Source organism: Oncorhynchus mykiss, chromosome 18 (assembly GCF_057628025.1).
Source record: "Oncorhynchus mykiss isolate SJ-2025 chromosome 18, ASM5762802v1, whole genome shotgun sequence".
NCBI classification, from domain to species: domain Eukaryota; kingdom Metazoa; phylum Chordata; class Actinopteri; order Salmoniformes; family Salmonidae; genus Oncorhynchus; species Oncorhynchus mykiss.
The window spans coordinates 81,601,874-81,746,052 of NC_143039.1; the positions used below are offsets into that span (position 1 = coordinate 81,601,874).

Sequence of the window (144,179 nt, forward strand, 5' to 3'; positions counted from 1 at the left end):
ACCGACATACACCGCCCAGTGGGGGTACTGCCCCGTGGTTACAAACTCCACCAGGTCACCTGCCTTGCATTTGTGTAGTTGATTCTCGGGGGAGTATATTTCCATGCCCGCGGTCATGACGCTCCTCTCATAAATACATTCCTCCCGGTGGTAAACAGCGCAATCCACCTCGTTGCGCCTGTCGTAGTGTTTCTGTTCCGTACCAGTGTGGTGCTCCTTATCCGCTCCGTCTACGTTACTGTTTTCACCCTCCTGTTCCTCGTCATCTGTTGAGAAAATATATGACACTCCGATCCGAGGACCCTCCTCAGTGTCCAGCCCGTTGGGGTCCACTGTGGGAACTTCTGCGTAACTTAGATGTGACAGTTTCATTTTATCCACCTGGTTGCCCATGCCCCCTCCCTCGGTAGCTGATAGTGAGGATGTTGACGTTCCTGAAGGACGCTGCCGGGCTGTCCACCTCTTAAAAGCCGAGGATCATCGCCATCTGTAGCCGCCTCTGTAACACACAACCTGGGTAAACTAATGACAACCTCCCAATGGACTCAGATCCATCTGTAGCCGCAGGTCACCCCCCCAAAAAACTAAGTAGTACTCCCAAGCAGCGGACGGCTGTGAGGAAGCCTATTCAAATCAACAAGTGCCTTGATGTGGATTGATGTTGCCTGGTCTATTCTACGTGCGTAAAGTTAGAACATTTATCTATCATGCACAATACGATTAGATCGATTAATAGGCTACAGACTCTTCGTGCCCGATGACTAAATGTATGTTATGTCCGTGCTCGCTGACAAAGTAGGCTGCATGAATACTTTCCGTCAACACCACAGAGGCGATAGCGAAGCCTGCGGAGTAACTGGATTCGATGGCAGGCAGATCTCGACTTGGCACAGCTACAGCAACAAACAATCTCATTTAAAGCTGTAGTGCGCATTTTCTTGTCATGATATTTTCCCAACTCCCATAAAGCATGGGCTAAAAAGTTAGTGATGGCATGAAATATACAACCCATTCTGCTCATAGGCCTACATTACATTCTACTCCTTGGGAATGAATAAGATTGAATCAATGTGTAAGACTTGACATAACTTATTCAGCAACATTTATTTACTCTATAACATTGTACATAGCACACTGATATTACAAAGATATTACTAGCAAAGTTGAGCCTGTTTGTGGAAGAGGGATTGGTTTTGTTATAGCTTACACATATGACATTTTCCCCCTGCTGTTTTCTTCCTTCTAACCGTAACAGCATGGCCCTCACATCTTCTAGCCTACCAAACTGTTCCTTACTGTCTCACATAGACTAGCCTACTAAACTGTTCCTTACTGTCTCACATCGTCTAGCCTACTAAACTGTTCCTTACTGTCTCACATCGTCCAGCCTACTAAACTGTTCCTTACTGTCTCACATCGTCTAGCCTACTAAACTGTTCCTTACTGTCTCACATCGTCTAGCCTACTAAACTGTTCCTTACTGTCTCACATCGTCTAGCCTACTAAACTGTTCCCTACTGTCTCACATAGTCTAGCCTACTAAACTGTTCCTTAGTGTCTCACATCGTCCAGCCTACTAAACTGTTCCTTACTGTCTCACATCGTCCAGCCTACTAAACTGTTCCTTACTGTCTCACATAGTCTAGCCTACTAAACTGTTCCTTAGTGTCTCACATCGTCCAGCCTACTAAACTGTTCCTTACTGTCTCACATAGTCTAGCCTACTAAACTGTTCCTTAGTGTCTCACATCTTCTAGTCTACTAAACTGTTCCTTACTGTCTCACTTCGTCTAGCCTACTGAACTGTTCCTTAGTGTCTCACATCATCTAGCCTACTAAACTGTTCCTTACTGTCTCACATAGTCTAGCCTACTAAACTGTTCCTTACTGTCTCACATAGTCTAGCCTACTAAACTGTTCCTTACTGTCTCACATCGTCCAGCCTACTAAACTGTTCCTTACTGTCTCACTTCGTCTAGCCTACTAAACTGTTCCTTAGTGTCTCACATCGTCTAGTCTACTAAACTGTTCCTTACTGTCTCACATCGTCTAGCCTACTAAACTGTTCCTTAGTGTCTCACATCGTCTAGCCTACTAAACTGTTCCTTACAGTCTCACATCGTCCAGCCTACTAAACTGTTCCTTAGTGTCTCACATCGTCTAGTCTACTAAACTGTTCCTTACAGTCTCACATCATCTAGCCTACTAAATTGTTCCTTGCTGTCTCACATCATCTAGCCTACTAAACTGTTCCTTGCTGTCACATCATCTAGCCTACTAATCTGTTCCTTGCTGTCTCACATCGTCTAGCCTACTAAACTGTTCCTTAGTGTCTCACATCATCTAGCCTACTAAACTGTTCCTTACTGTCTCACATAGTCTAGCCTACTAAACTGTTCCTTACTGTCTCACATAGTCTAGCCTACTAAACTGTTCCTTACTGTCTCACATCGTCCAGCCTACTAAACTGTTCCTTACTGTCTCACTTTGTCTAGCCTACTAAACTGTTCCTTAGTGTCTCACATCGTCTAGTCTACTAAACTGTTCCTTACTGTCTCACATCGTCTAGCCTACTAAACTGTTCCTTAGTGTCTCACATCATCTAGCCTACTAAACTGTATGTATAAGTGCATATATATATATATATATATATATATATGTGTGTGTGTGTGTGTGTAGGCTAGACGATGTGAGACAGTAAGGAACAGTTTAGTAGGCTAGACGATATGAGACAGTAAGGAACAGTTTAGTAGGCTAGACAATGTGAGACACTAAGGAACAGTTTAGTAGGCTGGACGATGTGAGACAGTAAGGAACAGTTTAGTAGGCTAGTCTATGTAAGACAGTAAGGAACAGTTTAGTAGGCTAGACAATGTGAGACAGTAAGGAACAGTTTAGTAGGCTGGACGATGTGAGACAGTAAGGAACAGTTTAGTAGGCTAGACGATGTGAGACAGTAAGTAACAGTTTAGTAGACTAGATGATGTGAGACAGTAAGGAACAGTTTAGTAGGCTAGACGATGCGAGACTGTAAGGAACAGTTTAGTAGACTAGACGATGTGAGACACTAAGGAACAGTTTAGTAGGCTAGACGAAGTGAGACACTAAGGAACAGTTTAGTAGGCTAGATGATGTGAGACAGCAAGGAACAGTTTAGTAGGCTAGATGATGTGAGACAGCAAGGAACAGTTTAGTAGGCTAGATGATGTGAGACAGCAAGGAACAGTTTAGTAGGCTAGATGATGTGAGACAGCAAGGAACAGTTTAGTAGGCTAGATGATGTGAGACTGTAAGGAACAGTTTAGTAGACTAGACAATGTGAGACACTAAGGAACAGTTTAGTAGGCTAGACGAAGTGAGACACTAAGGAACAGTTTAGTAGGCTGGACGATGTGAGACTGTAAGGAACAGTTTAGTAGGCTAGACGATGTGAGACACTGTATGTTCCTTACAGTCTCACATCATCTAGCCTACTAAATTGTTCCTTGCTGTCCCACATCATCTAGCCTACTAAACTGTTCCTTGCTGTCACATCATCTAGCCTACTAAACTGTTCCTTGCTGTCTCACATCGTCTAGCCTACTAAACTGTTCCTTAGTGTCTCACATCATCTAGCCTACTAAACTGTTCCTTACTGTCTCACATAGTCTAGCCTACTAAACTGTTCCTTACTGTCTCACATAGTCTAGCCTACTAAACTGTTCCTTACTGTCTCACATCGTCCAGCCTACTAAACTGTTCCTTACTGTCTCACTTTGTCTAGCCTACTAAACTGTTCCTTAGTGTCTCACATCGTCTAGTCTACTAAACTGTTCCTTACTGTCTCACATCGTCTAGCCTACTAAACTGTTCCTTAGTGTCTCACATCGTCTAGCCTACTAAACTGTTCCTTACAGTCTCACATCGTCCAGCCTACTAAACTGTTCCTTAGTGTCTCACTTCGTCTAGCCTACTAAACTGTTCCTTAGTGTCTCACATTGTCTAGTCTACTAAACTGTTCCTTACAGTCTCACATCATCTAGCCTACTAAACTGTTCCTTGCTGTCTCACATCATCTAGCCTACTAAACTGTTCCTTGCTGTCTCACATCATCTAGCCTACTAAACTGTTCCTTGCTGTCTCACATCATCTAGCCTACTAAACTGTTCCTTAGTGTCTCACTTCGTCTAGCCTACTAAACTGTTCCTTAGTGTCTCACATCGTCTAGTCTACTAAACTATTCCTTACAGTCTCGCATCGTCTAGCCTACTAAACTGTTCCTTACTGTCTCACATCATCTAGTCTACTAAACTGTTACTTACTGTCTCACATCGTCTAGCCTACTAAACTGTTCCTTACTGTCTCACATCGTCCAGCCTACTAAACTGTTCCTTACTGTCTCACATTGTCTAGCCTACTAAACTGTTCCTTACTGTCTTACATAGACTAGCCTACTAAACTGTTCCTTACTGTCTCACATCGTCCAGCCTACTAAACTGTTCCTTAGTGTCTCACATTGTCTAGCCTACTAAACTGTTCCTTACTGTCTCACATCGTCTAGCCTACTAAACTGTTCCTTACTGTCTCACATCGTCTAGCCTACTAAACTGTTCCTTACTGTCTCACATCGTCTAGCCTACTAAACTGTTCCTTACTGTCTCACATCGTCTAGCCTACACACACACACACATACATATATATATATATATATATATATGCACTTATACATACAGTACTTATGTGATATTGGATCATGGCACTGGTGAGGAGGAGAGAGTCCTTGTTAAACTGACACAAAGTAGTCTGTGATAAATAGCACAACATGTTTCATCTGAGTATTTGTTATAGTCAAAATAATCCATACATTATGCTTTTTTTTTAACTCAAAAACGAGTTGTATGAGCTCTGGTCAATGAGACCTACAGGCCATGAATAGAAATTAAAGTTCAAAACTTGTAATGTTCACAAGAACTTAAATTGCTAAGAGTATCTAACACAACATTAGGTGATAATATATATATATTATAATGGATTTATAATCAGCTATAATGGGGCGGTCATTTTGGACGAGGACACAGAATTAATTAACATGAAACGAACACAACAGGAGGGTTAAGAGGGTGTGAACGAAAACATTCAAGGGCCATTTTCTCAAAAGTGAGTTTACAAGTTGATCAACTTTCAAAGCAGAATTACTTTCCCATTGTTCCTCAAATGCAGTGTATGAAATACCATTTTGTAGCTCTGAATCTCTACTTTTATCCAATGTGAAAAAAACCACCATTTTGAATTTTGCCGATTTGAGCTGGTCAGTCCCAAATTGACGGAAAGTGGTGGAAAAACATACAACATTCTACAATCCATGAACACAAACAACAAGTGTGTGGTTAAAATTGGCCCCCCCAAGTCTACTGTTTTTCTGTATTTGCTGATAATCTGGTACTTCTGTCCCCAACCAAGGAGGGCCTACAACAGCACCTAGATCTTTTGCACAGACTCTGTCAGACCTGGGCTCTGACAGTAAATCTCAGTATGACCAAAATAATGGTGTTCCAAAAAAGGTCCAGTCGCCAGGACCACAAATACAAATTCCATCTAGACACCGTTGCCCTAAAGCACACAAAAAACGATACATACCTCGGCCTAAACATCAGCGCCACAGGTAACTTCCACAAAGCTGTGAACGAGCTGAGATACAAGGCAAGAAGGGCCTTCTATGCCATCAAAGGGAACATCAAATTCGACATACCAATTGGGATCTGGCTAAAAATACTTTAATCAGTTATAGGACCCATTGCCCTTTATGGCTGTGAGGTCTGGGGTCCGCTCACCAACCAAGAATTCACAAAATGGGACAAACATCAAATTGAGACTCTGCATGCATAATTCTGCAAAAATATCCTCAGTGTACAACGTGGAACACCAAATAATGCATGCAGAGCAGAATTAGACAAAAAACCGCTAATGATCAAAATCCAGAAAAGAGCTGTTAAATTGTACAAACACCTAAAAGGAAGTGATTCCCAAACCTTCCATAACAAACCCATCAACTACAGAGAGATGAACCAGGAGAAGAGTCCCCAAACACAAACACACCCCACAGAGCCCCAGGACAGCAACACAATTAGACCCAACCAAATCATGAGAAAACAAAAACATAATTACTTGACACATTGGAAAGAATTAACAAAAAAACAGAGCAACCTAGAATGCTATTTGGCCCTAAACAGAGAGTACACATTGGCAGAATACCTGACCACTGTGACTGACCCAAACTTATGGAAAGCTTTGACTACGTACAGACTCAGTGAGCTATTGAGTAAGGCCTCCGTAGACAGACCTGGCTCTCAAGAGAAGACAGGCTATGTCCCTCAGATTACATAGACCCCAAAATAATTAAAAAACAAATCCAATCTTGATAAACTCCCATATCTACTGGGTGAAATACCAGTGTGCCATCACAGCAGCAAGATTTGTGACCTGTTGCCACAAGAAAAGGGCAACCAGTGAAGAACAAACACCATTGTAAATTCAACCCATATTTATGTTTATTTATTTTCCCTTTTGTACTTTAACTATTTGTACATTGTTACAACACTGTATATATACATAATATGACATTTGAAATGTTTACTGTTAATTTGTATCGTTTATTTCACTTTTGTTTTTTACCTATTTCACTTTGGCAATGTCAACATATGTTTCCCATGCCAATAAATCCCTTTGAATTGAAACGTGTACCACCATCAGGGCTACAGTACCATCAGGGCTACCAGCAAGGCTACAGTACCAGCAGGGCTACAGTACCAGCAGTGTGATGGAGGATACGCTGGCATGCCCCGGGGTGACAAGCTATTTCAGGATGATTGGTAGATGTGCCTGTCTCTCCTCCGCTGACGACACAGCCTGCCTGTCTAACGTCCTCATCCACAGCATGTCTCCCCTCCTCTGATTACCCAGCCTGCCTGTTTATCGTTCTTAGGTGACATGACCCACTTCCTGCCCTCTCTGCCCCCTGGTGTATTGTGTTTCCTGGTAATTACTGTGGCTGGGAGAGCTAGTGGCCAATCAGACGGCCTAATGGAGGGAGGATAGGGCACAGGCTGGTGGAGGACTGAATGCATTCAACCAGACAGCACAGGTTACAATAAATTACACCAGAAACCATTTGTGGTAGCTGGGACAGGGGTGGTGAATCAGGCAGCCTGGTGGAGGGAGACAGCCTGGTGGAGGGAGACAGCCTGGTGGAGGGAGACAGCCTGGTGGAGGGAGACAGCCTGGTGGAGGGAGACAGCCTGGTGGAGGGAGACAGTCTGGTGGAGGGAGACAGCCTGGTGGAGGGAGACAGCCTGGGGTGAAAACCTATTTACCATAGACACCACACAAGCACTGGAACAGGGCACCAAGCAGTGCAGGATACAATGACACAACACCACAGCAACTAGCACAGCTACAACTAAAGCGATTACCCATCTTACACATGGCAGATGAAGAATATATGAAGGCATACCAGAAAAAAGACAAAGGAGATGGACTGTATATGACAGAGTTTAGTTACAGTTGAAGTCAGAAGTTTACATACACTTAGGTTGGAGTCATTAAAACTTGTTTTTCAACCACTCAACACATTTCTTGTGAACTAACTATAGTTTTGGCAAGTCGGTTAGGACATCTACTTTGTGAATGACAAGTAATTTTTCCAACAATTGTTTACAGACAGATTATTTCATTGTATCACAATTCCAGTGGGTTTTACATAGACTAAGTCGACTGTGCCTTTAAACAGCTTGGAAAATACCAGAAAATGTCATGGCTTTAGGAGCTTCTGATAGCCTAATTGACATCATTTGAGTCAATTGGAGGTGTACCTGTGGATGTATTTCAAGGCCTACCTTAAAACTCTGTGCCTTTCTCATGTCAAGCCATCATGAGAAAATCAAAAGAAATCAGCCAAGACCTCAGAAAAAAAATGGTAGACCTCCACAAGTCTGGTTCATCATTTGGAGCAATTTCCAAATGCCATGTTCATCTGTACAAACAATATTACGCAAGTATAAACACCATGGGACCACGCAGCCGTCATACCGCTCAGGAAGGAGACACGTTCTGTCTCCTAGAGATGAACGCACTGTTGTGCGAAAATTGCAAATCAATGCCAGAACAACAGCAAAGGACCTTGTGAAGATGCTGGAGGAAACAGGTACAAAAGTATCTATATCCACAGTAAAACGAGTCCTATATCGACATAATCTGAAAGGCCGCTCAGCAAGGAAGAAGCCACTGCTCCAAAACCGCCATAAAAAAGCCAGACTACGGTTTGCAACTGCACATTGGGACAAAGATCGTACTTTTTGGAGAAATGTCCTCTGGTCTGATGAAACAAAAATATAATTGTTTGGCCATAATGACCATCGTTATGTTTGGAGGAAAAAGGGGGAGGCTTGCAAGCCGAAAAACACCATCCCAACCGTGAACCACGGGGGTTGCAGAATCATGTTGTGGGGGTGCTTTGCTGCAGGAGGGACAGGTGCACTTCACAAAATAGATGGCATCATGAGGGAGGAAAAGTATGTGGATATATTGAAGTAACATCTCAAGACATCAGTCAGGAAGTTGAAGCTTGGTCGCAAATGGGTCTTCCAAATGGTCAATAACCCCAAGCATACTTCCAAATTTGTGACAAAATGGGTTAAGCACAACAATGTCAAGGTATTGGAGTGGCCATCACAAAGCCCTGACCTCAATCCCCTCGGAAATGTGTTGGCAGAACTGAAAAAGCATGTGCGAGCAAGAAAGCCTACAAACCTGACTCAGTTACACCAGCTCTGCCAGGAGGAATGGGCCAAAATTCACTGAACTTATTGTGGAAAGCTTGTGGAAGGCAACCTGAAACATTTGACCCAAGTTAAACAATTTAAAGGCAATGCTACCAAATACTAATTGAGTGTATGTAAACTTGACCCCCTGGGAATATGATGAAAGAAATAAAAGCTGAAATAAATAATTCTTTCTACTATTATTCTGACATTTCACATTCTTAAAATAAAGTGGGGATCCTTCCTGACCTAAAACAGGGAATGTTTACTAGGATTAAATGTCAGGAATTGTGAGAAACTGAGTTTAAATGTATTTGGCTAAGGTGTATGTAAACTTCTGACTTCAAGTGTTTATAGACAGATACACATAGATACCACAAACACATTAGTTGGGGGGGGTATTATTTTATTGTAACATACAGTATTGATATTTACATTGAATAATAACATCTCAGGCGGTGAACAAGATGTCAGGAGGAATGCCACATTTTGTTCCCACTTCATTACACACATTCTTTGTATATCGTTTAATTTTACATTTTTGTGACTGTCCCATCGAACAAGCTACAACAAAGATTCCTAAAATGCAAGGTTGGCATTATATAAAACAATTGGTAAATAATGGTAACTATTGGTAACTCTAACACTGTGGTGGAGGTTAGGAGGGTGGATGTTCTGGTAAGGGTCTACCCAGGGATGGCTCTAGCATTTTGAAGACCCTAAACAAGATTTGGTTGCAGGCAAAATATTTTGGTGCCTCCCCCCTCCTCCGCTCCCGACGGCGGAGAGAATTTTGTGTGTAGAATTTTCTTCAATTCTACACATTTTGCCATGACTTACAATTCCGGGTATTTCAAGGGTTTTTCTTTATTCTTACTATTTTCTACATTGTAGAATAATAATGAAAACATCAAAACCATGAAATAACACATTTGGAATCATTAGTAACCAAAAAAGTGTCAAACAAATCAAATAGTCACCCTTTGCCTTCATGACAGCTTTGCACATGCTTGGCATTCTTTGGCATTTGTTTCCTTCTTAATGCATTTGAGCCAATCAGTGTGTTGTGACAAGGTAGGGGGAGTATACAGAAGATAGCCTTATTTGGTAAAAGACCAAGTCCATATTATGGCAAGAACAGCTCAAATAAGCAAAGAGAAATGACAGTCCATCATTACTTTAAGACATGAAGGTCAGTCAATCAGGAACATTTCAAGAACTTTGAATGTTTCTTCAAGTGCAGTCGCAAAAACCATCAAGCGCAATGATTACACTGGCGCTCATGAGAACCGCCACAGGAAAGGAAGACCCATAGTTACCTCTGCTGCAGAGGATAAGTTCATTAGAGTTACCAGCCTCAGAAACTGATTGAATCAGGCCTTCATGATCGAATTGCTGCAAAGAAACCACTACTAAAGGACACCAATAATAAGAAGAGACTTGTTGGGCCAAGAAACATGAGAAATGGACATTAGACCATTGGAAATCTGTCCTTTGGTCTGATGAGTCCAAATTGGAGATTTTTGGTTCCAACCGCCGTGTCTTTGTGAGACGAGGTGTGGCTGAACGGATGATCTCCGCATGTGTATTTCCCACCGTGAAGCATGGAGGAGGTGGTGTTATGGTGTGGGGGTGCTTTGCTGGTGACACTGTCAGTGATTTATTTAGAATTCAAGGCACATAACCAGCATGGCTACCACAGCATTCTGCAGCAACACGCCATCCCATCTGGTTTGGGCTTAGTGAGACTATCATTTGTTTTTCAACAGGACAATGACCCAACACACCTCCAGGCTGTGTAATAGCTATTTGACCAAGGAGCGTGATCAAGTGCTGCATCAGATGACCTGACCTCCACAATCCCACGACCTCAACCAAATTGAGATGGTTTGGGATGAATCAGACTGCAGAGTGAAGGAAAAGCAGCCAACAAGTGCTCAACATATGTGGGAACTCCTATGTGGAAAAGCATTCCAGGTGAAGCTGGTTGTGAGAATGCCAAGAGTGTGCAAAGCTGTCATCAAGGCAAAGGGTGGATATTTGAAGAATCTCAAATATATAATATATTTTGATTTGTTTAACACTTTTTTGGTTACTACATGATTCCATATGTGTTATTTCACAGTTTTGATGTCTTCACTATTATTCTACAATGTTGAAAATAGTACAAATAAAGACACTCTTGAATGAGTAGGTGTTCTAAAACTTTGGACCGGTAGTGTATGCCATGTTAATGATATCTGAGTGAGAGTGACCAGTGAATCAATGGGGGGGGGGGGGGGGGCTCTGGACACGTGCCCTGCGTGCCTGGTCGATATTTGACCATGATTACTACAAGCTGGCTAGACTAACTTACCAATCTAACAGTTGTTAGCGGACAAAGCTAATTGAGTGACTGTCAGTGACTGACATTAGAGAAAAACTGCTGATGCACAACCACATGTCCAACTTGCACCTGGTGTTACTATTCTAACTCTCCGTGAGTTGAGACCCCGACTGAACTTATATCACTTATGCCTGGAGCCGGCCCTGGGTCTACCAGACAGATAGGGGTCTGATAGATCAATCCATCGATAGGAGACTAGTTATGAAGGGTAGGGGTCAATAATAGATCAATCTATCGATAGGAGACTAGTTATGAAGGGTAGGGGTCAATAATAGATCAATCTATCGATAGGAGACTAGTTATGAAGGGTAGGGGTCAATAATAGATCAATCTATCGATAGGAGACTAGTTATGAAGGGTAGGGGTCAATAATAGATCAATCTATCGATAGGAGACTAGTTATGAAGGGTAGGGGTCAATAATAGATCAATCTATCGATAGGAGACTAGTTATGAAGGGTAGGGGTCAATAATAGATCAATCTATCGATAGGAGACTAGTTATGAAGGGTAGGGGTCAATAATAGATCAATCTATCGATAGGAGACTAGTTATGAAGGGTAGGGGTCTGATAGATCAATCCATCGATAGGAGATTAGTTATGAAGGGTAGGGGTCAATAACAGATCAATCCATCGATAGGAGACTAGTTATGAAGGGTAGGGGTCTGATAGATCAATCCATCGATAGGAGACTAGTTATGAAGGGTATAGGTTAGGTTAGGTTAGGTATTGGGTAGGTTGATGAGGTGATGGTGTAACCCACACAATGGTCTCTACACACTCATCATCGTCATCAACAACGATAAACAACCACTATGGGGTGGAAATGGGAGACTGAACTCTTCCATGCAAATAAAACAACCACTATGGGGTGGAAATGGGAGACTGAACTCTTCCATGCAAATAAAACAAGCACTATGGGGTGGAAATGGGAGACTGAACTCTTCCATGCAAATAAAACAACCACTATGGGGTGGAAATGGGAGACTGAACTCTTCCATGCAAATAAAAAGGAAAAGAGAGCACGGATGGATCACTGAGTGTACTGCTGAGTGTACTACTGAGTGTACTACTGAGTGTACTGCTGAGTGTACTACTGAGTGTACTACTGAGTGTACTGCTGAGTGTACTACTGAGTGTACTGCTGAGTGTACTACTGAGTGTACTACTACTGAGTGTACTGCTGAGTGTACTACTGAGTGTACTACTGAGTGTACTGCTGAGTGTACTGCTGAGTGTACTGCTGAGTGTACTACTGAGTGTACTACTACTGAGTGTACTGCTGAGTGTACTACTGAGTGTACTACTGAGTGTACAACTACTGAGTGTACTGCTGAGTGTACTGCTGAGTGTACTACTGAGTGTACTACTGAGTGTACAACTACTGAGTGTACAACTGCTGAGTGAACTACTACTGAGTGTACTGCTGAGTGTACTACTGAGTGTACTACTGAGTGTACTACTGAGTGTACAACTACTGAGTGTACTGCTGAGTGAACTACTACTGAGTGTACAACTACTGAGTGTACTGTTGAGTGAACTACTACTGAGTGTACTACTACTGAGTGTACTACTACTGAGTGTACTGCTGAGTGTACTGCTGAGTGTACTACTGAGTGTACTGCTGAGTGTACCGCTGAGTGTACTGCTGAGTGTACTACTGAGTGTACTACTACTGAGTGTACTGCTGAGTGTACTACTGAGTGTACTACTGAGTGTACAACTACTGAGTGTACTGCTGAGTGTACTGCTGAGTGTACTACTGAGTGTACTACTGAGTGTACTGCTGAGTGTACTACTGAGTGTACTACTGAGTGTACTACTGAGTGTACTGCTGAGTGTACTACTGAGTGTACTGCTGAGTGTACTACTGAGTGTACTACTACTGAGTGTACTGCTGAGTGTACTACTGAGTGTACTACTGAGTGTACTACTACTGAGTGTACTGCTGAGTGTACTGCTGAGTGTACTACTGAGTGTACTACTGAGTGTACTGCTGAGTGTACTACTGAGTGTACTGCTGAGTGTACTACTGAGTGTACTACTACTGAGTGTACTGCTGAGTGTACTACTGAGTGTACTACTGAGTGTACTGCTGAGTGTACTGCTGAGTGTACTACTGAGTGTACTACTACTGAGTGTACTGCTGAGTGTACTACTGAGTGTACTACTGAGTGTACAACTACTGAGTGTACTGCTGAGTGTACTGCTGAGTGTACTACTGAGTGTACTACTGAGTGTACAACTACTGAGTGTACAACTGAGTGTACTACTGAGTGTACTACTGAGTGTACAACTACTGAGTGTACTGCTGAGTGAACTACTACTGAGTGTACAACTACTGAGTGTACTGTTGAGTGAACTACTACTGAGTGTACTACTACTGAGTGTACTACTACTGAGTGTACTGCTGAGTGTACTGCTGAGTGTACTACTGAGTGTACTGCTGAGTGTACTGCTGAGTGTACTGCTGAGTGTACTACTGAGTGTACTACTACTGAGTGTACTGCTGAGTGTACTACTGAGTGTACTACTGAGTGTACAACTACTGAGTGTACTGCTGAGTGTACTGCTGAGTGTACTACTGAGTGTACTACTGAGTGTACTGCTGAGTGTACTACTGAGTGTACTACTGAGTGTACTACTGAGTGTACTGCTGAGTGTACTACTGAGTGTACTGCTGAGTGTACTACTGAGTGTACTACTACTGAGTGTACTGCTGAGTGTACTACTGAGTGTACTACTGAGTGTACTACTGAGTGTACTACTGAGTGTACTGCTGAGTGTACTGCTGAGTGTACTGCTGAGTGTACTACTGAGTGTACTACTACTGAGTGTACTGCTGAGTGTACTACTGAGTGTACTACTGAGTGTACAACTACTGAGTGTACTGCTGAGTGTACTGCTGAGTGTACTACTGAGTGTACTACTGAGTGTACAACTACTGAGTGTACAACTGCTGAGTGAACTACTACTGAGTGTACTGCTGAGTGTACTACTGAGTGTACTACTGAGTGTACTACTGAGTGTACAACTACTGAGTGTACTGCTGAGTGAACTACTACTGAGTGTACAACTACTGAGTGTACTGCTGAGTGAACTACTACTGAGTGTACTACTACTGAGTGTACTACTACTGAGTGTACTACTACTGAGTGTACTGCTGAGTGTACTGCTGAGTGTACTACTGAGTGTACTGCTGAGTGTACTGCTGAGTGTACTGCTGAGTGTACTACTGAGTGTACTACTACCGAGTGTACTGCTGAGTGTACTACTGAGTGTACTACTGAGTGTACAACTACTGAGTGTACTGCTGAGTGTACTGCTGAGTGTACTACTGAGTGTACTACTGAGTGTACAACTACTGAGTGTACAACTGCTGAGTGAACTACTACTGAGTGTACTGCTGAGTGTACTACTGAGTGTACTACTGAGTGTACTACTGAGTGTACAACTACTGAGTGTACTGCTGAGTGAACTACTACTGAGTGTACAACTACTGAGTGTACTGCTGAGTGAACTACTACTGAGTGTACTACTACTGAGTGTACTACTACTGAGTGTACTGCTGAGTGTACTGCTGAGTGTACAACTACTGAGTGTACAACTGCTGAGTGAACTACTACTGAGTGTACTGCTGAGTGTACTACTGAGTGTACAACTACTGAGTGTACTGCTGAGTGAACTACTACTGAGTGTACAACTACTGAGTGTACTGCTGAGTGAACTACTACTGAGTGTACTACTACTGAGTGTACTACTACTGAGTGTACTGCTGAGTGTACTGCTGAGTGTACTGCTGAGTGTAATACTGAGTGTAATACTGTACTCCTATTCCCGAAGTGGCATTACAGATTCTGACAGGGAAAAACTCCCACTATGAATAAACAGAATCATAGATAGATTAGATTGTAATATGGTTCTTCTCTGTGAGGGATTAGGTCCAGGCTTTGGTGCTGTCTGGATAACCCAAGCAGACCTGGGTTCAAATAGTATTTGTTTTCTTTAAAAAAAAAGACAAGCTCAGGTCAAGCTTTCTTCTGATCCAAGGATGACCTAAAGCCAACTGCTCCTCCGGGAGTCATCACGAGCAACAACAATACCAGCATGGGTGAAAGTAAACTAGGATGAAAAGGGAACAGGGTTTTGAGTCAACATGCTGTATGATGGATCTATCTATAGGCTATAGAAGAGAAGAGCACCACACTAGTCTCACGGTGACATTTAAAGTCCCCACATTTTATCATGAAAGCAACAACACGTTAATGACAAAGAATTTTCTGAAATATTTAGTGCAGTGGTATCATGCAGGGTTTGGTTGGTTCTGATCATAGGACAATACGAGGAGGAGGAGGAGGAGGAGGAGGAGGGGTTGGGTTGGTTCTGATCATAGGACAATATGAGGAGGAGGAGGAGGAGTTGGGTTGGTTCTGATCATAGGACAATACAAGGAGGAGGAAGAGAGGATGGTTTGGTTCTGATCATAGGACAATACAAGGAGGAGGAAGAGAGGATGGTTTGGTTCTGATCATAGGACAATACAAGGAGGAGGAAGAGGGGATGGTTTGGTTCTGATCATAGGACAATACAAGGAGGAGGAAGAGAGGATGGTTTGGTTCTGATCATAGGACAATATGAGGAGGAGGAAGAGAGGATGGTTTGGTTCTGATCATAGGACAATACAAGAAGGAGGAAGAGAGGATGGTTTGGTTCTGATCATAGGACAATACAAGGAGGAGGAAGAGGGGATGGTATGGTTCTGATCATAGGACAATATGAGGAGGAGGAAGAAAGGATGGTTTGGTTCTGATCATAGGACAATACAAGGAGGAGGAAGAGGGGATGGTTTGGTTCTGATCATAGGACAATATGAGGAGGAGGAAGAGAGGATGGTTTGGTTCTGATCATAGGACAATACAAGGAGGAGGAAGAGGGGATGGTTTGGTTCTGATCATAGCACAATATGAGGAAGAGGGGTTGGTTCTGATCATAGGACAATGAGGAAGAGGAGGGGTTGGTTCTGATCCTAGGACAATATGAGGAAGAGGGGTTGGTTGGTTCTGAACAGAGGACAATATGAGGAAGAGGGGTTGGTTCTGATCATAGGACAATATGAGGAAGAGGAGGAGTGGTTGGTTCTGATCATAGAACAATATGAGGAAGAGGAGGAGGGGTTGGTTCTGATCATAGGACAATATGAGGAAGAGGAGGATGATTTGGGTTGGTTCTGATCATAGGACAATACGACGAGGAGGGGTTTCGGTTGGTTCTGATCATAGGACAATACGACGAGGAGGGGTTTCGGTTGGTTCTGATCATAGGACAATACGAGGAAGAGGAGGGGTTGGTTCTGATCATTGGACAAAACGAGGAAGAGGAGGGGGGGTTGGGTTGGTTCTGATCATAGGACAATACGACGAGGAGGGTGAGGGGTTTCAGTTGGTTCTGATCATAGGACAAAACGAGGAAGAGGAGGGAGGTTGGGTTGGTTCTGATCATAGGACAATATGAGGAGGAGGGAAAGTCCATCAGAAACACGTACTTAAGGTGGCAAAACACTTTGGTCTTTCTGCAGGGCTGAGGTGTGGAGGGGTCTATAAGGTCTGGTCTTTCTGCAGGGCTGAGATGTGGAGGGGTCTATAAGGTCTGGTCTTTCTGCAGGGCTGAGATGTGGAGGGGTCTATAAGGTCTGGTCTTTCTGCAGGGCTGAGATGTGGAGGGGTCTATAAGGTCTGGTCTTTCTGCAGGGCTGAGATGTGGAGGGGTCTATAAGGTCTGGTCTTTCTGCAGGGCTGAGGTGTGGAGGGGTCTATAAGGTCTGGTCTTTCTGCAGGGCTGAGATGTGGAGGGGTCTATAAGGTCTGGTCTTTCTGCAGGGCTGAGATGTGGAGGGGTCTATAAGGTCTGGTCTTTCTGCAGGGCTGAGATGTGGAGGGGTCTATAAGGTCTGGTCTTTCTGCAGGGCTGAGATGTGGAGGGGTCTATAAGGTCTGGTCTTTCTGCAGGGCTGAGATGTGGAGGGGTCTATAAGGTCTGGTCTTTCTGCAGGGCTGAGATGTGGAGGGGTCTATAAGGTCAGGTCTTTCTGCAGGGCTGAGATGTGGAGGGGTCTATAAGGTCTGGTCTTTCTGCAGGGCTGAGATGTGGAGGGGTGGAGGTGCTCGTCCACTCCACTCCCTCAGCTGTCCATCCTTGAAGATGAGGTTGAGAGCGGGCAGCGGAACACCAGACTCGGCCGGGGGCTGGCTGAGAGGACCGGACACTCCACTGTCAGGGTCGGGCTGACCCTGGCTGCCATCCTATAGGACACACAGGCCAGGGGTCAAAGGTCAGTTGTGTATAATACAGTACAGGGTCGTGTTCATTAGGCACCAAGCGGAAGAAAATGGATTGAAAGGGCAGGAATTGTCCAATAACAAATACCTGGAATTGTGCAATATGAAATTCAAATGTAAATGTACAGTTGGAAAACATTTAAAAACATTTCCTGTTGTGTACCCAGGTCCTTTCATGTTTATTTTTGTATTGTTTTATTTAACTAGGCAAGTCAGTCAAGAACAAATTCTTCTTTACAATGACGGCCTACCAAACGGCAAAAGGCCTCAAAGCGGGGAAGGGGGCTGGGATTAAAAATATTAGGACAACACACACGTCACGACAAGAGAGACACCACAACACTACATAAAGAGAGACCTAAGACAACATAGCACTGCAGAAACACATGACAAGACAGCATGGTAGCAACACAACATGACAACAACATGGTAGCAACACAACATGACAACAACATGGTAGCAACAATACATGACAACAACATGGTAGCAACACAGCATAACAACAACATGGTAGCAACACAACATGACAACAACATGGTAGCAACACAACATGACAACAACATGGTAGCAACACAACATGACAACAACATGGTAGCAACACAACATGACAACAACATGGTAGCAACACAACATGACAACAACATGGTAGCAACAACATGACAACAACATGGTAGCAACACAACATAACAACAACATGGTAGCAACACGACATGACAACATGGTAGCAACACAACATGACAACAACATGGTAGCAACACAACATGACAACAACATGGTAGCAACACAACATGACAACAACATGGTAGCAACACAACATAACAACAACATGGTAGCAACACAACATGACAACAACATGGTAGCAACACAACATGACAACAACATGGTAGCAACACAACATGACAACAACATGGTAGCAACACAACATGACAACAACATGGTAGCAACACAACATGACAACAACATGGTAGCAACACAACATGACAACAACATGGTAGCAACACAACATGACAACAACATGGTAGCAACACAACATAACAACAACATGGTAGCAACACAACATGACAACAACATGGTAGCAACACAACATGACAACAACATGGTAGCAACACAACATGACAACAACATGGTAGCAACACAACATGACAACAACATGGTAGCAACACAACATGACAACAACATGGTAGCAACACAACATGACAACAACATGGTAGCAACACAACATGACAACAACATGGTAGCAACAACATGACAACAACATGGTAGCAACACAACATAACAACAACATGGTAGCAACACGACATGACAACATGGTAGCAACACAACATGACAACAACATGGTAGCAACACAACATGACAACAACATGGTAGCAACACAACATGACAACAACATGGTAGCAACACAACATAACAACAACATGGTAGCAACACAACATGACAACAACATGGTAGCAACACAACATGACAACAACATGGTAGCAACACAACATGACAACAACATGGTAGCAACACAACATAACAACAACATGGTAGCAACACAACATGACAACAACATGGTAGCAACACAACATGACAACAACATGTTAGCAACACAACATGACAACAACATGGAAGCAACACAACATGGTAGCAGCACAACATGACAACAACATGGTAGCAACACAACATGACAACAACATGGTAGCAACACAACATGACAACAACATGGTAGCAACACAACATGACAACAACGTGGAAGCAACACAACATGACAACAACGTGGTAGCAACACAACATGACAACAACATGGTAGCAACACAACATGGTAGCAGCACAAAACATGGTACACAGACAACAGCACAAAGGGCAAGAAGGCGAGACAACAATAAATCACCCAAAGCAGCCACAACTGTCAGTAAGAGTGTCCATGATCGAGTCTTTGAATGAATAGGTTGAAATAAAACTGTCCAGTTTGAGTGTTTTTTTCAGCTTGTTCCAGTCGCTAGTTGCAGCGAACTGAAAAGAGGAACAACCCAGGGATGTGTGTGCTTTGGGGACCTTTAACAGAATGTGACTGGCAGAACGGGTGTTGTATGTGGAGGATGAGGGCTGCAGTAGGTATCTCAGATAGGGGGAGGGAGGCCTAAGAGGGTTTTATAAATAAGCATCAACCAGTGGCTCTTGCGACTGGTATACAGAGATGACCAGTTTACAGAGGAGTAGAGAGTACGATGATGAAGAAAAATTACAGGCCTCTCTCATCTTTTTATTTGCGAGAACTTGAACAATTGGTGGCTGACTAAATACTTGTTTGCCCCACTGTACATTTTGCCATTAAATGTAATATCATGGGGTGCCATTAGGACAGCAGCCTATCAGAGCCCATAGAGTGCCATTAGGACAGCAGCCTATCAGAGCCCATAGGGTGCCATTAAGACAGCAGCCTATCAGAGCCCATAGGGTGCCATTAGGACAGCAGCCTATCAGAGCCCATAGAGTGCCATTAGGACAGCAGCCTATCAGGGCCCATAGGGTGCCATTAAGACAGCAGCCTATCAGAGCCCATAGAGTGCCATTAGGACAGCAGCCTATCAGAGCCCATAGGGTGCCATTAAGACAGCAGCCTATCAGAGCCCATAGGGTGCCATTAGGACAGCAGCCTATCAGGGCCCATAGGGTGCCATTAGGACAGCAGCCTATCAGGGCCCATAGGGTGCCATTAGGACAGCAACCTACCAGGGCCCATAGGGTGCCATTAGGACAGCAGCCTATCAGAGCCCATAGGGTGCCATTAGGACAGCAGCCTATCAGGGCCCATAGGGTGCCATTAGGACAGCAGCCTATCAGGGCCCATAGGGTGCCATTAGGACAGCAGCCTATCAGGGCCCATAGAGTGCCATTAGGACAGCAGCCTATCAGAGCCCATAGAGTGCCATTAGGACAGCAGCCTATCAGAGCCCATAGGGTGCCATTAGGACAGCAGCCTATCAGAGCCCATAGGGTGCCATTAGGACAGCAGCCTATCAGAGCCCATAGGGTGCCATTAGGACAGCAGCCTATCAGGGCCCATAGGGTGCCATTAGGACAGCAACCTATCAGGGCCAATAGGGTGCCATTAGGGCAGCAGCCTATCAGAGCCCATATGGTGCCAATCCAGACCAGCCATATCATTACAGATCACTCTGATGACCAGGACCTAATACAGACCAGTCATATCATTACAGATCACTCTGATGGCCAGGACCTAATACAGACCAGTCATATCATTACAGATCACTCTGATGGCCAGGACCTAATACAGACCAGTCATATCATTACAGATCACTCTGATGGCCAGGACCTAATACAGACCAGTCATATCATTACAGATCACTCTGATGGCCAGGACCTAATACAGACCAGTCATATCATTACAGATCACTCTGATGGCCAGGACCTAATACAGACCAGTCATATCATTACAGATCACTCTGATGGCCAGGACCTAATACAGACCAGTCATATCATTACAGATCACTCTGATGGCCAGGACCTAATACAGACCAGTCATATCATTACAGATCACTCTGATGGCCAGGACCTAATACAGACCAGTCATATCAGGGTTATTGGCTGGGTGAGGTACAGAACATGGAAGTAATGAAACTAGCAATACTTATTTTTATGTGGGGGATGTCTGTCTAGACTTGAGTGTTATTTCAAAGGGAAACAAAGTGTTCTGATTGTCATTATGCGACTGGCTGGTTTGATAGGAGCGCTCTTCAAGTGGCAATGAGGCAGAATAGAACAGAACACACAGAGAGACCTTTTACCTGGAACGACTGAACAAAACTCAGGACCTTCAATGATAGTGTTCGGCTGGAATGAAGTAAGTCTTGAAGGCTGAAACAACAAAGAATTACACCGTCAACTTACGCACTTAAAAAATAACAATAGTAGTAAATAATAATAAAATATATGCCATTTAGCAGACGGTTTAATCCTGAGCGACTTACAGTCATGCATTTCTTTTACATATGAGTGGTCCAGGGAAACAAACCCACTAGCCTGGAGTTAACATCGCCATACTATACCAACTGAGCTACAAAGGACCGCTTAGAAATTAACTCTTCTCCCATTTCCCACCCAAGACAACAACGAAACCTCATTCTTTTCCTCCAGTACCTGTCTTTGCTACAGAGGCCGTGCGAGGCGATCTTTCGGCATATTTTGCGGTTGAGCTCGGAGCTGAAGAGAGGCATCCCAAAGCACAGCTCTAGAGGGACCCAGTCATCTTCTGTCAATGGCACTGCAGGGGGGTACAAAACATTACATCCTCAAACGGGCAAGGGGGAGCATGATGACGTCATCAAACGGAGACACAGAGGAGAGAGAAGTCATATAGAATGGAAAGCGAGAGTATAATAATACATTCAAATATAACTTTATGATCTATGCCAAGGATGGACATTCCCATTTAACCTCACAGTAACACAGACAAGTGTGCAGTCGTACTCGCCCCTATTTAAAAGACATGGAATGGTGTCAGGAATAGGTTAGAAAGTCCCTCCAGCCATACTTGCATTAATCCAATGCTTTTGGAAAGCACGAGTGTACAATTCTGGAGAAGGGCAGAGAATCAGAACACTTCCAAAGAGACTAATATCCACACTATCATACTACTCAGAATGGGGTATCCACACTATCGAACTACTCAGAATGGGGTATCCACACTATCATACTACTCAGAATGGGGTATCCACACTATCATACTACTCAGAATGGGGTATCCACACTATCATACTACTCAGAATGGGGTATCCACACTATCATACTACTCAGAATGGGGTATCCACACTATCATACTACTCAGAATGGGGTATCCACACTATCGAACTACTCAGAATGGGGTATCCACACTATCATACTACTCAGAATGGGGTATCCACACTACCGAACTACTCAGAATGGGGTATCCACACTATCGAACTACTCAGAATGGGGTATCCACACTATCGAACTACTCAGAATGGGGTATCCACACTATCATACTACTCAGAATGGGGTATCCACACTATCATACTACTCAGAATGGGGTATCCACACTATCATACTACTCAGAATGGGGTATCCACACTATCATACTACTCAGAATGGGGTATCCACACTATCATACTACTCAGAATGGGGTATCCACACTATCGAACTACTCAGAATGGGGTATCCACACTATCGAACTACTCAGAATGGGGTATCCACACTATCATACTACTCAGAATGGAGTATCCACACTATCGAACTACTCAGAATGGGGTATCCACACTATCATACTACTCAGAATGGGGTATCCACACTATCATACTACTCAGAATGGGGTATCCACACTACCGAACTACTCAGAATGGGGTATCCACACTACCGAACTACTCAGAATGGGGTATCCACACTATCGAACTACTCAGAATGGGGTATCCACACTATCACACTACTCAGAATGGGGTATCCACACTACCGAACTACTCAGAATGGGGTACCCACACTATCATACTACTCAGAATGGGGTATCCACACTATCACTATCATACTACTCAGAATGGGGTATCCACACTATCATACTACTCAGAATGGGGTATCCACACTATCATACTACTCAGAATGGGGTATCCACACTATCATACTACTCAGAATGGGGTATCCACACTACCGAACTACTCAGAATGGGGTATCCACACTATCGAACTACTCAGAATGGGGTATCCACACTATCACACTACTCAGAATGGGGTATCCACACTACCGAACTACTCAGAATGGGGTACCCACACTATCATACTACTCAGAATGGGGTATCCACACTATCACTATCATACTACTCAGAATGGGGTATCCACACTATCACACTACTCAGAATGGGGTATCCACACTATCGAACTACTCAGAATGGGGTATCCACACTATCGAACTACTCAGAATGGGGTATCCACACTATCGAACTACTCAGAATGGGGTATCCACACTATCGAACTACTCAGAATGGGGTATCCACACTATCTTACTACTCAGAATGGGGTATCCACACTATCGAACTACTCAGAATGGGGTATCCACACTATCGAACTACTCAGAATGGGGTATCCACACTATCATACTACTCAGAATGGGGTATCCACACTATCATACTACTCAGAATGGGGTATCCACACTATCATACTACTCAGAATGGGGTATCCACACTATCACTATCATACTACTCAGAATGGGGTATCCACACTATCATACTACTCAGAATGGGGTACCCACACTATCATACTACTCAGAATGGGGTATCCACACTATCACTATCATACTACTCAGAATGGGGTATCCACACTATCATACTACTCAGAATGGGGTATCCACACTATCATACTACTCAGAATGGGGTATCCACACTATCGAACTACTCAGAATGGGGTATCCACACTATCGAACTACTCAGAAAGGGGTATCCACACTATCACTATCATACTACTCAGAAAGGGGTATCCACACTATCACTATCATACTACTCAGAATGGGGTATCCACACTATCACACTACTCAGAATGGGGTATCCACACTATCGAACTACTCAGAATGGGGTATCCACACTATTGAACTACTCAGAATGGGGTATCCACACTATCGAACTACTCAGAATGGGGTATCCACACTATCGAACTACTCAGAATGGGGTATCCACACTATCGAACTACTCAGAATGGGGTATCCACACTATCTTACTACTCAGAATGGGGTATCCACACTATCGAACTACTCAGAATGGGGTATCCACACTATCGAACTACTCAGAATGGGGTATCCACACTATCATACTACTCAGAATGGGGTATCCACACTATCATACTACTCAGAATGGGGTATCCACACTATCATACTACTCAGAATGGGGTATCCACACTATCACTATCATACTACTCAGAATGGGGTATCCACACTATCATACTACTCAGAATGGGGTATCCACACTATCATACTACTCAGAATGGGGTATCCACACTAACGAACTACTCAGAATGGGGTATCCACACTATCGAACTACTCAGAATGGGGTATCCACACTATCACACTACTCAGAATGGGGTATCCACACTATCATACTACTCAGAATGGGGTACCCACACTATCATACTACTCAGAATGGGGTATCCACACTATCACTATCATACTACTCAGAATGGGGTATCCACACTATCATACTACTCAGAATGGGGTATCCACACTATCATACTACTCAGAATGGGGTATCCACACTATCATACTACTCAGAATGGGGTATCCACACTATCGAACTACTCAGAATGGGGTATCCACACTATCGAACTACTCAGAAAGGTGTATCCACACTATCACTATCATACTACTCAGAATGGGGTATCCACACTATCACACTACTCAGAATGGGGTATCCACACTATCGAACTACTCAGAATGGGGTATCCACACTATCGAACTACTCAGAATGGGGTATCCACACTATCGAACTACTCAGAATGGGGTATCCACACTATCGAACTACTCAGAATGGGGTATCCACACTATCGAACTACTCAGAATGGGGTATCCACACTATCGAACTACTCAGAATGGGGTATCCACACTATCTTACTACTCAGAATGGGGTATCCACACTATCGAATTACTCAGAATGGGGTATCCACACTATCGAACTACTCAGAATGGGGTATCCACACTATCATACTACTCAGAATGGGTATCCACACTATCATACTACTCAGAATGGGGTATCCACACTATCGAACTACTCAGAATGGGGTATCCACACTATCGAACTACTCAGATTGGGGTATCAACACTATCGAACTACTCAGAATGGGGTATCCACACTATCATACTACTCAGAATGGGGTATCCACACTATCATGCTACTCAGAATGGGGTATCCACACTATCATACTACTCAGAATGGGGTATCTACCTATCATACTACTCAGAATGGGGTATTCACACTATCATACTACTCAGAATGGGGTATCCACACTATCATACTACTCAGAATGGGTATCCACACTATCATACTACTCAGAATGAGGTATCCACACTATCGAACTACTCAGAATGGGGTATCCACACTATCATACTACTCAGAATGGGGTATCCACACTATCATACTACTCAGAATGGGGTATCCACACTATCATACTACTCAGAATGGGGTATCCACACTATCATACTACTCAGAATGGGGTATCCACACTATCATACTACTCAGAATGGGGTATCCACACTATCATACTACTCAGAATAGGGTATCCACAGTATCATACTACTCAGAATGGGGTATCTACCTATCACACTACTCAGAATAGGGTATCCACACTATCATACTACTCAGAATGGGGTATCCACACTATCATACTACTCAGAATGGGGTATCCACCTACCATACTACTCAGAATGGGGTATCCACCTACCATACTACTCAGAATGGGGTATCCAAACTATCATACTACTCAGAATGGGGTATCCCCCTACCATACTACTCAGAATGGGGAATCCACACTATCAGACTACTCAGAATAGGGTATCCACACTATCGAACTACTCAGCATGGGGTACCCACACTATCATACTACTCAGAATGGGGTATCCACACTATCACTATCATACTACTCAGAATGGGGTATCCACACTATCATACTACTCAGAATGGGGTATCCACACTATCATACTACTCAGAATGGGGTATCCACACTATCGAACTACTCAGAATGGGGTATCCACACTATCGAACTACTCAGAAAGGGGTATCCACACTATCACTATCATACTACTCAGAATGGGGTATCCACACTATCACACTACTCAGAATGGGGTATCCACACTATCGAACTACTCAGAATGGGGTATCCACACTATCGAACTACTCAGAATGGGGTATCCACACTATCGAACTACTCAGAATGGGGTATCCACACTATCGAACTACTCAGAATGGGGTATCCACACTATCGAACTACTCAGAATGGGGTATCCACACTATCATACTACTCAGAATGGGTATCCACACTATCATACTACTCAGAATGGGGTATCCAAACTATCGAACTACTCAGAATGGGGTATCCACACTATCGAACTACTCAGATTGGGGTATCAACACTATCGAACTACTCAGAATGGGGTATCCACACTATCATACTACTCAGAATGGGGTATCCACACTATCATGCTACTCAGAATGGGGTATCCACACTATCATACTACTCAGAATGGGGTATCTACCTATCATACTACTCAGAATGGGGTATTCACACTATCATACTACTCAGAATGGGGTATCCACACTATCATACTACTCAGAATGGGTATCCACACTATCATACTACTCAGAATGAGGTATCCACACTATCGAACTACTCAGAATGGGGTATCCACACTATCATACTACTCAGAATGGGGTATCCACACTATCATACTACTCAGAATGGGGTATCCACACTATCATACTACTCAGAATGGGGTATCCACACTATCATACTACTCAGAATGGGGTATCCACACTATCATACTACTCAGAATGGGGTATCCACACTATCATACTACTCAGAATGGGGTATCCACACTATCATACTACTCAGAATAGGGTATCCACAGTATCATACTACTCAGAATGGGGTATCTACCTATCACACTACTCAGAATAGGGTATCCACACTATCATACTACTCAGAATGGGGTATCCACACTATCATACTACTCAGAATGGGGTATCCACCTACCATACTACTCAGAATGGGGTATCCACCTACCATACTACTCAGAATGGGGTATCCAAACTATCATACTACTCAGAATGGGGTATCCCCCTACCATACTACTCAGAATGGGGAATCCACACTATCAGACTACTCAGAATAGGGTATCCACACTATCATACTACTCAGAATGGGGTATCCACACTATCATAATACTCAGAATAGGGTATCCACAATATCATACTACTCAGAATGGGGTATCCACACTATCACACTACTCAGAATAGGGTATCCACACTATCACACTACTCAGAATAGGGTATCCACACTATCACTATCATACTACTCAGAATGAGGAATCTACTCTATCACACTACTCAGAATAGGGTATCCACACTATCATACTACTCAGAATAGGGTATCCACACTATCATACTACTCAGAATAGGGTATCCACACTATCATACTACTCAGAATGGGGTATCCACACTATCACACTACTCAGAATAAGGTATCCACACTATCACTATCATACTACTCAGAATGGGGTATCCACACTATCATACTACTCAGAATAGGGTCTCCACACTATCACTATCATACTACTCAGAATCTGGTATCCACACTATCACACTACCCAGAATGGGGTATCCACACTATCACACTACTCAGAATAGGGTATCCACACTATCACACTACTAAGAATAGGGTATCCACACTATCACTATCATACTACTCAGAATGGGGTATCCACACTATCATACTACTCAGAATGGGGTATCCACACTATCATACTACTCAGAATGGGGTATCCACACTATCACACTACTCAGAATGGGGTATCCACCTATGAAACTACTCAGAATGGGGTATCCACCTACCATACTACACAGAATGGGGTATCCAAACTATCATACTACTCAGAATAGGGTATCCACAATATAATACTACTCAGAATAGGGTATCCACACTATCACTATCATACTACTCAGAATAGGGTATCCACACTATCACTATCATACTACTCAGAATGGGTTATCCACACTATCATAGTACTCAGAATGGGGTATACACACTATCATACTACTCAGAATGGGGTATCCACACTATTACACTACTCAGAATGGGGTATCCACACTATCACACTACTCAGAATGGGGTATCCACACTATCACTATCATACTACTCAGAATAGGGTATCCACACTATCATACTACTCAGAATAGGGTATCCACACTATCATACTACTCAGAATGGGGTATCCACACTATCATACTACTCAGAATGGGGTATCCACACTATCACACTACTCAGAATAGGGTATCCACACTATCACTATCATACTACTCAGAATAGGGTATCCACACTATCACTATCATACTACTCAGAATGGGGTATCCACACTATCATACTACTCAGAATAGGGTATCCACACTATCACTATCATACTACTCAGAATGGGGTATCCACACTATCATACTACTCAGAATGGGGTATCCACACTATCACACTACTCAGAATGGGGTATCCACACTATCAGTATCATACTACTCAGAATGGGGTATCCACACTATCACACTACTCAGAATAGAGTATCCACACTATCACACTACTCAGAATAGGGTATCCACACTATCACGATCATACTACTCAGAATGGGGTATCCAGACTATCACACTACTCAGAATGGGGTATCCACCTATCAAACTACTCAGAATGGGGTATCCACACTATCATACTACTCAGAATGGGGTATCCACCTATCATACTACTCAGAATGGGGTATCCACCTACCATACTACTCAGAATGGGGTATCCAAACTATCATACTACTCAGAATAGGGTATCCACAATATCATACTACTCAGAATAGGGTATCCACAATATCATACTACTCAGAATAGGGTATCCACAATATCATACTACTCAGAATAGGGTATCCACACTATCACTATCATACTACTCAGAATAGGGTATCCACACTATCACTATCATACTACTCAGAATGGGGTATCCACACTATCATATTACTCAGAATGGGGTATCCACACTATCATACTACTCAGAATGGGGTATCCAAACTATCATACTACTCAGAATAGGGTATCCACAATATCATACTACTCAGAATAGGGTATCCACAATATCATACTACTCAGAATAGGGTATCCACACTATCACTATCATACTACTCAGAATGGGGTATCCACACTACCACACTACTCAGAATGGGGTATCCACACTATCATACTACTCAGAATGGGGTATCCACAATATCACTATCATACTACTCAGAATGGGGTATACACACTATCATACTACTCAGAATGGGGTATCCACACTATTACACTACTCAGAATAGGGTATCCACACTATCATACTACTCAGAATGGGGTATCCACACTATCACACTACTCAGAATGGGGTATCCACACTATCACTATCATACTACTCAGAATAGGGTATCCACACTATCATACTACTCAGAATAGGGTATCCACACTATCATACTACTCAGAATGGGGTATCCACACTATCATACTACTCAGAATGGGGTATCCACACTATCACACTACTCAGAATAGGGTATCCACACTATCACTATCATACTACTCAGAATAGGGTATCCACACTATCACTATCATACTACTCAGAATGGGGTATCCACACTATCATACTACTCAGAATAGGGTATCCACACTATCACTATCATACTACTCAGAATAGGGTATCCACACTATCACGATCATACTACTCAGAATGGGGTATCCACACTATCACACTACTCAGAATGGGGTATCCACCTATCAAACTACTCAGAATGGGGTATCCACACTATCATACTACTCAGAATGGGGTATCCACCTATCATACTACTCAGAATGGGGTATCCACCTACCATACTACTCAGAATGGGGTATCCAAACTATCATACTACTCAGAATAGGGTATCCACAATATCATACTACTCAGAATAGGGTATCCACAATATCATACTACTCAGAATAGGGTATCCACACTATCACTATCATACTACTCAGAATAGGGTATCCACACTATCACTATCATACTACTCAGAATGGGGTATCCACAATATCATATTACTCAGAATGGGGTATCCACACTATCATACTACTCAGAATGGGGTATCCAAACTATCATACTACTCAGAATAGGGTATCCACAATATCATACTACTCAGAATAGGGTATCCACAATATCATACTACTCAGAATAGGGTATCCACACTATCACTATCATACTACTCAGAATAGGGTATCCACACTATCACTATCATACTACTCAGAATGGGGTATCCACACTATCATATTACTCAGAATGGGGTATCCACACTATCATACTACTCAGAATGGGGTATCCACACTATCACTATCATACTACTCAGAATGGGGTATCCACACTATCATATTACTCAGAATGGGGTATCCACACTATCATACTACTCAGAATGGGGTATCCACACTATCACTATCATACTACTCAGAATGGGGTATCCACACTACCACACTACTCAGAATGGGGTATCCACACTATCATACTACTCAGAATGGGGTATCCACACTCGCCCCTATTTAAAAGACATGGAATGGTGTCAGGAATAGGTTAGAAAGTCCCTCCAGCCATACTTGCATTAATCCAATGCTTTTGGAAAGCACGAGTGTACAATTCTGGAGAAGGGCAGAGAATCAGAACACTTCCAAAGAGACTAATATCCACACTATCATACTACTCAGAATGGGGTATCCACACTATCGAACTACTCAGAATGGGGTATCCACACTATCGAACTACTCAGAATGGGGTATCCACACTATCACACTACTCAGAATAGGGTATCCACACTATCACTATCATACTACTCAGAATAGGGTATCCACACTATCACTATCATACTACTCAGAATAGGGTATCCACACTATCACTATCATACTACTCAGAATGGGGTATCCACACTATCATACTACTCAGAATGGGGTATCCACACTATCATACTACTCAGAATGGGGTATCCACACTATCACTATCATACTACTCAGAATGGGGTATCCACACTACCACACTACTCAGAATGGGGTATCCACACTATCACACTACTCAGAATAGGGTATCCACACTATCAGTATCATACTACTCAGAATAGGTTATCCACACTATCATACTACTCAGAATGGGGCAATGCCTGAGTCCCAGATGGAACCCTATACTGGTGTGAATAGGCCCCTAGGGGCCCTGGTCGAAGGTAGTGCCTTATGTAAGGGAATAGAGTGCCATTTGGTATACTGCCATGTATTAGACCTACATTTTAAGTGGTAAGCTAGTTGTATGAACGTTGGAACATAGTAAAGGGTTAGGACTCCCCCTACAGTATTACCTCACGCTGCACCTCCCCCTACTGTATTACCTCACGCTCAGCAGCACTCCCCCTACTGTATTACCTCACATTGCACCTCCCCCTACTGTATTCCCTCACGCTGCACCTCCCCCTACTGTATTACCTCACGCTGAGCAGCACTCCCCCTACTGTATTACCTCACGCTGAGCAGCACTCCCCCTACTGTATTACCTCACGCTGAGCAGCACTCCCCCTACTGTATTACCTCACGCTGAGCAGCACTACCCCTACTGTATTACCTCACGCTGAGCAGCACTACCCCTACTGTATTACCTCACGCTGAGCAGCACTACCCCTACTGTATTACCTCACATTCTACCTCCCCCTACTGTATTACCTCACGCTGCACCTCCCCCTACTGTATTACCTCACGCTGAGCAGCACTCGCCCTACTGTATTACCTCACACTGAGCAGCACTACCCCTACTGTATTACCTCACGCTGAGCAGCACTCCCCCTACTGTATTACCTCACGCTGAGCAGCACTCCCCCTACTGTATTACCTCACGCCGAGCAGCACTCCCCCTACTGTATTACCTCCCGCTGAGAACTGCTCCACCTACTGTATTACCTCACGCTGAGCAGCATTCCCCCTACTGTATTACCTCAGGCTGAGCAGCATTCCCCCTACTGTATTACCTCACGCTGAGCAGCACTCCCCCTACTGTATTACCTCACGCTGAGCAGCATTCCCCCTACTGTATTACCTCACACTGAGTAGCACTCCCCCTACTGTATTACCTCACGCTGAGCAGCACTCCCTCTACTGTATTAACTCACGCTGAGCAGCACTCCCCCTACTGTATTACCTCACATTCTACCTCCCCCTACTGTATTACCTCACGCTGCACCTCCCCCTACTGTATTATCTCACGCTGAGCAGCACTCCCCCTACTGTAATACCTCACATTGCACCTCCCCCTACTGTATTACCTCATGCTGAGCAGCACTCCCCCTACTGTATTACCTCACGCTGAGCAGCACTCCCCCTACTGTATTACCTCACGCTGAGCAGCACTCCCCCTACTGTATTACCTCACGCTGAGCAGCACTCCCTCTACTGTATTACCTCACGCTGAGCAGCACTCCCCCTACTGTATTACCTCACGCTGAGCAGCACTCCCCCTACTGTATTACCTCACGCTGAGCAGCACTCCCTCTACTGTATTACCTCACGCTGAGCAGCACTCCCCCTACTGTATTACCTCACGCTGAGCAGCACTCCCTCTACTGTATTACCTCACGCTGAGCAGCACTCCCCCTACTGTATTACCTCACACTGAGCAGCACTTCCCCTACTGTATTACCTCACGCTGAGCAGCACTCCCCCTACTGTATTACCTCACGCCGAGCAGCACTCCCCCTACTGTATTACCTCACGCTGAGCAGCACTCCCCCTACTGTATTACCTCACGCTGAGCAGCTCTCCCCCTACTGTATTACCTCACACTGAGCAGCTCTCCCCCTACTGTATTACCTCCCACTCCCCCTACTGTATTACCTCACGCCGAGCAGCACTCCCCCTACTGTATTACCTCACGCTGAGCAGCACTCCCCCTACTGTATTACCTCACGCTGAGCAGCAGTCCCCCTACTGTATTACCTCCCGCTGAGCAGCACTCCCCCTACTGTATTACCTCACGCTGAGCAGCACTCCCCCTACTGTATTACCTCACGCTGAGCAGCACTCCCCCTACTGTATTACCTCACGCTGAGCAGCACTCCCCCTACTGTATTACCTCACGCTGAGCAGCAGTCCCCCTACTGTATTACCTCACGCTGAGCAGCACTCCCCCTACTGTATTACCTCACACTGAGCAGCACTCCCCCTACTGTATTACTTCACGCTGAGCAGCACTCCCCCTACTGTATTACCTCACGCTGAGCAGCACTCCGTCTACTGTATAACCTCACACTGGACCTCTCCATTCACTAAACCTACACAGCCTGTATTTATTAACGTATCATGTTACAATATTGAAGTCAGACAACATACGTGATGTGAAAGGGAAAAATCTCTGAAGTTGGAGTTGCTTCAGCCCAAATAATGGCGGACATTTTGATTTCAATACATTTTGCATCGTTTTTTTTACATGGTTGTGCCATATTTCTGTGCATACTTTCCGTTGAAGCTTTTCAATGATGCTTAAAAATATGTACAAACGGAGTACGCATCTGTGTAACACACTCCAACCCTCCGGTGCTCCACTTCGCGTGCTCGGAGAACAGTAGCGCGCATTTTGAGAAACAGCCCTACTGTCATGTCCCTTCTGCTGCTTGCTTTCCTTCTCCTTCTCCAAAAAATAGTGCACTACATAGGGAATAGGGTGCTATTTCAGCTCGCCCTCTAGTTTGAGTAGACTGTACTATACCTTCTGCCGCTTGCTTTCCTTCTCAAAAAAGTAGTGCACTACATAGGGTGCTATTTCAGATCGCCCCCTAGTTTGAGTAGACTGTACTATACCTTCTGCCGCTTGCTTTCCTCCATTGTTGTCCTCTGTGACCAGCTCAAAGGACTCCGTGCTGCTGTTGGCCTCCAACCCACCTCCCAGATGACTGTCTCCTGTATAGACAATATCAAATCATTATACACTGAGTGTACAAAACATTAGGAACACCTGCTCTTTCCATGACAGACTGACCAGGTGAAAGCTATGATCCCTTATTGATGTCACCTGTTAAATCCACTTCAATCAGTGTAGATGAAGGGGAGGAGTCAGGTTAAAGGTTACTGAACCTTGACACATGGATTGTATCTGTGTCATTCAGAGGGCGAATGGGAAAGACACAATATTTAAGTGTCTTTGAATGATGGTAGTAGTGCTGCTGGGTTTTTCATGCTCAACAGTTTCCCGTGTGTATTAACAATGGTCCAACGCCCTGGTCAGTCCCTAGACATTGTCACTTCCTGGTTTGAGTGGCTATAGGAAGTGGGTGTGTCCAAGTCTAAGGAGGGGCATTTTGACAGGAGAGAGGTGGGAAAATAAAACATATGTTAGTTGGAAAGCCTAGTTTTCTTTGATGCTGGACAGGTGAGACTTGAGTTGGAGCATTACTAAAAAGAGGTTTACCTTCCTGTGTCTGACACCAGGAGAGAACAACGTTTTGGAAGGCTATTTCAACGGCCTGTTTCCCTTCCTGTGTCTGACACCAGGAGAGAACAACGTTTTGGAAGGCTATTTCAACGGCCTGTTTCCCTTCCTGTGTCTGACACCAGGAGAGAACAACGTTTTGGAAGGCTATTTCAACGGCCTGTTTTCCTTCCTGTGTCTGACACCAGGAGAGAACAACGTTTTGGAAGGCTATTTCAACGGCCTGTTTTCCTTTCTGTGTCTGACACCAGGAGAGAACAACGTTTTGGAAGGCTATTTCAACGGCCTGTTTCCCTTCCTGTGTCTGACACCAGGAGAGAACAACATTTTGGAAGGCTATTTCAACGGCCTGTTTCCCTTCCTGTGTCTGACACCAGGAGAGAACAACGTTTTGGAAGGCTATTTCAACGGCCTGTTTCCCTTCCTGTGTCTGACACCAGGAGAGAACAACGTTTTGGAAGGCTATTTCAACGGCCTGTTTTCCTTCCTGTGTCTGACACCAGGAGAGAACAACGTTTTGGAAGGCTATTTCAACGGCCTGTTTCCCTTCCTGTGTCTGACACCAGGAGAGAACAACGTTTTGGAAGGCTATTTCAACGGCCTGTTTCCCTTCCTGTGTCTGACACCAGGAGAGAACAACGTTTTGGAAGGCTATTTCCACGGCCTGTTGATTCTTTTTGCGGTCTTTGGCTTCATGGATTTCCTTTGGATAAGAACTATCCATATTTCCTTTGGATAAGAACTATCCATATTTCCTTCGGATAAGACCTACCCATATTTCCTTTGGATAAGAACTATCCATATTTCCTTTGGATAAGACCTACCCATATTTCCTTTGGATAAGACCTTCCATATTTCCTTTGGATAAGACATACCCATATTTCCTTTGGATAAGACCTACCCATATTTCCTTTGGATAAGACATACCCATATTTCCTTTGGATAAGACCTATCCATATTTCCTTTGGATAAGACCTATCCATATTTCCTTTGGATAAGACCTACCCATATTTCCTTTGGATAAGACATACCCATATTTCCTTTGGATAAGACATATCCAAAGGAAATATGGGTATGTCTTATCCAAAGGAAATATGGGTATGTCTTATCCAAAGGAAATATGGGTAAGACATACCCATATTTCCTTTGGATAAGACATACCCATATTTCCTTTGGATAAGACATACCCATATTTCCTTTGGATAAGACCTATCCATATTTCCTTTGGATAAGACATACCCATATTTCCTTTGGATAAGACATACCCATATTTCCTTTGGATAAGACCTATCCATATTTCCTTTGGATAAGACCTTCCATATTTCCTTTGGATAAGACCTATCCACATTTCATTTGGATAAGACCTATCCATATTTCCTTTGGATAAGACCTACCCATATTTGCTTTGTTTAAGACCTATCAATGTTTATATCCCATGACAAATTAGCTAGCAACAGCAAGCTAGCTAAATAGGACAAATTAACGTTAGCTAGCAGGTGCAAGCTAATATTAGGAGCTAATACATGTTTAAGGATTTTCAACCTGTCACCAAATTAATGTAATTGGTTCAGAGTTTGTTTTGATATTTTAACCTGTACCTTTTGCAGAATATCAGTCTGTCCTTGATGTTTTCCTGGAGAGAAGTGGCTTCTTTGCTGCCCTTCTTGACATCAGGCCATCCTCCAAAAGTCTTTGCCTCACTGTGCGCGCAGATGCACTCACACCTGCCTGCTGCCATTCCTGAGCAAGCTCTGTACTGGTGGTGCCCCGATCCCGCAGCTGAATCAACTTTAGGGGACGGTCCTGGCGCTTGCTGGACTTTCTTGGGCGCCCTGAAGCCTTCATCACAACAATTGAACCACTCTCCTTGAAGTTCTTGATGATCCGATAAATGGTTGATTTAGGTGCAATCTTACTGGCGGCAATATCCTTGCCTGTGAAGGCCTTTTTTTGCAAAGCAATGATGATGGCACGTGTTTCCTTGCAGGTAACCATTGTTGACAGAGGAAGAACAATGATTCCAAGTACCACCCTCCTTTTGAAGCTTCCAGTCTGTTGTTCGAACTCAATCAGCATGACAGAGTGATCTCCAGCCTCGTCAACACTCACACCTGTGTTAACGAGAGAATCATTGACATGATGTCAGCTGGTCCTATTGTGGCAGGGCTGAAATGCAGTGGAAATGTTTTTTGGGATTCAGTTCATTTGCATGGCAAAGAGGGACTTTCTGGAGTAACATTCTGGAGTATATGCAAATTGCCATCATACAAACTGAGGCAGCAGACTGTGTGAAAATTCATATTTGTGTCATTTTCAAAACTTTTGGCCATAACTGTAGTGCGCACATAATGTTTTTCAAATTCATCCTCTTCTCAAAGCAGGGGACTCTCTTCCTTCAAACTGGAAAGGTTTCCTACTTTGTCTTCTTCTCAGAGCAGGGGTCTCTCCTCCTTCAAACTGGAAAGGTTTCCTACCTCGTCTTCTTCTCAGAGCAGGGGACTCTCCTCCTTCAAACTGGAAAGGTTTCCTACCTCGTCTTCTTCTCAGAGCAGGGGACTCTCCTCCTTCAAACTGGAAAGGTTTCCTACCTCGTCTTCTTCTCAGAGCAGGGGACTCTCCTCCTTCAAACTGGAAAGGTTTCCTACCTCGTCTTCTTCTCAGAGCAGGGGACTCTCCTCCTTCAAACTGGAAAGGTTTCCTACCTCGTCTTCTTCTCAGAGCAGGGGACTCTCCTCCTTCAAACTGGAAAGGTTTCCTACCTCGTCTTCTTCTCAGAGCAGGGGACTCTCCTCCTTCAAACTGGAAAGGTTTCCTACCTCGTCTTCTTCTCAGAGCAGGGGACTCTCCTCCTTCAAACTGGAAAGGTTTCCTACCTCGTCTTCTTCTCAGAGCAGGGGACTCTCCTCCTTCAAACTGGAAAGGTTTCTTGTAGCTTGATTAGAGCTTCATCGACACTTCTGAATTCCATCCTGCGCATTACCTTCCATACCCACAGCACTGCCGGGAAGCGGAGTTGAGACTTAATTCCTTTTTCCTCCATTGAATGTTTGATTGGAATGTATTATTTGTGTCCCTCTCTCAGCTTAGCAGACAGGTCCTGGACAAATCGAATGGACCGGTCGTGGATTTTGATTTCCTTTCTCCCCTGTGCACTCATGTTTATTTTGGTCTGATAGTTCCACAGTTTGAAGATTACCACGCGTGGGAATTTAGCGTTCCTCTGTTTCACCCCGATCTGATGGCATCGTTTCAGATCTTCTGGTGATATACCCACGTCAAGTTCCTCTGACATTAGTTTGACAATGTAGCTGGAAAGGTCTCCTTCTTGCTCGTCTTCCGGTAAGGACAATATTCTCATGTTTCATCTCATTCTGTTTGCTTGCTGGTCCAATTCATCTTCTAAAATTTGCAGCTTTGTTTCCAAAAGGTACACTTTGTTGTCTTGTTCATTCATGCACATGCCTTGTCTTGTTCATTCATGCACACAATAGTTTCTACTTTCTTTTTAGTGAATCTACTTTTATAATAACAGAGTCTAACAGTTTGTTTGTTTTGGTGTGCATTGAGAGCATTTTAGCTATGTTTTCCTTGATAGTATTTAACTGTTCATTACTCTCGCTTGCATCTCCAAGTTGTTCCTCGTCTTTTCCTCTGAGGGAAGTCATGCCTTGTTAGATTTGTGTCACCGCACCACTTTACTAACTGATTGGTTCACTGTTGTACATAACTGATCGCTCACACTCTCCCAGCTGCATGGGGATATGTTGGTCTGGTTTCTACATAGAACCACAGTTTGTCGGTACAAAACGGAGGTACTGACACCCCATGTATCCTATCGGTACGCACATGCGCCTCTTAATTAACTCTTAACTTTTATAATACATATTTAACGCAATATTTTGTAGGTAAGAGGAAGCAGGAGGCTGGGGTGACATCATGATGATAAGAGAAACAATTAGCAACAGGAACGCGGCAATTAAACCAGACTGATGGCTATTGTTACCTCACTGGTACCTTAACACCATTAAACCAGACTGATGGCTATCGTTACCTCACTGGTACCATTAAACCAGACTGATGGCTATCGTTACCTCACTGGTACCTTAACACCATTAAACCAGACTGATGGCTATCGTTACCTCACTGGTACCTTAACACCATTAAACCAGACTGATGGCTATCGTTACCTCACTGGCACCATTAAACCAGACTGATGGCTATCGTTACCTCACTGGTACCTTAACACCATTAAACCAGACTGATGGCTATCGTTACCTCACTGGCACCATTAAACCAGACTGATGGCTATCGTTACCTCACTGGTACCTTAACACCATTAAACCAGACTGATGGCTATCGTTACCTCACTGGTACCATTAAACCAGACTGATGGCTATCGTTACCTCACTGGTACCTTATGTTAGGAATTTTATGAACAAATGACTAAACAATCTCCCCATTTCAAATAGAACTGTAACTAAGTAAACTTATACTCTGTTTTATTATATCTGATAAACAATATGAATGCATAAGTGAGGGATTGTGGAGCCTGAAACAGGGGGTAATTACATTAAATGAATACCATTCCAGCCAGGTTGGATAAGATTGGAAGTGTTTTTTTTAAAGTAAGCAGAAAGGGTAATTAACCTATGGTTGAACAGACGCAACTTAGCTCTGGGATGTTTAGATAAGGCAGTGAGTGCTTTCCCAGGTTTTCCATTAACTGGAACTGTCCGCTAAGTGGTGATGGATAATGGTGAGGGGTCAAGAGTTAATTCAGTTATATTGTGTGTCGTGTGTGTGCGCTAGCAGGTCGGAATGAACTTTTGAACCTGCTTGTCTTGGTCGAGAGGAGGAGATTCATTCTAGAACCAATGACGTCATATTATGTATATAAACTGTTGTTCGTGATTACATGGCAGCGCGCTCCGAGAATAAATACTACTATCTAATTTTGACTGGTCTCTGTCTATTTTATGCAAATAGGAATCTTATAAGAGTGATTTAATTAATATATAATTGATAGTAATTCCAGTGACACCTTAACACCATTAAACCAGACTGATGGCTATCGTTACCTCACTGGTACCACTAAACCAGACTGATGACTATCGTTACCTCGCGGGTACCACTAAACCAGACTGATGGCTATCGTTACCTCGCGGGTACCAATAAACCAGACTGATAGCTATCGTTACCTCGCGGGTGCCACTAAATCAGACTGATGGCTATCGGTACCTCGCTGGTGCCACTAAACCAGACTGATGGCTATCGGTACCTTGCTGGTGCCACTAAACCACGCGGATGGCTATCGGTACATCGCTGGTGCCACTAAACCAGACGGATGGCTATCGTTACCTCGCGGGTGCCACTAAACCAGACGGATGGCTATCGTTACCTCGCGGGTGCCACTAAACCAGACGGATGGCTATCGTTACCTCGCGGGTACCACTAAACCAGCCTGATGGCTATCGTTACCTCGCCGGTGCCACTAAACCAGACGGATGGCTATCGGTGCCTTGCCGGTGCCATTAAACCAGACGGATGGCTATCGGTGCCTTGCCGGTGCCATTAAACCAGACTGATGGCTATCGTTACCTCGCTGGTACCATTAAACCAGACGGATGGCTATCGGTGCCTTGCCGGTGCCACTAAACCAGACGGATGGCTATCGGTGCCTTGCCGGTGCCATTAAACCAGACTGATGGCTATCGTTACCTCGCTGGTACCATTAAACCAGACGGATGGCTATCGGTGCCTTGCCGGTGCCACTAAACCAGACGGATGGCTATCGGTGCCTTGCCGGTGCCATTAAACCAGACTGATGGCTATCGTTACCTCGCTGGTACCATTAAACCAGACTGATGGCTATCGTTACCTCGCTGGTACCATTAAACCAGACTGATGGCTATCGTTACCTCACTGGTACCATTAAACCAGACTGATGGCTATCGTTACCTCACTGGTACCATTAAACCAGACTGATGGCTATCGTTACCTCACTGGTACCATTAAACCAGACTGATGGCTATCGTTACCTCACTGGTACCATTAAACCAGACTGATGGCTATCGTTACCTCACTGGTACCATTAAACCAGACTGATGGCTATCGTTACCTCACTGGTACCATTAAACCAGACTGATGGCTATCGTTACCTCACTGGTACCATTAAACCAGACTGATGGCTATCGTTACCTCACTGGTACCATTAAACCAGACTGATGGCTATCATTACCTCACTGGTACCATTAAACCAGACTGATGGCTACTGGTACCATTAAACCAGACTGATGGCTACTGGTACCATTAAACCAGACTGATGGCTACTGGTACCATTAAACCAGACTGATGGCTATCATTATCTGATGGCTGTTCTTTTGCATTGGATGCGCCGCATACGCCAATGTCGCACTTCTGGAGCGGTGTTTGTCAGACCACGAGACATCCCAAAAATCGGTCTTCTCACGAAAATGTCTGTAGCGAACGAACGGTTTGGCCCCTCTATGGAAAGGTGAGACTCTCGCGAACACGACGGTGTTCTCTGTTTTGCTCTATGACCCCCACAAGTGTCCTGGGACTCGTCGGAAGTCGGCACAGCCGACCTGCCAACTTCTGTCTGCAGCGTCCCAACAGTGTGGGCAACACACTAAAATGGAAAGGTGAGACTCGAACGAACATGTTGAACGTTTTGCTGTAGGACGCCCACAAGAAACACAAGACTCATCTGAAGGTCCCCCGGTACCAGTTTAAAAAATGAAGTGAATTATATATTAAGAGAGTTTAGTGCCAATAATATCTGTTGTTCTATGTAGTGAATCTGTTATTCAATGCATTTGTATGGGCAAATAGATACAATTCAATTTTTCATCAAATATATATATTTTTTAATACTTCAAGGGCTCTTAAAATTCATAATCAAATGGCTAAATGGGTTTGACATTCTTAAAATAATTCCATATACAGTGCCTTGCGAAAGTATTCGGCCCCCTTAAACTTTGCGACCTTTTGCCACATTTCAGGCTTCAAACATAAAGATATAAACTGTATTTTTTTGTGAAGAATCAACAACAAGTGGGACACAATCATGAAGTGGAACGACATTTATTGGATATTTCAAACTTTTTTAACAAATCAAAAACTGAAAAATTGGGCGTGCAAAATTATTCAGCCCCCTTAAGTTAATACTTTGTAGCGCCACCTTTTGCTGCGATTACAGCTGTAAGTCGCTTGGGGTATGTCTCTATCAGTTTTGCACATCGAGAGACTGAAATTTTTTCCCATTCCTCCTTGCAAAACAGCTCGAGCTCAGTGAGGTTGGATGGAGAGCATTTGTGAACAGCAGTTTTCAGTTCTTTCCACAGATTCTCGATTGGATTCAGGTCTGGACTTTGACTTGGCCATTCTAACACCTGGATATGTTTATTTTTGAACCATTCCATTGTAGATTTTGCTTTATGTTTTGGATCATTGTCTTGTTGGAAGACAAATCTCCGTCCCAGTCTCAGGTCTTTTGCAGACTCCATCAGGTTTTCTTCCAGAATGGTCCTGTATTTGGCTCCATCCATCTTCCCATCAATTTTAACCATCTTCCCTGTCCCTGCTGAAGAAAAGCAGGCCCAAATCATGATGCTGCCACCACCATGTTTGACAGTGGGGATGGTGTGTTCAGCTGTGTTGCTTTTACGCCAAACATAACGTTTTGCATTGTTGCCAAAAAGTTAAATTTTGGTTTCATCTGACCAGAGCACCTTCTTCCACATGTTTGGTGTGTCTCCCAGGTGGCTTGTGGCAAACTTTAAACGACACATTTTATGGATATCTGTAAGAAATGGCTTTCTTCTTGCCACTCTTCCATAAAGGCCAGATTTGTGCAATATACAACTGATTGTTGTCCTATGGACAGAGTCTCCCAGCTCAGCTGTAGATCTCTGCAGTTCATCCAGAGTGAACATGGGCCTCTTGGCTGCATCTCTGATCAGTCTTCTCCTTGTATGAGCTGAAAGTTTAGAGGGACGGCCAGGTCTTTGGTAGATTTGCAGTGGTCTGATACTCCTTCCATTTCAATATTATCGCTTGCACAGTGCTCCTTGGGATGTTTAAAGCTTGGGAAATCTTTTTGTATCCAAATCCGGCTTTAAACTTCTTCACAACAGTATCTCGGACCTGCCTGGTGTGTTCCTTGTTCTTCATGATGCTCTCTGCGCTTTTAACGGACCTCTGAGACTATCACAGTGCAGGTGCATTTATACAGAGACTTGATTACACACAGGTGGATTGTATTTATCATCATTAGTCATTTAGGTCAACATTGGATCATTCAGAGATCCTCACTGAACTTCTGGAGAGAGTTTGCTGCACTGAAAGTAAAGGGGCTGAATAATTTTGCACGCCCAATTTTTCAGTTTTTGATTTGTTAAAAAAGTTTGAAATATCCAATAAATGTCGTTCCACTTCATGATTGTGTCCCACTTGTTGTTGATTCTTCACAAAAAAATACAGTTTTATATCTTTATGTTTGAAGCCTGAAATGTGGCAAAAGGTCGCAAAGTTCAAGGGGGCCGAATACTTTCGCAAGGCACTGTAGCTTAGTAGAACTCCTGGTCTAAAGTAGTACACTATATATGGAACAGGGAAGTGCACTATATAGGGAATAGAGTGCCATTTGAAACCTGCCAGTGAGCCAGAGGAAGGTTGTCCACTTGTAGCCTTGTTGTCATTCTGTCTCTGCTTTGGTCAAGAAGCTCCATGTTGGCTGGAGACAGAGTTGGCTGGAGCAGAACCCAGGATACCAACCAGACTGCCCTCCTCATTAGTTATGGGTCTCCTGCTTAGGGAGCAGAACCCAGGATGCCAACCAGACTGCCCTCCTCATTAGTTATGGGTCTCCTGCTTAGGGAGCAGAACCCAGGATGCCAACCAGACTTCCCTCCTCATTAGTTCTGGGTCTCCAGCTTAGGGAGCAGAACCCAGGATACCAACCAGACTGCCCTCCTCATTAGTTCTGGGTCTCCAGCTTAGGGAGCAGAACCCAAGATACCAACCAGACTGCTCTCCTCATTAGTTATGGGTCTCCGGTTTAGGGAGCAGAACCCAGGATGCCAACCAGACTGCCCTCCTCATTAGTTCTGGGTCTCCAGCTTAGGGAGCAGAACCCAGGATGCCAACCAGACTGCCCTCCTCATTAGTTCTGGGTCTCCTGCTTAGGGAGCAGAACCCAGGATGCCAACCAGACTACCCTCCTCATTAGTTCTGGGTCTCCAGCTTTGGGAGCAGAACCCAGGATGCCAACCAGACTGCCCTCCTCATTAGTTCTGTGTCTCCAGCTTAGGGAGCAGAACCCAGGATGCCAACCAGACTGCCCTCCTCATTAGTTCTGGGTCTCCTGCTTCTTCAGGGCCAGGAGTCTTTCCCATCCACCTGAGTTTCTCCTGGCCAGGTGCTGCTTAGCAGATAGTTAGTGCATCAATGCCTTGGTAAATGTCACTGAAAAGACACAGTAACCTTCCTCCTGTCCACCCTACCCTGTTACTGTTACCCACCTGCCATCAGACCTACTCCCACCCTGCCCCGCTACCCACCCCTGCCGTCTGATCCTACCCCCAATCCCACCCCGGTCCTCCACTCCACTCACCCCTGCCGTCTGATCCTACCCCCAATCCCACCCCGGTCCTCCACTCCACTCACCCCTGCCGTCTGATCCTACCCCCAACCCCACCCCGGTCCTCCACTCACCCCTGCCGTCGGAGCTCTCGCTGGCCCTCCTGCGGTGCCTGTTGTTGGGGTTGAGCATGGTGATGTAACCACACTGGTGCTCCAGATCCACCTTCTCCCTCAGCAGCAGCAGGGCCTTGTGGACACACATGTTGGAGGAGGAGAACTCTGGGTGGGGGAGGGGGTCAGAAAGGGTTAAACTAGGTTTACGCAGAAAGATTTGTATATCAACTCTTACATGTGATACTTCTAACGTGTCACTTCTTGTAGTCAACCAAATTCAAAAGAAGAGAGGGCTTGAGAAAGTAACAGGTCTCTGATTATCAGATACTATCGTCAGTTCTGCAGGCTCAGATAGATAGCAGTGCATCAACTACAGCAGCTTGAGAACCAGCTACCTCCTTTGAGATCCTCCCGGTCAAACGGGAAGGGGACATGAACTGTCTCTCCATGACCCTGCAGCCCATGGCCCTGTGGACCCAGAGAGACTTACGTTAGAGTGTGTGTGTGTGTGGTTAAATTATATATATTTTTATTTAACCTTTATTTAACTAGGCAAGTCAGTGAAGAACACATTTTTATTTACAATGACTGGAATCGAACCAGGCTGTCTGTAGTGACGCCTCTAGCACTGAGATGTAGTACCTTAGACCACTGAACCAGGGTCTTTAGTGACGCCTCTAGCACTGAGATGTAGTACCTTAGACCACTGAACCAGGGTCTGTAGTGACGCCTCTAGCACTGAGATGTAGTACCTTAGACCGCTGAACCAGGGTCTTTAGTGACGCCTCTAGCACTGAGATGCAGAGCCTTAGACCACTGTGATACAGCCTGGAATCGAACCAGGGTCTGTAGTTATGCCTCTAGCACTGAGATGCAAAGCCTTAGACCACTGCGCCACTCGGGTGTGTATGTGTCTCTTACCTGTATGAGTACAGCGGAGTGTGTGAGGGCGTCATTGAGCATGGTCAGCACGTTAGACGAAGGTACCACACCAGGGTCGTGACCCCAGGAAGTGATCAGCAACCTGTCATAGACCTGAAACTCATACAACATATTAATCACCAGTGATCCTCACAACCAGAGAAACTGTATTTTGATGCAATAATTAGTTTACTGGAGTTTGTCTTTCTGATGACAGGTAGAAGGCTTAACAGCAAGGACCAGCGGTCTCCCAGACAGAGACAAAGCCAAGTCCTAGACTAAGACGGAAGTTTACCATTGAATTATATTTTTAGTCCAAGATAAAGATTAATGTATGTCTGTGAAACCAGTCCACAGAATATTGGACAGTTAAAACTGACCTGGAAGCAGTCTGGTAGTTTCTATAGACTGACCTGAAAGCAGTCGTCTTTTCTATAAACTGACCTGGAAGGCAGTCGTAGTTTCTATAGACTGACCTGGAAGCAGTCTGGTAGTTTCTATAGACTGACCTGGAAGCAGTCTGGTAGTTTCTATAGACTGACCTGGAAGCAGTCTGGTAGTTTCTATAGACTGACCTGGAAGCAGTCTGGTAGTTTCTATAGACTGACCTGGAAGCAGTCTGGTAGTTTCTATAGACTGACCTGGAAGCAGTCTGGTAGTTTCTATAGACTGACCTGGAAGCAGTCTGGTAGTTTCTATAGACTGACCTGGAAGCAGTCGTAGTTTCTATAGACTGACCTGGAAGCAGTCTGGTAGTTTCTATAGACTGACCTGGAAGCAATCATAGTTTCTATAGACTGACCTGGAAGCAGTCTGGTAGTTTCTATAGACTGACCTGGAAGCAATCATAGTTTCTATAGACTGACCTGGAAGCAGTCTGGTAGTTTCTATAGACTGACCTGGAAGATATCTGGTAGTTTCCGGAGCCGGGAGCCCTTCGACAGCAGCAGGGAGGGAGGACCCTGGCCCGTCACATGGTACAGATAGAGCTTGAACCAGATGGAGCTCACCTCGGGGATGGCTGGCCCAATGTGCTGCAAGGGGAACAACAATACCATTAATAAATGTATGGTTGAATAGGGACAGGAAAAAGCACATGCAACTTTAAGTACCAATACCTCAGTCTGATTAGCTGTATCCCAGCCAAGGATGGGGTCAGCTCAGTGTTCAATTCAATCCATCAACTAACAAAGTTTATTGAATTTACAAGCCTGATCCTCCCTCCTGACTGGTACTGTTCCACCCTCCTGAGTGGTACTGATCCTCCCTCCTGACTGGTACTGATCCACCCTCCTGACTGGTACTGATCCTCCCTCCTGACTGGTACTGATCCTCCCTCCTGACTGGTACTGATCCTCCCTCCTGACTGGTACTGATCCTCCCTCCTGACTGGTACTGATCCTCCCTCCTGACTGGTACTGTTCCACCCTCCTGAGTGGTACTGATCCACCCTCCTGACTGGTACTGATCCACCCTCCTGACTGGTACTGATCCTCCCTCCTGACTGGTACTGATCCACCCTCCTGACTGGTACTGATCCTCCCTCCTGACTGGTACTGATCCACCCTCCTGACTGGTACTGATCCTCCCTCCTGACTGGTACTGATCCTCCCTCCTGACTGGTACTGATCCACCCTCCTGACTGGTACTGATCCTCCCTCCTGACTGGTACTGATCCACCCTCCTGACTGGTACTGATCCACCCTCCTGACTGGTACTGATCCACCCTCCTGACTGGTACTGATCCTCCCTCCTGACTGGTACTGATCCACCCTCCTGACTGGTACTGATCCACCCTCCTGACTGGTACTGATCCTCCCTCCTGACTGGTACTGATCCACCCTCCTGACTGGTGCTGATCCACCCTCCTGACTGGTGCTGATCCTCCCTCCTGACTGGTACTGATCCTCCCTCCTGACTGGTGCTGATCCTCCCTCCTGAGTGGTACTGATCCACCCTCCTGAGTGGTACTGATCCACCCTCCTGACTGGTGCTGATCCACCCTCCTGACTGGTGCTGATCCTCCCTCCTGACTGGTACTGATCCACCCTCATGACTGGTGCTGATCCTCCCTCCTGACTGGTGCTGATCCACCCTCCTGAGTGGTACTGATCCACCCTCCTGAGTGGTACTGATCCACCCTCATGACTGGTACTGATCCTCCCTCCTGACTGGTACTGATCCACCCTCCTGACTGGTACTGATCCACCCTCATGACTGGTACTGATCCACCCTCATGACTGGTACTGATCCACCACGGCAACATGTCCTGTTAGTCAGAGAGACAGGATTGGCCACATGTCCTGTTAGTCAGAGAGACAGGATTGGCAACATGTCCTGCTAGTCAGAGAGACAGGCTCGGCAACATGTCCTGTTAGTCAGAGAGACAGGCTCGGCCACACAACACCTGTGTGTGTGTCTCTATGTGTGTGTCTCTATGTGTGTGTGTCTCTATGTGTGTGTCTCTATGTGTGTGTCTCTATGTGTGTGCACGCGGGCACGCACTGGTCAGCGTGCACTGAGATTGATCCAACCCAGACTACAGGGCTGGGGAGAGAGGCACACAACACAAGTTAGCCTGTAGTTGTATAGGACACACACACATAGATCCAGACACACACACACACACACACACACACACACACACATTACATACACACACAACAGGCTCTAGTCAGAGACAGAGGAGCAGCCAGCATTGCCCGGGGTGGTGAGAGGAGGGGCTGTGAAGAGGGACCAGTGTGTACCTGAGGCGTGCAGCTGCTGATAGGTCGTATCTCGTTGCTGAGCGGTGCCATGGAGACCAGTAGTTTGTAGTTCTTGTTGAGGACACGGCTGCAGGTGGCCTGGTCTAGACCCAGCAGACTCTCACAGCGGAGCATATCCAGGGGGAGGCCTGGGGGGGTCAATCACACACGGACCAATTACACACGGACCAATCAGATGCAGCAGACTCTCACAGTGGAGCATGTCCAGGGGGAGGCCTGGGGGGGTCAATCACACACACGGACCAATCAGATGCAGCAGACTCTCACAGCGGAGCAAGGCCTGGGGGGGATCAATTACACACGGATCAATCACACACGGACAAATCAGTTCCAGCAGACTCTCACAGCAGAGCGAGGCCTGGGGGGGGTCAATGACACACGGACCAATCAGATGCAGCAGACTCTCACAGCGGAACGAGGCCTGGGGGGGGTCAATGACACACGGACCAATCAGATGCAGCAGACTCTCACAGCAGAGCAAGGCCTGGGGGGGGGGGGTCAATCACACACGGACCAATCAGATGCAGCAGACTCTCACAGCAGAGCAAGGCCTGGGGGGGGTCAATCACACACAGATCAATCACACACGGATCAATCAGATGCAGCAGACTCTCACAGCGGAGCGAGGCCTGGGGGGGGGTCAATCACACACGGACCAATCAGATGCAGCAGACTCTCACAGCAGAGCGAGGCCTGGGGGGGGTCAATTACACACGGACCAATCAGATGCAGCAGACTCTCACAGCGGAGCGAGGCCTGGGGGGGGGGGGGGGGGGTCAATGACACACGGACCAATCAGTTCCAGCAAATCAAATCAAATCAAATGTATTTACATAGCCCTTCGTACATCAGCTGATATCTCAAAGTTCTGTACAGAAACCCAGCCTAAAACCCCAAACAGCAAGCAATACAGGTGTAGAAGCACGGTGGCTAGGAAAAACTCTCTAGAAAGGCCAAAACCTAGGAAGAAACCTAGAGAGGAACCAGGCTATGTGGGGTGGCCAGTCCTCTTCTGGCTGTGCCGGGTGGAGATTATAACAGAACATGGCCAAGATGTTCAAATGTTCATAAATGACCAGCATGGTCGAATAATAATAAGTCAGAACAGTTTAAACTGGAGCAGCAGCACGGTCAGGTGGACTGGGGACAGCAAGGAGTCATCATGTCAGGTATTCCTGGGGCATGGTCCTAGGGCTCAGGTCCTCCGAGAGAGAGAAAGAAAGAGAGAATTAGAGAGAGCATATGTGGGATGGCCAGTCCTCTTCTGGCTGTGCCGGGTGGAGATTATAACAGAACATGGCCAAGATGTTCAAATGTTCATAAATGACCAGCATGGTCGAATAATAATAAGGCAGAACAGACTCTCACAGCAGAGCGAGGCCTGGGGGGGGGGTCAATGACACACGGACCAATCAGATGCAGCAGACACTCACAGCGGAGCGAGGCCTGGGGTGGGGTCAATCACACACGGACCAATCAGATGCAGCAGACTCTCACAGCGGAGCGAGGCCTGGGGGGGGGTCAATGACACACGGACCAATCAGATGCAGCAGACTCTCACAGCAGAGCAAGGCCTGGGGGGGGGGTCAATGACACACGGACCAATCAGATGCAGCAGACTCTCACAGCGGAGCGAGGCCTGGGGGGGGTCAATCACACACAGATCAATCAGATGCAGCAGACTCTCACAGCGGAGCGAGGCCTGGGGGGGGGGTCAATGACACACGGACCAATCAGTTCCAGCAGACTCTCACAGCGGAGCAAGGCCTGGGGGGGATCAATTACACACAGATCAATCACACACGGACCAATCAGATCCAGCAGACTCTCACAGCAGAGCGAGGCCTGGGGGGGGTCAATTACACACGGATCAATCAGATGCAGCAGACTCTCACAGCAGAGCAAGGCCTGGGGGGGGGTCAATCACACACAGATCAATCAGATGCAGCAGACTCTCACAGCGGAGAGAGGCCTGGGGGGGGGGTCAATCACACACGGACCAATCAGATCCAGCAGACTCTCACAGCAGAGCGAGGCCTGGGGGGTTCAATGACACACGGACCAATCAGATGCAGCAGACTCTCACAGCGGAGCGAGACCTGGGGGGGGTCAATCACACACGGACCAATCAGATGCAGCAGACTCTCACAGCAGAGCTAGGCCTGGGGACCGAGGATGGGGACCGAGGACAGGTTGGGTGGGGACCGAAGAGAGGTTGGGTGGGGACCGAGGAGAGGTTGGGTGGGGACCGAGGAGAGGTTGGGTGGGGACCGAGGAGAGGTTGGGTGGGGGCCGAGGAGAAGTTGGGTGGGGACCGAGGAGAGGTTGGATGGGGACCGAGGAGAGGTTGGATGGGGACCGAGGAGAGGTTGGGTGGGGACCGAGGAGAGGTTGGGTGGGGACCGAGGAGAGGTTGGGTGGGGACCGAGGAGAGGTTGGGTGGGGACCGAGGAGAGGTTGGATGGGGACGGACCGAGGAGAGGTTGGATGGGGACGGACCGAGGAGAGGTTGGATGGGGACGGACCGAGGAGAGGTTGGATGGGGACGGACCGAGGAGAGGTTGGATGGGGACGGACCGAGGAGAGGTTGGATGGGGACGGACCGAGGAGAGGTTGGATGGGGACGGACCGAGGAGAGGTGGGATGGGGACGGACCGAGGAGAGGGTGGGTGGGGACAGAGGAGAGGGTGGGTGGGGATCGAGGGGAGGTTGGGTGGGGACCGAGGAGAGGTTGTATGGGGACCGAGGAGAGGTTGGGTGGGGACCGAGGAGAGGTTGGATGGGGACTGAGGAGAGGTTGGGTGGGGACCGAGGAGAGGTTGGATGGGGACTGAGGAGAGGTTGGGTGGGGACCGAGGAGAGGTTGGATGGGGACTGAGGAGAGGGGGAATGGGGACTGAGGAGAGGGGGAATGGGGACTGAGGAGAGGGGGAATGGGTTATCATTTCATTGATTGTTTTTGTTACCTTCCCACTCTAAAGAATGATTTTTTAAAACGGAAAGTTGTTAAAAAAATAAAATAAAGGTCAGAGTGTGTGTCTCTACGTTCCTTCTGAATTCAGAGTGTGTGTCTCTACGTTCCTTCTGAATTCAGAGTGTGTGTCTCTACGTTCATTCTGAATTCAGAGTGTGTGTCTCTACGTTCATTCTGAATTCAGAGTGTGTGTCTCTACATTCATTCTGAATTCAGAGTGTGTGTCTCTACATTCATTCTGAATTCAGAGTGTGTGTCTCTACGTTCATTCTGAATTCAGAGTGTGTGTGTCTACGTTCATTCTGAATTCAGAGTGTGTGTCTCTACATTCATTCTGAATTCAGAGTGTGTGTCTCTACGTTCATTCTGAATTCAGAGTGTGTGTCTCTACGTTCATTCTGAATTCAGAGTGTGTGTCTCTTCGTTCCTTCTGAATTCAGAGTGTGTGTCTCTACGTTCATTCTGAATTCAGAGTGTGTGTCTCTACGTTCCTTCTGAATTCAGAGTGTGTGTCTACGTTCATTCTGAATTCAGAGTGTGTGTCTCTACGTTCCTTCTGAATTCAGAGTGTGTGTCTCAAAAAGCACCACAAAAAACACTAAAACCAAAACAACACTTAGACAGGATGTTAAAGCTACTAACTACTTACAGACAGGATGTTAAAGCTACTAACTACTTACAGACAGGATGTTAAAGCTACTAACTACTTACAGACAAGCTGTTAAAGCTACTAACTACTTACAGGCAGGATGTTAAAGCTACTAACTAATTACATGTTAAATCTACTAACAAGTTAAATCTACTAACTACTTACATGTTAACGCTACTAATTACTTGCACACTGAATATCAATATCTCACAACTTTTAACTACAACTTTCATTTTTAATTCCAACTACTTTTAATAATAAGAGTTATTTCTTCCTAAATAAAGGAAGAGACTGTAAGTTGTGTTGTTAGTTACCGTTGTTAGGCAGGTCTGGGCCCTGGTCGGTGGTTAGTTCCTTGTTGTAGCGGAGAAACAGGATGGTGTTCCTGAGGGTCAGAGCGTGGTCAAAATACCTCTGGGCCTCGCCCTCTGCTGTGCTCTCTACCTGAGGGAGGGAGGGGGAGAGAGACAGAGAGAGAGGGGTTAGTAACATGGTCAAAATACCTCTGGGCCTCGCCCTCCGGCGTGCTCTCTACCTGAGGGAGGGAGGGGGAGAGAGACAGAGAGAGAGAGAGAGGTTAGTAACATGGTCAAAATACCTCTGGGCCTCACCCTCTGCTGTGCTCTCTACCTGAGGGAGGGAGGGGGAGAGAGACAGAGAGAGAGGGGTTAGTAACATGGTCAAAATACCTCTGGGCCTCGCCCTCCGGCGTGCTCTCTACCTGAGGGAGGGAGGGGAGAGAGAGAGGGGTTAGTAACATGGTCAAAATACCTCTGGGCCTCGCCCTCCGTCGTGCTCTCTACCTGAGGGAGGAGAGAGAGAGAGAGAGAGAGAGAGAGAGAGAGAGAGAGAGAGAGGGGTTAGTAACATGGTCAAAATACCTCTGGGCCTCGCCCACCGGCATGCTCTCTACCTGAGGGAGGGAGGGGGAGAGAGACAGAGAGAGAGGGGTTAGTAACATGGTCAAAATACTTCTGGGCCTCGCCCTCTGCTGTGCTCTCTACCTGAGGGAGGGAGGGGGAGAGAGACAGAGAGAGAGAGAGAGGTTAGTAACATGGTCAAAATACCTCTGGGCCTCACCCTCTGCTGTGCTCTCTACCTGAGGGAGGGGGGGGGAGAGAGAGAGAGAGACAGACAGATATGTTCGTACCTGTGCTCTCTTCCTGATTGACAACAAGACAACTCTCAACAACAACCCTGTCAAAAGATTGGGCTGGTGTGTGTGCAGTTATGTCTTAAATACTGTTGTGTGTGTGTATGCATGCCTGTGTATGCGTTCCTGTGAGTGTGTTGTGTATGCATGCCTGTGTATGCGTTCCTGTGAGTGTGTTGTGTATGCATGCCTGTGTATGCGTTCCTGTGAGTGTGTTGTGTATGCATGCCTGTGTATGCGTTCCTGTGAGTGTGTTGTGTATGCATGCCTGTGTATGCGTTCCTGTGAGTGTGTTGTGTATGCATGCCTGTGTATGCGTTCCTGTGAGTGTGTTGTGTATGCATGCCTGTGTATGCGTTCCTGTGAGTGTGTTGTGTATGCATGCCTGTGTATGCGTTCCTGTGAGTGTGTTGTGTATGCATGCCTGTGTATGCGTTCCTGTGAGTGTGTTGTGTATGCATGCCTGTGTATGCGTTCCTGTGAGTGTGTTGTGTATTTAAGGCGGCCATATTACGTTGTCTCCCGCTTTACAGCCCCTCTGTTAGTTCACATAAAGCCTATTAAGACGCACACAGACACACAGCTTACTTTATCCAGCTCCATCAGAAAGCTGTCCAGGGTCTCGTCTGACAGCTTCCCCACCTCAAACATGGTGACCGCATGGCTCTTCAGGTTCTGAGGGGGAGAGCAGAGACATAGTTTAGTATCCTCAAACTCAACTCTGGACCTTGAAGCCAGTCCCACTGCTATGTTTTCATCGTTCCCCTCTAATCAGGGACTGATTTAGACTTGGGATACCAGGTGGGTGATTCCCCTCTAATCAGGGACTGATTTAGACCTGGGACACCAGGTGGGTGATTCCCCTGTAATCAGGGACTGATTTAGACCTGGGACACCAGGTGGGTGATTCCCCTCTAATCAGCGACTGATTTAGACCTGGGACACCAGGTAGGTGATTCCCCTCTAATCAGGGACTGATTTAGACCTGGGACACCAGGTGGGTGATTCCCCTCTAATCAGGGCCTGATTTAGACCTGGGACACCAGGTGGGTGATTCCCCTCTAATCAGGGCCTGATTTAGACCTGGGACACCAGGTGGGTGATTCCCCTCTAATCAGGGCCTGATTTAGACCTGGGACACCAGGTAGGTGATTCCCCTCTAATCAGGGACTGATTTAAACCTGGGACACCAGGTATGGTGATTCCCCTCTAATCAGGGACTGATTTAAACCTGGGACACCAGGTGGGTGATTCCCCTCTAATCAGGGACTGATTTAGACCTGGGACACCAGGTGGGTGATTCCCCTCTAATCAGGGACTGATTTAGACCTGGGACACCAGGTGGGTGATTCCCCTCTAATCAGGGACTGATTTAGACCTGGGACACCAGGTGGGTGATTCCCCTCTAATCAGGGACTGATTTAAACCTGGGACACCAGGTGGGTGATTCCCCTCTAATCAGGGACTGATTTAGACCTGGGACACCAGGTGGGTGATTCCCCTCTAATCAGGGACTGATTTAGACCTGGGACACCAGGTGGGTGATTCCCCTCTAATCAGGGACTGATTTAGACCTGGGACACCAGGTGGGTGATTCCCCTCTAGTCAGGGACTGATTTAGACCTGGGACACCAGGTGGGTGATGGGGAATGGGGACTGATTTAGGGGATAGAGGGGCTCCAGTCCCCTGGTAGGGTATGAATACCCCTCTGTAGGGGATAGAGGGGCTCCAGTCCCCTGGTAGGGTAAGATATGAATACCCCTCTGTAGGGGATAGAGGGGCTCCAGTCCCCTGGTAGGGTAAGAGATGAATACCCCTCTGTAGGGGATAGAGGGGCTCCAGTCCCCTGGTAGGGTATGAATACCCCTAATACTACTACATCTAACACTACTACATCTAACACTACATGAACGAGAGTAACACAGCTCTACGTATTTTACTGGTTTGTGACCCAATTACTCTGTTGTTAGGAAGGATCAGAATCAGCACTGTGGGGGGATATGTGCCTTTGTTAGACCGAACATTGCATACAACGTCAGATTGGATTTAATCGCTGATCTGGAGAATGTCTGGCTGGATATCTGCTTTCCCAAAACCAAAACCGATTTGTTGGGGGTGTGTTACAAGCCGCCCAATCAGAATGCATTCTATGAAGGTCTTGAAATTGTGTTGTCAAACTGTAATGATTCTCTGGTGAAGGAAATCATTCCGTTAGGAGATTTCAATACTGAAGTTTGCAAAAGAGTCGAGTAATAGTCTATGGAATCAGGGATAATTTAAAACAATTTGCAGAAAGAAGATTTTGAAAGATATATTGAAGTCACAGAACTGTTAGAATCAGAGGACTCACTGGAGAATAATAATTTAAAAAATCATGAGAAAGGTGGTGAGGGTTAGGGGTCAGGGTTCAGAGGTTAGGGGACGTACTGGAGAGAGGTTCCCCATCATGAGGAAGGCGGTGAGGGTGGAGTCAAACAGGAAGGCGATCCTCTTGGTGGGTGGGGCAGCAGGACCAGGGTTACTCAGGCTGCTCACACTGGTGTTGTCTAACACACAGAGAGAGAGAAGAACTCATAATCCCATGATGCTGTGGATTGGAATGTACTGTTTTGCAAGACAACAACCTTAATACAGCACAGGCTACAGCCGCCCTACGTAGGGGGGTACTACTCAGGGGGATACTACTCTGGGGGGGGATACTACTCTGGGGGGAGATACTACTCTGGGGGGGGGGATACTACTCTGGGGGGGGGGATACTACTCTGGGGGGAGATACTACTCTATGGGGATACTACTCTGGGGGGGATACTACTCTGGGGGGGGGATACTACTCTGGGGGGGGATACTACTCTGGGGGGGGATACTACTCTGGGGGGGGATACTACTCTGGGGGGGGATACTACTCTGGGGGGGATACTACTCTGGGGGGATACTACTCTGGGGGGGGATACTACTCTGGGGGGAGATACTACTCTGGGGGGGATACTACTCTGGGGGGGATACTACTCTGGGGGGGGATACTACTCTGGGGGGGGATACTACTCTGGGGGGGATACTACCCTGGGGGGGGGGACTACTCAGAGTAGTATCCCCCCCAGAGTAGTATCCCCCCCAGAGTAGTATCCCCCCCAGAGTAGTATCTCCCCCCAGAGTAGTACCCCCCCTCAGAGATGTACCCCCCCCTCAGAGATGTACCCCCCCCCCCCCCCTACTCAAGGGGATACAACACAAAGGTTATTTTGGGCAGCCTGGGCCAAAGCCAGGGCTTGTGGTGAGCTTTGGGTGGTAACAGTGGAGACTCTCACCTTGGTCATCCAGGCTGGTGGTGTCTGTGTCTGTAGCCGAAGATCCAGCCTCCATCACAGGACTCCCCTGTTCCCACGACAGCAGCATCTGTTTGGGATCCACTGTGCCCCTGGGACAGGGGGTGGTAAACCCCACACATACATTACACTGGGGCTGTGTGTATGTGTGTGCATTAGGGGGCTGTGTCTTAGTAGTGTGTGTGTGTGTGTGTGTGTGTGTGCGCATTAGGGGGCTGGGTCTTAGTAGTGTGTGTGTGTGTGTGTGTGTGTGTGTGTGTGTGCATTAGGGGGCTGGGTCTTAGTAGTGTGTGTGTGTGTGTGTGTGCGCGCGTATTAGGGGGCTGTGTCTTAGTAGTGTGTGTGTGTGTGTGTGTGTGTGTGTGTGCGTGCATTAGGGGGCTGTGTCTTAGTAGTGTGTGTGTGTGTGTGTGTGTGTGTGTGTGTACGTGCATTAGGGGGCTGTGTCTTAGTAGTGTGTGTGTGTGTGTGTGTGTGTGTGTGTGTGTGTGTGTGTGTGTGTGTGTGTGTGTGTGCGTGCATTAGGGGGCTGTGTCTTAGTAGTGTGTGTGTGTGTGTGTGTGTGTGTGTGTGTGTGTGTGTGTGTGTGTGTGTGTGTGTGTGTATTAGGGGGCTGTGTCTTAGTAGTGTGGGTGTGATTTCTTAAAGTGCTTCACATTACTGTAATCTGGTCTTGTATTGTGTCGTGCTTCATTTCCCCGTTGGTTTGGAGCTGCTTCCCTTTCACTCAGTCAACTTCAGTACAACATACAATGGGCAGAAGTGCTCTCGAGACTTCGGTTGAACGATCTACAATCACGCCCCGACAAGGCAAATTAAATCCACGCCTCGCTGGAAGCCCGCCTTCCACAGGTGATAACCCAGCTAGCACATAACGTTCTGAGAACCATATGTTTCTTAGAGCTTGGTGAGAGCGGGGCATGCAACCTTCCCACAACGTTCTGGGAATGGTTCAGGATACCCAGCTAGCACTTAACGTTCTGAGAACCATATGTTTCTTAGAGCTTGGTGAGAGCGTGGCATGCAACCTTCCCGCAACGTTCTGGGAATGGTTCAGGATACCCAGCTAGCACTTAATGTTCTGAGAACCATATGTTTCTTAGAGCTTGGTGAGAGCGTGGCATGCAACCTTCCCGCAACGTTCTGGGAATGGTTCAGGATACCCAGCTAGCACTTAATGTTCTGAGAACCATATGTTTCTTAGGTGGGAATGTCAGTACTTCAGCATGTTTTCTACAGGTCTCCTCATGGTTCTAAGTCATGTTCTCAGAACATTAAGAAAACGTTCCATAAAAAAACACAAAAAAATCATTACTAACTTTCAAAGAACGTTATAAGAATGTTATTTAAAAACATACGCTGAGTATACAACAACACTTGCTTTTTACATGACATAGAATGACCAGGTGAAAGCTAGGATCCCTTATTGGTGTCACCTGTTAAATCCACTTCAATCAGTGTAGATGAAGAAGAGGAGACAGGTTAAAGATGAAGGGGAGGAGACAGGTTAAAGAAGGATTTTTAAGTTTTGAGACATTGTTTGTGTTTGTGTGCCATTCAGAGGGTGAATGAGAAAGACAAAAGATTGAAGTGCCTTTGAACGGGGTAAGGTAGTAGGTGTCAGGCGCACCGGTTTGAGTGCATCAAGAACCAGTGGTGGAAATGACTTTAAACTAAAAATACTTTAAAGTACTACTTAAGTAGTCTTTGGGGGGTATCTGTACTTTACAATTTATATTTTTGTCAACCTCTACTTCACTACATTCCTAAAGAAACAAATGTACTTTTTCCCCGACACCCAAAAGTACTCGCTGCATTTTGACAGGAAAATTGTCCAATTCACACACTTATCAAGAGAACATCCCTGCTCATTCCTGAGAACATGCCTGCTCATCCCTGCTCATCCCTGAGAACATCCCTGCTCATCCCTGAGAACATCCCTGCTCATCCCTGAGAACATCCCTGCTCATCCCTGAGAACATCCCTGCTCATCCCTGAGAACATCCCTGCTCATCCCTGAGAACATCCCTGCTCATCCCTGAGAACATCCCTGCTCATCCCTGAGAACATCCCTGCTCATCCCTGAGAACATCCCTGCTCATCCCTGAGAACATCCCTGCTCATCCCTGAGAACATCCCTGAGAACATCCCTGCTCATCCCTGAGAACATCCCTGCTTATCCCTGAGAACATCCCTGCTCATCCCTGCTCATCCCTGAGAACATCCCTGCTCATCCCTGAGAACATCCCTGCTCATCCCTGAGAACATCCCTGCTCATCCCTGAGAACATCCCTGCTCATCTCTGAGAACATCCCTGCTCATCCCTGAGAACATCCCTGCTCATCCCTGAGAACATCCCTGCTCATCCCTGAGAACATCCCTGCTCATCCCTGAGAACATCCCTGCTCATCCCTGAGAACATCCCTGCTCATCCCTGAGAACATCCCTGCTCATCCCTGAGAACATCCCTGCTCATCCCTGAGAACATCCCTGCTCATCCCTGAGAACATCCCTGCTCATCCCTGAGAACATCCCTGCTCATCCCTGCTCATCCCTGAGAACATCCCTGCTCATCCCTGAGAACATCCCTGCTCATCCCTGAGAACATCCCTGCTCATCCCTGAGAACATCCCTGCTCATCCCTGAGAACATCCCTGCTCATCCCTGAGAACATCCCTGCTCATCCCTGAGAACATCCCTGCTCATCCCTGCTCATCCCTGAGAACATCCCTGCTCATCCCTGAGAACATCCCTGCTCATCCCTGCTCATCCCTGAGAACATCCCTGCTCATCCCTGAGAACATCCCTGCTCATCCCTGAGAACATCCCTGCTTATCCCTGAGAACATCCCTGCTCATCCCTGCTCATCCCTGAGAACATCCCTGCTCATCCCTGAGAACATCCCTGCTCATCCCTGAGAACATCCCTGCTCATCCCTGAGAACATCCCTGCTCATCTCTGAGAACATCCCTGCTCATCCCTGAGAACATCCCTGCTCATCCCTGAGAACATCCCTGCTCATCCCTGAGAACATCCCTGCTCATCCCTGAGAACATCCCTGCTCATCCCTGAGAACATCCCTGCTCATCCCTGAGAACATCCCTGCTCATCCCTGAGAACATCCCTGCTCATCCCTGAGAACATCCCTGCTCATCCCTGAGAACATCCCTGCTCATCCCTGAGAACATCCCTGCTCATCCCTGCTCATCCCTGAGAACATCCCTGCTCATCCCTGAGAACATCCCTGCTCATCCCTGAGAACATCCCTGCTCATCCCTGAGAACATCCCTGCTCATCCCTGAGAACATCCCTGCTTATCCCTGAGAACATCCCTGCTCATCCCTGCTCATCCCTGAGAACATCCCTGCTCATCCCTGAGAACATCCCTGCTCATCCCTGAGAACATCCCTGCTCATCCCTGAGAACATCCCTGCTCATCCCTGAGAACATCCCTGCTCATCCCTGAGAACATCCCTGCTCATCCCTGAGAACATCCCTGCTCATCCCTGAGAACATCCCTGCTCATCCCTGCTCATCCCTGCTCATCCCTGCTCATCCCTGCTCATCCCTGAGAACATCCCTGCTCATCCCTACTGCCTTTGACCTGGCGGAATCATTAAACACAAATGCTTTGTTTGTAAATGATGTCTGAGTGTTGGAGTGTGACCCATTTAGGTACATACAAGTGTCTTATATCGGTTGAAAGCTTAAATTCTTGTTAATCTAACTGCGCTGTCCGATTTACAGTGAAAACATGCCATGCGATTGTTTGAGGACGGCGCCACACATCAAAATATTTTTCCACCGGCACAGGTTTAAAAAAATTCACAAAAAGAGATTCACTTAATTTTTGAAAATCTTCCTCTGATTTGTCATCCAATGGGTCCCAGCTATAACATGCAGTGTTGTTTTGATAGATAAAATCCTTCTTTATATCCCGAAAAGTCAGTTTAGTTGGCGCCATCGATTTGAGTAACCCACTTGTTCAACTTGCAGAGAAAGGAATCCAAAAATCTACCGCTAAACTTTGTTAAAACAAGTCAAATTACGTTTCTATTGACTACTCAGATACCCAAAAATGTAACCAAACTATAATATTTATTACAGAAATAAGTATGTTCAATAGGAAACCGATATTAGCAGGTGCGTCTTGTCTTCATCGCACGCCCAAACACGAATTTCCAAGAGTGTGTCCTTCTACTAAAACTCATATTTCTTATTAGTTTTGGAAGGTACAAGCCTGAAACCATGACCATAGACTGCTGACACCCTGTGGAAGCCATAGGAATTGCATCCTGGCAGCTAGAATTCATTATGCCCCTATTCTTTCCATTGGAAGAGCATTGGCTCTCCAGAAGAAGAAAAAAAATTCTGGTTGGTTTTTGGATGTTTGGATGTTCTCCTACCATATCTATTGTGTTATATTCTCCTACATTATTTCTACAAACTTTAACGTGTTTTCTTTCCAATGGTACCAATTATACTGGGTGACTTTCACTTTGAAGTATGACAATTGAGAACTTTTCCCACCACTGTCAAGAACTGCAGCGCTGCTGGGTTTTTCATGCTCAACAGTTTCCTGTGTGTATCAACAATGGTCCCCCACCCTGAGGACATTAAGCCAACTTGACACAACTATTGGAAGCATTGGAGTCAACATGGGTCAGCATCCCTGTGGAATGCTTTTGACACCTTGTAGATGCACCAATGAACTGAGGCTTTGTTCCCAGAACCAATAGTAAACCAAAAACATTTCCGGTTACCGGAATGCATTTTACCACCTAAAGCGAGTGAGCCTCATTGTGACAACAGTACCCACAGCTGTCCAATTAGGGCACCTCATTGATCACCAGAGCCCTGGTACCCAGAGTGGGCCAGATTTTAGGCAAATCTTGGCACATAAACACTGTTTTTTCAACCCTGAGTTCCACAGTGTCCCATAATCAGTCTCTTTATAAGAAACCAGGGGCTGTCTGACTTCATCTCAGCACATTCCATTTCTGGGTCTCGAGCTAGACACCCTTGCGTAACGCACTTCTCTACCCCACGGAGGAGGGGTTCCGGGTCTGCTTAGCCAAATTTCGTCCTGGTCACAGTGTGTTTTCACCAGTGCCTACCCCTACTGGGGATGATGTCTTATGTGATGGAAGTTGTTCCCCTGGGGCTATTGTTGATACAGCACTTCCAGCGCAGAGTGCTAGCCACTCACCTGATATAGTGGTATAGTAGTATAGTGATATAGTAGTGTAGTGATATAGTAGTATAGTGATATAGTGTTGTAGTAGTATAGTGATATAGTAGTAGGGTGATATAGTAGTGTAGTGATATAGTAGTATAGTGATATAGTGTTGTAGTAGTATAGTGATATAGTAGTAGGGTGATATAGTAGTGTAGTGATATAGTAGTATAGTGATATAGTGTTGTACTAGTATAGTGATATAGTAGTGTAGTGATATCGTAGTATAGTGATATAGTGTTGTAGTAGCATAGTGATATAGTAGTCTAGTAGTACAGTGATATAGTGATGTAGTAGTATAGTAGTGCAGTGATATAGTGTTGTAGTAGTATAGTGATATAGTAGTGTAGTGATATAGTAGTGTAGTGATATAGCAGTATAGTGATATAGTAGTATAGTGATATAGTAGTATAGTGATATAGTAGTATTGTGATACAGTGTTGTAGTAGTATAGTGATATAGTGTTGTAGTGGTATAGTAGCACAGTGATACAGTAGTATAGTGATATAGTGTTGTAGTAGTATAGTAGTGCAGTGATATAGTGTTGTAGTAGTATAGTAGTGCAGTGATAGTGTTGTAGTAGTATAGTAGTGCAATGATATAGTGTTATAATAGTATAGTAGTGCAGTGATATAGTGTTGTAGTAGTATAGTAGTGCAGTGATATAGTGTTGTAGTAGTATAGTAGTGCAGTGATAGTGTTGTAGTAGTATAGTAGTGCAATGATATAGTGTTATAGTAGTATAGTAGTGCAGTGATATAGTAGTGTGGTGATATAGTGTTGTAGTGGTATAGTGACATAGTAGTGTGGTGATATAGTGTTGTAGTGGTATAGTGATATAGTAGTGTGGTGGTATAGTAGCACAGTGATACAGTAGTATAGTGATACAGTGTTGTAGTGGTATAGTAGTGCAGTGATATAGTGTTGTAGTAGTATAGTAGTGCAGTGATATAGTGTTGTAGTAGTATAGTAGTGCAGTGATATAGTGTTGTAGTAGTCTAGTAGTGCAGTGATACAGTAGTATAGTGATATAGTGTTGTAGTAGTATAGTAGTGCAGTGATATAGTGTTGTAGTAGTATAGTAGTGCAGTGATATAGTGTTGTAGTGGTATAGTAGCACAGTGATACAGTAGTATAGTGATATAGTGTTGTAGTAGTATAGTAGTGCAGTGATATAGTGTTGTAGTAGTATAGTAGTGTGGTGATAGTGTTGTAGTAGTATAGTAGTGCAGTGATAGTGTTGTAGTAGTATAGTAGTGCAGTGATAGTGTTGTAGTAGTCTAGTAGTGCAGTGATATAGTGTTGTAGTAGTCTAGTAGTGCAGTGATATAGTGTTGTAGTAGTATAGTAGTGCAGTGATATAGTGTTGTAGTAGTATAGTAGTGTGGTGATAGTGTTGTAGTAGTATAGTAGTGCAGTGATAGTGTTGTAGTATAGTCGTGCAGTGATATAGTGTTGTAGTATAGTAGTGCAGTGATATAGTGTTGTAGTAGTATAGTAGTGCAGTGATATAGTGTTGTAGTATAGTAGTGCAGTGATATAGTGTTGTAGTAGTATAGTAGTACAGTGATAGTGTTGTAGTATAGTAGTGTAGTGATATAGTGTTGTAGTAGTATAGTAGTGCAGTGATATAGTGTTGTAGTAGTATAGTAGTGCAGTGATATAGTGTTGTAGTGGTATAGTAGCACAGTGATACAGTAGTATAGTGATATAGTGTTGTAGTAGTATAGTAGTGCAGTGATATAGTGTTGTAGTAGTATAGTAGTGCAGTGATAGTGTTGTAGTAGTATAGTAGTGCAGTGATAGTGTTGTAGTAGTATAGTAGTGCAGTGATATAGTGTTGTAGTGGTATAGTAGCACAGTGATACAGTAGTATAGTGATATAGTGTTGTAGTAGTATAGTAGTGCAGTGATATAGTGTTGTAGTAGTATAGTAGTGCAGTGATAGTGTTGTAGTAGTATAGTAGTGCAGTGATAGTGTTGTAGTAGTATAGTAGTGCAGTGATATAGTGTTGTAGTAGTATAGTAGTGCAGTGATATAGTGGTGTAGTAGTATAGTAGTGCAGTGATAGTGTTGTAGTAGTATAGTAGTGCAGTGATAGTGTTGTAGTAGTATAGTAGTGCAGTGATAGTGTTGTAGTAGTATAGTAGTGCAGTGATATATTGTTGTAGTAGTCTAGTAGTGCAGTGATAGTGTTGTAGTAGTATAGTAGTGCAGTGATAGTGTTGTAGTAGTATAGTAGTGCAGTGATAGTGTTGTAGTAGTATAGTAGTGCAGTGATATAGTGTTGTAGTAGTATAGTAGTGCAGTGATAGTGTTGTAGTATAGTAGTGCAGTGATAGTGTTGTAGTAGTATAGTAGTGCAGTGATAGTGTTGTAGTATAGTAGTGCAGTGATAGTGTTGTAGTAGTCTAGTAGTGCAGTGATAGTGTTGTAGTAGTATAGTAGTGCAGTGATAGTGTTGTAGTATAGTAGTGCAGTGATACAGTGTTGTAGTAGTATAGTAGTGCAGTGATATAGTGTTGTAGTAGTATAGTAGTGCAGTGATATAGTGTTGTAGTAGTATAGTAGTGCAGTGATAGTGTTGTAGTAGTATAGTAGTGCAGTGATAGTGTTGTAGTATAGTAGTGCAGTGATATAGTGTTGTAGTAGTATAGTAGTGCAGTGATAGTGTTGTAGTAGTATAGTAGTGCAGTGATAGTGTTGTAGTATAGTAGTGCAGTGATAGTGTTGTAGTAGTCTAGTAGTGCAGTGATAGTGTTGTAGTAGTATAGTAGTGCAGTGATATAGTGTTGTTGTAGTATAGTAGTGCAGTGATATAGTGTTGTAGTAGTCTAGTAGTGCAGTGATATAGTGTTGTAGTAGTATAGTAGTGCAGTGATAGTGTTGTAGTATAGTAGTGCAGTGATAGTGTTGTAGTAGTCTAGTAGTGCAGTGATAGTGTTGTAGTAGTATAGTAGTGCAGTGATATAGTGTTGTAGTAGTCTAGTAGTGCAGTGATAGTGTTGTAGTAGTCTAGTAGTGCAGTGATATAGTGTTGTAGTATAGTAGTGCAGTGATAGTGTTGTAGTAGTCTAGTAGTGCAGTGATATAGTGTTGTAGTAGTATAGTAGTGCAGTGATATAGTAGTATAGTGATATAGTGTTGTAGTAGTATAGTAGTGCAGTGATATAGTGTTGTTGTAGTATAGTAGTGTAGTGATATAGTGTTGTAGTAGTATAGTAGTGCAGTGATATAGTGTTGTAGTAGTATAGTAGTGCAGTGATATAGTGTTGTAGTATAGTAGTGCAGTGATAGTGTTGTAGTAGTATAGTAGTGCAGTGATAGTGTTGTAGTGTTGTAGTAGTATAGTGATATAGTGTTGTAGTAGTATAGTGATATAGTGTTGTAGTGGTATAGTAGCACAGTGATACAGTAGTATAGTGATACAGTGTTGTAGTAGTATAGTAGTGCAGTGATATAGTGTCGTAGTAGTATAGTGATATAGTAGTATAGTGATATAGTAGTATAGTGATATAGTAGTATAGTGGTATGGTAGTATAGTGATATAGTAGTATAGTGATATAGTAGTATAGTGATATAGTAGTATTGTGATACAGTGTTGTAGTAGTATAGTGATATAGTGTTGTAGTGGTATAGTAGCACAGTGATACAGTAGTATAGTGATACAGTGTTGTAGTAGTATAGTAGTGCAGTGATATAGTGTCGTAGTAGTATAGTGATATAGTAGTATAGTGATATAGTAGTATAGTGGTATAGTAGTATAGTGATATAGTAGTATAGTGATATAGTAGTATAGTGATATAGTAGTATTGTGATACAGTGTTGTAGTAGTATAGTGATATAGTGTTGTAGTGGTATAGTAGCACAGTGATACAGTAGTATAGTGATATAGTGTTGTAGTAGTATAGTAGTGCAGTGATATAGTGTTGTAGTAGTATAGTAGTGCAGTGATATAGTAGTGTGGTGATATAGTGTTGTAGTGGTATAGTAGCACAGTGATACAGTAGTATAGTGATATAGTGTTGTAGTAGTATAGTAGTGCAGTGATATAGTGTTGTAGTAGTATAGTAGTGCAGTGATATAGTGTTATAGTAGTATAGTAGTGCAGTGATATAGTAGTGTGGTGATATAGTGTTGTAGTGGTATAGTGATATAGTAGTGTGGTGGTATAGTAGCACAGTGATACAGTAGTATAGTGATACAGTGTTGTAGTAGTATAGTAGTGCAGTGATATAGTGTTGTAGTAGTATAGTAGTGCAGTGATATAGTGTTGTAGTAGTATAGTAGTGCAGTGATATAGTGTTGTAGTAGTATAGTAGTGCAGTGATAGTGTTGTAGTAGTATAGTAGTGCAGTGATATAGTGTTGTAGTAGTATAGTAGTGCAGTGATATAGTAGTGTGGTGATATAGTGGTATTGAAGACGTACTTCAGTCTGTTGACAGAGGGGGCAGTCTTCCATGTGGGGTGGAGCTGCTCTGAGCTGAACGAGCTTCCTTTCTTCAGGGCAAAACCCAGGCGACAGTACATAGACACAGCATTCTGAGAGAGGGAGGGGAGAGGGGAAAGAGAGTGTGGGTGAGAGAGGGGGAGAGGAAGAGGAGAAAGAGAGAGAGAAAGAGGGAGAGAGAGAACATAACATAGTGCACAGCCAGAAGCAGCCTTTTCCTAATCAATGGTATGCCATGAGGGTCAAACAGAACGTTGTCAGCCAAGTTAGAATCCATTGGCTGCTGATTTGTTCTGCTCCTCCGACTGACCTCTCAATGTAAAGACAATCTCCTGGTCGGTCAGACCACCTTCACACCAACAAATCATTATCAAGCACTGCAGCAATTTATTGTGAATCACCCTGCATCATTATGGTCACACAGAAAATAATAAAAGCTGTGGAAAAAGTTTCCTGCAGCTAACAACTAAAAGTTAATTGCTGTAGGAAATTCTCACTGACATCAAAATGTCTGTTTTTGAGAGAGAGAGAGCAAGAGCGAGAGACAGAGAGAGACAGAGAGAGAGATACTGAGGGAGAGAGAGAGAGATATTGAGGGAGAGAGAGAGAGAGAGAGATATTGAGGGAGAGATATAATGAGGGAGAGAGAGAGAGATATTGAGGGAGAGAGATAATGAGGGAGAGAGAGAGAAAATGGCAGCCCTAGGAAATTAGGCCAGACATGATGACGACTGAAGCACTAATTCAACTCCAGACAGTTTGCCGTCTGTCTGTGGCTGTGCCATGGGATGCAGTCAACTGATCTTACAGTGTGTGTGTGTGTGTGTGTGTGTGTGTGTGTGTGCGTGTGTGTGTTAATACCGTTGACCTGCATCCCGGGAATTCCCGACCAAGCTTCTTCCTCGATTCCCAAGAAAAATTATGATGTGTCCCGTGAACCAATAAAATAGAGATTTTATGTAGAACATGAACGTGTGAATAGCTGCATGAAACAGACATATCAACTCTCTGGCTTCATTCATACATTAGACCAGTCATATAACAACGCAAGCAGCCTACCATATTGAGCCTACTGCATCTCCACTACTACCCACGGTGCTGCATCTCCACCACTACCCACGGTGCTGCATCTCCACTACTACCCACGGTGCTGCATCTCCACCACCACTGACGGTGCTGCATCTCCACCACCACTGACGGTGCTGCATCTCCACCACCACTGACGGTGCTGCATCTCCACCACTACCCACGGTGCTGCATCTCCACCACTACCCACGGTGCTGCATCTCCACCACTACCCACGGTGCTGCATCTCCACTACTACCGACGGAGCTACATCTCCACTACCACCCACGGTGCTGCATCTCCACCACCACTGACGGTGCTGCATCTCCACCACTACCCACGGTGCTGCATCTCCACCACTACCCACGGTGCTGTATCTCCACTACTACCCACGGTCCTGCATCTTCATTACTACCCACGGTCCTGCATCTCCACCACCACTGACGGTGCTGCATCTCCACCACCACTGACGGTGCTGCATCTCCACCACTACCCACGGTGCTGCATCTCCACCACTACCCACGGTCCTGCATCTCCACTACCAACCACGGTGATGCATCTCCACCACTACCAAAGGTGCTGCATCTCCACCACTACCCACAGTGCTGCATCTCCACCAATACCCACGGTGCTGCATCTCCACCACTACCCACGGTGCTGCATCTCCACCACTACCCACGGTGCTGCATCTCCCCCACTACCCACGGTGCTGCATCTCCACCACTACCCACGGTGCTGCATCTCCACCACTACCCACGGTGCTGCATCTCCACCACTACCCACGGTGCTGCATCTCCACCACTACCCACGGTGCTGCATCTCCACCACTACCCACGGTGCTGCATCTCCACAACTACCCACGGTGCTGCATCTCCACAACTACCCACGGTGCTGCATCTCCACAACTACCCACGGTGCTGCATCTCCACTACCACCGACGGTACTGCATCTCCACCACCACCCATGGTGCTGCATCTCCACCACCACCCACGGTGATGCATCTCCACCACCACCGACGGTGCTGCATCTCCACCACTACCCACGGTGCTGCATCTCCACAACTACCCACGGTGCTGCATCTCCACTACTACCCACGGTGCTGCATCTCCACTACCACCGACGGTGCTGCATCTCCACTACCACCCACGGTGCTGCATCTCCACCACCACCCACGGTGCTGCATCTCCACCACCACCGACGGTGCTGCATCTCCACCACTACCCACGGTGCTGCATCTCCACCACTACCCACGGTGCTGCATCTCCACTACTACCCACGGTGCTGCATCTCCACTACTACCCACGGTGCTGCATCTCCACTACTACCCACGGTCCTGCATCTCCACTACTACCCACGGTCCTGCATCTCCACTACTACCGACGGTGCTACATCTCCACTACTACCCAGGATGCTGCATCTCCACTACTACCCAGGATGCTGCATCTCCACTACTACCCACGGTCCTGCATCTGCACTACTACCCAGGATGCTGCATCTCCACTACTACCCAGGATGCTGCATCTCCACTACTACCCAGGATGCTGCATCTCCACTACTACCCAGGATGCTGCATCTCCACTACTACCCACGGTCGTGCATCTCCACTACTACCCATGGCACTGCATCTCCACTACTAGCCACGGTGCTGCATCTCCATTACTACCCACGGTGCTGCATCTCCATTACTACCCACGGTGCTGTATCTCCACTACTACCAACAGTGCTGCATCTCCACTACTACCCACGGTGCTTAATCTCCACTACTACCCACGGTGCTTAATCTCCACTACTACCCACGGTGCTTAATCTCCACTACTACCCACGGTGCTGCATCTCCACCAGTACCCAGGGTGGAGCATCTCCACTACTACCCAGGGTGGAGCATCTCCACTACTACCCACGGCGCTGCATCTCCACTACTACCCACGGTGCTGCATCTCCACCAGTACCCACGGTGCTGCATCTCCACCAGTACCCACGGTGCTGCATCTCCACTACTACCCGACCCATTCAATGGACCATCCATTAATTAACCTATTAAAACTACAGCACCAGGTGTTGACAGGACCCATTCAATGGACCATCCATTAATGAACCTATTAAAACTACAGCGCCAGGTGTTGACAGGACCCATTCAATGGACCATCCATTAATTAACCTATTAAAACTACAGCGCCAGGTGTTGACAGGACCCATTCAATGGACCATCCATTAATTAACCTATTAAAACTACAGCGCCAGGTGTTGACAGGACCCATTCAATGGACCATCCATTAATTAACCTATTAAAACTACAGCACCAGGTGTTGACAGGACCCATTCAATGGACCATCCATTAATTAACCTATTAAAACTACAGCACCAGGTGTTGACAGGACCCATTCAATGGACCATCCATTAATTAACCTATTAAAACTACAGCACCAGGTGTTGACAGGACCCATTCAATGGACCATCCATTAATTAACCCACTTTAAACTACAGCGCCAGGTGTTGACAGGACCCATTCAATGGACCATCCATTAATTAACTTATTAAAACTACAGCACCAGGTGTTGACAGGACCCATTCAATGGACCATCCATTAATTAACCTATTAAAACTACAGCACCAGGTGTTCACAGGACCCATTCAATGGACCATCCATTAATTAACCCACTTTAAACTACAGCGCCAGGTGTTGACAGGACCCATTCAATGGACCATCCATTAATTAACCTATTAAAACTACAGCACCAGGTGTTGACAGGACCCATTCAATGGACCATCCATTAATTAACCTATTAAAACTACAGCACCAGGTGTTGACAGGACCCATTCAATGGACCATCCATTAATTAACCCACTTTAAACTACAGCGCCAGGTGTTGACAGGACCCATTCAATGGACCATCCATTAATTAACTTATTAAAACTACAGCGCCAGGTGTTGACAGGACCCATTCAATGGACCATCCATTAATTAACCTATTAAAACTACAGCACCAGGTGTTCACAGGACCCATTCAATGGACCATCCATTAATTAACCCAATTTAAACTACAGCGCCAGGTGTTGACAGGACCCATTCAATGGACCATCCATTAATTAACCTATTAAAACTACAGCGCCAGGTGTTGACAGGACCCATTCAATGGACCATCCATTAATTAACCTATTAAAACTACAGCGCCAGTTGTTGACAGGACCCATTCAATGGACCATCCATTAATTAACCTATTAAAACTACAGCGCCAGGTGTTGACAGGACCCATTCAATGGACCATCCATTAATTAACCTATTAAAACTACAGCACCAGGTGTTGACAGGACACATTCAATGGACCATCCATTAATTAACCTATTAAAACTACAGCACCAGGTGTTGACAGGACCCGTTCAATGGACCATCCATTAATTAACCTATTAAAACTACAGCGCCAGGTGTTGACAGGACCCATTCAATGGACCATCCATTAATTAACCTATTAAAACTACAGCGCCAGGTGTTGACAGGACCCATTCAATGGACCATCCATTAATTAACCTATTAAAACTACAGCACCAGGTGTTGACAGGACCCATTCAATGGACCATCCATTAATTAACCTATTAAAACTACAGCACCAGGTGTTGACAGGACCCATTCAATGGACCATCCATTAATTAACCCACTTTAAACTACAGCGCCAGGTGTTGACAGGACACATTCAATGGACCATCCATTAATTAACCTATTAAAACTACAGCACCAGGTGTTGACAGGACCCATTCAATGGACCATCCATTAATTAACCCACTTTAAACTACAGCGCCAGGTGTTGACAGGACCCATTCAATGGACCATCCATTAATTAACCCATCAAAACTACAGAGTTCTTATTTTTTTACTTAACATGTATATTTTTTAAACTGCGTTGTTGGTTAAGGGCTCGTCAGTCAGCATTTCACTGTGAGGTCTACTACACCTGTTGTATTCAGCATTTCACTGTGAGGTCTACTACACCTGTTGTATTCAGCATTTCACTGTGAGGTCTACTACACCTGTTGTATTCAGCATTTCACTGTGAGGTCTACTACACCTGTTGTATTCAGCATTTCACTGTGAGGTCTACTATACCTGTTGTATTCAGCATTTCACTGTGAGGTCTACTACACCTGTTGTATTCAGCATTTCACTGTAAGGTCTACTACACCTGTTGTATTCAGCATTTCACTGTAAGGTCTACTACACCTGTTGTATTCAGCATTTCACTGTAAGGTCTACTACACCTGTTGTATTCAGCATTTCACTGTAAGGTCTACTACACCTGTTGTATTCAGCATTTCACTGTGAGGTCTACTACACCTGTTGTATTCAGCATTTCACTAAGGTCTACTACACCTGTTGTATTCAGCATTTCACTGTAAGGTCTACTACACCTGTTGTATTCAGCATTTCTCTGCAAGGTATACTACACCTGTTGTATTCAGCATTTCACTGTAAGTTCTACTACACCTGTTGTATTCATCATTTCACTGTGAGGTCTACTACACCTGTTGTATTCAGCATTTCACTGTAAGGTCTACTACACCTGTTGTATTCAGTATTTCACTGTGAGGTCTACTACACCTGTTGTATTCAGCATTTCACTGTGAGGTCTACTACACCTGTTGTATTCAGTATTTCACTGTAAGGTCTACTACACCTGTTGTATTCAGCATTTCACTGTAAGGTCTACTACACCTGTTGTATTCAGTATTTCACTGTAAGGTCTACTACACCTGTTGTATTCAGCATTTCACTGTAAGGTCTACTACACCTGTTGTATTCATCATTTCACTGTGAGGTCTACTACACCTGTTGTATTCAGCATTTCACTGTAAGGTCTACTACACCTGTTGTTTTCAGCATTTCACTGTAAGGTCTACTACACCTGTTGTATTCAGCATTTCACTGTAAGGTCTACTACACCTGTTGTATTCAGCATTTCACTGTAAGGTCTACTACACCTGTTGTATTCAGCATTTCACTGTAAGGTCTACTACACCTGTTGTATTCATCATTTCACTGTGAGGTCTACTACACCTGTTGTATTCAGCATTTCACTGTGAGGTCTACTACACCTGTTGTATTCAGTATTTCACTGTGAGGTCTACTACACCTGTTGTATTCAGCATTTCACTGTGAGGTCTACTACACCTGTTGTATTCAGTATTTCACTGTAAGGTCTACTACACCTGTTGTATTCAGCATTTCACTGTAAGGTCTACTACACCTGTTGTATTCAGTATTTCACTGTAAGGTCTACTACACCTCTTGTATTCAGCATTTCACTGTAAGGTCTACTACACCTGTTGTATTCATCATTTCACTGTGAGGTCTACTACACCTGTTGTATTCAGCATTTCACTGTAAGGTCTACTACACCTGTTGTTTTCAGCATTTCACTGTAAGGTCTACTACACCTGTTGTATTCAGCATTTCACTGTAAGGTCTACTACACCTGTTGTATTCAGCATTTCACTGTAAGGTCTACTACACCTGTTGTATTCAGCATTTCACTGTAAGGTCTACTACACCTGTTGTTTTCAGCATTTCACTGTGAGGTCTACTACACCTGTTGTATTCAGCATTTCACTGTAAGGTCTACTACACCTGTTGTATTCATCATTTCACTGTGAGGTCTACTACACCTGTTGTATTCAGCATTTCACTGTGAGGTCTACTACACCTGTTGTATTCAGCATTTCACTGTGAGGTCTACTACACCTGTTGTTTTCAGCATTTCACTGTGAGGTCTACTACACCTGTTGTATTCAGCATTTCACTGTAAGGTCTACTACACCTGTTGTATTCGGCATTTCACTGTAAGGTCTACTACACCTGTTGTATTCAGCATTTCACTGTGAGGTCTACTACACCTGTTGTATTCAGCATTTCACTGTAAGGTCTACTACACCTGTTGTATTCAGCATTTCACTGTGAGGTCTACTACACCTGTTGTATTCAGCATTTCACTGTAAGGTCTACTACACCTGTTGTATTCAGCATTTCACTGTGAGGTCTACTACACCTGTTGTATTCAGCATTTCACTGTGAGGTCTACTACACCTGTTGTATTCAGCATTTCACTGTGAGGTCTACTACACCTGTTGTATTCAGCATTTCACTGTGAGGTCTACTACACCTGTTGTTTTCAGCATTTCACTGTAAGGTCTACAGCATTTAACTGTATTTGGCTCATGTGACAAATAACATTCGACTTGACTTGAATGAGTAGTTAAGCACTCACGCTGCAAGGAATGAGTTTATCAACAGCCCTGTGTGTTTATTAATAGAAGTAGCTGGTCGTGTCTATTTGAATATCAGGCAGGTCTCTGGTCCGTCTCTGGTCATAGGAACAACATGAATTTGTGCATGAGAAGCGACTCGAGTTTTGCCATCAGGTGGAAGACTGTGTCCCCTCTCTCTGGTCAGACTCGGGCCTCTTTCCAGAACTCCGACTTTATGACCTGAAGATCACTGACGTTGCTTTGATTTCATGGCATATAGCCAATGTGCTGTGATAATGTATTAGACCAGGCATATAGCCAATGTGCTGTGATAATGTATTAGACCAGGCATATAGCCAATGTGCTGTGATAATGTATTAGACCAGGCATATAGCCAATGTGCTGTGATAATGTATTAGACCAGGCATTTGGCCAATGTGCTGTGATAATGTATTAGACCAGGCATATAGCTAATGTGCTGTGATAATGTAGCCAATGTGCTGTGATAATGTATTAGACCAGGCATATAGCCAATGTGCTGTGATAATGTAGTTGGCCAGGCATATAGCAGGGTAGCCTAGTGGTTAGAGCGTTGGACTAGTAACCGGAAGGTTGCGAGTTCAAACCCCCGAGCTGACAAGGTACAAATCTGTCGTTCTGCCCCTGAACAGGCAGTTAACCCACTGTTCCCAGGCCGTCATTGAAAATAAGAATTTGTTCTTAACTGACTTGCCTGGTTAAATAAAGGTAAAATAAATATAGCCAATGTGCTGTGATAATGTAGCCAATGTGCTGTGATAATGTATTAGACCAGACATATAGCCAATGTGCTGTGATAATGTAGTTGGCCAGACATAAAGCCAATAGGATGTGATAATGTATTAGACCAGGCATGTAGCCAATGTGCTGTGATAATGTAGCCAATGTGCTGTGATAATGTATTAGACCAGACATATAGCCAATGTGCTGTGATAATGTAGTTGGCCAGACATAAAGCCAATAGGATGTGATAATGTATTAGACCAGGCATGTAGCCAATATGATGTGATAATGTATTAGACCAGGCATATTGCCAATATGATGTGATAATGTATTAGACCAGACATATAGTCAATAGGATGTGATAATGTATTAGGGCAGGCTTATAGCCAATTGGATGTGATAATGTATTAGGGCAAGCACATAGCCAATAGGATGTGATAATGTATTAGACCAGACATATAGCCAATAGGATGTGATAATATATTAGGGCAGGCATATAGCCATTAGGATGTGATAATATATTAGGGCAGGCATATAGTCAATATGCTGTGATAATGTATTAGGGCTACTACACAAACATCATTCTTACGAAACTGTTTTTATTAGGTTAATGTTATATATTTTTTAGTCATGTTTTAAAAAGATTCTGAGCGGTAGATCTCGGCTTGCTTCTTGACTGTGAAAGTGATCTTGACTCATAAAGGGTTGGTGACCGCCGCCATGGACAATATAACAGTGTGTGATCTATATCGCCGTAGATACATACCTTCACCAGGCCCAAGTCAATCTCCAGAACATTAGCCAGCTGGAACAGAACGACCAGAGGAGGAGGATCAAGACTAAATGGGACTGAAATCACTTTAATAAAGTCAATAAGAAAACACACCAATAAACAACATGGTTAAATATTTATCGTTATATTTTATTCGCTTCGTTTGAGCATCCTGAAAGCTCCTACGGTATGAAATGGAATATGATCAAGACCTGGACGGTCCAACGAGGCTGAGACGTAATATTATTTCACCTACCTCTGACACATTAGTCTGCTCGTCGATGGACACAAATATTTTGTACAGAAGGGTTTCAAAGTAGTCTCCCTGGACCCTGTTCATCACGAAGCCTTCCAGGGGGGGCACTGGGAAACACAGTCATGTATTCATTAATAGATCATATATATAATATAAAATAATAAAATAATGACAAAGCCTTCCGGGGGGGGGGGACTGGGAGAGAGATGGAGCGCAACAAAAATACATAAAGGGTTGTCAATGGCAACCGACCGGCAAGTGAACAACCAACACACAGCCCTCAGCCAGTTATAGATGGTAATGTTGTGGGCCCTCTACACAGCCCTCAGCCAGTTATAGATGGTAATGTTGTGGGCCCTCTACACAGCCCTCAGCCCTCAGCCAGTTATAGATGGTAATGTTGTGGGCCCTCTACACAGCCCTCAGCCCACAGCCAGTTATAGATGGTAATGTTGTGGGCCCTCTACACAGCCCTCAGCCCTCAGCCAGTTATAGATGGTACTGTTGTGGGCCCTCTACACAGCCCTCAGCCCTCAGACAGTTACAGATGGTAATGTTGTGGGGCCTCTTCACAGCCCTCAGCCAGTTATAGATGGTAATGTTGTGGGCCCTCTACACAGCCCTCAGACAGTTATAGATGGTAATGTCGTGGGGCCTCTTCACAGCCCTCAGACAGTTACAGATGGTAATGTCATGGGCCTCTTCACAGCCTTCAGTCAGTTATAGATGGTAATGTCGTGGGGCCTCTTCACAGCCCTCAGCCAGTTATGGACGGTAATGTCTTGGGCCCTCTGCACAGCCTTCAGTCAGTTATAGATGGTAATGTCGTGGGGCCTCTTCACAGCCCTCAGACAGTTACAGATGGTAATGTCATGGGCCTCTTCACAGCCTTCAGTCAGTTTTAGATGGTAATGTTGTGTGGCCTCTTCACAGACCCATTTTTTTCTCCTTGCCCTCCATTATCTGATTTAGATCAAGGAGCTGCAGCCATTACACATGATCCCCGCTGCCATTGCCCATGATCCCCGCTACCATTACCCATGATCCCCGCTGCCATTACCCATGATCCCCGCTGCCATTACCCATGATCCCCGCTGCCATTACCCATGAACCCCGCTGCCATTACCCATGAACCCCGCTGCCATTACCCATGATCCCTGCTACCATTACCGATGAACCCCGCTGCCATTACCCATGATCCCCGCTGCCATTACCCATGATCCCCGCTGCCATTACCCATGATCCCTGCTGCCATTACCCATAATCCCTTGATGAATACACCACTGACACACTATAAGATAAACAGGAAGAAAGAGGTGTGTGCGTGTAAACTCCTCTGGAAAACAGATCTGAAATGCACAATAGCAAATAGATTAACAATATAATGAAGCAGTAAGGCCCAAGAGGGTGTGCTATGTGACCAATATACCACGGCTAAGGGCTGTGCTTATGCATTACGCAACGCGGAGTGCCTGGATACAGCCATTAGCCGTGGTATATTGGCCATGTACAACAAACCCCAGACATGCCTTATTGCTGTTAGAAACTGGTCACCAATGAAATGAGCAGTAAACAGCCATTTGTTTTGTCATACCCGTGATATACCTCGAAGCACCACCACCACAATGTGTAATATTTTACAGAGAACTTCTTCCACCGCTACTCTTTCATCCGCGTGAGGCTACAATACATTTGAGTTTCCCAGGGAAGCTGTGAAGCCAGGTGAAGCCTATTGCCTGTCTGTGTTTGTGAGTCTGTTATTAAATGTATGGAACAACAGGTCCCAGACGTGCTCTTTGCTGGCCATGGCAGAACACTGACATTCCTGTCCTGCAGGAAATCACGCACAGAACGAGCAGTATGGCTGGTGGCATTGTCATGCTGGAGGGTCATGTCAGGATGAGCCTGCAGGGAGGTTACCACATGAGGGAAGAGGATGCCTTGAGATTGCCTGCAATGACAACAAGCTCAGGCCGATGATGCTGTGACACACCGCCCCAGACCATGACGGACCCTCCACCTCCAAATCGATCCCGATCCAGAAGACAGACCTCGGTGTAATGCTCATTCCTTCGACGATAAATGCGAATCCGACCAGTACCCCTGGTGAGACAAAACCGCGACTAGGCAGTGAAGAGCACTTTTTGACAGTCCTGTCTGGTCCAGCGATGGTGGGTTTGTGCCCATAGGCAACGTTGTTGCCGGTGATGTCTGGTGAGGACCTGCCTTACAACAAGCCTACAAGCCCTCAGTCCAGCCTCTCTCAGCCTATTGCGGACAGTCTGAGCACTGATGGAGGGATTGTGCTTTCCTGGTGTAAATCGGGCAGTTGTTGTTGCCATCCTGTACCTGTCCCGCAAGTGTGATGTTCAGATGTACCGATCCTGTGCAGGTGTTGTTACACGTGGTCTACCACTGCGAGGACATTCAGCTGTCCATCCTGTCTCCCTTTAGCGCTGTCTTAGGCGTCTCACAGTACGGACATTGCAATGTATTGCCCTGGCCACATCTGCAGTCCTCAAGCCTCCTTTCAGCATGCCTAAGGCACATTCACGCAGATGAGCAGGGACCCTGGGAATCTTTCTTTTGGTGTTTTTCAGAGTCAGTAGAAAGGCCTCTTTAGTGTCCTAAATTATCATAACTGTGACCTTAATTGCCTACCGTCTGTAAGCTGTTAGTGTCTTAATCGTTCCACCGGTGCAGGTTCATTGTTTATGGTTCATTGAACAAGCACTTTCTTTGTTGAGTTTACCTACGGGGGAAAAATGTTCTTTCTTCCAATGCCTCTGACCTTCTCCCCAACTCATGTTGCCTGAAAGTATGTCGGGAGCTCCTCCAGTTGATTTTCGGGGGCTGAAAGAACGACGTATCCAGGATAATTTGGAGAGTTATGCGACCTCGAAAGCATCATATTCAGTTCACTTCCTGACTTATTTGTGGTTCCCGTCTGTAGGTGAAACCTTCATGCACCAGGATATTATTTTGAGGCACAGAGAGTATAAATTTGGTTTCCATTGTTTGTCAGGGACGTCTCCGGGAACATGGATTAGTGAGCGTCGCCACTGGGAAGTTGGTGAACAACAATTTCCTCGTCATATTGTAGACCAACAATCTGTGTATACAGTTTTTTTTTTTTATTGGCCTGGTTGCATTTAACACAATGGGTGGTTCATTTTATTGATCTCAAGTATGTCAATGTCAGAGTCTTGTCATGTTGGTAATTCATGAGGTAGAAAATAAATATTATTGTAATGTCTCCAGTCATGTAAAAGGACAAAGAATTGCAGGATTTTTTCATTCATTGTTTTCTCAGACCAGCAAAATACGATGATTTTGCAGGTCCCTGTCACCCCCTGGTATTGGGGTCTGAGCCCCTGGTATTGGGGTAGGAGCCCCTGGTATTGGGGTCTGAGCCCCTGGTTCTGGCGCTCCGGTTAGGTCCCTGTCACCCCCTGGTATTGGGGTCTGAGCCCCTGGTATTGGGGTCTGAGGCCCTGGTTTAGGCCATATGAAGAGCAGCTATGCATGATGTCATGAAAAGCAGCATAGAGACACATTTTTTCACATTCTTTAATAAGACTCAAACAAAAACAGGCAATAGGATATACAGCAGGCTTCACAGTTCCCCCGACAAATAGGCCCTACAAGGAAACTCGACATATCTCGACGACGCTTAGTGGGCGAGGGGGTTTGTGGTACCTTCCACAAAGACATGCAAGCGATATGCTGTACCACAGCTTTCAGCCAATCACCATTAAGGGCTAGAACCACTCAGTTTATAATGTAGAGTACCTGACATGCAGCTGTCATCAGAGATGGGCACGTCTAGATAGATGTATCCCCTGTTGTAAAGACCTGAAGGAGAGAGAAGTCATGATCAGATTAACATATTCATGTGAAAACGAGGAAAAAGCGCTAACAAAGTTTTACCGCTAAGGAAGCATTTACAACGTATCACACCAGAATAAGTTCTGTTATGGCACAGCAGAATATGCACCTCTACCCAACATCTTTCCCAATCTTCAATAAACATAGAACAGAGCATAGATGCCCCTACATCTTGCCCATCTTCTCCAGGCTCCCATCTTACTGGTCACTCGACCACCCACCCCGACACTCCGCCACCCACCCCGACACTCCGCCACCCATCCCGACACTCCGCCACCCACCCCGACACTCCGCCATCCTATAATTTATTCTAACATCTTTCACTACCATCCTAGCTGTCACTCTACCATCCTAGCTGTCACTTTACCATCCTAGCTGTCACTCTACCATCCTAGCTGTCACTCTACCATCCTAGCTGTCACTCTACCATCCTAGCTGTCACTCTACCATCCTAGCTGTCACTCTACCATCCTACCTGCTACTCTCTTCCCTCCTACCTGCTACTCTCTTCCCTCCTACCTGCTACTCTCTTCCCTCCTACCTGCTACTCTCTTCCCTCCTACCTGCTACTCTCTTCCCTCCTACCTGCTACTCTCTTCCCTCCTACCTGCTACTCTCTTCCCTCCTACCTGCTACTCTCTTCCCTCCTACCTGCTACTCTCTTCCCTCCTACCTGCTACTCTCTTCCCTCCTACCTGGTACTCTCTTCCCTCTTACCTGGTACTCTCTTCCCTCCTACCTGGTACTCTCTTCCCTCCTACCTGGTACTCTCTTCCCTCCTACCTGGTACTCTCTTCCCTCCTACCTGGTACTCTCTTCCCTCCTACCTGGTACTCTCTTCCCTCCTACCTGGTACTCTATACCATCCTACCTGTTAACCTTCCCTCCTACATGGTACTCTATACCATCCTACCTGTTAACCTTCCCTCCTACCTGCTACTCTCTTCCATCCTACCTGGTACTCTCTTCCATCCTACCTGTTAACCTACCCTCCTACCTGGTACTCTCTTCCCTCCTACCTGTTAACCTACCCTCCTACCTGGTACTCTCTTCCCTACTACCTGTTAACCGACCCTCCTACCTGGTACTCTCTTCCATCCTACCTGCTACTCTCTTCCCTCCTACCTGTTAACCTACCCTCCTACCTGGTACTCTCTTCCCTCCTACCTGTTAACCTACCCTCCTACCTGGTACTCTCTTCCCTACTACCTGTTAACCTTCCACCAGAGCCACAATAGGCCGTAATGACAGGGAAGGCATCTCATCACACTAAACTGTTTTCCAATTCCCCCCAGACAAACACCCTGATGGCGAGCGACTACCATTTATCCAGACCACTGGGCCATTTAGCAGTGAGCTGGGATGAACATACACACAGAGACAGACACAAGAATAAATTCCACTCACTCAGCACCACATTGTACTCCATTGATCCAGCCAGTTGGGGTCCTGAATCTATCATCTTATCAATCGCCTTCCTCTCTGCCACCGAACAGATCTAAAATCCGACAGGACAGAGGGAGGACACAGACAGACGTTAGCTGGGTGGAGGGAGAGAGAAAGGAGAGGAGGAAAACGGCAGTTGGAGAGGAGGAGGAGAGGAGGAAACAGGTGGAGAGGGTAGTGTCCTGGGTCAGATGTAGATAGGTAGTGTCCTGGGTCAGATGTAGATAGGTAGTGTCCTGGGTCAGATGTAGATAGGTAGTGTCCTGGGTCAGATGTAGATAGGTAGTGTCCTGGGTCAGATGTAGATAGGTAGTGTCCTGGATCAGATGTAGATAGGTAGTGTCCTGGGTCAGATGTAGATAGGTAGTTCTGGGTCAGATATAGATAGGTAGTTCTGGGTCAGATATAGATAGGTAGTGTCCTGGGTCAGATGTAGATAGGTAGTGTCCTGGGTCAGATGTAGATAGGTAGTGCCTAGTATCAGATATAGAGTGCATACAGGAAGTATTCAGACCACTTCCCTTTTCAACATGTTGTTACGTTACAGCCTAATTCTAAAATGGATTCTAATTGCCATCCTATGTAGAAGAATTGAGGCTGTAAAAAACTACAGTGCCTTGCGAAAGTATTCGCCCCCCTTGAACTTTACGACCTTTTGCCACATTTCAGGCTTCAAACATAAAGATATAAAACTGTATTTTTTTGTGAAGAATCAACAACAAGTGGGACACAATCATGATGTGGAACGACATTTATTGGATATTTCAAACTTTTTTAACAAATCAAAAACTGAAAAATTGGGCGTGCAAAATTATTCAGCCCCCTTAAGTTAATACTTTGTAGCGCCACCTTTTTCTGCGATTACAGCTGTAAGTCGCTTGGGGTATGTCTCTATCAGTTTTGCACATCGAGAGACTGAACTTTTTTCCCATTCCTCCTTGCAAAACAGCTCGAGCTCAGTGAGGTTGGATGGAGAGCATTTGTGAACAGCAGTTTTCAGTTCTTTCCACAGATTCTCGATTGGATTCAGGTCTGGACTTTGACTTGGCCATTCTAACACCTGGATATGTTTATTTTTGAACCATTCCATTGTAGATTTTGCTTTATGTTTTGGATCATTGTCTTGTTGGAAGACAAATCTCCATCCCAGTCTCAGGTCTTTTGCAGACTCCATCAGGTTTTCTTCCAGAATGGTCCTGTATTTGGCTCCATCCATCTTCCCATCAATTTTAACCATCTTCCCTGTCCCTGCTGAAGAAAAGCAGGCCCAAACCATGATGCTGCCACCACCATGTTTGACAGTGGGGATGGTGTGTTCAGGGTGATGAGCTGTGTTGCTTTTACGCCAAACATAACGTTTTGCATTGTTGCCTAAAAATTCAATTTTGGTTTCATCTGACCAGAGCACCTTCTTCCACATGTTTGGTGTGTCTCCCAGGTGGCTTGTGGCAAACTTTAAACAACACTTTTTATGGATATCTTTAAGAAATGGCTTTCTTCTTGCCACTCTTCCATAAAGGCCAGATTTGTGCAATATACGACTGATTGTTGTCCTATGGACAGAGTCTCCCACCTCAGCTGTAGATCTCTGCAGTTCATCCAGAGTGATCATGGGCCTCTTGGCTGCATCTCTGATCAGTCTTCTCCTTGTATGAGCTGAAAGTTTAGAGGGACGGCCAGGTCTTGGTAGATTTGCAGTGGTCTGATACTCCTTCCATTTCAATATTATCGCTTGCACAGAGCTCCTTGGGATGTTTAAAGCTTGGGAAATCTTTTTGTATCCAAATCCGGCTTTAAACTTCTTCACAACAGTATCTCGGACCTGCCTGGTGTGTTCCTTGTTCTTCATGATGCTCTCTGCGCTTTTAACGGACCTCTGAGACTATCACAGTGCAAGTGCATTTATACGGAGACTTGATTACACACAGGTGGATTGTATTTATCATCATTAGTCATTTAGGTCAACATTGGATCATTCAGAGATCCTCACTGAACTTAAATATGAACAAATATGAATCATTGTTAATGTTAATACCTTTTTTTTTCATATATCATGAATGGTTGACACGTCTCTACTATCACGTGGGGAACTTTAATTTGGAACATTTCATTCCGTGACCCAGAAGTACTCTTTAAACTGACGAGACATGTGATGAGTCCGCAAATCACATACCCACGTGTGCTGCCACTGGACAGCGAAAAACAAGTTAACCTTTATTTATTGTAATTTAAATGAGTTTGTAGTAGTTAAGTTTTGAGTTAGAATACTTACTGTAGCTACCTCAATTGTTATTTCAAATAATTTTTGGTAAATTCACAGCAATTGCTAGCTAGCCAAAATGTTGCTTGCTAGCAGGCTTCCATAAATACAAATCCCCCTAGATACAGCCAAGTCTCAGAGTCACGTCGTGAGATTTGTATATGAAAGAGGAATATAATAATACGAATTGAATTGGCCCAGCGTCGTCTGGGTTAGACAAGGGTTTGGCCGGGGTAGGCCGTCACTGTAAACAATATTTTTTTCTTAACTGACTTGACTAAATAAAGGTTAAATTAAAATAAAATACCCATCTTCCCATTTAGAGTTTCTGGCGCAGCACAAAACGGCCGTTGACCAAATGGTGGGACAAAGGCATTTCCTAACAAGACCTGGCAACCAGATGGTGGGACAAAGGCATTTCCTAACCAGACCTGGGAACCAGATGGTGGGACAAAGGCATTTCCTAACCAGACCTGAGAACCAGATGGTGGGACAAAGGCATTTCCTAACCAGACCTGGCAACCAGATGGTGGGACAAAGGCATTTCCTAACAGACCTGGCAACCAGATGGTGGGACAAAGGCATTTCCTAACAGACCTGGCAACCAGATGGTGGGACAAAGGCATTTCCTAACAGACCTGGCAACCAGATGGTGGGACAAAGGCATTTCCTAACAGACCTGGTAACCAAATCAAATCAAATGTATTTGTCACATACACATGGTTAGCAGATGTTAATGCGAGTGTAGCGAAATGCTTGTGCTTCTAGTTCCGACAATGCAGTAATAACCAACAAGTAATCTAGCTACCAATTCCAAAACTACTACCTTATAGACACAAGTGTAAGGGGATAAATAATATGTACATAAAGATATATGAATGAGTGATGGTACAGAGTGGCATAGGCAAGATACAGTAGATGGTATCGAGTAAAGTATATACATATGAGATGAGTATGTAAACAAAGGGGCATAGTTAATGTATTACATAAAGATGCAGTAGATGATATAGAGTACAGTATATACGTATACATATGAGATGAATGATGTAGGGTATGTAAACATTATATTAGGTAGCATTGTTTAAAGTGGCTAGTGATATTTTACATCATTTCCCATCAATTCCCATTATTAAAGTGGCTGGAGTTGAGTCAGTGTGTTGGCAGCAGCCACTCAATGTTAGTGGTGGCTGTTTAACAGTCTGATGGCCTTGAGATAGAAGCTGTTTTTCAGTCTCTCGGTCCCAGCTTTGATGCACCTGTACTGACCTCGCCTTCTGGATGATAGCGGGGTGAACAGGCAGTGGCTCGGGTGGTTGTTGTCCTTGATGATCTTTATGGCCTTCCTGTGACATCGGGTGGTGTAGGTGTCCTGGAGGGCAGGTAGTTTGCCCCCGGTGATGCGTTGTGCAGACCTCACTACCCTCTGGAGAGCCTTACGGTTGTGGGCAGAGCAGTTGCTGTACCAGGCGGTGATACAGCCCGCCAGGATGCTCTCGATTGTGCACCTTTAGAAGTTTGTGAGTGCTTTTGGTGACAAGCCTAATTTCTTCAGCCTCCTGAGGTTGAAGAGGCGCTCCTGCGCCTTCTTCACGATGCTGTCTGTGTGGGTGGACCAATTCAGTTTGTCTGTGATGTGTACGCCGAGGAACTTAAAACTTACAACCCTCTCCACTACTGTTCCATCGATGTAGATAGGGGGGTGTTCCCTCTGCTGTTTCCAGATGGTGGAACAAAGGCATTTCCTAACAGACCTGGCAACTTTCTTTAAGGTTGGAACCAACATGCAGTACCTCCATCAGGCAGAGAGGTAAGAACCATTAATCCACTAGCTCAGGGACAAGCTACACTATTCACAGCCCTGTATAAACATCAAAACTATGAAATAACTCATATGGAATCATGTAGTAACCAAACAAGTGTTAAACAAATCAAAATATATTTTATATTTCAGATTCTTCAAAGCAGCCACCCGTTGCATTAACGACAGCTTTGCACACTATATGATTCCATATGTGTTATTTCATAGTTTTAATGTCTTCACTATTATTCTACAATGTAGAAAATAGTAAAATTAAGAAAAACCCTTGAACAGTAGGTGTGTCCAAACGTTTGACTGGTATTGTATTTTAATTGTTTAAAACATGTACAAATAAAATGAAATTATTTAAACATGTCTTTAATGTTTATTTGTTTTAGCTGTTAGTGATAATTATCTAATACATGCGTTAATACATTATGTACACTATATATACAAAAGTATGTGGACACCCCTTCAAATTAGTCAGCCCCAAGCACACAGCCACGCAATCTCCATAGACAAACATTGGCAGTAGAATGGCCTTACTGAAGAGCTCAGTGACTTTCAACGTGGCACCGTCATAGGATGGCCTGACATCAACCCCATCAAACACCTTGGCCTAACTCTGCAGGGGACGGTTGGCATAGTGACAGGAAAACCAATCAGTTGGTGTTTAGCTGTGTGTTTATGGTATGTTGTCTCGTCTGAATAAAGAAACAAAACAATTGAATGGCCATAAGCATTCAAAGGTCACCATGCGGTTCTCACCCTGATGTCATCCTCTGTGATGTATCCGGTCTGAGCCACCCACCACGGCTCTACAGAGATCTCTACTGGCTTGGAGGGGAGCAGGTCTCGCGCCGTTTTCCTACGGAAGAATTTCTGACAAGAGACGACACAGGTAAGTAATTCAATCAATAACATTTATTTTTCAAGTCATTTTTACATCAGCGGACATCTAGTCAGCAGTGTTGGCCGATGTTTAGTGAAAGTCTGTCTCCACAGCCAGACAAGTGTATTCAACTAAAAAGAGGAACTGAATCTTTTCAGGAAGCTCACTGCAATGTTTAGTCCCTAGAAAACATCTAGAATTAAAAACAATCTGTGTGTTGCGGGTGTAATAACCATAGTATTGTCTAAGTATTTCATCACTTAGAGTACATGTTGACAAACATAAATAAGGATATTATTTAATTATGTTTAAGTTGCTCTTACCTTGGAAGACCTGCACTGGTTCATCAAGTCAATATACTGGTTCCTCCCAATGCCCAGCAGTCTTAGACCTAGAAGATAGACAGGAGACATTAATCACTGGTTCATCAAGTCAATATACTGGTTCCTCCCGATGCCCAGCAGTCTTAGACCTAGAAGACAGACAGGAGACATTAATCACTGCTTCATCAAGTCAATATACTGGTTCCTCCCGATGCCCAGCAGTCTTAGACCTAGAAGATAGACAGGAGACATTAATCACTGGTTCATCAAGTCAATATACTGGTTCCTCCCAATGCCCAGCAGTCTTAGACCTAGAAGATAGACAGGAGACATTAATCACTGGTTCATCAAGTCAGTATACTGGTTCCTCCCGATGCCCAGCAGTCTTAGACCTAGAAGATAGACAGGAGACATGAATCACTGGTTCATCAAGTCAGTATACTGGTTCCTCCCGATGCCCAGCAGTCTTAGACCTAGAAGATAGACAGGAGACATTAATCACTGGTTCATCAAGTCAATATACTGGTTCCTCCCGATGCCAAGCAGTCTTAGACCTAGAAGATAGACAGGAGACATTAATCACTGGTTCATCAAGTCAGTATACTGGTTCCTCCCGATGCCAAGCAGTCTTAGACCTAGAAGATAGACAGGAGACATTAATCACTGGTTCATCAAGTCAGTATACTGGTTCCTCCCGATCTGTGGCGACGCATCCTTCAGGGCAGTTGGGGGGGTCTTGTCGTTTAATGCATGTTATTTTGGCATTAATACATATCAGTTTGCAAACAAAGTAAAACAATTTTTTTTTAATGTCATTGAGTTAATAAAGCTGCATACAAACATGGTCCCTTTTTTGTTTTCTTGAGTAAGACAGTTCCAAAATGCAGGTGTTTCAGCCTAGCCCAGTGCTTTCTGTGGTGGTGTGGCAAGCCAGCAGAAAATACAGAGCATTGCGCCTGATTGGCTCAGTTTTCTGTCACATCATCCCCAAGTCTAAGGTTAGAATGTTAGCCCCTTGTGTTCTGCCATAGAGTTATATTAGAAGTGCCCATCCAAGAAGGCTCAAGGTCATTGGCCACAGATAGAATGACATCAAATCACATTCTATCTACAGTAGCTTTGATTGGACTCATCATGTCAACATCTTACTTTCGAAATCTCAGCTATCAGTCATCATCCGTTGTCATCACGTCGACAATCTACTGGCAAATCCATTTTAATCCTTGTAATATGAAGAGAAATAATGAAGGGAAATAATAGATAAAACGTATCGGTGCTCATCGGCCATTGGACATAAACATTACACAAGTTGGAAATCGCTAATTCAACAATGAGTCGTTTGGAAGGAATCAGTGGCTAACCACGAACGTTGGTTTCCTTGATGACAAAAATTTGTCCAGAACGACCGCTGCGCCTCCTTCACAAGGTGAGTCCAAAAATGTCTTGTATGCTGCTGCATAAATGATGTAATATACCAGGGAGATATGTATACTGTAGCTAAGAAAGTAATACTAAGTGTATGTTGTGTAGTGTACATCCCAGTGATGTGTGTGTGCTTTGGGGATCTTTAACAGAATGTGCCTGGCAGAACGGGTGTTGTATGTGGAGGATGAGGGCTGCAGTAGATATCTCAGATAGAGGGGAGTGAGGCCTAAGAGGGTTTTATAAAAAAGCCTCAACCAGATATACAGAGATGACCAGTTTACAGAGGAGTATATAGTGCAGTGATGTGTCCTATAAGGAGCATCGGTGGCAAATCTGATGGCCCAAATGGTAAAGAACATCAAGCCGCTCGAGAGCACCCTTACCTGCCGATCTATAAATGACGTCTCCGTAATCTAGCATGGGTAGGATGGTCATCTGAATCAGGGTTAGTTTGGCAGCTGGGGTGAAAGAGGAACGATTACGATAGAGGAAATCAAGTCTAGATTTAACTTTAGCCTGCAGCTTTGATATGTGCTGAGAGAAGGACAGTGTACCGTCTAGTCATACTCCCAAGTACTTGTATGAGGTGACCACCTCAAGCTCTAAACCCTGAGAGGTAGTAATAACACCTGTGGGAAGAGGGGCATTCTTCTTACCAAACCACATGACCTTTGTTTTGGAGGTGTTCAGAACAAGGTTCAGGGTAGAGAAAGCTTGTTGGGCACTAAGAAAGCTTTGTTGTAGAGCATTTAACACAAAATCCTGACTGTATCATCTGCATATAAAAGGATGAGAGAGCTTCCTACTGCCTGAGCTGTGTTGTTGACGTAAATTGAGAAGAGCGTGGGGTCTAGGATTGAGCCCTGGGGTACTCCCTTGGTGACAGGCAGAGGCTGAGACAGCAGATGTTCTGACTTTCTACACTGATGTTTGTTAACAAAACCACTGAAAATATCAAAAAAGAAGGTCCAAGCGTCTTCGACAAAGGGGATCAAGCTGATTCTATACCATTTTACCGAGGTCAGTTCATGAAGGAAGGCTTGCTCATTAAAGTTGTTTAGCAAGCGTCTATGACAAATCAGGACAGGTTGTTTCACTTTGCAGTCATTACCAACACAGGCTGTAAAACAGTGATCACTAAGGTCATTACAGAAAACACCAGACTGATACCTATCAGGATTATTTGTGATGATAACATCAAAGAGAGTAGCCTTTTCTGGGTGTTTGGAGTCCTACCTTGTGGGATTGGTAATAATCTGAGAAAGATTTAGGGAGTTCTATTGCTTTAGGACTTGGTCAGGTGGTTTGAGCATGTCCCAGTTTAGGTCACCAAGCAAGACAGATTCAGACTTAGTGTAAGGGGCGTGGAGAGAGCTTAGGACAGGTAGGGTACAGGGTGGTGCTGATGGTGGACGATAACACCCAGCAACAGTCAACAAAGGGCTATTTGAAAGTTTAATGCTTAAAACCAGAAAATGAAATTGTTTGGGGGAAAAGACAACTGAGCACTTAAGGTGATCCTTGGAAAATACCTAACTTCAGTAGTTGTGGTGCTTGGCTTGCACACACACAACATTCTAAAATAGTGTTATTTGATGTTTCAAATTAAAAGCATCACATAGTGTTATAGGACCTATATCTTTCATTGACACGCAAAGAACCAAACAGCGTTCAATGTGCCTCGCGAAAATTGACCAAATTATTAGGGTTTCTTAATTTCACCTACTGTTCTAACTTGGTGGTGCACATGTAGCCTACAACCTGTTTTAGAGAAATTTAATTATTGAATATTGTAAGAGCTTTCATTGTCTGTTTATATGCCCCCTTTATTTATCCTACGGTTCTGACTGCTACAGGGAGAATACTGTTAAGAACGGCCCATGTTCTGAATTCTGTCTCTGTACATTTCAAAAGTGCTGAACAAATAGTTATATTGACTACATCCGTTGTCGCTTGCTCGTTAATGTCTTAATAAAAATGCTCATTAATGTCTTAATAAAAATGCTCATTAATGTCTTAATAAAAATTATAGATTGCATCTTATCCGCTTGCCATAGTTTGTACATCTCAATTGTCAATACAAACCACATTTGTTTAAGCAAGTCAGCCATATCGGTTATGTTTTTTTTAAAGGCTGAATGAACTGTTTCGTTGACAGACAAGGCTCCGCTGAAAGCCAGGTGTAGCAGTGGTAAGGTGTTGGGGCTCCGCTGATAGCCAGGTGTAGCAGTGGTAAGGTGTTGGGACTCCGCTGATAGCCAGGTGTAGCAGTGGTAAGGTGTTGGGACTCCGCTGAAAGCCAGGTGTAGCAGTGGTAAGGTGTTGGGACTCTGCTGATATCCAGGTATAACAGTGGTAAGGTGTTGGGGCTCCGCTGATAGCCAGGTGTAGCAGTGGTAAGGTGTTGGGACTCTGCTGATAACCAGGTGTAACAGTGGTAAGGTGTTGGGACTCTGCTGATAGCCAGGTGTAACAGTGGTAAGGTGTTGGGACTCTACTGATAACCAGGTGTAGCAGTGGTAAGGTGTTGGGACTCTGCTGGTAACCAGGTGTAGCAGTGGTAAGGTGTTGGGACTCTGCTGATAACCAGGTTTAACAGTGGTAAGGTGTTGGGACTCTGCTGATAGCCAGGTGTAACAGTGGTAAGGTGTTGGGGCTCTGCTGATAACCAGGTGTAGCAGTGGTAAGGTGTTGGGACTGCTGATAACCAGGTATAACAGTGATAAGGTGTTGGGACAGATTTCTGTAGGCCCTAACAGTTTGTCACAGTGTTAAGTGTTGTGGCTTTGCTGGCATGCATCTCACACATTTTTATTCTGCCCCACCAAGATTTACATGCTACAATCGCCATATTAACTGGCTTAGCAGCAGTGTGACCGAATACAGCCCTGTCTAAACAGCAGACTATTCCCTTTACAGTGCACAACTTCTGACCTGGGCTCTACTACTATACAGGGAATAAACAGCTGGGGAATATTTGCCGTGCGTCCATAACACTCCTCTTTGATCTACAACATCTGAAATGCAAAGTGGTTTAATTGGTTTCCTGAAACTTCACCACCATCACAGAGCTGAGCTATTTCTGAGAAAGTGTGTGTGTCTGTGGGTGTGTGTGTGTGTTGAGAGTGACTCATCCAAAACTGTACAGCAATCTCTCCACTACCCAGCACCCCTCCCATTCCCGGTGTGTCACCAGCCTGTCCCTCTGCGTGCGTGCGTGCGTACACACACACACACACACACACACACACACACACACACACACACACACACACACACACACACACACACACACACACACACACACACACACACACACACACACACAGAATATGGAGGGGGAGCAGGGTGCTGGTTTTCCCTGTAATCCATTATTAATGTCGTTCTGTAACGTCGTTCTGTAACGTGGTTCTGTAACGTGGTTCTGTAATGCCGTTCTGTAATGCCGTTCTGTAACGTGGTTCTGTAATGCCGTTCTGTAACGTGGTTCTGTAATGCCGTTCTGTAACGTGGTTCTGTAATGCCGTTCTGTAACGTGGTTCTGTAATGCCGTTCTGTAACGTGGTTCTGTAATGCTGTTCTGTAATGCCGTTCTGTAATGCCGTTCTGTAACGTGGTTCTGTAACGTGGTTCTGTAACGTGGTTCTGTAACGTGGTTCTGTAATGCCGTTCTGTAACGTGGTTCTGTAACGTGGTTCTGTAATGCCGTTCTGTAATGCCGTTCTGTAACGTGGTTCTGTAATGCCGTTCTGTAACGTGGTTCTGTAACGTGGTTCTGTAATGCCGTTCTGTAATGCCGTTCTGTAACGTGGTTCTGTAACGTGGTTCTGTAACGTGGTTCTGTAATGCCGTTCTGTAACGTGGTTCTGTAACGTGGTTCTGTAATGCCGTTCTGTAACGTGGTTCTGTAATGCCGTTCTGTAACGTGGTTCTGTAACGTGGTTCTGTAATGCCGTTCTGTAACGTGGTTCTGTAATGCCGTTCTGTAACGTGGTTCTGTAAAGCCGTTCTGTAATGCCGTTCTGTAATGCCGTTCTGTAACGTGGTTCTGTAATGCCGTTCTGTAACGTGGTTCTGTAATGCCGTTCTGTAACGTGGTTCTGTAATGCCGTTCTGTAACGTGGTTCTGTAACGTGGTTCTGTAATGCCGTTCTGTAACGTGGTTCTGTAACGTGGTTCTGTAATGCCGTTCTGTAACGTGGTTCTGTAATGCCGTTCTGTAACGTGGTTCTGTAATGCCGTTCTGTAATGCCGTTCTGTAATGCCGTTCTGTAACGTGGTTCTGTAATGCCGTTCTGTAACGTGGTTCTGTAATGCCGTTATGTAACGTGATTCTGTAATGCCGTTCTGTAATGCCGTTCTGTAACGTGGTTCTGTAATGCCGTTCTGTAATGCGGTTCTGTAACGTGGTTCTGTAATGCCGTTCTGTAATGCCGTTCTGTAACGTGGTTCTGTAACGTGGCTCTGTAACGTGGTTCTGTAACTCTGTTCTGTAATGCCGTTCTGTAACGTGGTTCTGAAACGTGGTTCTGTAATGCCGTTCTGTAACGTGGTTCTGTAACGTGGTTCTGTAACGCTGTTCTGTAACGTGGTTCTGTAAAGCCGTTCTGTAATGCCGTTCTGTAACGTGGTTCTGTAGTGCCATTCTGTAACGTGGTTCTGTAACGCTGTTCTGTAATGTCGTTCTGTATCGTGGTTCTGTAATGTGGTTCTGTAACGCCGTTCTGTAATGCCGTTCTGTAATGCCGTTCTGTAACGTGGTTCTGTAATGCCATTCTGTAACGTGGTTCTGTAATGCCGTTCTGTAATGCCGTTCTGTAACGTGGTTCTGTAACGTCATTCTGTAACGTGGTTCTGTAACATGGTTCTGTAATGCCGTTCTGTAACGTGGTTCTGTAATGCCGTTCTGTAACGTGGTTCTGTAATGCCGTTCTGTAATGCCATTCTGTAACGTGGTTCTGTAACGCCATTCTGTAACGTGGTTCTGTAATGTAATTCTGTAACGTGGTTCTGTAACGTGGTTCTGTAATGCCATTCTGTAACGTGGTTCTGTAACGTGGTTCTGTAATGCCGTTCTGTAATGCCGTTCTGTAACGTCGTTCAGTAACGTGGTTCTGTAACGTCGTTTTGTAATGTCGTTTTGCCTCTGATGGTCGTAGCTTATCTGTTTGAACACGTCAGTTCCCAGCGGTGGTTAAATCCCGTGGTTAAATCCCGTGGTTAAATGCAGTGGTTAAATCCCGTGGTCAAATGCGGTGGTTAAATCCTGTGGTTCAATCCCGTGGTTCAATCCCGTGGTTCAATCCCAAGGGTAAATCCCATGGTTAAATCCCAAGGGTAAATCCCAAGGGTAAATCCCATGGTTAAATCCCGCCGTTAAATCCCGCCGTTCACACTTTCAGTTTTATGCGAATGTTGCCATCTATCTACGGTTTTTGGTTTGGATATGCTGACTAGAATGCCAGCTCTCATACGGAGGAGTCTTCTTGCCAAGGGGGCCTCCTCTGACAAATCCTCTAAGTTTCACCCACTAATAAACCCACCTAGTCTGACAGCAGAAAGTCATGGAGCCATCCTGCTTCTGGCCAGTCTGACAGCAGAAAGTCATGGAGCCATCCTGCTTCTGGCCAGTCTGACAGCAGAAAGTCATGGAGCCATCCTGCTTTTGGCCAGTCTGACAGCAGAAAGTCATGGAGCCATCCTGCTTCTGGCCAGTCTGACAGCAGAACGTCATGGAGCCATCCTGCTTCTGGCCAGTCTGACAGCAGAACGTCATGGAGCCATCCTGCTTCTGGCCAGTCTGACAGCAGAACGTCATGGAGCCATCCTGCTTTTGGCCAGTCTGACAGCAGAAAGTCATGGAGCCATCCTGCTTCTGGCCAGTCTGACAGCAGAAAGTCATGGAGCCATCCTGCTTCTGGCCAGTCTGACAGCAGAAAGTCATGGAGCCATCCTGCTTCTGGCCAGTCTGACAGCAGAAAGTCATGGAGCCATCCTGCTTCTGGCCAGTCTGACAGCAGAAAGTCATGGAGCCATCCTGCTTCTGGCCAGTCTGACAGCAGAAAGTCATGGAGCCATCCTGCTTCTGGCCAGTCTGACAGCAGAAAGTCATGGAGCCATCCTGCTTCATACATTTGATTTGACGTTTTTAACACGGTGGGGTTTCGCAATAATTGTTAAATCAGTGAGTTCACAAGTTGTTTTTGTAATTCCTATGTTATATTTATAATATTCCTAAGAGGAATAACAAACAGAACTGAGAAGAATTCAACATGAGGTCAAAGATCAAACAAGACCAAGTGAACAAAAGATACAAAAGGTTGCAAAAGACACCAAATGAACAAACCTGGACCTTCAAGACAAAGATGTTGCCATTACGTTCTTATTACGATGAGTAAAACGTACTGACAACATTTTCAAGTCAATCTGGTGTTTATGAGAAAAGCAGAGGTTTGTGGTAACTGGGGTTTTTACAATACAGATATGTTCCTACCCATTTGTGTGGTTTTAATGACAGGTGCGGTGATTTGGTGTCAGCAGCAGCACAGCTGAGAGAGGATGTACAGTAAACAAAAATATAAACGCAACATGTAAAGTGTTGGTCTCGTGTCCAATGACCTGAAATAAAAGATAACTGAAACTTTCCATACGCACAAAAAACTGTATTTTTTAAATATTTGTTTTATATCCCTCGGTGATCCTTTCTCCTTCGTCAAGATAATCCCTCGCCCTGAAATGTGTGGCATATCAAGAAGCTGATTAAACAGCCTGATCATTACACAGGTGCACCTTGTGCTAGGGACAATAAAGGGCCACGGGCAGTTTTGTAACACAACCCAATCCCACAAACATCTCAAGTTTTGAGTGTAAAATTAGCATTCTGACTGCAGGAATGTCCACCAGAGCTGTTGCCAGAGAATTGAATGTTCCTTTCTCTACCATAAGCCACCTCCACTGTTGTTTTAGAGAATTTGGCAGTACGTCCAACCAGCCTCACAACTCCAGACCACGTGGAACCACGCCAGCCCAGGACCTCCACATCCGGCTCTTTTACCTGCGGGATCGTCTGAGGCCAGCCAGATACTGACTGGTTTTCTGATCACACCAGATACTGACTGGTTTTCTGACCACACCAGATACTGACTGGTTTTCTGATCACACCAGATACTGACTGGTTTTCTGATCACACCAGATACTGACTGGTTTTCTGATCACACCAGATACTGACTGGTTTTCTGACCACACCAGATACTGACTGGTTTTCTGATCACACCAGATACTGACTGGTTTTCTGATCACACCAGATACTGACTGGTTTTCTGATCACACCAGATACTGACTGGTTTTCTGATCCACTCCCCTAACTTTATTGTACCTGTGATCAACAGATGTATATCTGTATTCCCAGTCACGTGAAATCCATAGATTAGGGACTAATGAATTCATTTAAAGTGACCGATTTCCTTATATTAATATATATGTAACTCAGTAAAATAATTTCAAACTGTTGCATGTTGCACTTATAATATATATATTATATGTGTGTGTATTGGGGGCATCAAGTAGCCTAGTGGTTAGAGCATTGGGCCAGCAACTGGGTCCTGAACTTCCTGAGGGGTTGCCCACAGGTGGGGAGGGTAGGAAACAACACCTCCACTTCGCTGAACCTCAACACAACAACACAGGGGGCCCCACAACACTGGGGCCCCACAACACTGGGGCCCCACGTACTCAGCCATAAGACTGCTGAACAATTAATATAAATCGCCACCGGACAATTTACAATCCCCCCCCCCCCCTTCCTTTTGTACACTGCTGCTACTCTGTTTATCATCTATGCGTAGTCACTTCGCCCCCACCTACATGTACAGATTACCTCAAATAACCTGTACCCCCGCACACTGACTCTGTACAGTAACACCCTGTATAAAGCCTCCACACTGACTCTGTACTGGTACCCCCTGTATATAGCCTCCACATTGACTCTGTACTGGTACCCCCTGTATATAGCCTCCACATTGACTCTGTACCGGTACCCCCTGTACATAGCCTCCACACTGACTCTGTACTGGTACCCCCTGTATATAGCCTCCACATTGACTCTGTACTGGTACCCCCTGTATATAGCCTCCACATTGACTCTGTACCGGTACCCCCTGTATATAGCCTCCACATTGACTCTGTACCGTAACACCCTGTATATAGCCTCCACATTGACTCTGTACCGGTACCCCCTGTATATAGTCTCCACATTGACTCTGTACCGGTACCCCCTGTATATAGCCTCCACACTGACTCTGTACCGGTACCCCCTGTATATAGTCTCCACATTGACTCTGTACCGGTACCCCCTGTATATAGTCTCCACATTGACTCTGTACCGGTACCCCCTGTATATAGCCTCCACACTGACTCTGTACCGGTACCCCCTGTATATAGTCTCCACATTGACTCTGTACCGGTACCCCCTGTATATAGCCTCCACACTGACTCTGTACCGGTACACCCTGTATATAGCCTCCACATTGACTCTGTACTGGTACCCCCTGTATATAGCCTCCACATTGACTCTGTACCGGTACCCCCTGTATATAGCCTCCACATTGACTCTGTACCGGTACCCCCTGTATATAGCCTCCACATTGACTCTGTACCGGTACCCCCTGTATATAGCCTCCACATTGACTCTGTACCGGTACCCCCTGTATATAGCCTCCACATTGACTCTGTACCGGTACTCCCTGTATATAGCCTCCACATTGACTCTGTACCGGTACCCCCTGTATATAGCCTCCGGTACCCCCTGTATATAGCCTCCACATTGACTCTGTACCGGTACTCCCTGTATATAGCCTCCACATTGACTCTGTACCATAACATCCTGTATATAGCCTCCACATTGACTCTGTACCATAACACCCTGTATACAGCCTCCACATTGACTCTGTACCGGTACCCCCTGTATATAGCCTCCACATTGACTCTGTACCGGTACCCCCTGTATATAGCCTCCACATTGACTCTGTACCATAACACCCTGTATACAGCCTCCACATAGACTCTGTACCGGTACCCCCTGTATATAGCCTCCACATTGACTCTGTACCGTAACCCCCTGTATATAGCCTCCACACTGACTCTGTACTGGTACCCCCTGTATATAGCCTCCACATTGACTCTGTACCGGTACCCCCTGTATATAGCCTCCACATTGACTCTGTACCGGTACCCCCTGTATATAGCCTCCACACTGACTCTGCACCGGTACCACCTGTATATAGCCTCCACATTGACTCTGTACCGGTACCACCTGTATATAGCCTCCACATTGACTCTGTACCGGTACCACCTGTATATAGCCTCCACATTGACTCTGTACCGGTACCCCCTGTATATAGCCTCCACATTGACTCTGTACCGGTACCCCCTGTATATAGCCTCCACATTGACTCTGTACCGGTACCCCCTGTATATAGCCTCCACATTGACTCTGTACTGGTACCCCCTGTATATAGCCTCCACATTGACTCTGTACTGGTACCCCCTGTATATAGCCTCCACATTGACTCTGTACTGGTACCCCCTGTATATAGCCTCCACACTGACTCTGTACCGGTACCACCTGTATACAGCCTCCACATAGACTCTGTACCGGTACCCCCTGTATATAGCCTCCACATTGACTCTGTACCGTAACCCCCTGTATATAGCCTCCACACTGACTCTGTACTGGTACCCCCTGTATATAGCCTCCACATTGACTCTGTACCGGTACCCCCTGTATATAGCCTCCACATTGACTCTGTACCGGTACCCCCTGTATATAGCCTCCACACTGACTCTGCACCGGTACCACCTGTATATAGCCTCCACATTGACTCTGTACCGGTACCACCTGTATATAGCCTCCACATTGACTCTGTACCGGTACCACCTGTATATAGCCTCCACATTGACTCTGTACCGGTACCCCCTGTATATAGCCTCCACATTGACTCTGTACCGGTACCCCCTGTATATAGCCTCCACATTGACTCTGTACTGGTACCCCCTGTATATAGCCTCCACATTGACTCTGTACTGGTACCCCCTGTATATAGCCTCCACATTGACTCTGTACTGGTACCCCCTGTATATAGCCTCCACACTGACTCTGTACCGGTACCACCTGTATATAGCCTCCACATTGACTCTGTACCGGTACCACCTGTATATAGCCTCCACATTGACTCTGTACCGGTACCCCCTGTATATAGCCTCCACATTGACTCTGTACCGGTACCCCCTGTATATAGCCTCCACATTGACTCTGTACCGGTACCCCCTGTATATAGCCTCCACATTGACTCTGTACCGGTACTCCCTGTATATAGCCTCCACATTGACTCTGTACCGGTACCCCCTGTATATAGCCTCCACATTGACTCTGTACCGGTACCCCCTGTATATTGCCTCCACATTGACTCTGTACCGGTACCCCCTGTATATAGCCTCCACATTGACTCTGTACCGGTACCCCCTGTATATAGCCTCCACATTGACTCTGTACCGGTACCCCCTGTATATAACCTCCACATTGACTCTGTACTGGTACCCCCTGTATAGAGCCTCCACATTGACTCTGTACTGGTACCCCCTGTATATAGCCTCCACATTGACTCTGTACCGGTACCCCCTGTATATAGTCTCCACATTGACTCTGTACCGGTACCCCCTGTATATAGCCTCCACATTGACTCTGTACCGGTACCCCCTGTATATAGCCTCCACATTGACTCTGTACCGGTACCCCCTGTATATAGCCTCCACATTGACTCTGTACCGGTACCCCCTGTATATAGCCTCCACATTGACTCTGTACCGGTACCCCCTGTATATAGCCTCCACATTGACTCTGTACCGGTACCCCCTGTATATAGCCTCCACATTGACTCTGTACCGGTACCCCCTGTATATAGCCTCCACATTGACTCTGTACCGGTACCCCCTGTATATAGTCTCCACATTGACTCTGTACCGGTACCCCCTGTATATAGTCTCCACATTGACTCTGTACTGGTACCACCTGTATATAGTCTCCACATTGACACTGTAAGGTCTACTACACCTGTTGTATTCAGCATTTCACTGTAAGGTCTACCTACACCTGTTGTATTCAGCATTTCACTGTAAGGTCTACTACACCTGTTGTATTCAGCATTTCACTGTAAGGTCTACTACACCTGTTGTATTCAGCATTTCACTGTAAGGTCTACTACACCTGTTGTATTCAGCATTTCACTGTGAGGTCTACTACACCTGTTGTATTCAGCATTTCACTGTAAGGTCTACTACACCTGTTGTGTGCATGTGACAAATAAAGTTAGATTTTTGCAATACAACTAAAAGCTAGCAGTTTATCCCGAGAGAGGGAGTACTACAATACTAGTAACAGTCAGCATTTGTGGAGGAAACACACACACACACACACACACACACACACACACACACCCACACACACACACACACACACACACACACACACACACACACACACACACACCCACACACACACACACACACACACACACACACACCCAGCTCAGGAAAAGTACAGCAACAGTCTACTTACAGTCAGCAGCAGTGAAGTTGGGCAGCGAGTCGTAACTCTTCTCTACGTTCATGATGTCCTGGAGGTGGAGAGAGGGAGGTGGAGAGAGGGAGGAGAGGAAAGAGAAGAGGGAGGGAGGGAGGGAGGTGGAGAAAGGGAGGAGAGGGAAGAGAAGAGGGAAGAGGAGAGAGGGAGGTGAGGAGAGGAAAGAGAAGAGGGAAGAGGAGAGAGAGAGGGAGGTGGAGAGAGGGAGGAGAGGAAAGAGAAGAGGGAGGAGGAGGGAGGTGGAGAAAGGGAGGGAGGGAAGAGGAGAGAGGGAGGTGGAGAGAGGGAGGGAGGGAGGGAGGGAGGGAGGGAGGGAGGGAGGGAGGGAGGGAGGGAGGGAGGGAGGGAGGGAGGGAGGGAGGGAGGGAGGGAGGGGAAGAGAAGAGGGGGGAGAGAGGGAGGAAGATAAGGAAGAGAGGGGGGAAGAGAAGGAAGATAAGGAAGAGAGGGGGAAGAGAGGGAGAGGGAGAGGGGGGAAGAGGGGGAGGGAAGATAAGGAAGAGAGGGGGGAGAGGGGGGGAAGAGGGGGAGGGAAGATAAGGAAGAGAGGGGGGAGAGAGGGAGGGGGAGAGGGGGGGAAGAGGGGGAGGGAAGATAAGGAAGAGAGGGGGGAGAGAGGGAGAGGGAGAGGGGGGGAAGAGGGGGAGGGAAGATAAGGAAGAGAGGGGGGAGAGAGGGAGGGAAGATAAGGAAGAGAGGGGGGAGAGAGGGAGAGGGAGAGGGGGGGAAGGAAGATAAGGAAGAGAGGGAGGGAAGATAAGGAAGAGAGGGAGGGAAGATAAGGAAGAGAGGGGGGAGAGAGGGAGAGGGAGAGGGAGAGGGGGGGAAGAGGGGGAGGGAAGATAAGGAAGAGAGGGGGGAGAGAGGGAGGGAACATAAGGAAGAGAGGGGGGAGAGAGGGAGAGGGAGAGGGGGGGAAGAGGGGGAGGGAAGATAAGGAAGAGAGGGAGGGAAGATAAGGAAGAGAGGGAGGGAAGATAAGGACGAGAGGGGGGAGAGAGGGAGAGGGGGGGAAGAGGGGGAGGGAAGATAAGGAAGAGAGGGGGGAGAGAGGGAGGGAAGATAAGGAAGAGAGGGGGGAGAGAGGGAGAGGGAGAGGGGGGGAAGAGGGGGAGGGAAGATAAGGAAGAGAGGGAGGGAAGATAAGGAAGAGAGGGAGGGAAGATAAGGACGAGAGGGGGGAGAGAGGGAGAGGGGGGGAAGAGGGGGAGGGAAGATAAGGAAGAGAGGGAGGGAAGATAAGGAAGAGAGGGAGGGAAGATAAGGAAGAGAGGGAGGGAAGATAAGGAAGAGAAGACAGGGAGGGAAGAGAAGGATGGAGAAATTATCGAGGGAAATGGGAGCAGCAAATTAAACCACTTTCTCTTCCTACACCATTTCCTCCTTCCCTGAGCCTTCATTAAATCACCAAATATGTCCCGAATGGCACCCTATTCCCCATTTAGTGCACTACTTTTGACCATGGCTCTATAGCACCCTATTCCCCATTTAGTGCACTACTTTTGACCATGGCTCTATGGCACCCTATTCCCTATTTAGTGCACTACTTTTGACCATGGCTCTATGGCACCCTATTCCCTATTTAGTGCACTACTTTTGACCATGGCTCTATGGCACCCTATTCCCCATTTAGTGCACAATTGTTGACCATGGCTCTATGGCACCCTATTAGTACCTCCATGATGCTGATATAGTAGGAGAAGGGGTGACTACAGTAGATATATTATATATAGTAATAGTATATATTATTATAGTACCTCCATGATGCTGATATAGTAGGAGAAGGGGTGACTACAGTAGATATATTATATAATATTATAGTACCTCCATGATGCTGATATAGTAGGAGAAGGGGGTGATGCGGAGGCCTTTGACCATGATGTCTGACAGGTGGTAGGGGTAGAGCATCAGGTGATCTCGGCTGTACTTCAGTAGCTCCTCATAGTACTTCCTCTCATCCTTCCTCACGTGTCTCACTGGACAGACATGGGGGGAGAGGACAGACACACTCAGATCAGACAGGGACTGATAAGGACAGAGACAGTCAGATGTGGTAGGACAGACACTCAGATCAGATAGGGACAGGGCAGGACAGAGACACTCAGATCAGATAGGGACAGGGCAGGACAGACACTCATATCAGATAGGGACAGGGCAGGAAAGAGACACTCAGATCAGATAGGGACAGGGCAGGACAGACACTCATATCAGATAGGGACAGGGCAGGACAGACACTCAGATCAGATAGGGAAAGGGCAGGACAGAGACACTCATATCAGATAGGGGAGGACAGACACTCATATCAGATAGGGAAAGGGCAGGACAGACACTCAGATCAGATAGGGACAGGGCAGGACAGACACTCATATCAGATAGGGACAGGGCAGGACAGAGACACTCAGATCAGATAGGGACAGGGCAGGACAGAGACACTCAGATCAGATAGGGACAGGACAGACACTCAGATCAGATAGGGACAGGGCAGGACAGACACTCATATCAGATAGGGACAGGGCAGGACAGACACTCAGATCAGATAGGGACAGGGCAGGACAGAGACACTCAGATCAGATAGGGACAGGGCAGGACAGACACTCATATCAGATAGGGACAGGGCAGGAAAGAGACACTCAGATCAGATAGGGACAGGGCAGGACAGAGACACTCAGATCAGATAGGGACAGGGCAGGACAGAGACACTCATATCAGATAGGGACAGGGCAGGACAGACACTCAGATCAGATAGGGACAGGGCAGGACAGACACTCAGATCAGATAGGGACAGGGCAGGACAGAGACACTCAGATCAGATAGGGACAGGGCAGGACAGACACTCATATCAGATAGGGACAGGGCAGGACAGAGACACTCATATCAGATAGGGACAGGGCAGGACAGACACTCATATCAGATAGGGACAGGGCAGGACAGAGACACTCAGATCAGATAGGGACAGGACAGGACAGAGACACTCAGATCAGATAGGGACAGGGCAGGACAGACACTCAGATCAGATAGGGAAAGGGCAGGACAGAGACACTCATATCAGATAGGGGAGGACAGACACTCATATCAGATAGGGAAAGGGCAGGACAGACACTCAGATCAGATAGGGACAGGGCAGGACAGACACTCATATCAGATAGGGACAGGGCAGGACAGAGACACTCAGATCAGATAGGGACAGGGCAGGACAGAGACTCTCAGATTAGATAGGGACAGGACAGACACTCAGATCAGATAGGGACAGGGCAGGACAGACACTCATATCAGATAGGGACAGGGCAGGACAGACACTCAGATCAGATAGGGACAGGGCAGGACAGAGACACTCAGATCAGATAGGGACAGGGCAGGACAGACACTCATATCAGATAGGGACAGGGCAGGAAAGACACTCATATCAGATAGGGACAGGGCAGGACAGACACTCATATCAGATAGGGACAGGGCAGGACAGAGACACTCAGATCAGATAGGGACAGGGCAGGACAGACACTCATATCAGATAGGGACAGGACAGACACTCATATCAGATAGGCAGTAGTGGTTCACCTGTTTCCCTGCAACTCCAAAAGATATGATTAAAATGGTTTAGAAAAACATTTTCGGGATGGTAAACTGTTACCAACAATCACCAAAATGAAAACTAGACAGGCAGGAAGAAATGTCATGGAATGGGCCCCATTGATTTAGGTATAATGTTTTAGTTACTCAGGTAGCATAAGCCATGGCAAAATGTGTGGAATTGCACTGCTGCAATGGGCAGGGTAGGAAAGCTGTGATTCAGAAAGAACAGACCGTGTATCAAGCATCAAACAACTGATGTTAAAATCAGCACTCTGACTCCACAGATGCAGGTGTGTCCCACTGTCAGTCTATCAGAACTACCCCTGTTCCTTTAAAGGTGTGTCCCACTGTCAGTCCATCAGAACTACCCCTGTTCCTTTAAAGGTGTGTCCCACTGTCAGTCCATCAGAACTACCCCTGTTCCTTTAAAGGTGTGTCCCACTGTCAGTCCATCAGAACTACCCCTGTTCCTTTAAAGGTGTGTCCCACTGTCAGTCCATCAGAACTACCCCTGTTCCTTTAAAGGTGTGTCCCACTGTCAGTCCATCAGAACTACCCCTGTTCCTTTAAAGGTGTGTCCCACTGTCAGTCCATCAGAACTACCCCTGTTCCTTTAAAGGTGTGTCCCACTGTCAGTCCATCAGAACTACCCCTGTTCCTTTAAAGGTGTGTCCCACTGTCAGTCCATCAGAACTACCCCTGTTCCTTTAAAGGTGTGTCCCACTGTCAGTCCATCAGAACTACCCCTGTTCCTTTAAAGGTGTGTCCCACTGTCAGTCCATCAGAACTACCCCTGTTCCTTTAAAGGTGTGTCCCACTGTCAGTCCATCAGAACTACCCCTGTTCCTTTAAAGGTGTGTCCCACTGTCAGTCCATCAGAACTACCCCTGTTCCTTTAAAGGTGTGTCCCACTGTCAGAACTACCCCTGTTCCTTTAAAGGTGTTTAAAGTATTGTTTTACTCACTTCATATGTAAATACTGTATTCTAGTCAGGGTTCATCCTATATAACTACTGCTGTCCACTTCATATGTATATACTGTATTCTAGTCAGGGTTCATCCTATATATCTACTGCTGTCCACACCTGTTCTATCTATGTACTGTATTCTAGTCAGGGTTCATCCTATATAACTACTGCTGTCCACACCTGTTCTATCTATGTACTGTATTCTAGTCAGGGTTCATCCTATATAACTACTGCTGTCCACACCTGTTCTATCTATGTACTGTATTCTAGTCATGGTTCATCCTATATAACTACTGCTGTCCACACCTGTTCTATCTATGTACTGTTTTCTAGTCATGGTTCATCCTATATAACTACTGCTGTCCACACCTGTTCTATGTACTGTCCATAGTGTCTATGGGCAGCATGATATGTATTATTATTTATATACAGTGGATTCGGAAAGTATTCAGACCCCTTGACTTTTTCCACATTTTGTTAGGTTACGGCCTTATTCTAAAATATATATATATATATATATATATATCAATCTACACACAATTCTCCATAATGACAAAGCAAAAACAGGTTTCTAGAATTCTTTGCTAAGTTATTAAAATAAAAAAATGGAAAGAACACATTTACATAAGTATTAAGTTCCTTTACACAGTACTGTGTTGAAGCACCTTTGGCAGCGATTACAGCCTTGAGTTTTCGTAGGTATGACGCAACAAGCTTGGCACAGTCTCTAAATGTCGTTGAGTGGCCCAGCCAGACCACGGACTTGAACCCAATCTAACATCTCTGGAGAGACCTAATTAGCTGTGCAGCGACGCTCCCCTTCTAACCTGACAGAGCGTGAGAGGACCTGCAGAGAAGAATGGGAGAAACTCCCCAAATACAGGTTTGCCAAGCTTGTATCATCATACCCAAGAAGACTTGAGGCTGTTATCGCTGCCAAAGGTGCTTCAACAAAGTACTGAGTAAAGGGTCTGAATACGTATGTAAATGTAAGTTCAGTTTTTTTTATATACAGAAGCAGAAATGTCTAAAAAAAAATGTTTTTGCTTTGTCATTATGGAGTATTGTGTGTAGATTGAGGAGGGGAAAAAATTATGTAATCAATTTTAGAATATGGCTGTAACGTAACAAAATGTGGAAAAAGTCAAGGGGTCTGAATACTTTCCTAATGCACTGAATATATTTATATTCCTGTCTCTGACAATGCTCGTTATATTTCTTAATATATTTTGGATTATGTGTGTATTGTTTTATTGTTATTGCTAGGTATTACTGTTGCAGCTAGAAACACAAGAATGTTGATGCTCCTGCGATAACAATTGCAAAACTGTGTACGCGACCAATAAACTTTGATTTGAGGCCTGGGTCTATGGACCGTTAGTATTGGCCTACCAGACAATAACAGATGATTTCAGATACATGTCAATGTAATAATGCATTTATACCGAGCAATAAATTATTTATGATTGGTTATAATTGAATGGATATAAGTGTATGGGATATGAGCCTCTGCTCGCACTGAAAAATGGTGTGGATATTATAGTCTACAGCATTGTTATTCTGACAAGCCTGACTCCTCCCATGCTGACTCCTCCCATGCTGACTCCTCCCATGCTGACTCCTCCCATGCTGACTCCTCCCATGCTGACTCACCTAGGTTATTGCGGAACCTTAGCTGGTTGCGGATACTGTACAACTGCACATGTTTCTCATATTCACGCTGCGAGTTCCCAACACTCTGTAAATGAAAACAGGACATTGAGATCAATTAATATACGGAAACATATACAGTAACTCAGTAGAAACATATACAGTAACTCAGTAGGCATGATTGCATACAGTAAGTATTATACCACATATGTCTCAAGTTATGAGGGAGCGTGCTGTTGGCGTGCTGAGTGCAGGAATGTCCACCAGAGCTGTTGCCAGAGAAGGTAAATGTTCATTTCTCTACCATAAGCCACCTGTCGTTTTACAGAATTTGGCATTACCAACTGGCCTCACAACCGCAGACCACGTGTAACCACGGCAGCCCAGGACCTCATCATGTTAAATGTATATTTTTGTTTAGTAGTTACTCCACTTCATGGGATTAATGTTCCCACACGGACCTATTTCCATGTTACAGCGCGTGTTTAACAGAAAATAACTGACGGAAGACAGAGTGGACTACCTGTGCTAATTAACAACAACAAAAAAGGTAACTGTAATCCATTACCAGCAAAAATATTGTTATCAGATTACATATACTTTTAAAAAACGAGATGATTACTTGGAGGATTCACTTATTTTGTATTATTTTTTTTAACCAGTGGACAAACAGTGAAAAATGCGCTCTTGCAACACCTGCATGGTGTGGACACCAGCCTATGGAATACAAGTGGGGCTTTTATTGCTCAATCTAATTCATGCTGACAAAGAAATTCATCCATAGGCCTAACGTAGACATGCTCAAACCCACCCACTTTTGATAGATTTAAAAGGGCCAATCTGTAGTTGCTACATCCATTTTTGGACTTGTAAATTATACATATTAATGTAAAGATATAGTTTAATCACATTATTATATGTCGTAGAAAGTGATGGGTTAGAATAAACCTACAGAACCAACCCATAAAGTAAAATTTAAACATCCATGTATGGCCAGCTATGTAAACTTTAACATTAATCTATCCTGCAATAGATGTGGTTCAATTGGTAACATACATTTATGTATTCTTCTAATGCCTCTTAAGGGGAAAGTAATCTAAAAGTAACTGAATGTAATCAAATTACGTTACCGAGTTTGGGTAATCCAAAAGTGACGTTACTGATTACAATTTTGGACAGGTAACTAGAAACTAACGGATTACATTTAGCAAGTAACCTACCCAACCCTATTAGTTCAATCAATCAAATGTATTTATAAAGCCCTTTTTACATCAGCTGATGTCCTAAAGTGCAGTACAGAAACCCAGTCTAAAACCCTAAACAGAAAGCAATGCACATGTAGAAGCATCTCCAAACGCTCGTGTGTAAACGGAAAACCTAGGCTACAAACATGTTGTCAATTAAAAAATAATGTCTGCTGCAATGGAGTTAAAACAGTGTCCAGTAAGTGTATTATTTTACATTTGTGAAATTATTTTGATGTGATATGAAAGTAGAGGGATTTATGTTTTAAGAACCATACCGCAATTGTTTCACTGTTAGATGGACTATTTGGCTGTTTTGGTTTCCAGAATCACTTAGTCCTTCAAACAGAACATGTCAGGTCCTTGGACTAAGAAGTAAGGTTACTGGGCTAGACAGCTACCTAGCTAACGGAGCTGTGTGCTTTAGTGATGCGTTCAGGTTATTGACCAAATCACTGTGGTTGCAGATGCGCCGGAGACTCATCAGCTATTTATAAACCCACGGAGAACGTTAACGGACAGATGTAGCTGGCCAGCTGTGGCAAAACCTGTCAGCAAGATCACATACCTGTTTGACATTTGCTGGTAGCTTGTTCCACGGATAATTCTGCCTAATGTGGAATTCAACGTCTGTGTTCATTGCTTGAGTGAATATGGATCCACGATACGACGAACTATAGTCCAAGATAACTATATCTCTCGAAACATCAAAAATCGACAAAAATGTACTTGATAATTCAAAACGTTTCCTATCTGAAGATAACTAATTTTCCTTTTTAATAAATATCCACTTCCTTGTTGTATTATCGTCACGTTTTTGGGCTACATTCGTCACTTCCGTCCAAGACGTGACCAACGGATGATGATTGGTCGATGAGGGACTGCAGTTGAAGTGTACACTGATAAAAATGAGTGTTGCATCAAACTCAATGGAAATGTTTTTGTGTCAATTAAGAAAATCATACGGTTGGCTCCCTTCCAGCAATGTGTACTGACCTTGTAAAGTAAATGTCCATAATTATTCTTAAAGTCGAGCATAATGCTCATATAAACGGTCTGGCTGGTGGCTACTAATGTCAAACTATCATACGTGTCCACATGAAACCGGTCCAACAAGGTCTAATTGAGAAATGTTTAAATCAAACTTATTAGATATAAATAAATAACCTCCAGTTGGTCTGATATGGCAATGCTTTTTGCATTTGACCACATAGATATTCCAACTTTCAGACTGTATAAATTCATGACATAAATCAACTGTCTGAAATGCTGGACTGGCAGTCCAGGCTTTCAGTGTGAGAAGACGTCGAGCTCAAAGATGAGTACAAGCACCGCAACTCACTTAGGCTGCATCCCAATGACTATCTATAGTGCACTACTTTTGACCAGAACCACCCAGTAGAAACAGTGTGGGGTACAGCTCTTGGTAACCACCCAGTAGAAACAGTGTGGGGCACAGCTCTTGGTAACCACCCAGTAGAAACATTGTGGGGTACAGCTCTTGGTAACCAGCCAGTAGAAACAGTGTTGGGGTACAGCTCTTGGTAACCACCCAGTAGAAACAGTGTGGGGTACAGCTCTTGGTAACCACCCAGTAGAAACAGTGTTGGGGTACAGCTCTTGGTAACCACCCAGTAGAAACAGTGTGGGGTACAGCTCTTGGTAACCAGCCAGTAGAAACAGTGTCGGGTACAGCTCTTGGTAACCACCCAGTAGAAACAGTGTTGGGTACAGCTCTTGGTAACCACCCAGTAGAAACAGTGTTGGGGTAAAGCACTTGGTAACCACCCAGTAGAAATAGTGTTGGGGTACAGCTCTTGGTAACCACCCAGTAGAAACAGTGTTGGGGTACAGCTCTTGGTAACCACCCAGTAGAAACAGTGTTGGGGTACAGCTCTTGGTAACCACCCAGTAGAAGCAGTGCTGGGGAACAGCTCTTGGTAACCACCCAGTAGAAACAGTGTTGGGGTACAGCTCTTGGTAACCACCCAGTAGAAACATTGTGGGATACAGCTCTTGGTAACCACCCAGTAGAAACAGTGTTGGGGTACAGCTCTTGGTAACCACCCAGTAGAAACAGTGTTGGGGTGCAGCTCTTGGTAACCACCCAGTAGAAACAGTGTTGGGGTACAGCTCTTGGTAAACACCCAGTAGAAACAGTGTTGGGGTACAGCTCTTGGTAACCACCCAGTAGAAACAGTGTTGGGGTACAGCTCTTTGTAACCACCCAGTAGAAACAGTGTGGGGGTACGGCTCTGACTACTAGCTGCCTAGTAGCTGACGTCTTACTCTAATTTTTATTTAATTGTACCTATATTTAACTAGGCTAGTCAGTTAAGAACAAATTCTTATTTACAGTTAAGCCTACCCCGGCCAAAACCAGATGATGCTGGGCCAATTGTGCGCCACCCTATGGGCTCCCAATCACGGCCGGCTGTGATACAGCCTGGAATTGAACCAGGGTCTAAACAGTTCACACGATATGGATGTAAATACCCTCAAATTAAAGCTGAAAGTCTATACTAATAGCTCACATTCATGATTTCAATATGTGGTGGTAGATAGCTAACAAAAATAACTTGGTCAATGTCCAAATATTTATGGACCTGACTGTAAATAGTGGACTACTTTTGACCAGGGCTCATTGTGTAGTAGTAGTAGTGCCATTTGGGATGCAGCTGAAAATACAGCTATAGGAAAGGGATTCTGATTCTATAGAAGAAAATACAGCTATAGGAAAGGATTCTGATTATATAGATGAAAATACAGCTATAGGAAAGGATTCTGAGTATATAGATGAGTTCAGAGCTATAGGAAAGGATTCTGATTCTATAGATGAGTTCAGAGCTATAGGACAGCCTTCTGATTCTATAGATGAGTTCAAAGCTATAGGACAGCCTTCTGATTCTATAGATGAGTTCAGAGCTATAGGACAGCCTTCTGATTCTATAGATGAGTTCAGAGCTATAGGAAAGGGTTTTGATTCTATAGATGAGTTCAGAGCTATAGGACAGCCTTCTGATTCTATAGATGAGTTCAGAGCTATAGGAAAGGATTCTGATTCTATAGATGAGTTCAGAGCTATAGGACAGGGTTTTGATTCTATAGATGAGTTCAGAGCTATAGGACAGCCTTCTGATTCTATAGATGAGTTCAGAGCTATAGGAAAGGATTCTGATTCTATAGATGAGTTCAGAGCTGTAGGAAAAGGACAGCCTTTTGATTCTATAGATGAGTTCAGAGCTATAGGGCAGCCTTCTGATTCTATAGATGAGTTCAGAGCTGTAGGAAAAGGACAGCCTTCTGATTCTATAGATGAGTTCAGAGCTATAGGACAGCCTTCTGATTCTATAGATGAGTTCAGAGCTATAGGAAAGGATTCTGATTATATAGATGAGTTCAGAGCTATAGGAAATGATTCTGATTCTATAGATGAGTTCAGAGCTATAGGACAGCCTTCTGATTCTATAGATGAGTTCAGAGCTGTAGGAAAAGGACAGCCTTCTGATTCTATAGATGAGTTCAGAGCTATAGGACAGCCTTCTGATTCTATAGATGAGTTCAGAGCTGTAGGAAAAGGACAGCCTTCTGATTCTATAGATAAGTTCAGAGCTATAGGACAGCCTTCTGATTCTATAGATGAGTTCAGAGCTATAGGACAGCCTTCTGATTCTATAGATGAGTTCAGAGCTATAGGACAGCCTTCTGATTCTATAGATGAGTTCAGAGCTATAGGAAAGGATTCTGATTATATAGATGAGTTCAGAGCTATAGGAAATTATTCTGATTCTATAGATGAGTTCAGAGCTATAGGACAGCCTTCTGATTCTATAGATGAGTTCAGAGCTATAGGACAGCCTTCTGATTCTATAGATGAGTTCAGAGCTATAGGAAAGGATTCTGATTCTATAGATGAGTTCAGAGCTGTAGGAAAAGTACAGCCTTCTGATTCTATAGATGAGTTCAGAGTTATAGGAAAGGGATCTGATTCTATAGATGAGTTCAGAGCTATAGGAAAGGATTCTGATTCTATAGATGAGTTCAGAGCTATAGGACAGCCTTCTGATTCTATAGATGAGTTCAGAGCTATAGGAAGGATTCTGATTCTATAGATGAGTTCAGAGCTATAGGACAGCCTTCTGATTCTATAGATGAGTTCAGAGCTGTAGGAAAGGGATCTGATTCTATAGATGAGTTCAGAGCTATAGGACAGCCTTCTGATTCTATAGATGAGTTCAGAGTTATAGGAAAGGGATCTGATTCTATAGATGAGTTCAGAGCTATAGGACAGCCTTCTGATTCTATAGATGAGTTCAGAGCTATAGGAAAGGATTCTGATTCTATAGATGAGTTCAGAGCTATAGGACAGCCTTCTGATTCTATAGATGAGTTCAGAGCTATAGGAAAGGATTCTGATTCTATAGATGAGTTCAAAGCTATAGGAAAGGATTCTGATTCTATAGATGAGTTCAAAGCTATAGGACAGCCTTCTGATTCTATAGATGAGTTCAGAGCTATAGGACAGCCTTCTGATTCTATAGATGAGTTCAGAGCTATAGGAAAGGATTCTGATTCTATAGATGAGTTCAAAGCTATAGGACAGCCTTCTGATTCTATAGATGAGTTCAGAGCTATAGGACAGCCTTCTGATTCTATAGATGAGTTCAGAGCTATAGGACAGCCTTCTGATTCTATAGATGAGTTCAGAGTTATAGGAAAGGATTCTGATTATATAGATGAGTTCAGAGCTATAGGACAGCCTTCTGATTCTATAGATGAGTTCAGAGCTATAGGAAAGGATTCTGATTCTATAGATGAGTTCAGAGCTATAGGACAGCCTTCTGATTCTATAGATGAGTTCAGAGCTATAGGAAATGATTCTGATTCTATAGATGAGTTCAAAGCTATAGGACAGCCTTCTGATTCTATAGATGAGTTCAAAGCTATAGGACAGCCTTCTGATTCTATAGATGAGTTCAGAGCTATAGGACAGCCTTCTGATTCTATAGATGAGTTCAATTTTCCCAAATATGGTTTCCTTCTGTATACCACCATTACCTTGTCACAACACAATAAATTTGAAAGTTTCTTCAAGTGCAGTCTCAAAAATCATCAAGCGGTATTATGAAACTGGCTATCATGAGGACCGTCACAGGAAAGGAAGACCCAGAGTTACTTCTGCTGCAGAGGATAAGTTCATTAGAGTTACCAGCCTCAGAAATTGCAGCCCAAATAAATGCTTCACAGAGTTCAAGTAACAGACACATCTCAACATCAACTCTTCAGAGCAGACTGTGAATCAGGCCTTTATGGTCAAATTGCTGCAAAGGAACCACTACTAAAGGACACCAAAAATAAGAAGAGACTTGGTTGGACCAAGAAACGAGCAATGGACATTAGCCCGGTGGAAATCTGTCCTTTGGTATGGAGTCCACATTTTTTTGTGAGACGCAGAGTAGGTGAACGGATGATCTTTGCATGTGTGGTTCCCACCGTGAAGCATGGAGGAGGTGGTGTGATGGTGCTTTGCTGGTGACACTGTCTGTGTTTTATTTAGAATTCAAGGCACACTTCACCAGCATGGCTACCACAGCATTCTGCAGCAACACGCCATCCCATCTGGTTTGTGCTTAGTGGGACTATCATTTGTTTTCAACAGGACAATGACACAGCACACCTCCAGACTGTGTAAGGGCTATTTGACCAAGAAGGAGAAAGATGGAGTGCTGCATCAGATGACCTGGCCTCCACAATTATTTTTTAAATTTAACTAGGCAAGTCAGGTAAGAACAAATTCTTATTTACCCAACTTAAACCCAATTGAGATGTTTGGGATGAGTTGGATCACAGAGTGAAGGAAAAGCAGCCAACAAGTGCTCAGCATACATGGGAACTCCTTCAAGACTGTTGGAAAAGCATTCCAGGTGAAGCTGGTTGAGAGAATGCCAAGAGTGTGCAATGCTGTCATCAAGGCAAAGGGTGGCTACTCTGACAAATCTAAATGTAAAAATATATTTTGATTTGTTTAACCCTTTTTTGGCTACTACATGATTCCATATGTCTTATTTCATAGTGTTGATGTCTTCACTATTATTCTACAACGTGGAAAAAAGTCAAATAAAGAAAACCCTTTAATGAGTAGGCGTTCTAAAACTTTTGAATGGTACTGTAGATTTGAATGTAGCTAAAGATCAGATTATAATTACAGATCTGGTTTGTAGTTATAGACCTGACTGTGGTTAGAGATCGGGTTTGTAGTTATATACATGTCTAAAGTAATAGATCTGACTATAGTTATAGATCTGACTATAGTTATAGATCTGACTATAGTTATAGATCTGACTATTGTTATAGATCTGACTATAGTTATAGATCTGACTATTGTTATAGATCTGACTATAGTTATAGATCTGACTATAGTTATAGATCTGACTATAGTTATAGATCTGACTATAGTTATAGATCTGACTATAGTTATAGATCTGACTATAGTTATAGATCTGACTATAGTTATAGATCTGACTATAGTTATAGATCTGGTTTGTAGTTGTAGATCTGACTATAGTAATAGATCTGACTATAGTTATAGATCTGTCTATAGTTATAGATCTGACTATAGTTATAGATCTGACTATAGTTATAGATCTGGTTTGTAGTTATAGATCTGACTATAGTTGAAGATCTGTCTATAGTTATAGATCTGACTATAGTTATAGATCTGACTATAGTTATAGATCTGGTTTGTAGTTATAGATCTGACTATAGTTATAGATCTGACTATAGTTATAGATCTGACTATAGTTATAGATCTGACTATTGTTATAGATCTGACTATAGTTATAGATCTGACTATAGTTATAGATCTGACTATAGTTATAGATCTGACTATTGTTATAGATCTGACTATAGTTATAGATCTGACTATTGTTATAGATCTGACTATAGTTATAGATCTGACTATTGTTATAGATCTGACTATAGTTATAGATCTGACTATAGTTATAGATCTGACTATAGTTATAGATCTGACTATTGTTATAGATCTGACTATAGTTATAGATCTGACTATTGTTATAGATCTGACTATAGTTATAGATCTGACTATAGTTATAGATCTGACTATAGTTATAGATCTGACTATTGTTATAGATCTGACTATAGTTATAGATCTGACTATAGTTATAGATCTGACTATAGTTATAGATCTGACTATTGTTATAGATCTGACTATAGTTATAGATCTGACTATAGTTATAGATCTGACTATAGTTATAGATCTGACTATTGTTATAGATCTGACTATAGTTATAGATCTGACTATTGTTATAGATCTGACTATAGTTATAGATCTGACTATAGTTATAGATCTGGTTTGTAGTTGTAGATCTGACTATAGTAATAGATCTGACTATAGTTATAGATTTGACTATAGTTATAGATCTGGTTTGTAGTTGTAGATCTGACTATAGTTATAGATCTGGTTTGTAGTTATAGATCTGACTATAGTTGAAGATCTGTCTATAGTTATAGATCTGGTTTGTAGTTATAGATCTGACTATAGTTATAGATCTGACTATAGTTGTAGATCTGACTATAGTTGTAGATCTGACTATAGTTATAGATCTGACTATAGTTGTAGATCTGACTATAGTTATAGATCTGGTTTGTAGTTATAGATCTGACTATAGTTATAGATCTGACTATAGTTGTAGATCTGACTATAGTTGTAGATCTGACTATAGTTATAGATCTGACTATAGTTATAGATCTGACTATTGTTATAGATCTGACTATAGTTATAGATCTGACTATAGTTGTAGATCTGACTATAGTTGTAGATCTGACTATAGTTATAGATCTGACTATAGTTGTAGATCTGACTATAGTTATAGATCTGGTTTGTAGTTATAGATCTGACTACAGTTATAGATCTGACTATAGTTGTAGATCTGACTATAGTTGTAGATCTGACTATAGTTATAGATCTGACTATAGTTATAGATCTGACTATTGTTATAGATCTGACTATAGTTATAGATCTGACTATAGTTATAGATCTGACTATAGTTAACCCTAACCCTAACCCAGTGGTGTTGGGGGTTCCCTGGTTAGCTCAACACAACCCAGTGATTTCCTGGCGACAGGGGGCTCTTAAGGGGTGGTCAGAGGAGTGTTCAGGTAGGTGTAGAGGAGTTGCCGTTGGTGCGACTACGGTGGAGAGTCCAGACCAAGTTTCCACCGTGCGCATTCCCTCTGAATATGCCGATTTGGCTATCGCCTTCAGTAAAAAGAAGGCGACCCAATTACCACCTCATCGTCGAGAGGACTGCGTGATAAACCTTCTGGAGAACGCTGCACTTCCTAGGAGTCACGTGTATCCATTGTCCCAGGAGGAGACTGTAGCGATGGAAACATATGTTGCTGAATCGCTGAGACAGGGGTACATTCGGCCCTCCGCATCACCCGTCTCAAGCTTCTTTTTTGTGAAGAAGAAGGATGGAGGTCTGCGTCCGTGCATTGATTATAGAGGTCTAAATTCCATCACAGTGGGGTTTAGTTACCCACTACCTTTCATCGCTACGGCGGTGGAATCATTTCACGGGGCGCGCTTCTTCACAAAACTGGACCTGAGGAGCGCGTATAATCTGGTGCGTATCCGGGGAGGAGATGAGTGGAAAACCTCATTTAGTACTACATCTGGTCATTATGAGTACCGCGTCATGCCATACAGGTTGAAGAATGCTCCAGCCGTCTTCCAATCCTTCGTAGATGAAATTCTCCGAGACCTGCTCGGGCAGGGAGTGGTAGTGTACATCAATGACATCTTGATCTATTCTGCCACACGCGCGGCGCATGTGTCTCTGGTGCGTACGGTACTTGGGCAACTGCTGGAGTATGACCTGTATTGCAAGGCGGAGAAATGTGAATTTTTCAAACAGTCCGTTTCCTTCCTGGGATATCGTATTTCCACCTCCGGGGTGGTGATGGAGGATGACCGAGTTACAGCAGTGCGTAATTGGCCGACTCCGACCACGGTGAAAGAGGTGCAGCGTTTTTTTTAGGGTTTGCCAATTACTACCGGAGGTTTATCCGGGGTTTTGGTCAGGTGGCTGCTCCCATCACCTCACTGCTGAAGGGAGGACCGGTGCGCTTGCGCTGGTCAGCAGAGGCGGGCAGAGCCTTCACTCGTTTGAAGGAGCTGTTCACCAATGCGCCCGTGTTGGCGCATCCGGACCCCTCTTTAGCGTTCATAGTGGAGGTGGATGCGTCCGAGGCTGGGGTCGGAGCCGTGCTGTCCCAACGCTGGGGCGTGCCACCCAAGCTTCGCCCGTGTGCTTTCTTTTCGAGCAAGCTCAGCCCAGCGGAGCGAAACTATGATGTGGGGGACCGGGAGTTGTTAGCTGCAGTCAAGGCTCTGAAGGTGTGGAGACATTGGCTTGAGGGGGCTAAACACCCTTTTCTCATCTGGACTGACCATCGTAATCTCGAGTATATCCGGGCAGCGAAGAGACTAAATCCACGTCAGGCTAGATGGGCCATGTTTTTTACCAGGTTCCGGTTTACCTTCTCATACCGGCCAGGCTCCCAAAACACCAAGGCCGACGCGCTGTCCCGCCTCTATGATACCGAGGAGCGGCCCGTTGAGCCAACCCATCATTTCACCGTCATGTCTCGTGGCACCGGTGGTATGGGAGGTGGACGCGGAGATAGAGGAGGCCTAACGGTCAGAGCCGGCCCCCCCTAACTGTCCAGTGGGGACTCAGTATGTGCCGAGGGGGGTCCGGGACAAGCTGATTCGGTGGGCTCATACTCTCCCCTCCTCGGGTCATCCTGGCATCGAGAGGACAGTGCGGAGTCTGAGAGGGAGATACTGGTGGCCCACGCTAGCTAAAGACGTGAGATTTTATGTCTCCTCCTGCTCAGTGTGTGCTCAGAGCAAGGCTCCTCGGCACCTGCCTAGAGGGAAATTACAACCCCTCCCCGTTCCACAACGGCCGTGGACACACTTATCGGTGGACTTTCTTACCGACCTTCCACCGTCCCAGGGAAGTACTACGATCCTGCTCGTTGTGAATCGGTTTTCTAAGTCCAGTCGTCTTATCCCGTTGCCCGGTCTCCCTGCGGCCCTGCAGACTGCTGAGGCCTTGTTTACCCATGTCTTCCGGCACTATGGGGTGCCTGAGGACATTGTTTCTTATCGAGGTCCCCAATTCACGTCCAGAGTATGGAGGGTGTTTATGGAGAGACTGGGGGTCTCGGTCAGCTTAACCTCAGGTTTTCACCCCGAGAGTAATGGGCAGGTGGAGCGCGTAAACCAAGATGTGGGCAGGTTTCTGCGGTCCTATTGCCGGGACCGGCCTGGTGAGTGGGCAAGGTATGTTCCCTGGGCTGAACTAGCTAAGAACTCCCTACGCCACTCCTTAACTAACTTGTCCCCTTTTGAGTGTGTGGTAGGTTACCAGCCGGACCTGGCCCCATGGCATCAGAGCCAGACCGAGGCTCCTGCGGTGGAGGAATGGGTACAGCGCTACAAGGACACCTGGAAAGCCGTTCAGGACTCACTACGGTTAGCGGGCGAACGGCAGAAGGGGAGCGCTGACCAGCACCGCAGTGAGGCCCCCGTGTTTGCACCGGGGGACAGGGTCTGGCTCTCGGCCCGAAACCTGTCCCTCCGCCTGCCCTGTCGGAAGCTGGGGCCGCAGTGTGTGGGGCCGTTCAAAGTCCTGAGGAGAATAAACGAGGTGTGTTACAGGTTACAACTTCCTAGGTATTACCGTATTAACCGCTCGTTTCATGTGTCTCTCCTCAGGCCGGTGGTGGCTGGTCCCCTGCAAGAAGGTGAGGTGCCTGAGGTCCCTCCGCCCCCCCTGGACATCGAGGGGTCCCCGGCGTACACAGTTCGGGGCATTCTGGATTCCAGACGCCGGGTGGGGGGCCTACAATACCTCGTGGACTGGGAGGGGTACGGTCCGGAGGAGAGATGCTGGGTTCCGGTGAGGGACATTTTGGACCTTTCTCTCCTGAGAGATTTCCACCGCCTCCACCCGGATCGCCCAGCACCTCGTCCTCCGGGTCGTCCTCGAGGACGGTGGCAGCGCGCTGCGGGGGCTGTACTGTCACGACTTCCGCCGAAGTTGGCTCTCCTTCCTGTTCGGGCGGTGCTCGGCGGTCGTCGTCACCGTCCTACTAGCCACCACCGATCCCTTTTTCGTTTGTCTGTTGGTTTTGTCTTATTAGTTTCATCTGTGTGTATTTTAGTTTAATTAACGTCCTTATATGTAGTAGGTTGTCCCACCCTTGTTTTGTGCGGGATTGTTTGTATTCATGTATTTGGTATAATACGTGTGTTATTTCTCCGGTCTATTTTTGATCCTGTGTTGGATTATTCACCCTGTATGTTGGGTTGACCGTGTTTTTGTGCGCCGGAGAATAAACTGTCGAATCACTGAAACCTGCTCTCCGAGCCGGATTCCAGCCACCTTGAATATACGTGACAGAGGGTATGTCTAGCTGGTCTGTCATAATATGATAGAGACAGTGGATGTAGCTGTTCTGTCATAATATAATAGAGACAGTGGATGTAGCTGTTCTGTCATTAAATAATTCAGACAGTAGATCAAGTTGGTCTGTCGTAATATAATAGAGACAGTAGTTCTAGCTGGTCTGTCATAATATAATAGAGACAGTAGATCTATCTGGTCTGTCATAATATAATAGAGACAGTAGATCTATCTGGTCTATCACAATATAATAGAGACAGTGGATGTAGCTGTTCTGTCATTAAATAATTCAGACAGTAGATCAAGTTGGTCTGTCGTAATATAATAGAGACAGTAGTTCTAGCTGGGCTGTCATAATATAAAAGAGACAGTAGATCTATCTGGTCTGTCATAATATAATAGAGACAGTAGATCTATCTGGTCTGTCATAATATAATAGAGACAGTAGATCTAGCTGGTCTGTCATAAAATAACTGAGACAGTAGACCTAGCTGGTCTGTCATGAAATAATTGAGACAGTAGATATAGCTGGTCTGCCATAATTGAATAAAGACAGTAGACCTAGCTGGTCTGTCATAATATAATAGAGATCAGATCTAACTGGTCTGTCATAATATACTAGAGACAGTAAATCTAGCTGGTCTTTCGTAATATAATTGAGACAGTAGATCTAGCTGGTCTCCCATGAAATAATTGAGACAGTAGATCTAGCTGTTCTGTCATAATATAAAAGAGGCAGTAGATCTAAATGGTCTGTCATAATATACTAGAGACAGTATATGTAGCTGGTCTGTCATAATATAATAGAGATCAGACCTAGCTGATCAGTCATAAAATAATTGAGACAGTAGATATAGCTGGTCTGTCATAATTTAATAAAGACAGTAGATGTAGCTGGTCTGTCGTAAAATATATGAGAGAGTAGATCTAGCTGGTCTGTCATAATATAATAGAGACAGTAGATCTAGCTGGTCTGTCATAATATAATAGAGACAGTAGATGTAGCTGGTCTGTCATAATATAATAGAGACAGTAGTTCTTGCTGGTTTGTCATAATATACTAGAGACAGTAGATCTAGCTGGTCTGTCATAATATAATAGAGACATTAGATCTAGCTGGTCTGTCATATTATAATAGAGACAATTGATCTAGCTGGTCTGTCATATTATAACAGAGACAGAGACAGTAGATCCAGCTGTTCTGTCATATTATTATAGAGACAATAGATCTAGCTGGTCTGTCATAACATAATAGAGACAGCAGATCTAGCTGGTCTGTCACAATATAATAGAGAGACAGTAAATCTACCTGGTCTTTCGTAGTATAATAAAGAGAATAGATCTAGCTGGTGTGCCATATTATAATGGAGAGAGTAGATCTAGCTGGTCTGCCATATTATAATGGAGACAGTAGATCTAGCTGGTCTGTAATAGAGACAGTAGATCTAGCTGGTCTGTCAAAATACAATAGAGGCAGTAGATCTAGCCGGTCTGTCATAATATAATAGCGACAGTAGATCTAGCCGGTCTGTCATAATTTAATAGAGACATTAGATCTGGCTGGTCTGTCATAATATAATAGAGACAGTAGATCTAGCTGGTCTGTCATAATATTATACAGACTGTAGATCTAGCTGGTCTGTCATAATATAAAAGAGACAGTAGATCTAGCTGGTGTGTCATAATATAATAGAGACATTAGATCTAGCCGGTCTGTCATAATATAATAGAGACATTAGATCTAGCTGGTCTGTCATATTATAATAGAGACAGTTGATCTAGCTTGTCTGTCATCATATAATAGACACAGTAGATCTAGCCGGTCTGTCATAATATAATAGAGACATTAGATCTAGCTGGTCTGTCATATTATAATAGAGACAGTAGATCTAGCTGGTCTGTCATATTATAATAGAGACAGAGACAGTAGATCCAGCTGGTCTGTCATATTATAATAGAGACAGTTGATCTAGCTTGTCTGTCATAATATAATAGAGACAGTAGATCGAGCCGGTCTGTCATAATATAATAGAGACATTAGATCTAGCTGGTCTGTCATATAAAAATAGAGACATTAGATCTAGCTGTTCTGTCATATTATAATAGAGGCAGTAGATCTAGCCGGTCTGTCATAATACAATACAGGCAGTAGATCTAGCCGGTCTGTCATAACATAATAGAGACAGCAGATCTGGCTGGTCTGTCATAATTTGATAGAGATAGTAGATGTAGCTTGTCTGTCATAAAATAATTGATACAGTAGATCTAGATGGTCTGTCATAATATAATAGAAAATAGATCTAGCTGGTCTGTCATCATTTGATAGAGACAGTAGATGTAGCTGGTCTGTCATAATGTAATAGAGACAGTAGATCTGGCTGGTCTGTCATAATGTAATAGAGACAGTAGATGTAGCTGATCTGTCATAATGTAATAGAGATGGTAGATCAAGCTGGTCTGTCATAATAAAATAAGGATAAGATCAACTTATTAAGTGATCAATAGGAGAGACAGTAGATCTAGCTGGTCTGTCATGAAATAATTGAGACAGTAGATATAGCTGGTCTGTCATAATTTAATAAAGACAGTAGACCTAGCTGGTCTGTCATAATATAATAGAGATCAGATCTAACTGGTCTGTCATAATATACTAGAGACAGTAAATATATCTGGTCTATCACAATATAATAGAGACAGTAGATCTATCTGGTCTGTCATAATATAATAGAGACAGTAGATCTATCTGGTCTATCACAATATAATAGAGACAGTGGATGTAGCTGTTCTGTCATTAAATAATTCAGACAGTAGATCAAGTTGGTCTGTCGTAATATAATAGAGACAGTAGTTCTAGCTGGTCTGTCATAATATAATAGAGACAGTAGATCTATCTGGTCTGTCATAATATAATAGAGACAGTAGATCTATCTGGTCTGTCATAATATAATAGAAACAGTAGATCTAGCTGGTCTGTCATAAAATAACTGAGACAGTAGACCTAGCTGGTCTGTCATGAAATAATTGAGACAGCAGATATAGCTGGTCTGTCATAATTTAATAAAGACAGTAGACCTAGCTGGTCTGTCATAATATAATAGAGATCAGATCTAACTGGTCTGTCATAATATACTAGAGACAGTAAATCTAGCTGGTCTTTCGTAATATAATTGAGACAGTAGATCTAGCTGGTCTCCCATGAAATAATTGAGACAGTAGATCTAGCTGTTCTGTCATAATATAAAAGAGGCAGTAGATCTAAATGGTCTGTCATAATATACTAGAGACAGTATATGTAGCTGGTCTGTCATAATATAATAGAGATCAGACCTAGCTGATCAGTCATAAAATAATTGAGACAGTAGATATTGCTGGTCTGTCATAATTTAATAAAGACAGTAGATGTAGCTGGTCTGTCGTAAAATATATGAGAGAGTAGATCTAGCTGGTCTGTCATAATATAATAGAGACAGTAGATCTAGCTGGTCTGTCATAATATAATAGAGACAGTAGATGTAGCTGGTCTGTCATAATATAATAGAGACAGTAGATCTAGCTGGTCTGTCATAATATAATAGAGACATTAGATCTAGCCGGTTTGTCATAATATAATAGAGACATTAGATCTAGCTGGTCTGTCATATTATAATAGAGGCAGTAGATCTAGCTGACCTGTCATAATATAATAGAGACATTAGATCAAGCTGGTCTGTCATAATAAAATAAAGAATAGATCAACTTGGTAAGTGATCAAATAGTAGAGACAGTAGATCTAGCTAGTCTGCCATAATATAATAGAGACAGTAGATCTGGCTGGTCTGTCATAATGTAATAGAGACAGTTGATCTAGCTGGTCTGTCATATTATAATCGAAACAGTAGATCTAGCTGGTCTGTCATAATATAATAGAGACAGTAGATCTAACAGGTCTGTCATAATACAATAGAGACAGTAGATCTGGCTGGTATGTCATAATATAATAGAGACAGTAGATGTAGCTGGTCTGTCATAATGTAATAGAGACAGTCGATCTAGCTGGTCTGTCATATTATAATATAAACATTAGATCTAGCTGGTCTGTCATATTATAATAGAGGCAGTAGATCTAGCTGACCTGTCATAATATAATAGAGACAATTGATCTAGCTGGTCTGTCATATTATAACAGAGACAGAGACAGTAGATCCAGCTGTTCTGTCATATTATTATAGAGACAATAGATCTAGCTGGTCTGTCATAACATAATAGAGACAGCAGATCTAGCTGGTCTGTCACAATATAATAGAGAGACAGTAAATCTACCTGGTCTTTCGTAGTATAATAAAGAGAATAGATCTAGCTGGTCTGCCATATTATAATGGAGAGAGTAGATCTAGCTGGTCTGTAATAGAGACAGTAGATCTAGCTGGTCTGTCAAAATACAATAGAGGCAGTAGATCTAGCCGGTCTGTCATAATACAATAGAGACAGTAGATCTAGCCGGTCTGTCATAATTTAATAGAGACATTAGATCTGGCTGGTCTATCATAATATAATAGAGACAGTAGATCTAGCTGGTCTGTCATAATATTATACAGACTGTAGATCTAGCTGGTCTGTCATAATATAAAAGAGACAGTAGATCTAGCTGGTGTGTCGTATTATAATAGAGACAGAGACAGTAGATCTAGCTGGTCTGTCATAATATAATAGAGACATTAGATCTAGCCGGTCTGTCATAATGTAATAGAGACATTAGATCTAGCTGGTCTGTCATATTATAATAGAGACAGTTGATCTAGCTTGTCTGTCATCATATAATAGACACAGTAGATCTAGCCGGTCTGTCATAATATAATAGAGACATTAGATCTAGCTGGTCTGTCATATTATAATAGAGACAGTAGATCTAGCCGGTCTGTCATAATATAATAGAGACAGTAGATCTAGCTGGTCTGTCATATTATAATAGAGACAGAGGATCCAGCTGGTCTGTCATATTATAATAGAGACAGTTGATCTAGCTTGTCTGTCATAATATAATAGAGACAGTAGATCGAGCCGGTCTGTAATAGAGACAGTAGATCTAGCTGGTCTGTCAAAATACAATAGAGGCAGTAGATCTAGCCGGTCTGTCATAATATAATAGCGACAGTAGATCTAGCCGGTCTGTCATAATTTAATAGAGACATTAGATCTGGCTGGTCTGTCATAATATAATAGAGACAGTAGATCTAGCTGGTCTGTCATAATATTATACAGACTGTAGATCTAGCTGGTCTGTCATAATATAAAAGAGACAGTAGATCTAGCTGGTGTGTCGTATTATAATAGAGACAGAGACAGTAGATCCAGCTGGTCTGTCATATTATTATAGAGACAGTAGATCTAGCTGGTCTGTCATAATATAATAGAGACATTAGATCTAGCCGGTCTGTCATAATATAATAGAGACATTAGATCTAGCTGGTCTGTCATATTATAATAGAGACAGTTGATCTAGCTTGTCTGTCATCATATAATAGACACAGTAGATCTAGCCGGTCTGTCATAATATAATAGAGACATTAGATCTAGCTGGTCTGTCATATTATAATAGAGACAGTTGATCTAGCTTGTCTGTCATAATATAATAGAGACAGTAGATCTAGCTGGTCTGTCATATTATAATAGAGACAGAGACAGTAGATCCAGCTGGTCTGTCATATTATAATAGAGACAGTTGATCTAGCTTGTCTGTCATAATATAATAGAGACAGTAGATCGAGCCGGTCTGTCATAATATAATAGAGACATTAGATCTAGCTGGTCTGTCATATAAAAATAGAGACATTAGATCTAGCTGTTCTGTCATATTATAATAGAGGCAGTAGATCTAGCCGGTCTGTCATAATACAATAGAGGCAGTAGATCTAGCCGGTCTGTCATAACATAATAGAGACAGCAGATCTACCTGGTCTTTCATAGTATAATAAAGAGAATAGATCTAGCTGGTCTGCCATAATATAATTTAGACAGTAGATCTAGCTGGTCTGTCATAATTTGATAGAGATAGTAGATGTAGCTTGTCTGTCATAAAATAATTGATACAGTAGATCTAGATGGTCTGTCATAATATAATAGAAAATAGATCTAGCTGGTCTGTCATCATTTGATAGAGACAGTAGATGTAGCTGGTCTGTCATAATGTAATAGAGACAGTAGATCTGGCTGGTCTGTCATAATGTAATTGAGACAGTAGATGTAGCTGATCTGTCATAATGTAATAGAGATGGTAGATCAAGCTGGTCTGTCATAATAAAATAAGGATAAGATCAACTTATTAAGTGATCAATAGGAGAGACAGTAGATCTAGCTGGTCTGTCATGAAATAATTGAGACAGTAGATATAGCTGGTCTGTCATAATTTAATAAAGACAGTAGACCTAGCTGGTCTGTCATAATATAATAGAGATCAGATCTAACTGGTCTGTCATAATATACTAGAGACAGTAAATATATCTGGTCTATCACAATATAATAGAGACAGTAGATCTATCTGGTCTGTCATAATATAATAGAGACAGTAGATCTATCTGGTCTATCACAATATAATAGAGACAGTGGATGTAGCTGTTCTGTCATTAAATAATTCAGACAGTAGATCAAGTTGGTCTGTCGTAATATAATAGATACAGTAGTTCTAGCTGGTCTGTCATAATATAATAGAGACAGTAGATCTATCTGGTCTGTCATAATATAATAGAGACAGTAGATCTATCTGGTCTGTCATAATATAATAGAAACAGTAGATCTAGCTGGTCTGTCATAAAATAACTGAGACAGTAGACCTAGCTGGTCTGTCATGAAATAATTGAGACAGCAGATATAGCTGGTCTGTCATAATTTAATAAAGACAGTAGACCTAGCTGGTCTGTCATAATATAATAGAGATCAGATCTAACTGGTCTGTCATAATATACTAGAGACAGTAAATCTAGCTGGTCTTTCGTAATATAATTGAGACAGTAGATCTAGCTGGTCTCCCATGAAATAATTGAGACAGTAGATCTAGCTGTTCTGTCATAATATAAAAGAGGCAGTAGATCTAAATGGTCTGTCATAATATACTAGAGACAGTATATGTAGCTGGTCTGTCATAATATAATAGAGATCAGACCTAGCTGATCAGTCATAAAATAATTGAGACAGTAGATATTGCTGGTCTGTCATAATTTAATAAAGACAGTAGATGTAGCTGGTCTGTCGTAAAATATATGAGAGAGTAGATCTAGCTGGTCTGTCATAATATAATAGAGACAGTAGATCTAGCTGGTCTGTCATAATATAATAGAGACAGTAGATGTAGCTGGTCTGTCATAATATAATAGAGACAGTAGTTCTTGCTGGTCTGTCATAATATACTAGAGACAGTAGATCTAGCTGGTCTGTCATAATATAATAGAGACATTAGATCTAGCCGGTCTGTCATAATATAATAGAGACATTAGATCTAGCTGGTCTGTCATATTATAATAGAGGCAATAGATCTAGCTGACCTGTCATAATATAATAGAGACATTAGATCAAGCTGGTCTGTCATAATAAAATAAAGAATAGATCAACTTGGTAAGTGATCAAATAGTAGAGACAGTAGATCTAGCTAGTCTGCCATAATATAATAGAGACAGTAGATCTGGCTGGTCTGTCATAATGTAATAGAGACAGTTGATCTAGCTGGTCTGTCATATTATAATCGAAACAGTAGATCTAGCTGGTCTGTCATAATATAATAGAGACAGTAGATCTAACTGGTCTGTCATAATACAATAGAGACAGTAGATCTGGCTGGTATGTCATAATATAATAGAGACAGTAGATGTAGCTGGTCTGTCATAATGTAATAGAGACAGTCGATCTAGCTGGTCTGTCATATTATAATATAAACATTAGATCTAGCTGGTCTGTCATATTATAATAGAGGCAGTAGATCTAGCTGACCTGTCATAATATAAGAGAGACAATTGATCTAGCTGGTCTGTCATATTATAACAGAGACAGAGACAGTAGATCCAGCTGTTCTGTCATATTATTATAGAGACAATAGATCTAGCTGGTCTGTCATAACATAATAGAGACAGCAGATCTAGCTGGTCTGTCACAATATAATAGAGAGACAGTAAATCTACCTGGTCTTTCGTAGTATAATAAAGAGAATAGATCTAGCTGGTCTGCCATATTATAATGGAGAGAGTAGATCTAGCTGGTCTGTAATAGAGACAGTAGATCTAGCTGGTCTGTCAAAATACAATAGAGGCAGTAGATCTAGCCGGTCTGTCATAATACAATAGAGACAGTAGATCTAGCCGGTCTGTCATAATTTAATAGAGACATTAGATCTGGCTGGTCTGTCATAATATAATAGAGACAGTAGATCTAGCTGGTCTGTCATAATATTATACAGACTGTAGATCTAGCTGGTCTGTCATAATATAAAAGAGACAGTAGATCTAGCTGGTGTGTCGTATTATAATAGAGACATTAGATCTAGCCGGTCTGTCATAATGTAATAGAGACATTAGATCTAGCTGGTCTGTCATATTATAATAGAGACAGTTGATCTAGCTTGTCTGTCATCATATAATAGACACAGTAGATCTAGCCGGTCTGTCATAATATAATAGAGACATTAGATCTAGCTGGTCTGTCATATTATAATAGAGACAGTAGATCTAGCCGGTCTGTCATAATATAATAGAGACAGTAGATCTAGCTGGTCTGTCATATTATAATAGAGACAGAGGATCCAGCTGGTCTGTCATATTATAATAGAGACAGTTGATCTAGCTTGTCTGTCATAATATAATAGAGACAGTAGATCGAGCCGGTCTGTAATAGAGACAGTAGATCTAGCTGGTCTGTCAAAATACAATAGAGGCAGTAGATCTAGCCGGTCTGTCATAATATAATAGCGACAGTAGATCTAGCCGGTCTGTCATAATTTAATAGAGACATTAGATCTGGCTGGTCTGTCATAATATAATAGAGACAGTAGATCGAGCCGGTCTGTCATAATATAATAGAGACATTAGATCTAGCTGGTCTGTCATATAAAAATAGAGACATTAGATCTAGCTGTTCTGTCATATTATAATAGAGGCAGTAGATCTAGCCGGTCTGTCATAATACAATAGAGGCAGTAGATCTAGCCGGTCTGTCATAACATAATAGAGACAGCAGATCTAGCTGGTCTGTCACAATATAATAGAGAGACAGTAAATCTACCTGGTCTTTCATAGTATAATAAAGAGAATAGATCTAGCTGGTCTGCCATAATATAATTTAGACAGTAGATCTAGCTGGTCTGTCATAATTTGATAGAGATAGTAGATGTAGCTTGTCTGTCATAAAATAATTGATACAGTAGATCTAGATGGTCTGTCATAATATAATTGAAAATATATCTAGCTGGTCTGTCATCATTTGATAGAGATAGTAGATGTAGCTGGTCTGTCATAAAATAGCAGACACAGTAGATCTAGCTAGTCTGCCATAATATAATAGAGACAGTAGATGTAGCTGATCTGTCATAATGTAATAGAGATGGTAGATCAAGCTGGTCTGTCATAATAAAATAAAGAATAGATCAACTTGGTAAGTGATCAAATAGTAGAGACAGTAGATCTAGCTAGTCTGCCATAATATAATAGAGACAGTAGATGTAGCTGGTCTGTCATAATGTAATAGAGACAGTAGATCTGGCTGGTCTGTCATAATGTAATAGAGACAGTAGATGTAGCTGATCTGTCATAATGTAATAGAGACGGTAGATCAAGCTGGTCTGTCATAATAAAATAAGGATAAGATCAACTTATTAAGTGATCAATAGGAGAGACAGTAGATCTAGCTGGTCTGTCATGAAATAATTGAGACAGTAGATATAGCTGGTCTGTCATAATTTAATAAAGACAGTAGACCTAGCTGGTCTGTCATAATATAATAGAGATCAGATCTAACTGGTCTGTCATAATATACTAGAGACAGTAAATATATCTGGTCTATCACAATATAATAGAGACAGTAGATCTATCTGGTCTGTCATAATATAATAGAGACAGTAGATCTATCTGGTCTATCACAATATAATAGAGACAGTGGATGTAGCTGTTCTGTCATTAAATAATTCAGACAGTAGATCAAGTTGGTCTGTCGTAATATAATAGAGACAGTAGTTCTAGCTGGTCTGTCATAATATAATAGAGACAGTAGATCTATCTGGTCTGTCATAATATAATAGAGACAGTAGATCTATCTGGTCTGTCATAATATAATAGAGACAGTAGATCTAGCTGGTCTGTCATAAAATAACTGAGACAGTAGACCTAGCTGGTCTGTCATGAAATAATTGAGACAGCAGATATAGCTGGTCTGTCATAATTTAATAAAGACAGTAGACCTAGCTGGTCTGTCATAATATAATAGAGATCAGATCTAACTGGTCTGTCATAATATACTAGAGACAGTAAATCTAGCTGGTCTTTCGTAATATAATTGAGACAGTAGATCTAGCTGGTCTCCCATGAAATAATTGAGACAGTAGATCTAGCTGTTCTGTCATAATATAAAAGAGGCAGTAGATCTAAATGGTCTGTCATAATATACTAGAGACAGTATATGTAGCTGGTCTGTCATAATATAATAGAGATCAGACCTAGCTGATCAGGCATAAAATAATTGAGACAGTAGATATTGCTGGTCTGTCATAATTTAATAAAAACAGTAGATGTAGCTGGTCTGTCGTAAAATATATGAGAGAGTAGATCTAGCTGGTCTGTCATAATATAATAGAGACAGTAGATCTAGCTGGTCTGTCATAATATAATAGAGACAGTAGATGTAGCTGGTCTGTCATAATATAATAGAGACAGTAGTTCTTGCTGGTCTGTCATAATATACTAGAGACAGTAGATCTAGCTGGTCTGTCATAATATAATAGAGACATTAGATCTAGCCGGTCTGTCATAATATAATAGAGACATTAGATCTAGCTGGTCTGTCATATTATAATAGAGGCAGTAGATCTAGCTGACCTGTCATAATATAATAGAGACATTAGATCAAGCTGGTCTGTCATAATAAAATAAAGAATAGATCAACTTGGTAAGTGATCAAATAGTAGAGACAGTAGATCTAGCTAGTCTGCCATAATATAATAGAGACAGTAGATCTGGCTGGTCTGTCATAATGTAATAGAGACAGTTGATCTAGCTGGTCTGTCATATTATAATCGAAACAGTAGATCTAACAGGTCTGTCATAATACAATAGAGACAGTAGATCTGGCTGGTATGTCATAATATAATAGAGACAGTAGATGTAGCTGGTCTGTCATAATGTAATAGAGACAGTCGATCTAGCTGGTCTGTCATATTATAATATAAACATTAGATCTAGCTAGTCTGTCATATTATAATAGAGACAGTAGATCTATTTGGTCTGTCATAATATAATAGAGACATTAGATCTAGCCGGTCTGTCATAATATAATAGAGACATTAGATCTAGCTGGTCTGTCATATTATAATAGAGGCAGTAGATCTAGCTGACCTGTCATAATATAATAGAGACATTAGATCAAGCTGGTCTGTCATAATAAAATAAAGAATAGATCAACTTGGTAAGTGATCAAATAGTAGAGACAGTAGATCTAGCTAGTCTGCCATAATATAATAGAGACAGTAGATCTGGCTGGTCTGTCATAATGTAATAGAGACAATTGATCTAGCTGGTCTGTCATAGTATAATCGAAACAGTAGATCTAGCTGGTCTGTCATAATATAATAGAGACAGTAGATCTAACAGGTCTGTCATAATACAATAGAGACAGTAGATCTGGCTGGTATGTCATAATATAATAGAGACAGTAGATGTAGCTGGTCTGTCATAATGTAATAGAGACAGTCAATCTAGCTGGTCTGTCATATTATAATATAAACATTAGATCTAGCTGGTCTGTCATATTATAATAGAGACAGTAGATCTATTTGGTCTGTCATAATATAATAGAGACAGCAGATCTAGCTGGTCTGTCATATTATAATAGAGACAGTAGATCTAGCTGGTCTGTCATATTATAATATAGACAGCAGATCTAGCTGGTTTGTCATAATATAATAGAGACAGTAGATCTAGCCGGTCTGTCATAATATAATAGAGACATTAGATCTAGATGGTCTGTCATATTATAATAAAGACAGTAGATCTAGCTGGTCTGTCATAATACAATTGAGACAGTAGATCTGGCTGTTATGTCATAATATAATAGAGACAGTAGATATAGCTGGTCTGTCATAATACAATCGAGACAGTAGATCTGGCTGGTCTGTCATAATATAATAGAGACAGTAGATCTAGCTGGTCTGACATAATAAAATAGAGACAGACAGTAGATCTAGCTGGTCTGTCATAATATAATAGAGACAGCAGTTCTAGCTGGTCGTTCATAATATAATAGAAACAGTAGATCTAGCTGGTCTGTCATAATACAATAGAGGCAGTAGATCTAGCTGACCTGTCATAATATAATAGAGACATTAGATCAAGCTGGTCTGTCATAATAAAATAAAGAATAGATCAACTTGGTAAGTGATCAAATAGTAGAGACAGTAGATCTAGCTAGTCTGCCATAATATAATAGAGACAGTAGATCTGGCTGGTCTGTCATAATGTAATAGAGACAGTTGATCTAGCTGGTCTGTCATATTATAATAGAAACAGTAGATCTAGCTGGTCTGTCATTATATATTAGAGACAGTAGATCTAGCTGGTCTGTCATAATATAATAGAGACAGCAGATCTAGCTGGTCTGTAATATTATAATAGGGACAGTAGATCTATTTGGTCTGTCATAATATAATAGAGACAGTAGATCTAGCTGGTCTGTCATAATATAATAGAGACAGTAGATCTGGCTGGTCTGTCATAATGTAATAGAGACAGTTGATCTAGCTGGTCTGTCATATTATAATAGAAACAGTAGATCTAGCTGGTCTGTCATTATATATTAGAGACAGTAGATCTAGCTGGTCTGTCATATTATAATAGAGACAGTAGATCTAGCTGGTCTGTCATATTATAATAGAGACAGTAGATCTATCCTGGTCTGTCGTAATAATAAAAAGACAGTTGATGTTGCTGGTCTGTCATAATATAATAGAGAATAGATCTAGCTGGTATGTCATAAAATAGTAGAGACAGTAGATCTAGCTAATCTGCCATAATATAATAGAGACAGTAGATTTAATTGGACTGTCATAATATAATTGAGACAGTAGATCTAGCTGGTCTGTCATAATATAATTGAGGCAGTAGATCTATCCTGGTCTGTCGTAATAATAAAAAGACAGTTGATGTTGCTGGTCTGTCATAATACAATCGAGACAGTAGATCTAGCTGTTCTGACATAATAAAATAGAGACAGAGACAGTAGATCTAGCTGGTCTGTCATAATATAATAGAGACAGCAGATCTAGCTGGTCTGTCATAATTTAATAGAAACAGTAGATCTAGCTGGTCTGTCATAATACAATAGAGGCAGTAGATCTAGCTGACCTGTCATAATATAATAGAGACATTAGATCAAGCTGGTCTGTCATAATAAAATAAAGAATAGATCAACTTGGTAAGTGATCAAATAGTAGAGACAGTAGATCTAGCTAGTCTGCCATAATATAATAGAGACAGTAGATCTGGCTGGTCTGTCATAATGTAATAGAGACAGTTGATCTAGCTGGTCTGTCATATTATAATAGAAAGAGTAGATCTAGCTGGTCTGTCATAATATAATAGAGACAGTAGATCTAACAGGTCTGTCATAATACAATAGAGACAGTAGATCTGGCTGGTATGTCATGATAAAATAAAGAATAGATCAACTTGTTAAGTGATCAAATAGTAGAGACAGTAGATCTAGCTAGTCTGCCATAATATAATAGAGACAGTAGATCTGGATGGTCTGTCATAATGTAATAGAGACAGTAGATGTAGCTGATCTGTCATAATGTAATAGAGACGGTAGATCAAGCTGGTCTGTCATAATAAAACAAGGAATAGATCAACTTATTAAGTGGTCAATAGTAGAGACAGTAGATCTAGCTAGTCTGCCATAATATAATAGAGACAGTAGATGTAGCTGATCTGTCATAATGTAATAGAGACAGTCGATCTAGCTGGTCTGTCATATTATAATAGAAACATTAGATCTAGCTGGTCTGTCATTATATAATAGAGACAGTAGATCTAGCTGGTCTGTCATAATATAATAGAGACAGCAGATCTAGCTGGTCTGTCATATTATAATAGAGACAGTAGATCTATTTGGTCTGTCATAATATAATAGAGACAGCAGATCTAGCTGGTCTGTCATATAATAATCGAGACAGTAGATCTAGCTGGTCTGTCATATTATAATATAGACAGCAGATCTAGCTGGTTTGTCATAATATAATAGAGACATTAGATCTAGATGGTCTATCATATTATAATAGAGACAGTAGATCTAGCTGGTCTGTCATAATATAATAGAGACAGTAGATCTAACAGGTCTGCCATAATACAATAGAGACAGTAGATCTGGCTGGTATGTCATAATATAATAGAGACAGTAGATGTAGCTGGTCTGTCATAATGTAATAGAGACAGTAGATCTGGCTGGTCTGTCATAATGTAATAGAGACAGTCGATCTAGCTGGTCTGTCATATTATAATAGAAACATTAGATCTAGCTGGTCTGTCATATTATAATAGAGACAGTAGATCTATTTGGTCTGTCAGAATATAATAGAGACAGCAGATCTAGCTGGTCTGTCATATTATAATAGAGACAGTAGATCTAGCTGGTCTGTCATATTATAATATAGACAGCAGATCTAGCTGGTTTGTCATAATATAATAGAGGCAGTAGATCTATTTGGTCTGTCATAATACAATTGAGACAGTAGATCTGGCTGTTATGTCATAATATAATAGAGACAGTAGATCTAGCCGGTCTGTCATAATACAATCGAGACAGTAGATCTGGCTGGTCTGTCATAATATAATAGAGACAGTATATCTAGCTGGTCTGACATAATAAAATAGAGACAGAGACAGTAGATCTAGCTGGTCTGTCATAATACAATAGAGGCAGTAGATCTAGCCGGTCTGTCATAATATAATAGAGAAAGTAGATCTAGCCGGTCTGTCATAATATAATAGAGACATTAGATCTAGATGGTCTGTCATATTATAATAGAGACAGTAGATCTATTTGGTCTGTCATAATACAATTGAGACAGTAGATCTGGCTGTTATGTCATAATATAATAGAGACAGTAGATCTAGCCGGTCTGTCATAATACAATCGAGACAGTAGATCTGGCTGGTCTGTCATAATATAATAGAGACAGTATATCTAGCTGGTCTGACATAATAAAATAGAGACAGAGACAGTAGATCTAGCTGGTCTGTCATAATATAATAGAGACAGCAGATCTAGCTGGTCTGTCATAATTTAATAGAAACAGTAGATGTAGCTGGTCTGTCATAATACAATAGAGGCAGTAGATCTAGCTGACCTGTCATAATATAATAGAGACATTAGATAAAGCTGGTCTGTCATAATAAAATAAAGTATAGATCAACTTGGTAAGTGATCAAATAGTAGAGACAGTAGATCTAGCTAGTCTGCCATAATATAATAGAGACAGTAGATCTGGCTGGTCTGTCATAATGTAATAGAGACAGTTGATCTAGCTGGTCTGTCATATTATAATAGAAACAGTAGATCTAGCTGGTCTGTCATAATATAATAGAGACAGTAGATCTAACAGGTCTGTCATAATACAATAGAGACAGTAGATCTGGCTGGAATGTCATAATATAATAGAGACAGTAGATGTAGCTGGTCTGTCATAATGTAATAGAGACAGTAGATCTGGCTGGTCTGTCATAATGTAATAGAGACAGTCGATCTAGCTGGTCTGTCATAATATAATAGAGACAGCAGATCTAGCTGGTCTGTCATAATATAATAGAGACAGTAGATGTAGCTGGTCTGTCATAATATAATAGAGACAGTAGTTCTTGCTGGTCTGTCATAATATACTAGAGACAGTAGATCTAGCTGGTCTGTCATAATATAATAGAGACATTAGATCTAGCCGGTCTGTCATAATATAATAGAGACATTAGATCTAGCTGGTCTGTCATATTATAATAGAGGCAGTAGATCTAGCTGACCTGTCATATTATAATAGAGACAGTAGATCTAGCTGGTCAGTCATAATATAATAGAGACAGTAGATCTAGCAGGTCTGTCATAATACAATTGAGACAGTAGATCTGGCTGTTATGTCATAATATAATAGAGACAGTAGATATAGCTGGTCTGTCATAATACAATCGAGACAGTAGATCTGGCTGGTCTGTCATAATATAATAGAGACAGTAGATCTAGCTGGTCTGACATAATAAAATAGAGACAGACAGTAGATCTAGCTGGTCTGTCATAATACAATAGAGGCAGTAGATCTAGCTGGTCTGACATAATAAAATAGAGACAGACAGTAGATCTAGCTGGTTTGTCATAATATAATAGAGACAGTAGATCTGGCTGGTCTGTCATAATGTAATAGAGATAGTTGATCTAGCTGGTCTGTCATATTATAATAGAAACAGTAGATCTAGCTGGTCTGTCATTATATATTAGAGACAGTAGATCTAGCTGGTCTGTCATAACATAATAGAGACAGCAGATCTAGCTGGTCTGTCATATTATAATAGGGACAGTAGATCTATTTGGTCTGTCATAATATAATAGAGACAGCAGATCTAGCTGGTCTGTCATATTATAATAGAGACAGTAGATCTAGCTGGTCTGTCATATTATAATAGAGACAGTAGATCTATCCTGGTCTGTCGCAATAATAAAAAGACAGTTGATGTTGCTGGTCTGTCATAATATAATAGAGAATAGATCTAGCTGGTCTGTCATAATATAATAGTGACAGTAGATCTAGCTGGTCTGTCATTTTATAATAGAGACATTAGATCTATCCTGGTCTGTCGTAATAATAAAAAGACAGTTGATGTTGCTGGTCTTTCATAATATAATAGAGAATAGATATAGCTGGTATGTCATAAAATAGTAGAGACAGAAGACCAAGCTGGTCTGTCATAATATAATAGAGACAGTAGATCTAGCTGGTCTGTCATAATATAATAGAGACAGTAGATCTATCCTGGTCTGTCGCAATAATAAAAAGACAGTTGATGTTGCTGGTCTGTCATAATATAATAGAGAATAGATATAGCTGGTATGTCATAAAATAGTAGAGACAGAAGACCTAGCTGGTCTGTCATAATATAATAGAGACAGTAGATCTAGCTGGTCTGTCATAATGTAATAGAGACAGTAGATCTGGCTGGTCTGTCATAATATAATAGAGACAGTAGATCTATCTGGTCTGTCATAATATAATAGAAACAGTAGATCTAGCTGGTCTGTCATAAAATAACTGAGACAGTAGACCTAGCTGGTCTGTCATGAAATAATTGAGACAGCAGATATAGCTGGTCTGTCATAATTTAATAAAGACAGTAGACCTAGCTGGTCTGTCATAATATAATAGAGATCAGATCTAACTGGTCTGTCATAATATACTAGAGACAGTAAATCTAGCTGGTCTTTCGTAATATAATTGAGACAGTAGATCTAGCTGGTCTCCCATGAAATAATTGAGACAGTAGATCTAGCTGTTCTGTCATAATATAAAAGAGGCAGGAGATCTAAATGGTCTGTCATAATATACTAGAGATCAGACCTAGCTGATCAGTCATAAAATAATTGAGACAGTAGATATTGCTGGTCTGTCATAATTTAATAAAGACAGTAGATGTAGCTGGTCTGTCGTAAAATATATGAGAGAGTAGATCTAGCTGGTCTGTCATAATATAATAGAGACAGTAGATCTAGCTGGTCTGTCATAATATAATAGAGACAGTAGATGTAGCTGGTCTGTCATAATATAATAGAGACAGTAGTTCTTGCTGGTCTGTCATAATATACTAGAGACAGTAGATCTAGCTGGTCTGTCATAATATAATAGAGACATTAGATCTAGCCGGTCTGTCATAATATAATAGAGACATTAGATCTAGCTGGTCTGTCATATTATAATAGAGGCAGTAGATCTAGCTGACCTGTCATAATATAATAGAGACATTAGATCAAGCTGGTCTGTCATAATAAAATAAAGAATAGATCAACTTGGTAAGTGATCAAATAGTAGAGACAGTAGATCTAGCTAGTCTGCCATAATATAATAGAGACAGTAGATCTGGCTGGTCTGTCATAATGTAATAGAGACAGTTGATCTAGCTGGTCTGTCATATTATAATCGAAACAGTAGATCTAGCTGGTCTGTCATAATATAATAGAGACAGTAGATCTAACAGGTCTGTCATAATACAATAGAGACAGTAGATCTGGCTGGTATGTCATAATATAATAGAGACAGTAGATGTAGCTGGTCTGTCATAATGTAATAGAGACAGTCGATCTAGCTGGTCTGTCATAATATAATAGAGACATTAGATCTAGCTGGTCTGTCATATTATAATAGAGGCAGTAGATCTAGCTGACCTGTCATAATATAATAGAGACATTAGATCAAGCTGGTCTGTCATAATAAAATAAAGAATAGATCAACTTGGTAAGTGATCAAATAGTAGAGACAGTAGATCTAGCTAGTCTGCCATAATATAATAGAGACAGTAGATCTGGCTGGTCTGTCATAATGTAATAGAGACAGTTGATCTAGCTGGTCTGTCATATTATAATCGAAACAGTAGATCTAGCTGGTCTGTCATAATATAATAGAGACAGTAGATCTAACAGGTCTGTCATAATACAATAGAGACAGTAGATCTGGCTGGTATGTCATAATATAATAGAGACAGTAGATGTAGCTGGTCTGTCATAATGTAATAGAGACAGTCGATCTAGCTGGTCTGTCATAATATAATAGAGACAATTGATCTAGCTGGTCTGTCATATTATAACAGAGACAGAGACAGTAGATCCAGCTGTTCTGTCATATTATTATAGAGACAATAGATCTAGCTGGTCTGTCATAACATAATAGAGACAGCAGATCTAGCTGGTCTGTCACAATATAATAGAGAGACAGTAAATCTACCTGGTCTTTCGTACTATAATAAAGATAATAGATCTAGCTGGTCTGCCATATTATAATGGAGAGAGTAGATCTAGCTGGTCTGTAATAGAGACAGTAGATCTAGCTGGTCTGTCAAAATACAATAGAGGCAGTAGATCTAGCCGGTCTGTCATAATACAATAGAGACAGTAGATCTAGCCGGTCTGTCATAATTTAATAGAGACATTAGATCTGGCTGGTCTGTCATAATATAATAGACACAGTAGATCTAGCTGGTCTGTCATAATATTATACAGACTGTAGATCTAGCTGGTCTGTCATAATATAAAAGAGACAGTAGATCTAGCTGGTGTGTCGTATTATAATAGAGACAGAGACAGTAGATCCAGCTGGTCTGTCATATTATTATAGAGACAGTAGATCTAGCTGGTCTGTCATAATATAATAGAGACATTAGATCTAGCTGGTCTGTCATATTATAATAGAGACACTAGATCTAGCGGGTCTGTCATAATATAATAGAGACAGTAGATCTAGCTTGTCTGTCATATTATAATAGAGACAGAGACAGTAGATCCAGCTGGTCTGTCATATTATAATAGAGACAGTTGATCTAGCTTGTCTGTCATAATATAATAGAGACAGTAGATTGAGCCGGTCTGTAATAGAGACAGTAGATCTAGCTGGTCTGTCAAAATACAATAGAGGCAGTAGATCTAGCCGGTCTGTCATAATATAATAGCGACAGTAGATCTAGCCGGTCTGTCATAATTTAATAGAGACATTAGATCTGGCTGGTCTGTCATAATATAATAGAGACAGTAGATCTAGCTGGTCTGTCATAATATTATACAGACTGTAGATCTAGCTGGTCTGTCATAATATAAAAGAGACAGTAGATCTAGCTGGTGTGTCGTATTATAATAGAGACAGAGACAGTAGATCCAGCTGGTCTGTCATATTATTATAGAGACAGTAGATCTAGCTGGTCTGTCATAATATTATAGAGACATTAGATCTAGCCGGTCTGTCATAATATAATAGAGACATTAGATCTAGCTGGTCTGTCATATTATAATAGAGACAGTTGATCTAGCTTGTCTGTCATCATATAATAGACACAGTAGATCTAGCCGGTCTGTCATAATATAATAGAGACATTAGATCTAGCTGGTCTGTCATATTATAATAGAGACAGTAGATCTAGCTGGTCTGTCATATTATAATAGAGACAGAGACAGTAGATCCAGCTGGTCTGTCATATTATAATAGAGACAGTTGATCTAGCTTGTCTGTCATAATATAATAGAGACAGTAGATCGAGCCGGTCTGTCATAATATAATAGAGACATTAGATCTAGCTGGTCTGTCATATAAAAATAGAGACATTAGATCTAGCTGTTCTGTCATATTATAATAGAGGCAGTAGATCTAGCCGGTCTGTCATAATACAATAGAGGCAGTAGATCTAGCCGGTCTGTCATAACATAATAGAGACAGCAGATCTAGCTGGTCTGTCACAATATAATAGAGAGACAGTAAATCTACCTGGTCTTTCATAGTATAATAAAGAGAATAGATCTAGCTGGTCTGCCATAATATAATTTAGACAGTAGATCTAGCTGGTCTGTCATAATTTGATAGAGATAGTAGATGTAGCTTGTCTGTCATAAAATAATTGATACAGTAGATCTAGATGGTCTGTCATAATATAATAGAAAATAGATCTAGCTGGTCTGTCATCATTTGATAGAGATAGTAGATGTAGCTGGTCTGTCATAAAATAGCAGACACAGTAGATCTAGCTAGTCTGCCATAATATAATAGAGACAGTAGATGTAGCTGATCTGTCATAATGTAATAGAGATGGTAGATCAAGCTGGTCTGTCATAATAAAATAAAGAATAGATCAACTTGGTAAGTGATCAAATAGTAGAGACAGTAGATCTAGCTAGTCTGCCATAATATAATAGAGACAGTAGATGTAGCTGGTCTGTCATAATGTAATAGAGACAGTAGATCTGGCTGGTCTGTCATAATGTAATAGAGACAGTAGATGTAGCTGATCTGTCATAATGTAATAGAGACGGTAGATCAAGCTGGTCTGTCATAATAAAATAAGGATAAGATCAACTTATTAAGTGATCAATAGGAGAGACAGTAGATCTAGCTGGTCTGTCATGAAATAATTGAGACAGTAGATATAGCTGGTCTGTCATAATTTAATAAAGACAGTAGACCTAGCTGGTCTGTCATAATATAATAGAGATCAGATCTAACTGGTCTGTCATAATATACTAGAGACAGTAAATATATCTGGTCTATCACAATATAATAGAGACAGTAGATCTATCTGGTCTGTCATAATATAATAGAGACAGTAGATCTATCTGGTCTATCACAATATAATAGAGACAGTGGATGTAGCTGTTCTGTCATTAAATAATTCAGACAGTAGATCAAGTTGGTCTGTCGTAATATAATAGAGACAGTAGTTCTAGCTGGTCTGTCATAATATAATAGAGACAGTAGATCTATCTGGTCTGTCATAATATAATAGAGACAGTAGATCTATCTGGTCTGTCATAATATAATAGAGACAGTAGATCTAGCTGGTCTGTCATAAAATAACTGAGACAGTAGACCTAGCTGGTCTGTCATGAAATAATTGAGACAGCAGATATAGCTGGTCTGTCATAATTTAATAAAGACAGTAGACCTAGCTGGTCTGTCATAATATAATAGAGATCAGATCTAACTGGTCTGTCATAATATACTAGAGACAGTAAATCTAGCTGGTCTTTCGTAATATAATTGAGACAGTAGATCTAGCTGGTCTCCCATGAAATAATTGAGACAGTAGATCTAGCTGTTCTGTCATAATATAAAAGAGGCAGTAGATCTAAATGGTCTGTCATAATATACTAGAGACAGTATATGTAGCTGGTCTGTCATAATATAATAGAGATCAGACCTAGCTGATCAGTCATAAAATAATTGAGACAGTAGATATTGCTGGTCTGTCATAATTTAATAAAGACAGTAGATGTAGCTGGTCTGTCGTAAAATATATGAGAGAGTAGATCTAGCTGGTCTGTCATAATATAATAGAGACAGTAGATCTAGCTGGTCTGTCATAATATAATAGAGACAGTAGATGTAGCTGGTCTGTCATAATATAATAGAGACAGTAGTTCTTGCTGGTCTGTCATAATATACTAGAGACAGTAGATCTAGCTGGTCTGTCATAATATAATAGAGACATTAGATCTAGCCGGTCTGTCATAATATAATAGAGACATTAGATCTAGCTGGTCTGTCATATTATAATAGAGGCAGTAGATCTAGCTGACCTGTCATAATATAATAGAGACATTAGATCAAGCTGGTCTGTCATAATAAAATAAAGAATAGATAAACTTGGTAAGTGATCAAATAGTAGAGACAGTAGATCTAGCTAGTCTGCCATAATATAATAGAGACAGTAGATCTGGCTGGTCTGTCATAATGTAATAGAGACAGTTGATCTAGCTGGTCTGTCATATTATAATCGAAACAGTAGATCTAACAGGTCTGTCATAATACAATAGAGACAGTAGATCTGGCTGGTATGTCATAATATAATAGAGACAGTAGATGTAGCTGGTCTGTCATAATTTAATAAAGACAGTAGACCTAGCTGGTCTGTCATAATATAATAGAGATCAGATCTAACTGGTCTGTCATAATATACTAGAGACAGTAAATCTAGCTGGTCTTTCGTAATATAATTGAGACAGTAGATCTAGCTGGTCTCCCATGAAATAATTGAGACAGTAGATCTAGCTGTTCTGTCATAATATAAAAGAGGCAGTAGATCTAAATGGTCTGTCATAATATACTAGAGACAGTATATGTAGCTGGTCTGTCATAATATAATAGAGATCAGACCTAGCTGATCAGTCATAAAATAATTGAGACAGTAGATATTGCTGGTCTGTCATAATTTAATAAAGACAGTAGATGTAGCTGGTCTGTCGTAAAATATATGAGAGAGTAGATCTAGCTGGTCTGTCATAATATAATAGAGACAGTAGATCTAGCTGGTCTGTCATAATATAATAGAGACAGTAGATGTAGCTGGTCTGTCATAATATAATAGAGACAGTAGTTCTTGCTGGTCTGTCATAATATACTAGAGACAGTAGATCTAGCTGGTCTGTCATAATATAATAGAGACATTAGATCTAGCCGGTCTGTCATAATATAATAGAGACATTAGATCTAGCTGGTCTGTCATATTATAATAGAGGCAGTAGATCTAGCTGACCTGTCATAATATAATAGAGACATTAGATCAAGCTGGTCTGTCATAATAAAATAAAGAATAGATAAACTTGGTAAGTGATCAAATAGTAGAGACAGTAGATCTAGCTAGTCTGCCATAATATAATAGAGACAGTAGATCTGGCTGGTCTGTCATAATGTAATAGAGACAGTTGATCTAGCTGGTCTGTCATATTATAATCGAAACAGTAGATCTAACAGGTCTGTCATAATACAATAGAGACAGTAGATCTGGCTGGTATGTCATAATATAATAGAGACAGTAGATGTAGCTGGTCTGTCATAATGTAATAGAGACAGTCGATCTAGCTGGTCTGTCATATTATAATATAAACATTAGATCTAGCTGGTCTGTCATATTATAATAGAGACAGTAGATCTATTTGGTCTGTCATAATATAATAGAGACATTAGATCTAGCCGGTCTGTCATAATATAATAGAGACATTAGATCTAGCTGGTCTGTCATATTATAATAGAGGCAGTAGATCTAGCTGACCTGTCATAATATAATAGAGACATTAGATCAAGCTGGTCTGTCATAATAAAATAAAGAATAGATCAACTTGGTAAGTGATCAAATAGTAGAGACAGTAGATCTAGCTAGTCTGCCATAATATAATAGAGACAGTAGATCTGGCTGGTCTGTCATAATGTAATAGAGACAGTTGATCTAGCTGGTCTGTCATATTATAATCGAAACAGTAGATCTAGCTGGTCTGTCATAATATAATAGAGACAGTAGATCTAACAGGTCTGTCATAATACAATAGAGACAGTAGATCTGGCTGGTATGTCATAATATAATAGAGACAGTAGATGTAGCTGGTCTGTCATAATGTAATAGAGACAGTAGATCTATTTGGTCTGTCATAATATAATAGAGACAGCAGATCTAGCTGGTCTGTCATATTATAATAGAGACAGCAGATCTAGCTGGTCTGTCATATTATAATAGAGGCAGTAGATCTAGCTGACCTGTCATAATATAATAGAGACATTAGATCTAGCTGGTCTGTCATATTATAATAGAGACAGTAGATCTATTTGGTCTGTCATAATATAATAGAGACAGCAGATCTAGCTGGTCTGTCATATTATAATAGAGACAGTAGATCTAGCTGGTCTGTCATATTATAATATAGACAGCAGATCTAGCTGGTTTGTCATAATATAATAGAGACAGTAGATCTAGCCGGTCTGTCTTAATATAATAGAGACATTAGATCTAGATGGTCTGTCATATTATAATAAAGACAGTAGATCTAGCTGGTCTGTCATAATACAATTGAGACAGTAGATCTGGCTGTTATGTCATAATATAATAGAGACAGTAGATATAGCTGGTCTGTCATAATACAATCGAGACAGTAGATCTGGCTGGTCTGTCATAATATAATAGAGACAGTAGATCTAGCTGGTCTGACATAATAAAATAGAGACAGACAGTAGATCTAGCTGGTCTGTCATAATATAATAGAGACAGCAGATCTAGCTGGTCGTTCATAATATAATAGAAACAGTAGATCTAGCTGGTCTGTCATAATACAATAGAGGCAGTAGATCTAGCTGACCTGTCATAATATAATAGAGACATTAGATCAAGCTGGTCTGTCATAATAAAATAAAGAATAGATCAACTTGGTAAGTGATCAAATAGTAGAGACAGTAGATCTAGCTAGTCTGCCATAATATAATAGAGACAGTAGATCTGGCTGGTCTGTCATATTATAATAGAAACAGTAGATCTAGCTGGTCTGTCATTATATATTAGAGACAGTAGATCTAGCTGGTCTGTCATAATATAATAGAGACAGCAGATCTAGCTGGTCTGTCATATTATAATAGGGACAGTAGATCTATTTGGTCTGTCATAATATAATAGAGACAGTAGATCTAGCTGGTCTGTCATAATATAATAGAGACAGTAGATCTGGCTGGTCTGTCATAATGTAATAGAGACAGTTGATCTAGCTGGTCTGTCATATTATAATAGAAACAGTAGATCTAGCTGGTCTGTCATTATATATTAGAGACAGTAGATCTAGCTGGTCTGTCATATTATAATAGAGACAGTAGATCTAGCTGGTCTGTCATATTATAATAGAGACAGTAGATCTATCCTGGTCTGTCGTAATAATAAAAAGACAGTTGATGTTGCTGGTCTGTCATAATATAATAGAGAATAGATCTAGCTGGTATGTCATAAAATAGTAGAGACAGTAGATCTAGCTAATCTGCCATAATATAATAGAGACAGTAGATTTAATTGGACTGTCATAATATAATTGAGACAGTAGATCTAGCTGGTCTGTCATAATATAATTGAGGCAGTAGATCTATCCTGGTCTGTCGTAATAATAAAAAGACAGTTGATGTTGCTGGTCTGTCATAATACAATCGAGACAGTAGATCTAGCTGTTCTGACATAATAAAATAGAGACAGAGACAGTAGATCTAGCTGGTCTGTCATAATATAATAGAGACAGCAGATCTAGCTGGTCTGTCATAATTTAATAGAAACAGTAGATCTAGCTGGTCTGTCATAATACAATAGAGGCAGTAGATCTAGCTGACCTGTCATAATATAATAGAGACATTAGATCAAGCTGGTCTGTCATAATAAAATAAAGAATAGATCAACTTGGTAAGTGATCAAATAGTAGAGACAGTAGATCTAGCTAGTCTGCCATAATATAATAGAGACAGTAGATCTGGCTGGTCTGTCATAATGTAATAGAGACAGTTGATCTAGCTGGTCTGTCATATTATAATAGAAAGAGTAGATCTAGCTGGTCTGTCATAATATAATAGAGACAGTAGATCTAACAGGTCTGTGATAATACAATAGAGACAGTAGATCTGGCTGGTATGTCATGATAAAATAAAGAATAGATCAACTTGTTAAGTGATCAAATAGTAGAGACAGTAGATCTAGCTAGTCTGCCATAATATAATAGAGACAGTAGATCTGGATGGTCTGTCATAATGTAATAGAGACAGTAGATGTAGCTGATCTGTCATAATGTAATAGAGACGGTAGATCAAGCTGGTCTGTCATAATA

The 144,179-nt window shown here is 43.2% G+C and overlaps 2 protein-coding genes across 4 annotated transcripts in view; both read right to left on the reverse strand.

Moving 5' to 3' along the window:
- Positions 1-1,290, reverse strand: part of LOC110496767 (protein LRATD2-like) — a 9,217-nt gene extending 7,927 nt beyond the window's left edge. Inside the window, exon 1 of the mRNA XM_090206850.1 lies at positions 1-1,290. This exon is cut by the window's left edge and continues 7,927 nt beyond it. Within this exon, the coding sequence (XP_090062976.1) occupies positions 1-393 (393 nt within the window). The 5' untranslated portion in view covers positions 394-1,290.
- A 14,166-nt stretch (positions 1,291-15,456) lies between these two features.
- On the reverse strand, positions 15,457-106,977 carry LOC110496907 (protein FAM91A1). 3 transcript variants are annotated; one of them, XM_036953635.2, is made up of 24 exons: positions 106,685-106,977; positions 104,876-104,960; positions 100,509-100,660; positions 98,661-98,718; positions 85,625-85,692; positions 85,178-85,291; positions 80,313-80,403; positions 78,810-78,872; positions 75,018-75,124; positions 74,756-74,794; positions 65,908-66,020; positions 56,223-56,332; positions 55,345-55,463; positions 53,505-53,591; positions 52,078-52,207; positions 48,120-48,268; positions 46,272-46,406; positions 45,373-45,486; positions 44,847-44,919; positions 44,470-44,616; positions 34,107-34,205; positions 21,656-21,779; positions 21,304-21,373; positions 15,457-17,479 (listed from the first exon to the last, which is right to left on the reverse strand). In XM_036953635.2, the coding sequence occupies exons 1-24, from the start codon at positions 106,754-106,756 to the stop codon at positions 17,291-17,293; spliced, it is 2,508 nt and encodes an 835-aa protein (XP_036809530.1). In that variant the 5' UTR covers positions 106,757-106,977; the 3' UTR covers positions 15,457-17,290. The 3 variants fall into 3 exon arrangements, with proteins under 3 accessions (XP_036809530.1, XP_090062977.1, XP_090062978.1); XM_090206851.1 differs by lacking the exons at positions 100,509-100,660; positions 104,876-104,960; positions 106,685-106,977 and adding an exon at positions 100,360-100,384; XM_090206852.1 differs by lacking the exons at positions 15,457-17,479; positions 21,304-21,373; positions 21,656-21,779; ... (3 more) ...; positions 45,373-45,486; positions 46,272-46,406 and adding an exon at positions 47,323-47,641 and having other exon boundaries at positions 106,685-106,973.
- Positions 106,978-144,179: the final 37,202 nt, after the last annotated feature.

Coding starts and splice junctions, on each gene's coding strand:
- LOC110496907 (XM_036953635.2), bottom strand. CDS start 106,756: ATGAACACAGACGTTGAATTCCACATTAGGCAGAATTATCCGTGGAAC. Junction 100,661..104,875: donor AAGGTTCCGCAATAACCTAG/GTGAGTCAGCAT, acceptor ATGTCTGTCCAG/TGAGACACGTGAGGAAGGAT. Junction 55,464..56,222: donor CACCAGCCTGGATGACCAAG/GTGAGAGTCTCC, acceptor TCTGTGTGTTAG/ACAACACCAGTGTGAGCAGC.